This window comes from Theropithecus gelada, chromosome 11, assembly GCF_003255815.1.
Source record: "Theropithecus gelada isolate Dixy chromosome 11, Tgel_1.0, whole genome shotgun sequence".
In the NCBI taxonomy this organism is placed as follows: Eukaryota; Metazoa; Chordata; class Mammalia; order Primates; family Cercopithecidae; genus Theropithecus; species Theropithecus gelada.
Genome location: NC_037679.1, coordinates 107,035,411 through 107,179,589, shown reverse-complemented (window position 1 = coordinate 107,179,589; position 144,179 = coordinate 107,035,411). Strand labels below are relative to the sequence as shown.

The window sequence follows — 144,179 nt, the reverse complement described above, 5'->3', positions numbered from 1 at the left end:
CACACAAACAAATCATTTAGGCTGCAGGAAAGCAAGGCTGCATGAGGGTAGGAGCCCTTCTTTGTTCACGAATGCATCCCAAACTCCTAAAACCGTGCCTGGCACATGGTGGGTGCCCAACAGATGTGTGTTAAATGAATGAAGCAAAATCTTGCCCAGGTTTGGACAAAGAATGTGTGGCACTCTCAGATAGGAGGTGGAGTGACGAACTGCACAGGGTATCTTCCTCATAATTAATCCACCATACGATAGTCATAATACCTGGAAGAAAGCAGATCATTCTCCACAACAGCAATGAGTAAACTAAACAAACAAGCCCAGATTCACCTTACAAATATTGCAACATCTAAGATGGATGACAAGTGGGCAGGGACCCAGGAAAGACATGGACTTTGACAGTAACGCCAGCAACTGCTACACTCTCAACTGTGTACACATGTATGCCAAGTATCTTAAAAGAGGATACAGGGAATGCATGACCGCAAGAAAGGAGTGTGTCATATGGGTGAGCAAGCTGTGTGGACTCTAACCTGTTGTAAAACAAAAAGCATCGGCCGGGCGCGGTGGCTCACGCCTGTTATCCCAGCACTTTGGGAGGCCGAGACGGGCAGATCACGAGGTCAGGAGATCGAGACCATCCGGCTAACACGGTGAAACCCTGTCTCTACTAAAAAAATACAAAAATTAGCTGGGCGCGGTGATGGGCGCCTGCAGTCCCAGCTATACCGGAGGCTGAGGCAGGAGAATGGCTTGAACCTGGGAGGCAGAGCTTGCAGCGAGTGGAGATCATGCCACTGCACTCCAGCCTGGGTGACAGAGCGAGACTCTGTCTCAAAAAAAAAAACAAAAAAACTAAAAAACTAAAAGCATCACAGAGCAGTGGTATCAGATCACAGAACTACCTGAGCTGTAGCTAAGACTCAACTCAACAAATCCAGAATCCAATGTGTGCCCCTCTTCCTCACACCTGCACTTCTCCTGCATCAGCGAGCCTTCCCTAACACCCTGCTGCTTAAGACTAGGGTGGGTGCTCTTCCTACATGCCCCCAAATCTCTCAACAGAACTTATCTTTCAACAGACCTTCTCAGTAGATTTGGAGCTTCTTCACAGCAAGGTATCGTGTCTTATTCCTTGCAGTAGCTGTGCTCCTCAGGCCATATCTTGGATATAGTAGGTACTCAATAAATAACTGTTCAAAAATTAAATGAATGAATGGCTCCATCATCCACCAGGTCAATCTTTCCTCCTCCCTCTCCCACTCTCCACATCCAAAGTCAACTAACACTATTTAATCTACTTAAAACCTATCTGAGTCCTGACCCCTCCACTTCTCCCTATGCTATGGCCGATGCTCCAGGCTTCTTCCTCTGTCTAGACTGTTACAATGGGCTCCTGACACTGAGCCCCTTGCCTCTGAGCTCTCTCTATTCCAATCCATCCTCCATGTCAGCAGTAGCAAACTAGCAGCCCACACACATAGTTTGGTTGGTCCTGAAAGAGTTCTAAAAAAGGAATCTGAATTAGTCTCCTATATCTTAAAATCAGGACCTTTCAAATAAAATTTTAGTTTGCCAAACATCCCCTCCTTCTTGCTGGGCCTGCTTGCCTCATTTGCCTTATGGGCCTGGCCCCCTCTAGGCACTGAGTTTGCAGCACCAGAGTATCTAGATGAAACACAGACCCAATCAGATCGGATCACATGACTGCTGTCTAACTTTGCTGGGAAGATAAACTCATGCAAGGCCCATGGCACACTGGCCCTATCCCCCTTTCAAGCCTATGCCCTCCTCCCTCCTTGCACCCACCCTGCACCTTGAGTGAGCCGGGCACCTTTACACCTCTGAGGCATCACTCAAGCTCTATTCTCCAGCTTGAGTGCTTGCCCTGTGCTGCAGTGGTCGAGAGAATGAGCTGGAATCAGACTGCCTAGGTGCAAATCCTCCCTAAGCCTTCATTTCCTCATTTATAAAATGGGGCTAATACCAGTTGATGTCTTACAGGGTTACTGAAAGTAGCAAATGAATAATATCTCTAAAGTTCTTAACATAGGGACTTGCGCATAGCAAGGACTTAACCAGTCATCCTGTTGTTGTGGTCTCTGCCCTTCTTTCCCTAAAGAAATGCTGTTCTACCTCCACAGCCGGTCTCAATGTCACCTCCTCTGTGAGGCCATCTCGTCCCTCCACCTCACCCTAGGCAGAATGAGTAACCCCACCCCAGGAGCTGGCTCGTTCTGGCCACACCACTAGGATGCCACTTACCACCCTGTCGCACCTTCAGCTCCCCTGTGTCCATCCTTCTGTGCACCACTTACTCCCTAAGGGCCGATCTGGGCATCTTTGAACACCCAGTGCCTGGACACCTTAGGTACCCAGTGTTTCTTGAATGAGTTGCATTGGAGGCCAAGGCAGAAACATTCGGAGAGTTAAATGGCATTTCCCCCCAGTTTTATGCGCCAAAGAATGTTCATGTGACACCATTTGCCGCCTGAGTGTAGTCAGTGAGAGACAAAAGGCAAAGGATAAATTCATAGCACGAAGGACAAGCTATGCCATTTCATCGTATGACGTCTGCTTCTCTGCCTCAGTTTCCTCATCAATAATATGGAGATAATAATGTCTTTCCAAGCTCAGTGGAAAATAGGAGGACCCAACAAAGGCAACATAGATGAAAACATTTTACAGATTACAAAACCTGCATTTTAGTGTCTGGTGCAACCTTTGACCCTTCTTTAATTAGGAGAATTTGAAGATATAAAAACGAATTTCTTAAAGGACCTGGATTGCTAACATACAGTTATAAAGTGTGGATGTGGCTGAAAAAGGGAGGAATTCACCCCCTTCCAAACAAATACAAAAACCCACCATGGGACTTCACTGAGAATGCTGTGATTGCTTGGAATCCCAGCTTTGTCACTTGGAAGGACTCTGGGCAAATTCTTTTCTATTTGTACTTTTTGTAGATTTAGGGAGCACAAGTGCAGTTTATTACATGGATATAGTTTACAGCAGGGAAGCTGGGGAATGAGTGTGACCATCACCCAAACAGTTCACATCGTGCCCATTGATTCACTCCTCATCCCTCACTGCCTTCCCACCCTCCCGCCTTCTGAGTCTCCAGTGTCTATTATTCCTCTCTCCACATCCAGCTCTGGCCATATTCTTAACCTTTCTGAGCCTCAACTTCTTTATCTGTAAAGTGAAGACAATGAAATCTATCCCACAAAGTTGATAGGGGGATGAAATGACATGACATATGTAAAGGCCTTGAAGAGTACCTGCCACTGAGGCTCCCAATACTGTGGTTTGTAGACTATCTGTTAGAACCAATAGGCATTAGATGTAAACAAACAGAGATACCAGTTTGAACTAAATATGACAATGCTATGAGAACAAACACACTATATGTATTTTCTGATTTGGGATGGAGGGCAATTGAGTGTTGAGAGCTGTCTCCCCCACTCAAGCCCTCTGCAGTCTGCTCCTACCTCACTGTCCTGGATCCTCTCATTGCCTCCTAGCCTGTCTCCCCTCTCCAGCTGCCCTGTCCTGGTTCATCCCCTCTGCTCTCGGAGTGGTTTTCTAAAACTACCAAGTTGGCCGGGCGCGGTGGCTCAAGCCTGTAATCCCAGCACTTTGGGAGGCCAAGACGGGTGGATCACGAGGTCAGGAGATCGAGACCATCCTGGCTAACAGGGTGAAACCCCGTCTCTATTAAGAAATACAAAAAAAACTAGCCGGGCGAGGTGGCGGGCGCCTGTAGTCCCAGCTACTCGGGAGGCTGAGGCCGGAGAATGGCGTGAACCCGGGAGGCGGAGCTTGCAGTGAGCTGAGATCCGGCCACTGCACTCCAGCCTGGGCGACAGAGCGAGACTCCGTCTCAAAAAAAAAAAAAACAAAAAACAAAAAAAACTACCAAGTCTTTCCTCCATAGAAAGCTGTTCAATGGCACCCTGTTGCTTCCAGGATATGGACCCACTATTTGGCCTGCACACAAGGCCTTCCCTGGCCTGACTGTCCCTATCTCTCAGGCCCACAAGCCTGTCACCCTCTTCTCCCTGCCTTATGTCCCAGCTGTACTGAAATCTCTCTGTGCCTGAGCCTGAAACCTCCAAGCCTTCCATGTCCTGCCAGATGAAATGCCCTTTCCCCTGGCCTGCTCTCCCTTGCCTGGCCTAGTCTACAAGACTCAGCCTGGGCATCAGCATCCCCAGGAAGACACCCGCAGCCCCAGTGTGAATCTGATGCCCCGCCTGGAGCTCCCACAGCCTCTAAGTACGCCTGAGTTTACCAATATTCACTTTTCTGTCTCCCTGTTTCCAAGAGAGGGCAAGATCCAGACGGCAGGAATGATCTTTCGTCTCTGAACCCTCAACAATGGCCAGCCATGCGTAAGCATAGTGGGTGCTCTATTCTTTTTATTGAACAAAATCGATTTATAAGTGAATGAAAGATTGTGAAAATGGATTGGTTGTAACATTAGCACACTATAAATATGTTTATCTCCTTATCCTACTCGCCCCAAAGGATCACACATCTACCCATCCTTGGTAACCTACTTTTATGGACATAAACAAGTCAAAAATTAAACACTGGTGGATGCTGAGGCAGTATTGCACTGTGTTCAAGCTCACAGCCACTGTGTGAGGCAGAATTTGAATGTGGGTCCTCCTTCTTACTAAACTGTGAGGCCGAGGCATATCACGTACCCTCTCTGAGGCTTCATTTCCTTCCCTGCAAAACAAATATGAGTACATGTATCATAAAGTTTTTATGAGACTGAGATAATGTGTGTAAAGCACAGTGCCTAGCATGTAATAAGTGCTTGATAAACCTTAAAAACAGATTGTTAAAAAGTCCTAGTTACTGCCTTGTTGATCAATGAATCAGCAAGTATTTGAATGCCTGCCCATTCGATCTGTGGGAAGTCAAGAGAAACCTTCATCAGCAGCGGACACAGAATTGTGCATGTGAGGAGCCTGGCTTGTCCCTTGCGCTGAAAGGGAGACCAGAGTTCAGTGATGAGCCTGACATTGCAAAGTGACTTAAACACTCAAGAAGCCACATTTTAAATTTGCGGCAGGACCTGGTCTCCCTGCCACCCAGAGTGTGAGCCTCTAGCACACGCCATGGACTTTTCATTTGCTCTGAAACACTCAGCTCTCTGCAGCCCCATGCTTCTTTTCTCAGTCTTCCGAGGGCCTTCTATCCTTCTTAACTCGCTGACCACAGGATTTCCCCAGGCCTTATCCAGACCGGTTTTAAATGCCTGAAACTTCTTACAGCTTTGCCCTCAGGTTGATCAGGTTTTCTTATCATAAGCTTTTGAGCACTCACACGGGTGAACTGTCAAGATCAGTAAGAAGTAAAGAGGTAGTGCATGGGGAAGTGGAAGTCCCAGTGCCAGCTCTCCCCAGGTCCCCTCCTGAGTGACACTCCCCAGGGAAGGGTGGATGGACAGCCCATGATGCTGGTGAGCTAGCACCTTCTGGTAGGAAGGTTCACAGGAGCTCATGGCCCGGAGGCTGATGCCAGATTCAGAACTACATCTTGATCAGCCCCACCTGACTCCTCCCCACCTCTTCTCCACTCCTCTCCCCCAAGACTGGCCCCAAACCCTCAAAGTGCTCCACCTTGGCGCCCCAGGTCAGCACATGCATCCAACCACACCTACCAAGTGTGGTGGACAGGGGTGCATTGCTTAGCCTCTCTTTGTGCCCGATTGACCCGAGGCTGGCAGTTCTACAGTGAAATACAAGTTTGACTGATGTTAGCACCCTTCAGATTTATGACAGATTTCACAACAATTGTCAGCTCGTCATTTTATTTCACATAGTTATGTGGTATCATGATAACAATAATGATGGGTATGACTTGCTGAGCTCTTAATGTGTGCCTAATAACAACCCTGTAAAAAGTAATAATAATAAGGTAATATTCTCAACTCACAGATGAGAAAATTAGCACACCAGGTCACAAGGTTAGAAAGTGGCTGAGCAACTCTCAACCCCATATCTCTCTGGGTGAGGGCAGAGCCACCGCCCTTCCACCCAGGGCCCCTCCCCGGTGGACACTGCTAAGCAAGGGACACCCCATCCCCATGCTGCCTCCCAGTCCCCAGTGCTGTGATGGGGACTGACGGACATCCCTGGGAAAAGTCCAAGTGCTGATGTATCCACCCAAAGGGTATAAGTAGGCAATAGAACTGTTTTTCTTGAAAGTGTGTAACATATGAGACACAGAGCAGAGAAAACATGTATTGGATTGTACAAATTTCAAGGTAATGATATCAATTCTGTCCCTCTTATCCCTTCTTCTTACTAGTTAAAGCCTTTCCGACTTTCAAGGGTTTGGATGTAGCCTCAGCCTCTGCATGAGTGTCCTCTGCTTATTTCCCCGTTTACCCCTCTATGATTGTCCTTTTCCAGCCTGAACCATGCAGTCTCAGTACTTGTATCTTTCATGTTTTGACTCAAATGTCACCGTCTCAGGAAGAACTTTTCCAGAAACCTATTCTAAAATTGCAACCCTTCCCCAACCCTTCCTATCCCCCTTTGCCACTTTATTTTTCTGCTTAACTCTTATCCATTATCCAGCACTACCCAGCATATGGCATATATCCTGCTTATTATTCCACCTACTCCCCGCACAGAGCATGAGCTCCTGAGAGCAGGCATTTCTTTATGCTATTTCACAGCTGCCCTCCCAGGAGCAGTGTCTGGTCGGCACTCAGTACTTCCTGGCTGAATGCTTGGTGTGTCTTGTCTCCAGTTTGCTTCAGCTGAGTTCGTTCTCTCACCTTCACTATAAAGTCCTCAAAGATGGCAAACAGCTCTTATATCTCTTCTGTATCCCCACAACACTTCAGGAGGTGCCAGGCACACAGAACTTATTTTTAAAACTCTTGCCCAATGAGTGGCAAGGCGGGGTGCAGTGGCTCACTCTTGTAATTCCAGCACTTTGGGAAGCCTACTTGAGGCCAGGAGTTAGACACCAGCCTGGGCAACATAGCAAGACCCTATCTCTAGAAAAAAAAAATTAATAGCTGGGTGTGATGACTCATGCCCGTAGTCCCAGCTACTTGGGAGGCTGAGATGGAAGGATCACTTGAGCCCAAGAGTCCAAGGCTGCAGTGAGTCATGATTACATCACTGCACTCAAGCCTGGATGACAGGGTGAGACCCTGTCTAAAAAAAAACAAAAAAACAAAAAAAACAAAAAAAACAACAAAAAAAAACACCACAAATTAAAAATTAAGGACCATAAGCCTATTTTGAGGGATGTGGATCTTTTCATCATTGTGAACTTACCTCTGCTTTGGAGGATTTTAATCTGCATGGCAGGGGTGGAGCAAGGTTCTTCATGGTAAAAACTGATTTCTCTTTTATTCAACAAGATTAACTGTTGGAGACCCTCAAGTACCTTCTCAAGCTGTCTTTCTCTTCACAGAGCCTTAGAAGCCCACTGGGTCCCTTCCACACCTGTCACTGTGACAGCTCCCCATGCTGAGTGGAACTGAGCATATTCTACAAATTCTTATGCCTGCCAGGGCCAGCTGAGGATGCACACTGCCCAGACCACTGCAGGAGTGACTAGCTCAGATAGCAGAGCGGCTCTGCCCCCAGCCTTGCCTTCCCAAGCCAGGGCGGGTGTGTACCACCTGCATGGCACACAGGCTGGGCCACGGGGAGATCTTGCATGTCCACCAGCTGCCTCACCCACAGTGTGCACGAGTGTGGTAAGCTGGCCCTGCCTAACACGCCGCCCTCCTGAGCTGGGCTCCTCCTCAGGGACACCCGGTGTTGACATGGGGGCGGGGGGAGGGACCAGCTCGACCCTAAGAGAATTCCCTAGGTGCCAACTCAGAGGATTAACTCCCTCTCTGCCACCACCCAAATCAGGCCACAAGTTGCAGCGGTTAGACAATGAAATCATCTTTTCTTCTGGTTTTGGTGGTTACTATTTTTAACTGCATTGAATGCCCAGGAAGAACCTGAGGGGAAGGTAGCCAGAGCAGCAAAGCCCGATTTCCTGGCTCAGGAGCCCACAGCCCTGGGATGGTTTCCTGTTTGCCAGAGGAGAGCTGTGTTTGTGTGTCGTGGGGAAAGCTGTTATTCCCTTACAGTTTTAAGGTTTTGCAACACTTTAAGGAAAAAAAAAAAAAAAGAAGAAATCTTTCAGGCTCTGCCCTCATACAATTATTTTTTCTGCTGGGGTGAGCAGGAGAGAGCAAAAGGAAGAACAGAATGGAAAAGAAGCAAGTGTTAGTGGAACAGGATGTACTTAAAATTCCCCCTGTCTGTTATCCATCCCAAAACTGGCCTCTCCACGGGTGTAGGAGGCCACCGCGACTTCATACATATTTATAGCATTTGGCAGCTCTGTGGGGCACATCGCTTTAACGATGTATTTTAAATGAAGCTAAATGAAACGCGTTCCCAGTTCCTGGGAAAGGATCTTAATTTTTTTTTTTTTTTTTTTTTTAATAAACTGTGTTGTGGAGATGCTGCTGGCTGAAGTGTCATGGATAATCACAGTGTGGAGGCTGATGTGAGTCTGGGTAGAAGCCAGATGACCCAGACCAGAATGGGAGATCCTGAGAAAGATCCAGTCTAGCCTGACCGTTCCCAGATCTCAGAACCCCAGGGAGCAGGGTGTAGCTCTGAGATTCTGCCAGTCTTCCGCCCCACGATGTTTTCCAATGGCTTTTGGAGAACCTGATCCTCTCTATCCGTAGTAGCCCCAGTGCAAAGTAACTCACTACCTCCCAAAAGTCTCCAGGGATCAAGGGTCAGAGCTTATCAAGGGTCAAGTTTTCTGGAATCAGAATGCAAAAGTCAAAAGCCTAAAACCACTGCTCTGCTTGACACACCGCGTTAGTTAATTAAGCTTCTGTGTCTGAAACCTAAAACATATTTATGTCATTTTCCAAGTAAAATATAGACCTAATGGAATTTCATCGGCCCATGTGTAAGTCTATAGGGACAACTTCTTCACTGGCCTCTCTAGGCTTTGGTTTTCTCATTTGCAAAATAATGATATTAGACTAAGGTCTCTTCCAGCTCAAAAATTCCAAGAGGCGACAAAACACATGCAGTATCTCTCCTCCAATTCCATCGCCATTTCTTTGCTGAGCCCTGGCTAATTGTTCCTCTGCCCTGCGTCCTGTCTTAGGGTCTTTTTCTCCATTCCAAATGTCTCAACACAAGTTCAGTTTTTATGTGTCTCAGTGCTAGATTATGAGAGCTGTCCTTTTGCAGATTTCTTTGGTTTCAACTGTTTTTTATGCTAATCGATACCACATGCAGCTGCTCAGACCAACTAGGTTCAAAGCCCATTTCATATCTGGCTCAGAACCCGTGCATAGCTCCTGATATCTCCACCAGCACCCTCCCCCACCTTGTCAGCCCCTGCTGTGGCACAATACGGCCCTGTGGCTCCAATCATGTTTGTTCTTTATCCAGTCATTCATGCACCTGAAGACTTTTGCCCTTTGCCTGGACAATAATGTCACCACATGTCACCAAAGGGTGACAAAAATGTCACCCTATGTCACCAAAGGGTGACAATAATGTCACCCTTTTCTCCGAACCAGGCTTTGTTCATGCCTCCTTCCAACCTCAGCCTGGCTACACTGCCAGGACACTGACACACTTTCCCTTTAGCACTCCCTTCACACTGCTTTCTTTGCCATTCTGATGACCTTCCATGTCCTTCTTTGGTGGTTTCATGCTTGATTCTTCTTCCATCCTAGTGAAACGCTGAAATGTCACAATCCCGCCTCCTCTTCTGGGTGACAAATGCAATACTTGGCATATTGATGTCCAAAGGATGATCATTAATAATTAAGAAACTTAACTGACCTCAAATTTGCAAATAATTAAAGAGCCACTAGACTTGCTCCACCCCACACCTGTTTTTTCAGCACTAACTACATGTACCCATTGCAGTAAGTATGTATATCGAGAACTGGGAGAGAAGGCCAGGCTCCTGCGCTGAACCCATCACCTGGCTCCAGGCCAGATTGAAGGAGGCTGAGCTCATCAGCTTCTGCTGATGACTTATTCTTCAACTAGTGACCTCTCTTGATTTTTATTATCATCTCTGCAAATTAGAGGGAAGGTGACTTGGCCAAGAAATCCTATGACAAAAGATTCTGCAGAGATGTCATTCTATTTTGGTAAATATGATAGTCTCTGTAGAGTTCACCAGTAAGGCAGCTAACATATAAATGATAAAGATTCCAAAGTGTTTGCTCGTATCTCCTGAGTAAGCATTACATACAACCTAAGGAATGAGAGGTTTTGGTCTCCCTTTCCTAGTAATACCCCTATCATAGGCAAAAAATAAACGAATACATACATAATAAAAACCCAAGGGTGGGAAGGGTGTTGTCTTATCTTGTTTATATTTACTAAACAAAGCTTGGAAGACACTTTTCTAAAAATCTGTTTTGAGGGCTCAGAATTTAAACTCTTCCTCTGCAGTCTTTGCAAATCCAATAGCCTTTCTGATGCCAAATGAAAAGCTTCCTGTGCATCCTCTAAAAATGCCATTTCTTGTGACAACTCTTCAGAGCTATATGCGTGACTTCCAGCATTGGGGTCTGTCAGAGGACCCACTGGATCCCTCAGGACTGTCTGCAGAGTTTCAGGAGCACAGCAAAGATATTCATGGTCACTGTTGGAAGAAATGACAGCACGGCTAGTGATCATGCTATTGTTTGAACTGCCTCAAATGCTTCATAGATGGATGTGGAATGAGGGTGCAAACATGCACTCAGCCATGCATCTACTCTACACTTTTGTAGGCTTGTCCTCTGGTGGTCAAGAGAGGCTGTTCTTCCAAGGCGTCAGGAAGAGAGGGTATGTGCAAGAAAACAAACTCGAGGGGAAACGGTTCATGTTTGCTGTTCGTTCTCTTGTTACAAGTTCTAGAAGGAAGATCAACACTTTCAATTGTCTGATAAAATGAGGAACAAGTCTAGAACCCTCTTGTATCTCACTCTGATTCCTCCAGCTCTTCCTTCTGTCACTCAGAGCCTTCTAGTTCAAGATCCTGCATTTCCAAGAGCGGGGTCATGAACCAGGAAGGAATCTCCTCACTCAGGTTCAGATACAGGATTAAATCAATCCACCAAATTAAAAGGGTGGTGGCAGGTTCACACGTTCTGAGGGAAACGTGTCATTTGGAACCTGAAATCTTCCCTTCAGCATAGAGGGGGTGATTTCCCACCTTTCCAGCTACAACACTCTCTTCTGCTTCCTTTCACTTCATTACACCATCTATGAGACAGACAGGAATTATTATTTTTATTAATAAAGTGAATTAAAATAGATTGGTTTGGACGTTTGAGAAATTCTTGAAGTCACAGGGTTCTACTGGGGTAACGTGAACCAGAGCTGGAAGTCCATGAAGCATAGACTTTGAAGTCAGATGAGGTTTTCTAGCTGCAGGGCCTTGGGCAAGGCATTCAGACTCTCTGAGATTCAGTTTTCTCATCTAAAAAGTGGGGACAACACTATATTGGGTTGTTAGTTACAACAAACATGATACATGTAAGTTACTTGGCACATAGGCATTCGAGAAATGGTAGGCTTAAACTAATATATCAATATTAGAGGTATAGGTGCCATAGCACATGAAAAGAAACCTAATCAATAAAGTTTATGCCTGAGGCATTTTCTTTAGTTTAGATCACCAAAGGACTAGAATTAACACGTGCAGGAGGGTAGAGCTAAGCATAACAGACAGGTGAAAAAAAAGGTAGAGAACAAGTCAACAGAAAGCAACATTCCAAACGAAATTACACCCTTGGCAGCCAAAGACAAGGGTTGGGTTTTCAGCGTTAGTCACTGCTGAGGATTAATGAGCTGGAGAACACATGGCTGAGATGCCCTCTTAGGCAAGAATTATTCTAGCAGGGTCCTGAGTTGCAGCAGGAGAAATGCCATTTCCCTTCAGTCTGGACAGCCCTGCTCACTCCAGGGAAGCCGATGAACCAAAACGCCATTTCTCCTGACTCTGGGCTGTGAGCTGTGGGGAAAGCCTAGAAACAGAAGGTGGAGAATTTTTATGATCCCAATGCTTGGTCAAAATGCAATGGTGCAACATTTAGGGTCAAGGTGGGCTAACTATAACACCAGGCTTTCTGGAATCTTTTTCAAATAATGATGAATGCAACTGACAAGAACAAAATAATACACCATTGCCACAATACATGCCAAACACAGAAATCTGTCCAATTCAGAGGCAAGAAATACACCACAGTTTTAGTTGGAAGCCAGAATAAAATGTATACATTTTCTAAACTACATACTGAACTAAACCTATTTTCCTAAGCCTTAAAGCAATTTGAACTGGGTTTAAGTATAAAAATACGTAAAGATGTTTTTGATGCAGGGTGTGTAATTTTATATATATATATATAATTTTATATATATATATATATAAACTGAATTGGGTACTCACTGGAATATCAAAATATGCTTAGAATCAAAACAAACAGCAGCTTAAGAACTCAATTCTAAATTGATTAAAAGCAAAAGGAGGCTGGATTCGGTGGCTCATGCCTGTAATCCCAGCACTTTGGGAGGCTGAGGCAGGCAGATCACTTGAGGTCAGGAGTTGGAGTTCAAGACCAGCCTGGCCAATGTGGTGAAACCCTGTCTCTATTAAAAACACAAAAAATTAGCCTGCCATGGTGGCATACGCCTGTAGTCCCAGCTACTCAGGAGGCTAAGGCAGGAGAATTGCTTGAATCCAGGAGGCAGAGGTTGCAGAGAATCAACATCATGCCACTGCACTCCAGCCTGGGTGACAGACTGAGACCCCATCTCAAAAAAAATAAATAAATAAAAATTAAATTAAATTTAAAAATAAAATAAAAACAAAAGGAAATAAACTCATAGTTAGTCATTGATTGATGATGATGATGATGATACTATACTTCCTGACACTTGATTCTCAGTGTAATGACATATGTCCTCCCAGGGTGGACTGGTCCTGGGTTTACCCCTGCAATGCATTCAATACCTTCCAACTGGAAAATCTGCTTTCTGACTGGTGTGGCCTTTCAGAAATGTGTTGGCCCCAAGACCACAGGAAGAATTAGGCCCCATATACAAAAACAGAAGACAGCTAACTAACTTTTTCAACTTAGTAATCATCAATTTTATTATTAGCATATTAACCAGGGATTATGCCAGTTTGGGTGTGTGTGTGTGTGTGTGTGTGTGTGTGTGTGTGTGTGTAATCAGTATGTAGACATTATTACATGGACAAATGTAATAATGTTTTAATAATGTAAATAATTAGCAACTCAAATTAACCTGTTTTGTCAGAATATATTGTTTAGATCCTGGGAACTCTTAGGGGAAAATAAAAATATGGATCCTCACCAGCTGAACCAGTACAAAGTGAGTGAGTTGTGTTGCTTAAAAATAGAGAAGGCAGGGGGAATAAAGATCACTTTTACGCTTCCAGAGTGACATGGAAATTGGGACTCAAGGACAGCCTCTAAATGGAAAAGGAAGGTTTGGGAAAGTGGGGAGGTGGGTGGACCTGCACCTGGAGCAGTCCTTCGGCAGATCTTCCTGGAGAAGGTGAAGATGCTGGCAGAGGGAAATAAAGGGTTTAATTCCCTGCAGCCAGGAGTTTGACAATGGCTCAGATTTTCAGAGATGTGACAAACCAAGAGGACTTGGCCACAAGGCCTCGGTTTTCTGTGGTTTCAAATTTACTCATCTGAGAAACATGGGACCTGCTAGCCATTGTCAAGAAACAAACCCAGCGATCCCCGAGAGAATGAGTTGCTGATTCAGAAGCCGAAGAAAGAAAGGACTGTGTGATTCCTGGCTCCTTCCCCTTCCACATTCTGGGCTCTGTTCTCAGCTCCCCTAAGTAAGTCTGGCCGCCTGTCCTGCTTGATCTGTCTGTAGTCTCAGCAGTTCTCAGTGAGGCTCCTCTAAGGGGCTGAATCAGAATTACGCAGGTCTGAGAAGAGTGAGTTCCCGCAGACAAAATACCTCCTGAGTTTCTGCTCAGCAGCGCAGTTTGAGGCGTGGCCTCTACACATACTGCATATGTAAAATGTCAGCCCACGTGGGAATGATTTCTTCGAGTTAGTCTGGCCCCACCTTGAAGAGTTTAATTTGGATTCCATTTGTCTTCCCCCTGTCCTACTTTTCCCTATGGCTGAGAGAGGATTTTCCACTTCATATTGCAGACATGTGAGGCATCTCAGTCCCGCTCCATTCGTCCACACATCTAGAAGAGCAATGCTCACATCTGGAGCCCATTCTCAGCTGGAAGACGTCTTTCGACATTCTTTTCTTTGAAACTCAATCCATGTAACCTCTTGTTCAAAAGGGCCTCTGAACTACTGGAATCATTTGCAGAGGCTCAGGAAAAAAGTCCTTAACTTCATCCCTACGTGGTGGAATTTATGACTCAAACCAAACCCAACATTCTGTTTCTGTTTGCTTTTTTTCAATAATGACTCTTTGGAGCTATGTGTTTAAAAGGATAGAAGTTCTAGCCTAAGACACATACCAAAGGAAGGTGAAAGCAAGCTGTTCAGCAATCACCAGGGTGAGTCCATTGAAGCTCTGAAAGCTTCAACAAACTAGGTCATTTCTTCATCAATATAATTGGGATTCGTTGTTTAAAAATAGACACAGGAGCGTGTGAGGATAAGGGAAGTAACATATCTGGACATGCCTTGTCTCACACCTGTGTAGGATAAGGATAGATGGAGAAAGGGGAAGGGGTTTTTGTCAGGCTGAGACAGTTCTCTGCATTTGCTCACTCATCTCTCCGTAAACCCCAAGATAGGATTCCATGATGCCCCACTGAGCAGGAGAAAGGAAGAAGTCTCAAGAACCTAAGACCAAATCTACAATATTTGATCAGCATGCATACAAATTACCCAGCCATTCTGAAAAACTGCAGCTTCTGGTTCGGTGGTCCGGGATGGGACCGAGGTCTACATTTCTAACAAGCTCCCAGAGGCTGTCCATGCTGCGAGTCCCCAGATCATGTTTGGTACTAGAGAAATGGACCCCAACTCAAAAAATTCAACCTCTGCTAAGAAGTGAATTTGTATTTTGCAGGGTCGACTCTAGTTCTGAAGCCCAGCCACTGGACAGAGAGGTGTGGAAGGAAATGAAATTCACATTCCTGAAATGAAGAAAGGCCAATTCATCTCCACCTTTACCCTCTTCTGCCGGAAGGCAGGAGCCACGCCCAGCCTCTTGGGTATGAAAGGAAAATTAACTGCCTTACTTTACCCCATCCCCTACCTTCAGGTATTTCCCTGGTTGCGTCAGGTGTATACCTAGTGGAGGGAATGACACAGTTATGGATGGCTGCCTTTGACCTTCAGCAATTGCCCAACTCCCAGCCAAGCTGCTGGGAGAGGAAGACAAGCAGCCACTATTTTCATGGGGGCTCTGCCCGCCAGCTCCTCCTGCCCCTGCGCTGTGTTGCCTAGCAACCAGAGGGCGAGAGAAACAGAGGAATGGAAGTAGGTGAGGAGGTAAGGGAGAAATTATAATGACAGGAGACAGCAGCCAAGGGCTCCTAGTCACGCAGACACACGCCCAGCAGTGTGGAATGTTAGTGAGCCTCAGAAGGAGGGCACCAGTGGGTGTGAACCTCGAAAGCAAGAGGCCAGAAGTGCAAAAACATTCATTTTTTCCATTTTATTATTTCTAAAATATTAATAATAAAAAAGGAGAAAAAAATCCTACTTCTTAGATGAGTTGGCAGGGCAGGAGGAAAAAACTGGAAAACTACTTATAAAAACCAAGGGAATCATTAAAGGGTGTGGAGGGGGCTGGGGAGAGATTGGTAAAAATCCTGGGCTAAAAACTAAGACATGTCTTGAAATGTGGCCAAAAAATTGTTTGTAATAAGATTTTAAAAATCTGAAGTGAGACTTGGACCAGGCAGGAGGTTCTAGTGGCCCCTGAATGAGGAGGGGTGGGCAGTTCCCTGTGGCCCACCCACCACCACCCTACTGCCCCATCAGTGTCTTCCTGGGCAGAGGACACCCTAGTCCACAGGAGGGTGAGGAAAGTGGTGGAAGAGTTTTCATTCAAGTTGCAATTATGGAACTTCAGTTTTCTACACAGGCTGAAAGCCTTAACTCGGACCCTGAAGAGTCCCTTAAGCTTGTAACCACCTCTGATCTGGCTTTCCCGCTTCCTGTCATTCCCACACTCCAAATCCTACTGCATTTTGCCATAAGGATGATTCTTCTGAAACACAGATGGAATCAACGTTGCTCAAAACTTTTTTTCATAGCTCCCCATGGTCAACAGAGGAAATTCCAAACTTCTTAGCATGGCATTCAATGCTTTCCACAGCCTTGCCTTAGCCCACTTTTCCAGAGTCACCTCCAGCTGCTGCCCCCCTCCCCCGCCTGCCGCCCACCCACTGCTAAAACAACCACCCTAGAATCCAGCCACTAGATTACACCATTCCTCACCAGGCCACGAACTTCCAACTCTTCTCCCGCTTTGAACATTACTATCATCGCCCTTTCGGCTCATCTTCCAAACAAGCCCTATTTACCCTTTTAAAAGATACACAAATTTACAGTTTTTCAAAGTAATTCATGCACATAATTTAATTTTTTAAGGTGCAGGGGATTTAAAATGCAAAGCAACAGTCTTCCCTTCCTCTTCCCTCTCCGTTTTCCCTTGTCCACTCCCTCTACCTAATCACCTTGCATTCTCTTTGAGTTTTCTCTCCTGGTGATTACTTTTATTTCTCTAAAAACTATTTCTTGACTTCTATAAAGCTAATTCTTAATTTAGCAATTTTACATAGTATTGTTTTGCATTCTGACTATAATAAATGAGGGTTTAGCATGCATGGAACATATCACTATTTTCATTTTCCTAATGGAATGCGTTAATAACTTTAAGGCAGGTTACCAGGAGAAGCACTGTATAGTAAGAGGTAAGAGCTCAGGCTCCAAAGCCTGACAGGCTGAGTCAGGATCGCTAACTTACTACTTACTACTGACTGATCTTGGCCAACTGATTTAACATCTCTGTGCTACATGTCTTCAAAAAACATTTGAAGACACAAATTAGTGTTTCTTTCAGCTGTGAAATCTATACTGGCCTCTCCAGACCTGCAGCAAAACTGTCATTGTGTTTTACTCTTCACTATGATTCCAGGTTGAATATACTGCTTCTGGAATTTGATGTCTTCCTCTGGCTTGTTCTACTTTCTCATTTTTCAGGAGTATGTTTTCAAATGACTTCCAAAAAAAGGTGTGTAAAGTTAAGCCCTCTGACTTCTTATCTGTTTCAAAATGTCTTTTCCTCTGCCTTCAAATTTCATAGATATTCTTGAGGAGTATACAATTCTAGTTGATACATAAGCATATTCATCTAACAATAAGAAGAAAAAAATAAAGAATTCTAGTTGAAAATCATTTTCCTTCATAATTTAAAGCAGTTAAACACTGTTTTCTAGCAAACTGTGTTGCTGTTAGAAATCTTTGGTGCTCATTTATTTGTAGGTTGGCGTTATTTTTTTCTCCATTTCTCTCTCTCAGAAAACATTTAAGAACTCTCTTTTCAGTATTAGTGTCCCGAATTTTACACTGTTTCATTTGCCAACTCTTCCTTATTGTAGTGAGTACAAGATGAATATGTCTTTCTTAAATTTTGTGTCCTTCAACTCTGGGGAATTCTCTTGTAATGTTTTTCTGTACTTCATTCCCTCATCTGTTTGTCTTCATCTCTTTTTGGAGCCTCTATCAGTTAGATGTTGGTTCCCTGGTTTAGTCTATGTGTTACCTTTTTTATTTTACTTTTCCTCTATTTTATCCTCCAACTTTTTAGTTAGCGTTTTTAAAGCATTCTCTTCTGTTAATTGATGTGATAGTTTCATAAATGTCTCTGAATATACAAATTCAAGTTTCTTTCAAGTTCCTTATGTATCCTGAATTAACTCTTGTTTTTCTCTGGAGTCATTTCTCTTTTTCTTAATTGTGTTTCATAGTTTCTTTCAAATGCCTATCAGTTGGTGATGCAAGCAAAACTGGCTGAACTCAGAGTACACCGGAGGTCGTGCAGACTACCCAGCTCCACTACAGGGTCAGTGGTAATGGAGCCTGGATGTGGCATCAGCTCCCACACCAGGATCAGGTTGTTCAGTTTCTTTACAGAGGAGCAATCCTTCCCCTGTGATAGGGTAGAGAAGTGGGGAGTTTCAACCTGCATCTCACTCTTGCTCACCATCAAATCTAGAGTTTTTCAGTCCTCTAAATTTAGAATTTTGTACCCTTCCAGGGTTCTGCAGGAAAAGTCAGCACTTGCCAGCCAGAAGAATTAGCCAGCCACCCCCAACCTGCACATCTCCTTCCCTGTGCCTTGCCCTGCCCACCCCACCTCATTAGCTGTTGGTCCTCTTGCCACTGCTGCAATCCACACAGCACACCATCACTTAGCCTCCAAAGATCCTCTCCACATTCTCTTGATTTCCAGAGAGAAGGTTCAGATCCCCTGGGACAGGGCAGGGGGTGTTGGGTGACAACCAGGAATCCTTACTATCAACATTGGATGTGGGATAATAGAATACTTTTTTTCAGCATTGAAAGACAAACTTTCAACCGAGAATTTTAACTCCAATTAAACTGTCTTTAAGTTTGGGGGCAAATTGATGATATCTTAGGCACATATAAAACCTCTTTCAATATTCTCTTAGAAGAAGTACTCCAGGAAGAAGTGAAATAAATACAAGGGAATATTAAGAGGCTTATTTTTATTAAGAGTAAATGAATAAATACCATATAATTTTAAGTTCTTTCTAAAAAAGAATCAAAAGTGGAAGTTAGATTTACAGAAGTAGAAGAATCACTAACCATACAACAGATGCTCTCCAAAAAGACCAAAAAAAAAAAAAATGAAAGGGGAAAATACTTAAGGAAATAATTATTATTTCTTAGAATTAAAGAAAATGAGATACTTCAATTGGAAAGACTTATGGAATGTTATACAACACAGATGGGGAGAATGGTCCACACCTAGACACATTATAGTGAATTTATAAAGTACCAACATTGGCAGAAGAAGAAATTGAAAGTTTGCATAGATCATCATTATAGAAATTAAAATAGTATTCAGCTGACAAGGCTAGTAAGTATAATCTTGCTTCCAAAACTGGATAAGAACAATACCCAAAAAATTATAGTGTCTACATACATAGATAATTATATATCTAATATATGCAAAAACTCCTGCAAATCAACATGAAAAAGACTGGAAACCCCAAAGAACAATGGGCAAAACATGGAATACACAAATTAGAGAATAGATAACAAGTAAGAGATGAGATATGTAACCCTCCTAGAAATCAGAAAAATACAAATTTAAAAACAATTATATAGTATTTTACACACACCCAGTATACAAAGATTAGAAAGCCGGGTAACAGCAAGTTCTGGAGAAGATTCCAGGAAACAGGCTCATTCATTCACTGCTGGAGTGCAGCCATTCTGGAGAGCAACCAGGCAGTATTTAGTGAAATACTCCTATGTGGCATATATAGGAGCGGCATAGGCCATGCCTATGCCTTATGGCCCAGTGATCCTGCAGACTGGTATATACCCAGAGAAGCTCTTGCCAAAGCCATAGGGGCACATGCATGGGGTTCTTGTTCTGTCATTAGAATACCACGAGTGAGTCAGGGATACAGGTAGAGTGTGGAATAGGGAAGGGAGGTACAGAAGGGAAATGGAAGTGAAGATAAGGGATGAAAGGAAAAAGGCAAATGACCAAAATAAAACCAAAATGTGACCTTGCACAGCCTACTAACAACAGTGTGGCTGAGGAATGTGTTGAGCTTGGCTGTCTGTATCTGAGGGTCCACAAAGCAAAAATCACCACATGCAAGTATTGATTTACCATCTGATATCCTATCCTGGGTCAGGGAACTGGTGGTAGAAAAATAAATGAGAAGCTTCTGCCAGGCTTTGACTGAAGAGATGAGCCGGGGAATAGATGTGGTCCCCCAACAGGCTTCTTTCCTCACCTCTCCATTCATCTGGCCTAGTGGGAAAAAGAGAAGGCCTCGCCCTCTATAAATAAACCCCTCCCTCGCCCTCAGTAATCTCTCCAGGCTTAGTTCATCCCAAAGCTGCAAGCCCATTTTCCACCCAGACATCATTTCCTTCCACAGAGCCTTTGTGGAGCGGGTTCCTCAACCTGTGAGTCATCCCTGCCCATTTCACCCTGGAGTCAAACTGGATCAGGGTTGAGATTTGTCACCTGTACTCACTGGAGCATGGCCACAGCCATCTCTGAGCCTCTGACCCTTGTGTGCAGGAAGGGCTAAGGAACCAGGCGGAGGTCAAAGCCTGCATTTCCCAGGGAAAATAAATTGCTTTAGCATCAATAACATCTGTCTCTCATAGGTAATCAAACTGAGCACCTGGATAAAGAAACCCCACCTCCCACGGTGCTGATAAGGACCGGAAATTGGCTTGTCAAAGTGACGCAGGAAAATGGAGCCGGCAGTGCAAAGGTGAACTCTAAGAGCCGGTGAAGTTACAAGGAACAGATTTTAGTAGAAGCATTACTGGCCCCTTTTTCTCCGGCACATGCCTGCACCAGACATCCCTTTTAGGACCAAATCCTCTGTTTCCCCTAGATTCCTATTTCATGGATCCTGCCTCTCATCTGGTTCCCTGGCTCAGAGACACACCCTGAGCTATCTCCTGTGATCTACCTGGAGTGGGGACCCACATCCTGGACTTTTCAAGACTTCACCCAGATCATAAAGTGGCCCTAAGCCCTTTCCAGCTTGCTTGTTCTTAGGTACCAAATAGATAGTCAGTGTGTGGCACTCATTAAGCTTATGCTGTGGGCAGAGCAGTGCAGTGAGGCCTTATGGAGAAAAACAATAGAAATAGAAGTTTTGGTCCCTCAGGGTACGTAAGTGAGTGTCAACGGGCTGCCTGTTAAATGCAAGCCATTATCCTCCGCACTTTCCTTCATTTACCTTCATTCCTTCATTTATCTTCACAGTGACTCCAGGAGTTACAGCCCCATTTTCTGATTTCCAGAGGAATAATCCAAACCTCTCCGAGATTGAGGAACCTGCCTCAAGTAATGGCTGGTAAGTGACATATCCAGGATTCCTGACTCCAAGGCCACAGCGCTTTTCACAACACCACAGTTGCATTAAAGAGAATCCATCCCACCTGCAAATACAGAGCACTGCGCCCTGAAATCAACTCAAAAGCGTTTTCAAAACCGCACATCAGTAAGAACAAACACATAAGAATATAAACTCTGAGCCTGTGTGTTCTGGTCTCTTCTGTAGAAAGGAGGGGTTCCACAGTGAAAGATTCCTAAAGGAGGTAAATTTGAAACCTAGCTTGAAAGAACAGAGGCTACAGATAGGCAGAGAAGAGAAAATAAAGTTGGAATTAGCATCTTCTCTTAAGGTTACGTAGACATTCCTGCCATCGTGGAACAAATTTTCCACTCTGTCTACCAGAGTAAGAGGAATTATGCTTAAACGTGGCAGGGTGGATTCAGGTTAGCATAAAAGACATTTCGGGTGATGAGGTGGTTAAATACCGAACTATTTCATTAAAGGAAGTGGTGAAATGTAGATTTATTTTTTCCCCTCCGATGATTTTGGCTTACTCCTGGAGACAGGAGATGAACACAGCAACTCTGCAGACATCATCTGAAAATGGCAATTCTGGGGCTATAAGATAACTTTATTACGCTCACGTAAAAAGGGTTCAGGGCAACCTATATAATAACAAACCATTGCTCAACCCTAGACCCTCCCAAAGAGCCACTGCAAAGTGGTGTCTCACCTTTCCCATACCCTGACAAGCAGGAACCAGAAAGGGCCTGAGTCACCAGGTCACGTGACTGAAAGTGCAGCTGGGGCCTCTCTCTGCACTTGGCATGGCCGCATGAAACCAAATTGCCTGTGCCCTGCAAGCCGAGGAGCACCAAGCAGATACAGGTTATGTCAGGAAACCCGGGGCTGCCATCCAACTGCTGGAGCCGTCCCTGTTTGCAACAGAAGAAAAGGGTATTTGCAATTGCTCCTTCCCCACACTGTGGCTGCTGTTCAGGTGTTAGTTTTAGTTAGTAGATAGTTAGTCAGCTAGCTGGTTGGTTAGGTAGTTAATTGGCTAGTTGGTTAGTTAGGTGGTTAGTTTGCTGGTTGTTAGTTAGCTAGTTTTGCAAATACTTTAAGGGCACGTTCCATCCCTAAGAAAATGATGCTTTTTCACCAACCTATTAATGATTTAACTGCCCCTTCAGGAAGGCAGGCCTTGAACCAGAAGTCCCCAAGAAGAAACCCTTCCCTTCCTACTCTAATGATTTCCATTTTCCTAAGAATCCTGGACTCAGAGACTATTCGAGTTAGTCCGACCTTGGGCATTTATTGCAGCCTCGTTGTTTTCCAGGAAAGGAAGCTCAAGCCTAAAGGGACGAAGTGACTTGCCCAGGGTCACACATCTGGTCAGTGCCCTTCACCTGGGGTGAACCTTCGCACATCCAAGGTGAAGATGAAGGAAGTCAGCTGTTTCCCTCTTGTGTTTCAAGCAATGAAGTTGGCTTAAGATTGGTGAATGTAGTTTCAGACATTTCTCCTTTCTCTTCATGCCCCACATACCAACACCACCAAACACATAACAATTGCCTGCTCTGCTTCTCTTTTCATGAGATTTTTAATCAATAGGCACCATCAGTTCCTTCTAGCAGAAATGGAAATAGCTTCCGGACCCACGGATGGAGGGGGCTACCTTTGGCAAGCTCAGGCGGGATGGCTAATACAGGTTTTTTTGGTCATTCTCATCTCCCAAATCCCAGAGCCCACCTTCTCACCTCCAAAGGGGATGAGTCAGATGCAGACCATGTGAGATGACTGAAAGAGCCCAGGTTTTCAAGTCAGCAGCCCTAGATACTATTAACGGCATGGCCTCTCTAGAGGTGCTTAGTGATTGGCATCTCTAAATTGGAGTTGAAAATGCCATGGTGCCATGAGAATGGAATGAGATCATATTTGGGGAAAGCCCTTTGGAAATGGTTATGAGAGGAAATGCCAGGGATTTTCATCACTGACTTCAGGCTGCCCTAGGCTTGACCATGCAGTCGAGTTCACAGCCCAAAGGAAGGGTGTCTGCAGCTGGGCTGGGCCAGAGGTGGGGCTAAAAGATTGGAAATGTGGGCTCCTCCACCTGTGTACACAAGAAAGCGCCTCTTCCAACAGCCCTCAGAGAGAGGGGCACGGCCAGGGCCAGCTGTAGCCCAATCCCAGAATGCAGTCGCCATGTGTCAGCCCTGAACCTACCTTTTTTTCTCTCTTCTTTTTTTTTTTTTTTTTTTTTTTTTGGGTTCTCATAAGTCTGGAGCATTTGAAAGGGGCTGTGTCACTACTGGCCTGGCAGACAGGCAGCTTGCTCCAGGGCAACAACTCATGCTTTTCCCCAGTGTGAGCTTGTGCAAGTGGAGAATGCTGAGGATGTGAAGCCTATTCCCTATTACTCCACTTCCTTTGCGCACTCAGTTTCCCCTCCCCCCTCAATTTCTTCCGCAGTCTTGATGAGAAGTGATAGTCTCAGAGAGAGAGCAAGCTCTTTTACTCAAGTGAGCCACACCACCTATTTCATCGCTTCTGGAAAACTCCTCCCTCAATAAGCACGGCTGGCCCTGAACACTCCCCTTTTCCCATCCAACTGCACCGTCAATTTCTCCTGTCCACAGACTTCCCCTCTGTTTATAAGCATATACAGGCTTCTAATAACTCGAGAAATTTCCTTGATGTCTCCTCCACTATTCACTCTACTTACAATCCTATTTGTATTTGCTTGCCATTGCCACACTTCTTCAATCAGTGATGTGTACAAGCAGTCTCTTCTTTTCCGAAAATCACTTCGTGCTCTATAGAAACTCTACTCCCAGAGGTCACCGAGGAATTGTCTAAAGGTCAATGCCTAATTTTTGGTCTTCGTTCTTCCTCTGCAATGTTGATGTTCCACTCAGTGGGATTCACTTCTCCCAGGCTTCTGTGGCAGTGCTCAACCCTCATGTCATCCCTGTCTGCTGCTCTGTCCACTTAATCAACTCCTCTTCTCTTCACTGCCTCCTTCAATAGACATGTGTCAATATGCAGTTCCCAGGGCCTCTGCTATTCTGTTTATTCTCTTTCTCTTGTTAATTCCACTTTCTTAAGCGGACGGCTTTTCATTTTGAAAGCGTGTCCCAAATCTGTATCTCCGTGTATGACTACTCTGACCTGCAAATGCCTATTGGATATGTTCCTCAGGGTCTTCGTAGTGATTTGATATATCTAAAATTAAATTCATCATCTTTCTGGATTCCCTGTTTCTGTTAATAATACTTCTCTCTCAATTAATCATTTGGAAGCTAAGCTTGAAAACCATTCCTAATTCCTTCACCTGTTTCATCCCCACGTTCAGTCAATCACCAAGTAAGTCAGCTCTTCTTTCTAACAGGTAAAAAGGAGAGTTCTAAAGCAATCTCCTTTTCTCCTTATTCATTTTATTTCTACTGACTTCACCCTCCATAGTTCAGATAAATTGTTCTTTTATTCATTCATTTAACAACTATGCATATGTATCAAGTGTCTACTCTGAGCCAGGCTTTGTGCTAGGAATTAGGTAAGCAAAAACAGACTCAGACTTTCCCTATTCCAGCAACATAATTTATAACCTGGGAGAAGAGACAAGCATTGCTTAGGAAAACTCTAATGAAAATAGAGCTATAAATTGAAATTAGCACTCCTGAAAGAGAAGAACACAATTAAGGATTGAGACATCAAGTATGAGTAGAAATCGACTAGACAAATAGAGGTGTCCTGCTCAGAGGAGGAAGAAAGTTACTTACTGATGGAACAATTTATTCAAAGACTATTTGGTTAAAAGGAATATAGGAGGTTCAGGAAACAGAGAGGCCAATAAGGTTGGAGTTGAGAGGGCAAGGGGTAAGATGAGACTGGAGAAGAAAGAAAGGGACAGACCATGTCAGGTCTGGTCAACCAAGGTAAGGTATTTGGTCGGACTCCATCCTAAGATCAATGAGGAGCAAATGAAGGGTTGTTACTATTGCTCACTTTGACAGTAGCCACGGCCTCCTGCTGAGATTCTGACTTTCCTTACTCCAGTCTGTGTTGCATGTCATCACAAGGGTTTTCATGGGATAATCTGCTAATCCATCTCTCTAGGTTTACTTCCCAACATCATTTTACACAATGTATACATCTAGCTAACTGGTCTACCATTGGTCCCTGGGCTATCTTGTGCTTTCCCGACCCTGAGACTTTGCTCGCCTCCCATAGCCTCCTCTGCTTTAACTGCTGTCTACAGCTCCCCTCTATCTCATGCCTGCCCCCTTGTTGAATCATTTAAATCCAATATTTTCTGGAAATCATAAACCTAACTTAAACGTGGCTCTCCGTGCTTTCAACAACCATGATACTTATATTGCAAGAGCCTGGTCTTTAGGGCCACAGAATCTTGGTTTGAGTGCTGATTTTAAGCAAATCACTTATTTCTGGAAGCCTCAGCTATCTAATATATAAAATGGATAAAATTATTGTACTTATCCTATAAAGTTGTTGGGAGAATTAAATCGGAATACATTTCTGGAGCATCTAAAAGAATATCTGGCACATAGCAAACACTGAATGCATGTTACTCACAGGACCCCCTTCTCATTCTCTTACTTTTCAAAAGAAATGGTAGGCTTTCTGAAGAAAGGGACTATGTGTTTTTTATCTTTATTTCTACACCTGACATAATAGATATTTATCCCATAACACTGAAGGATTGAAGATGTTGAATGAATGCTGAAAAATGTTAGAGAATTGTTTAATGAAGTGGAATGCAATATTAGAAAATCTTTTCATTAACACACCACATTAGTAGATTAAAGGGGGAAATCTGATCATCTCATAGATAGAAAATAGCCAAAATTTAACTATGTCATGAAAAACATCTTGTCAACAGTAAAACATTTATGCTTATCCAATGAAGAAAAAACAAGAAGAAAAAACAAAAAAAAAAAAGTCAATCTCAAAAGTGTATTCACTAAAATACTATAGGTAACATATTTGATAGTAAAATCTTAAAAGCAATTGCATTAAAGTCAGGAGTAAGACAATAATACTTACATCAACATTTCCATTCAGTCCTAGAGTCCTAACCAGTGAAATAAGACAAGGATTAGAAAAAGAAACGCACAAAGTTAAAAAAAGAATTTATAAAACTGCAGAGGATAGGAGTATCTATAGAAAATCTACATTAAAAATGAATATCGGCCAGGCACAGTGGCTCATGCTTGTAATCCCAACAATTTGTGAAGCAAAGGCAGACAGCTCACTTGAGGTCAGGAGTTCGAGACCAGCTGGCAGCATGGCGAAACCCCGTCTCCACTAAAAATACAAAAATTAGCCACGTGTGGTGGCGGACACCTGTACTCCAAGCTACTCTAGAGGCTAAGGCACGAGACTCACTTGAACCTGAGAGGTGGAGGTTGCAGTGAGCCAAGACCAGTGTGCTCTAGTCTGGCTGACAGAACAAGACTCTGTCTCAAAAAAAAAAAAAAAAAAAAAATATCAGTAAATTTAATGAAAGTTTTCAGCAATGTTATTAGAAACAAAATCAACGGGTGAAAGTCAACAGTATATATCTGTATCCATATCCATATCCATAGTGCTGAATAATGAAATATTATTCAATCTTAGAAAGGAGGTACCAGTACGGCTACAACATGAAAAGTACCTTAAAAGATTGTGCTAAATGAAAGAAGCCAGTCACAAAAGACTACATCATATATTTTATTCATATGAAGGCCCAGAAGAGAGAGACATACAAAGATAGAAAGGAGATCAGTGGGCCGGGCGCAGTGGCTCACACCTGTAGTCCCAGCACTTGGGGAGGCTGAGGCAGGTGGATCACGAGGTCAGGAGTTCGAGACCAGCCTAGCCAACACAGTGAAACCCCATCTCTACTAAAAATACAAAAATTAGCTGGGCATGGTGGCAGGCACTTGTAATCCCAACTACTTGGGAGACTGATGCAAGGACAATCGCTTGAATCTGGGAGGCAGAGGGTGCAGTGAGCCAAGATCGCACCACTGCACTCCAGCCTGGGTGACAGAGCAAGACTTCATCTTAAAAAAAAGAAAGTAGATCAGTGGTTGCCTAGGACTGGAGGAGGTAGGGTGGGACAGGAGAAGGCAGGTAAATGAAGGATACTAGGCTTCTTGCTGTGATGAAAATGTTCTAAACTTGATCATAGGGATGGTTGCACAAATTTTTGAACATGCTAAGCTAATAACCATCGAATTGTACATTTTAAATGGGTGAATTGTATGCTGCATGAACAATAAGGCTATTAAAACTCAATAGATGCCTATAAATAAGTGATACACTATTAGAAAACTTAGTGGGAAAAAAATTCCATTCACAAAATCAACAAAAACTGTACAATGTCTACAAACCTAATAAATATTATATAAAACCTTTATTAAGAAAATTACAATGTTGAAGCAAGAAAAGACTTGAATAAATAGAGAAATAAAACATGTTCATGGATGGAAGACTCAAATTTTTTTTTTCTTTTTTGAAATGGAGTCTAGCTCTGTCGCCCAGGCTGGAGTGCAGTGGCGCGATCTCGGCTCATTGCAAGCTCGGCCTCCTGGGCTCACGCCATTCTCCTGCCTCAGCCTCCCGAGTAGCTGGAACTACAGGTGTCCACCACCACGCCCGGCTAATTTTTTGTATTTTTAGTAGAGACGGGATTTCACCGTGTTTGCCAAGATGATCTCTATCCCCTGCCCTTGTGATCCGCCCGCCTCGGCCTCCAAAAGTGCTGGGATTACGAGTCAGAGCACCCAGCCTGAAGACTCAGTATTAAAAAGACATGAATTCTCTCGAAATAAGTCTTTGAAAGAAATACGATTCCATTAAAATCTTTATTTGATCCTAAAATTCACATGGAAGAGAAAAGGCCTACAAATCGCCAAGATACTCCTGAAGTAGATAAATAAAGTGAGGGACCGGGCTTGCTACGGTCCTGTCCCTCACTTTATTTAATTACACTTCGAGGTGTCTATAGAAACAAAAATGAGAATGTAATAACGATTTATGTTCAGACAGGTTATTTGCTACATGGTTTAAAATAGCAAAAAAATCAAGATTTTTTATAAAGTAAAATTATTAAGACAGTGTATTAATAAGGGATAAACAAGTAAACCAATGGAGCAGAGAGCTCAGAAACAGACTCTCATATGAACTAAAATTTAATAAATAAGAGAAGTATCTCTAAAAAAATCAGTGGAGAAAAGATGGCATATTTAGTAAGTAGTCCTGATACAATTGAGTACGCCTAAAATTATATCCCCCATCCCAGGAGCCATTGATATAAATTCCAAGTGGATTAAACATAAATTTGAAAAGAAAATGTCATGAATTTTAGAATAAAATTGGGAAAATATCTTCATGACATCTTTTGTCTTAAACAAGGCGAGAAAACACTAAATTTATATGAAAAATTACAAACTGATTATTTTTTAAATTCTGTGCTATTATAGATGTGAAGAAAAAGTGAAATAAGTCACAGATGAAGAGACTATATTTTCAATGCATATAATCAACAAAGGATGTCTAGAAAATATAAAATACTTATACAATTCAATATGAAAGAACAAGTAGCTCAATAGAAATATAGTTAAAATATACCGTAGGAAATACACAGGAGAAAAACAAATGGCCAATATACTTGCGAAAAATGCTTGACCTCACTAGAATTACGAAAATGGAAGTTTAAAAAAATAAAGCTTCTCAATACCAAATCTTCTCAAGGATGCAGAGAAAGAAGAACTCAAAACTTACTGGTGAGAATGTAAATTGGTACAACCCACTATGGATTAAAATATGGCAAGACGTGTAAAATTAAGGATATGCATTTCCTAGGACCCAGCAATTCTCCTTCTCTCTATATACATGCCTTGGAAAAACTATAGCACAAGTGCACAAGGAGGCACATTTAAAAATTTTTTGCAGCATTTTCTGTGATAGCCAAAAAAATGCTAACAAAAGAATGAAGAGTTATAATGAAATATCTATAGTAGTTAAAGTGGACAAACTTCAGAAACTTAATTTTTATTTAAAATAAATAAATTTTGCTTAATATTATTTGGAGCAAAAAATAAAAATATAACAAGAACCACCTCCTGAACGGTATATTACATTACGATACCACTTATACACATTTATAAAATGCAAAAAACACTAACTTAGGACACATGAGTATGCAGTAAAAGTATCAAAACATGCACAGGAACTACCATCAGAAGCTTTAAAAAGTGGCTTTTCAGGTGTAGTACCTCACGCCTGTAATCCTAACACTTTGAGAGGCTCAGGCAAGTGGATTGCTTGAGCCCGGGAGTTCGAGACCAGCCAGGGCAACATGGCAAAACCCCGCCTCAACAAAAAACGAAAATTAGCCGGGCACGGTGGCGTGTGCCTGTGGTCCCAGCTACCCGTGAGACTGAGGTGGGAGGATCACCAGGGACTCAATTACTTCTAACATGTTTTGCGAAATATGGCAAACTTTAAGGTTTTAAAACTGGCAGCGATCGCTTCTCAGCCTTTTGGCTAAGGTCATATGTAAAACTGGTGGTGAGTACACAGAATTCTTATAAATATTCTCTATTTGTTTGTATATGTTTAAACTGTTTAACAATCATTTTGAAAGTAAAAACCTAAGTTTTTACAAATATGCTAGACAAATGGTTAATGCCTTTAATATAGAAGAAAGCCTCTTACAACGGACAAAAACATCCACCATAGATAAATGGAAAAAAATGAACAGAGAATCCAAAAAAAAATAAACTGTACATAGTTAATGAACATTTTAAGCCATTATCAAAGAAATTCAAATTGAAAATAAATGGATGTTATTTTCACAGATAAGATTAGGAAAAATATTTTTCTTGGTAATATTCAGTGTTGGCAAGAGTATGATTCCATGAGGTTATTCACTGCTAGTAAGGGCACAGACTACTATTAATATTCAGGAAAACCATTTGGCAGTTTGGATTAAAATGTCAATAACTTTTTTTGAGAGAGGGTCTCCCTCTGTTGCTCAGGCTGGAGTGCAGTGGCATGATCTCAACCTCCTCCTCCCAGACTCAAGTGAACCTCCCACCTCAGTCTCCCAAGGATCTGGAAGTGTGGGTGCACACCAGCATGCCTGGCTAATTTTTTGAAAAGATGGGGTTTTGCCATGTTGCCCAGGGTAGTTTCGAACTCCTGGCCTCAAACAATCCAATCCACCAACCTCAGCTTCCCAAAGTGCTGGGATTACAGGCATGAGCCACTGCGCTCAGCCTAAAATGTCTAACTTTTTACCTTGTAATTAATTACACCTCTAGGTATCTATAGAAACAAAAATGGGAATGTAATAAAGATTTATGTTCAGAGCGGTTATTTGCTGCATGGTTTATAATAGCAAAAAAAAAAAAAAAAAAAACCCACAGAGGAAAAAAGAAGCAGCATAAACATCCAGTAATAGGGAATGATTCCATCAATTATAGATTATGGTTTACTCATAAGAGCGATTATTATGTAGTCATTCACTTAGGGTGATGTTTCTAAATAATTCTTAAAGTACTTGTAAAAAGCATGAAAAAAAAAAAGAATTCCTAAAGATATGGAAAAATAACTGTGATGTAGTACTAAGTGGCAGTGTAGGGTAGACTGGTAATACAGTGTCACCCCAGCTATGTAAATATATACAAGGGTCCTCATTACCCACATATTCACTATCTAAGTCACCACAGTTGCAAGATTTCATGAAGTATGAGAGGCAGTTTGGAGAATTACACAAATCACATGCAAAACCACTAATAGATAAGGAGCTGGAGAGTTAGAGTGGTAAAAAACCAAAGAGAAAGTCAACAAGGATGATACGAGACAGGCCCTGCAACGATCTAACAGTTAAAGTCTTAAGAGAGGCTGTTGAGGAATTTATGAACTCTTCAAACATGTTTACAAAAAATTTCCCTTTTTAATTGTTACCAAAAAATCAAACATGAGGTCAAAGAGGTCATATTTAAGCTTTCATTTTCTTTTAAAAAATTGTCTGCCCCACGTCACCCCAAATCTCTTTATTTATTGACATTTTCTTCTAAGAATTGGTATAAAATTGCAAGTATAACTTAAATTTTATTTAAAATACTTACAATAAAATTATTTTTATAATTTCATTACATTCCCAAGATAAAATCATAATCTTTTTAACTGCTTATTATGAAATTTTCACTCCTATTTTAATTGGTTAACTTCACATGATCATTTTCTAGTACCATTATCTTGGTTTAACAAAAACTTCCTGATCATTCATCTAGAAGACAAAAAATAGAATGACCCTGTCCAATAGAAACATAATGTGACCCACTCATGCAATTTAAAATTTTCTAGGAAACACATTAAAAAATTCTAAGAACAAATGGATGAAATTAATTTTAATATATTGATTTAACATAACTATCCAAAATGTAATAACTTCAACATGTAATCAATATAAAATTATTCATGAAATTTTTAACTAAATCTTCATAATCCAGTCTGTATTTTATACTTACAGTACATCTCAATTTGAACTAGCCACATTTCAAGTTCTATATGGCTCAGGTCTGGAAGAAAATGCACCAAAATGCTTTTCAAAATCCATACAAAACGGTTCATATATGAATTCGATGTGTGAAATTGCTTTCACAATTTAAAAATTTTTTTAAGTTTGGCATGTAAGTATCCCATATTTTTAGCTTTCTTTTTTCACTTGTGAAAGATGTTTTTCTATATCTCATTTATGTCTTAAGTATTTAACTAATATATGGCATTTTTCTGTTTCTCTTTACATCCTTTGAGAGTTGCATTTCATTTCCTACTTCGACCTTCTGGTTTTCTAAGCAAATTATTTCCATTTTTTTCCATCCTTTTTACTGGTAGCCTGGCAAACTTACCACTTCTGAGATCATTTCAAAGCAAACCTTAGTCTTGCCAAGTTAATTTATTTCTACCCTTCCCTGCTTTCTCATGGATCAAGATCACTTTTTCTTATATTATTAGAACCATATTGTTTTCTTATGGAACACACAGTTCCCTTGGATTTCTTTGTCTTTAAAAAACAAATTCTTCCCAGGGAACCCTTTAAACTATTGGAATTCACTTGCTTAATATTTCTTTTTTCTCTCCTGCAGGAATCCTCCTTTCGCCCTTCAGAATCATACCTTTTACAATACATAAATGTATGGTTGCTTTTAACTAAGTTGCCAGGTACAAATTTTCAAATACTCCCTGAGCATGAATATGGCATTAAGAGTTGTGTTTTCATTCCAGTGGTTTGATGTCTCTGCCACTTGTCATACACGGCTTTTTCTTTGAAAAGAGTCTAAGAACTGATTTTACATCATTTCAGTGTAGTCTCAAACCAGACATAAGCAAAAATTTTTGGGCTACACTATTGCATTCTGTATTGAAGAACGTTGGGTAAATTGTTTAAGAAAAACTCTGGAGCTTGGTCAAACTCTGTGTATCATTTTCTTGAGGTCAATTGCTGAATCACACCTTTCTGAAGTCCTTAAAGTCCCTGAGTTGGTTGAGAACAGAATTACCAGTATATAATATGATCTAAGTAATTTTGACATCTGCCCCAAATATTAGGCAACCGGTACTCATTACTGTAAGAAACGAAACTCTCAAAAGCAGAAGTGTTCCTTTAAATAACAGAATGAAACTGAAAAAAAAAAAAATAGTAAAAGAAGTGGTAGGAGGAGGTACCAGGTAGCAACTTACTGAATACTCAAGATCACCAAAGCGATCCAGCCACACATTTATGGATGCTGAAAGCTAATTCCCTGAACATCTGCTCAGAAACCCTCACAGGCCACTGGTAGAAAACTAGAAGTTGGGTTGTTCCTTCCTCCCACCCACCCCACCCCCAGGGGTGGGAGTGGAGGGCTATGAATCACAGTATTTTAATGCAGAAGGTGGAAAAAATAAAACAGGACAAGCACTAGGATTTGGGATGAAATGAATTAGTGATCTTTTATATTTGATATGCATTGCGGATAAAAGTGGTGAAGCAGATCAAATGAGATTATTTGGGGGAGGCTCATTATTTGTTCAAATTCTGCCTTTTGTGTGTAGGGCTTGGGAGACTGAAAGGCACTTGGAGAGTGTTGACATTCTTTATATATGTTACAAGGTATAGAAAAAGGTAAAGAAGAAAAGAAGACAAAAAGAAGCCCAGTGAAGGAAGGGAGAGAAGGAAGGGGAAGGAAGAGAGGGAGAAAAAAATTCCATTTACATGTATTTTATTTGAATAAGTTTTCTGGCTGGGGGTTAGGGGGAGGCAAAATATTGGTTACAATTTAATTAAATCCAAAAAGCCGTTGTTGAGAACTTGCTCTGTCATAGCTTTTCCTTGGTGCTAATGAGGGTCACAAGGTAGCACGAGTGATCAGAACCCCATATAAAGCATCACTGTGTCTTCCCTCCTGCCTCTGCAGGCCCACAGAGGATGGCCCAGTTTTTACCCCATCACGAGGCAGGAAAGCACACCAGGATGAACCCAAACCAATCTGGGCGCCTCTGAACAAGCCCAATGGGGAGGAGGCTCAGAAGGCAGGAATGATTCCAGAGCTCATCTGGGGCTTACAGAGCAGACCTTGCCCTTGTGTTACTGTAAGCTCACCCTGCAGTGGTCGCTGGCTATTCCCAGGATTCACTGTCTCCTCATTAACTTCTAAACGGGCTAGGTTGGAGCTCCTGGCAACGACCCAAACCAGAAGAGAGTGTTTAGGGAGAATGGCCTCCACAGCCTATAGAAACATCATCCATTTCTGTGAGGAGTAATTGTAGCAGGCCACTTTCTTCCCCCAGAAAGGGTAGAGATGCTATAGGTTTAGGGAAATCCTAGTGTCTGGAGCCAAAGAAAAGAGGGGCAGAGTCAGGAGGAAGCCCAGAGAATCCGGGCTGGGGAGCTAGTTACCAGCTGTGTGCTACTAGACATGTTGGTCAACCTTTCATGTTGTCATTACCTCAGTCTTCAAATGATGATAGCATTACCTACACCACCGGGCTCCATTGATGATTATGTGAGATTAGATTTCTGAACATTCTGGAAATGCCTCACACAGATGTTAAGCATTTGTAAAATTATGAAAGAGAACACCTGGGTAGGTGAGAGAATAGGTTTCTTAGGCAACTGGGGGAGTAAGCTTGGACCAAGCAGGTGGGAGACTAGCATTCTTCTAAGGGAACCCCTGGAGATCAAGAAAGCACTAGACTCAGTAAGTTGGAGAGAAACATACACATCAGTTAGGGAAACTGTCTAAATAACCAGCCTCCACCCTTAGCTTGTGAACCTGTGACTGCAGTCTCATGATGGTGTTGAACCTAAACTCTGTGTGTTGCCTGTGAGAGAATCATAACCAGTAGACACCAGAAGACAGCCTGGAATCCACTGCTGTCCTGGGCTTTAGTGGCCACAAGTGTTGTGTTCCTGGAGCCATAAACATGGGAGGGAGAGGCAGCCACAAAGGCAGGGAGCGGGCCACTTCCAGACATCTGGCTGAAGTTCCACCACACCCTCATCTCCATCCTGTCTGAAATTGCACTCCTGGGGCTTGCCTGAAGCTGGATCAGATTCCACACAAGTTGAGAAGCAAAGCATCTCTCCCTGGATAATCACCCAAAGAAAGTCAGTGTTTCTTCTTGGGTGCCAGGTTTGAGGTTTCTTTCCCCTTCTCTTTGAGAATTTTACAATATACTTTGCTTCTTTTCAGCCCACATAATAAATCCGTGAGGAGATAAATGAGGTGCTGAATTGACAAGCAGGGCTGTTTGGGTCTCACTCCTCATCAATTCTAGAACTACTAGCTTCTCCATCATATCTAAATGTCAATAAAGACATAGTCTCAAAAACATACCTCAATTTTGCAGACAGTTGAGAGTTCTAAGACACTAATTCTGACCAACTAAAGCAGTAAACATTAATAAGCAAACTGCAGTTAGCTGTGGACAACTACTCCATGTCAATTATAAGATGAACAATATTGAATATTGATAGAGCAGGTTAAAGTTTACAATATGTTTTATACCCATTACCTCATGTGATCGTGAAAGCTACCCTGTGAGGCAGGTGTTTGTGTAGCCAGCCTCCAAGCTGTCCAAATGATTTTCTCCTCCTGATATTCATGCCCTTCTGCAGCTACTCCCACACTGAATAGGACTCACCTGAAATGATGGAGTGTGGCCTCTAAGATTAGGTCATTAAAGACTTTCTGGCTTTCACCTCATAATCTCTTGGGTCCCTCCCTCCGGAGGAAGCTAGCGGCCATCTTGTGAGGATGCTGAGCGGCCCAGTGGGGCAGGAACAACGTGGAAATGGATCCTTAAGCTCCTATCAAGCCTTCAGGTAACTGCAGTCACGCTCAGCATTTTTAAATATAATTCACTTACCATACAGTTCACTCATTTAAACGATAGAAGTCACTAGTTTTTAGTATATTCACAGATATGTGCAAACATCACCACAGTCAAATTTAGAACACCTTCAGCACAAAAACAAAAACCCATAACCTTTAGCCATTGCCTCCATATCCTCCCAGTTTCCCCAGCCCTAAGCAACAACTAAACTCTTTCTCTGTATAGATTTGCCACTTGTGGACATTTCATATAAATGGAATCATATAGTATGTGGTATTTTGTGACCTACTTCTTATATTAAGCATCATGTTTTCAAAGTTCATCTGTGTTGTAGCATGTATCAGAACTTGGTTTCATCTTATGGCTGAATAACATTCCATCGTATGTATACACATGTTGTTTATCCATTCATCACTTCATGAATGCTTGGCTTGTTTCTGACTTTGGGCTATCGTAAATGCATGCTGCTTTAAACATTTACATACAATTATTGGAGTGGATGTATGTTCTCTTGTGTATATACCTAGGAGTAGAATCGCTGGGTATATGTTAACTATATGTTTAAGGGTTTGAGGAGCTTCCAGGCTGTTTTCCAAAGTGGCTGTACCACTTTTACATTCCCACCAGAAGTATACAAGGGTTCTGATTTCTCCACATACTCACCCACGTTTGTTATCTGACTTATTTGTATATGAAGTAGCATTTCATTGTGGTTTTGATTTGCATTTCCCTGATGACTAGATGCTGAGCATTTTTTCATGTGTCATGGGTCATTCATATCCCTTCTTTGGAGAAATGTCTATTCAGATCTTTGTGCATTTTTTAATTGAATTGTCTGGTCTTTATTACTGAGCTATAAGTGTTCTTTACATATTCTATATATAAGTCTCTTATCAAATATATAATTTGCAAATATCTTATTCCATTCCATAGATTGTCTTTTCACTTTTAAACAGTATCCTTCAAAGTACAAAATATTTTAATTTTGATGAAGTCCAATTTATCTATTTATTTTCTTTTGTGGCTTGTGCTTTTGGTGTTATATTTAAGAATCCAGTGCCAAATCCAAGGTCATGAAGATTTTCCCGTTTACTCGTAATAGTTTTATAGTTTTAACTCTTAGATTTAAATCTTTGATTCATTTGAATTAATTTTTATATGGTGTAAGATAAAGGTCCAACTTCATTCTTTTACATGTGGCTATCCAGTTGTTCCAGCACTATATGTTAAAAAGATTCTTCTGACCAGGAACGGTGGCTCATTCCTGTAATCCTAGCACTTTGGGAGGTCATGGTGGGTGGATCACCCGAGGTCAGGAGTTCAAGACCAGCCTGGCCAACATGGTGAAAACCCGTCTCTACTAAAAATACAAAATTAGGCCGAGCACAGTGTCTCACGCCTGTAATCCCAGCACTTTGGGAGGCCAAGGCGGGCGGATTGCCTGAGCTCAGGAGTTCACGACCAGCCTGGGCAACACAGTGAAACCCCATCTCTACTAAAATACAAAAAATTAGCCAGGCGTAGCAGCGTGCACCTGTAGTCCCAGCTATTTGGGAGACTGAGGCAGAAGAATTGCTTGAACCCGGGAGGCAGAGGCTGCAGTGAGCCGAGGTTGCGCCACCGCACTCCAGCCTGGGTGACAGAGCAAGACTCCAACTGAAAAAAAAAAAAGATTCTCCTTTCCCCCATTGAAGGACATTAGCATTCTTCTCAAAAATCAGTTGACCACAGTGCACATGGATATATTTCTAGACTCTCACTTCTATCCCATTGATCTGTATGTGTACTGCTGTGCCAGTACCACACTGTCTTGAGGGCTATTGCTTTGTACTAAGTTGAAATCAGAAAGTGTGAGTCCTCCAATTTTGTTCTTCTTTTTCAAGATGATTTTGGCTACTCTCGTCCCTTGTAATTTCATATGAATTTCAGTCAGTTTGTCAATTTCTACAAACATGCCAGCAGGGATTCTGATAGGGATTTTATCGAATCTATAGAGGAGTTTGGAGAATATTGCCATTTTGACAACATTAAGTCTTCTGATCCATGAGCATGGAATATCCATTTATTAAGATCTTGTTTAATTTCTTTCAACAATATTTTGTAGTTTTCAGAGTATAAGTTTTCCACTTTTTTGTTAATTTCATTTCTATGTATTTTATTCATTTTGATACTACCGTAAAGGGAATTGATTTCTTGATCGGATTTTCAGATTGTACATTGCAAGTATTTAGAAATATAATGGATTTTTGTATATTGATCTTGTATCCTACAACCTTGTTGAGCTTATTTATTAGTTCTAATAGTTTTCTTTATTCCTTAGGATTTTCTATATAAAAGATCATTTCATCTGTGAACAGAGATGGTTTTATTTCTTTTCTTCCAATCTGGATGGCTTTTATTCCTTTCTCTTACCCAATTGCCCTGGCTAGATCCTCTAATATCATGCTGAACGAAAGTGGCAAAAGCAACATCCTTGTCTTATTTCTGATATTCAGGGGAAAGCATCTAGCCTCAACATTAATATGATATTAACTGTAGACTTTTCACAGATACTCTTTGCCAGACTGAGGAAGCTCCCTTCTATTCCTAGTTTGTTGAGTGTTTTTATCAGGGAAGTGTTTTGGATTTGTCAGATATTTTTTCTGCATTTAATGATATGATCATGGACTTTTGGTTTTCATTCTGTTGTTATGCTGTATTATATTCATTGACCCACCAACATCTTGACCATGAGCTTATGGGACACACTGAGCCAGACCAAACAGCTAATCTGCTCCTGCATTCTCAATGCACAGAAACTATATGATATAATAAATGCTGTTTCTTTCTTAAGCTGGTGAATTTTAAGGTAATTTGTTATAAAGAATAGATTACAAGGATAGCATTGTTATCATTGTTTTATACATGAAGCAACTGGCATTTGGAGTATTTACTTATCTCACAAACCTGCTCTGGGTTAGAGTTGGTAGTGGAAGTGATTTGAACCAGATCTTCTGACTTAAATCATGAATTTTCCTCCACAAACTTCTATCTTTAGTGACTCGGCCAAGTTTACTGCAAATTGTTACCTCTTTGGTTTGCAGGCCCATCTCATATATTGGACAGGTCGTTCACTGCACAGGGCAAGTGGCTGATGGGGCAAATGGTGACTGATACCTGACCTGTGCTACTTTTTCACATGTGCACAAAGGCATTGCATAAAGCCTGTTGGGTTGTTCCAATAAAATAATATAACTAGAAAAACTTTTGTATTTCTCTAGTTTCTAGTTTCACATGCCATCAACAAATATTATTCAATGAGACTTGTCCCACTCAGAAAAATTTTTAAATCCGTGGCAAGATTCGTTCTCACTACCCTCTGTTCTCACCACCATCACCTTCCCCAACAATGCCACCCACAGCCTCTTCCTCAGGATCTGGCTCTTAGGAAGGAGAAAACTAGGGAAAATACCTGCCTGTATTGAGGGTCTTCTGTGTGCTGATACATGACTGGACACCTTACACACTCAATTGTAATGTACAATTGTAACTACATAATTTATCTCCATGAGTTTGACAGGCAGGTATTATTATCCCCATTTTACAGAAAGTAAACCCACTGAGAGAGGTCAAATAACTTATCCAAGTCACACAGATGGTAAATGGTGGAAGCAGGGTTAGAACACAAGTCCATTTGATTCCAAAAACAATGCTCTGCTCACCATATCTTGCTGTTTCATCTGACTAACAAATTTAAAGGTGATGTCCCATGAGGAACATTGACGTTCCCATAGAGAACTACTGCTGAACAAACAATCTTAAGACCAAAATAAATTTATCTCAAACGCTGGACTGTCGAGCCTTAACATATGGGATGATTTTGGATGTTAAGAACTCCCAACACCCTTCAAAGCATATCACATGAATGACCTCTTTGACTTAAGGATAGCCCCACTGACCAGTCCCTATGGATACAAACCTACAGTCCACTAAAGTCCACGTCCTGGGTCTCAGAGGATGGTTTACTTTCTAACTCTGCAATGGAAGGAAAGACCTACTAATACAGTTAGGCAGACATTCATTCATTCCTTCAGCCAATATTTATTGGAGCTCAAAAAAGCAACATCCTTGTCTTGTTTGTATCTGGTACGTGATAGGCCCAGAGGATAGCACTAAACATGGCGGACATGTTCCCTGAGGTCATGGCGCTCAGAATATGATGAGCTCCTTAACTTGCCCTTACCCTCTTACAACACACACACACACACGGCTACCTGAAGTGGGAAAGAAACTATTCACATAGCTATCTTATAACCCCTATAGTAGAAGACTCAATTGATGGGGCAGAGCTTGGGGGTTTAAAAGTAAGAAATAACTAAGAAAGTTAAAGCAATGCTTCCAGAAACTTTTCTCACCTTCTCAGGTGAACAACCGGTGCACATTGACACAGATGCCTCTAAGAAGCTGCACAGGGGCCAGAGGAAGAGGCTCCAACCATTGCTCTCCCCTCACCTGCAGATCAAGAGAAGCACATGGCTATGAGAAAGAGCACTGAGAAGAGCTGACCCTTAGGAAAACTTGGCTTTAAAATCAGGAATGTTCGCTTGTTATTGCCACAGTCTGACTAGGGAATCTCAGGAGGTGGCAGGGTTTGGGTTCATTTTAGAACAACATGTAGAAAGAATTGACGGGCCACCCACAACCTTATCTGAACCTGTAATGTCTACAAAATTGGGCAACAAAGTTTAAAGAAACATCTTTTTCCTTACAGATTTTTGGTGCCAAGACCCCTTCTGATCCAATTGTAACTAAGTAAATATAGAAGCCAAGAAAAATTAAATGGAATTTTTAGAACTTGGTCCTGGGTGTGCTGCAAGCTGAGGACAGAAATATTTGGACTGATGAAAGTGGGGTGTCGGCTTGTTTGCTTTAGGGTCCTTCCCATTCTACAGAACTCTGGCCAGTGTTAGAGTCAGACTGGCTTCCAGGCTCCTTGGAAAGACCAAAGTTCAGAGTGATCTGTCCAAAAACCTCTCCTTTTACAGTGTATCATACGGAGAAAATTAGGTGACAGCCCCCTTTTAAGACAGAACTGCTTCAAAAACTCCATGTACCAGAAAAACTGGTTCGAAAAGTGGAATTTGAAACCATGTCAAAGAAACAGATGCACAAGTACTGATAAGGTAAGAGTGTGGTCTGTCTCCAGGGCTGCCGCAGAGAGCAAAGGAAAAGCAGTAAGCAGGGAGCTGGGCCTGCTTCTGCCTGCAGCCTGAGGAGCTCAGCTTTCAGGCCCCATAAACTGGGTTCTGAAAAAGCTTCATTCAGTTTAGAGAAAAAGATCCTGATAGATGAGCTGGCTTAGATAGAAGGTAGGTAGGTAGGTAGATAGATAGATAGATAGATAGATAGATAGATAGATAGATAGATAGATAAGATATAGATTGATGATAGATTAAATAGATGATAGGGCCGGGCGCGGTGGCTCAAGCCTGTAATCCCAGCACTTTGGGAGGCCGAGATGGGCGGATCACGAGGTCAGGAGATCGAGACCATCCTGGCTAACACGGTGAAACCCCGTCTCTACTAAGAAATACAAAAAATAGCCGGGCGAGGTGGCGGGCGCCTGTAGTCCCAGCTACTTGGGAGGCTGAGGCCGGAGAATGGCGTGAACCCGGGAGGCGGAGCTTGCAGTGAGCTGAGATCCGGCCACTGCACTCCAGCCTGGGCTACAGAGCGAGACTCCGTCTCAAAAAAATAAATAAATAAAAATAAATAAATAAATAAATAAATAGATGATAGATAGATTATAGATGACAGATAGACAAATAGAAGAAAGAAAGAAAGAAAGAAAAAGAAAGAAAGAAAGAAAGAAAGAAAGAAAGAAAGAAAGAAAGAAAGAAAGAAAGAAAGAAAGAAAGAAAGAAAGAAAGAAAGAAAGAAAGAGAGAGAAAAGAATGTTGGAAGCCAGATCAAGACAGAGAGAGATAGACAAAACATGTATAGCATGAGAAATCCTGGTGGCATAGAAAGAATGCTGCCTTGGGAGTTAGGAGAAATGACTTCTGGTCTAGGTTACCACTAGTTCTGATGTGATCATAACCTGTAAGTCTCTCTTTTTTTCTTAAGTGCTCTCTAAGGACCTTTAAGTCCAACATTAGTTGGCTCTCTGATTGCAAGGAAGCTCTACAAGATGCCTACAGTTGCCTTTAATGATCTTGTAACTCGCTCTACAGTCTCCTCTTCATGGGAAAATGGAGTTTTATGGAGAGATCAACCTGGGAACTATTAGATCCTCTCTATGCTTGGAAGATCCTTATAACCCATCACACAGAGCAATTCAGAGAAGAAAATTTGCACATTGTGCTCCAAAGAGGACTACCCTGTGCCCTGGGTCATTATAATCACCCCCAAAATGAGAATAATAAAAGCATGTTGTTATTGAGAACTCACAATGGGTTAGATATGGAGCCCAGCATTTTATACATATTAACTCATTTAATTTCCAGGACAGTCCTATGAAATTGGAACTAATATCAATCTCATTTTACAGGTTAGGAAACTAAGGCTCAAAGAGGTTAAGGGAGTTGTCCAAAATCATGTTGCTGCTAATAGCAGGAGCTGACTTCAACATCAGTGCTTTGAAGCATTATGCTGTTAAAAATGGAGACCAAGATGAAGACCCTGTTGGGGTCTGAAGACCCATCAGAGAAGGAAGAAGAAGCTGTAAAAGTAGTGAACTGCATTGTCTAGCATACAGTAGCTACTCAATAAAAACAGGCATCTAGAGGGATGCCTCAGAGACACTTTAGAATAGGTTGGCCACACACAGAGTTATTAAGGAGCAGTGGCTCTTAGGGACAGAGGAGGAACATACTGAATAACTCTCCAAAGCAATGGTGAAACCAGGTCAATGACTACTGGCAGAGTGAGAGAAAGATAAACAAGCAGGTCCCAATAGACAGAATGAGGGGCACATGTCGCAAGGGGAACTGCCAGAAATCCATGCCACGTTCCAAGACTCTGTCTGCGTTGCTTAATGGTTCTAGGACTATGTGAATGGATCTTATATACTGCTGAATTCCTGGTGTAAAGCTTTAAAAGGGTCAGTTCTAGGTCAAGTGAGCTGAAAGAAAGCTCTGCCTCCAACTTCTGAGGTCAGTTCTCCCTCATATTTGTGCCTATTTCTTATGGAAGGGAAGAAGGAAAGAGATACCTGCTGACATTTCAATACATTTTCCCCTAGAACATTTGACTAAGTCTCCCCCACATTCCTCTTCCCTATGGACCTGTAGCCTTTGCCTTCTAGCCCAGTATCTCCAAAATCCTAACCCTTCCTTCCACTCCTTTGTCCACATGACTTGTTTCTTTTGAAAAACCTTCACATCTCCCTAAACAAGAATGGTTGCCTGCCAGCAACAAGGAAGCCCTGCTGTCTCTCAAAAAGGATCTGGAAAGGCTGGTCTATGGGACAGAAAGAAAATCTGTCCTGTGATGAAGGCATGTAAGGGCAGACACTAACCACGAGCCAAGGGCAGGCACACTGCCTCTCATGAGGAGGGAGGGGAGGGAGGAAGAAGGGAAGGAGGGAAGGAAGGAAGGAAGGAAAGAAGGAAGGAAGGAAGGAAGGAAGGAAGGAAGGAAGGAAGGAAGGAAGGAAGGAAGGAAGGAAGGATGGAAGGGAGGGAGGGAGGGGGAGGGAAGAAGGGAAGGAAGAAGGGAGAGAGGGCAGGACAGGAAGGAGGGAAGGAGGAAAGGAGGGACAGACACAGGGAGAGAAGAAAGAAGGGAGGGAGGGAGGGAAGGATTACCTTGATGTATAGTTACATCTGATCTGAGGATTTGGAGACCTCAGACTATCCTCAGGGCCTGCCAGCAGTCTTTGAAATTTTTTTCTATAAAATGAGTCAATAATACATTCTGTTAATGACCTTGATGGACACTCTGTGCTGTTTTGTTTTTTCAGCCCTAAGTCCTTTAAAAATCTTCTGCTGAGTGTTCCTGATACCCATCCCACTTTATCTCTCTCCACTCCCAAGCAGGATCCTCTACCCCAGTGAAGTCACCTTGCCTGATCTTATTACTGTCTTATCTCACTGTCTTTTTTTAGAATTATGTATCAGCCTGTCTCTCAAACTACAATATAAACCTAAAGGCTAATGTACTAGATTTCCTATTTGTCCCTCCAGGTCCACTTTCCACCTTCTCCATCCTTCCCTAGGAAGGCTGAATTCTTCAGTTCCCCACCAACTCACCTTGGGTCCCTTGCACCTGTGGCTGCTGGTGGGTGTGACCAATGAGACATGCAGATGAAAGATTGGAGGGTAAGAAGAGGTATTTATTCCCTCCTGCCAGGCCGTGTTTTGAGCAGTGGTTGTGTTCTTCTACTAAAGAACAGTGGTTGTGTTCTTCTACTAAATGTCATAGCTCCTATCCAATGTCCCCTCTCTGATAGCCACAGCTGTCTGCAGATCTGGTAGCCACTCCTTCCCTGTGCCCGTTCAGGCTGAGAGGTATAAGGATTTCCACATTGTTAATCCCTGCATACTGCACCATCCCTTCCTGGTTCTCAAACTTACCCCACAGCTTTGTAAAATGTTCACTCATTAAATCCCCTGTCAGGTATTTATTCATCATGGATTATTCACTTAGTGTAAAGCTGACACCGTGCTAGGCACACGCCAGTTTCGTGGTGGACTTGAGCCCTGTGTCACCTCTCCCTCCTTCCTGCTAGGGCCCTGGAACTCCAGCCCCAGCCCTATAGAGGCGCCTCCTACCCAATTCTTTTCCCTTTGCTAATTCTACTGAAGGTGATTGATATATCTTTGGGTTTAGGCTTAGAAATCTCTCTTACAATGTAAATATGGCTTCTAGAAGTATATTCTTGTCTTGCTCATTATGGAAGTGAATGAGCTTGTCAAACTTGTTGGAAAGAGTGGGTAAATATAGCATACTTTGAGAGCCTGCCATTTACTTGCCATTATTGAAGTGTTATTGCTTCTGTGAATCCCTCAAGAGACAGTGCAATAGATGTTGCTTTAGGTTCTGAAGAGGGAGGGGAAGCTTGGTCATGGCAGTACTAAGGAGGGCGCTGAGGGTGATGAGTGCAGGGCTGTGCAGACAGGAGAGTAAGTGGAGGGGGTTGTGCCCAAAGATAGGGAAAAGCCCTGAAAGGAAGCTGGATTCATTCACATATTTGTGTGGGACTGGCCTGGCCCACCCACTTCCTTCCTCCTCCTCCTCCCTGCCTGCCACTACTTCTCTACTTGAACCACTACTTCCTCCTCTTCTTTTCCTACTGTTTTCACTCACATATGTAAAATTCAGGTTACACAGGAAGCCCATGTTCACTATTGCCTAAAAACAAGATGCCAGGTACCTCTTATGTAACATCTAAACACAGGAGGCTCTGGGAAAAAAAGTAAGGAATCTGAGAAAGTAGTTCCATAAGAGCCCTGATATTTATGGCTCTGCCTGGAGTTAGTGAATGTCACGTGGATGGAACCCTAAGAGGCAGGATATCTCCATGTTATATTCTCAAGAAACCTGGAGGGCTACTGTGATCACAAATTGGGATGACCTTTCCTTTCTCCAGCATTTAAATTAGAACCAGTGAGAATCAGATCACAGAGATCATGTCTATGAGTATGGAGTATGGGGATTAAGGACTCCAGAGGAGCCCCTGCCACCGTGACATGATTCTCTGAGGCATGGGTCTCATTGCCACCAGGGATGGGGGAGAAGCAAGGATGACAGGTCTCTGAGCACAGGTACAGTGCTGCACTCTTGCTAGTGGGATTTGTGGCAGAGGCCGCTAGTTGCCCACTGCAGTTCCTCTCTATTCTCATCATGCCAACTGGAGAAATCACAATATTTTTCAGCTTCCACTAAGCTCTGGCCAATGTGCTATAAACAGAAGCAATGTGTGGCACTTCCAGGAAATCTCTTTATAAGTCCATTGTCAGATGCCATCTTTTCCCCTCCTTCATTGATCCTTCCTTCTTTCTCCTGGTTAAAATGTGGATGTGATGGCTAGAGTTTGAGCAGCCACCTTAGACTATTAGGTGGAAGCCACATGCAGAGGGTAAGGGTATTTAGACAGAAATCTGAATCCCTGATAGTTTGTATGATCGTATCAACCCTGGACTGCTTATCTCTAGACTTCTTCTATTTAAAAAGAAAATAAATTTCTACTTTGTCTATGACACTATTATTTTGGTTTCTTTGTTATATGTGACCTGATCTGATTCTAACTGACAAAAAAAATCTCTCCAGGCTTTAGGTATAACACATAAGTTATCTTAAATAAATTCTTGCTCAGAAATTCCACTGTCATTTCCTTAATTTTTTCCAGAGGTGTCTCAACATGGAAGCCACTTTCTCTTTCTTTCTAGGGAAGTGGAGGCAGTATTTCCATGGTCCTTGAAGATGTGCATTTCATGGTCTGAATGACAAGGGAGAAAATGGAATATCATTTAGATCCCATCCTGATTCAAGGGTTCCCTGGGGGCAGCTGTGCCACAGTAAAACTATTAAACAGAAACATCAGACCCCCCTACATTTAGAACCAACCTAGAGATTAATAGCAATTTGATGTCTCCAGATTACTTGGTGATCCTTAGATAAAAGAGGCTCAGGAAACAGAAACACATCCGTGTCTTCAGCTAGAAAAAAACACTCACCGGGTCAGAGCCCACACAACACAATTGTGATGGAGAATAATAGATCTGGCCATTTCGGGAAGTAGCTGGCAGTGGAGGGAAGTGGAGAAGGAAGAGGAGAGAGGCTGGAGGGTGGGGCTGACGGGGAGTGGACACAGTGTTCCTGACCACTCTTTCCTCCAGCTGTGCCCACCATGGGGTGTGCTTTCAGTCCCTGCATGGTCTCCACTGCCATCATCCCTGCCCCAAACATAAACTCCAGTTTATTCTCTGAACTAGCCATGTTCTTCCAGAGCAACAAGTCTTCGTGCATGCTGTTCCCTGTGTTTAGGACGCTCTTAACCCTCCACGAGTGCGAATAATACCTCCTCTGCCTTCCAGGATTTCCTCAGGCAGAGTTAGACCCCTTCTCCTCTATGCTTCCAAAGCACTTTGCCTTCAAGCAAATTTCAATCTTTAGGGATAGCCAAGGGACTGCATCATATGCATACTTGAGTTGCTTTAATTTAACTATGCATGCTCAGTAAACAGAAAAGAAAGAGAAAGAAATCTCTTTATTCCCCATCCTCTAAAAAAAAATCTTATATATTATTTTTATAAAAACGTTTTAAAAGGAGGTTCTAGCTGAAAATAAAGGAAGCTACTTAGAGTCGATTTATGGGATTTTTGAGGGAGGAGTTTTCCGGACTGTTTGTCACCTCCCTTTCTGTGCTGACTTTGGACTAAGTTCGAACATGATGTGACTCCTCTGCACAGCATCCGGGGATGGCTTTTTGGAGTGGCTCCCTTCTCTCAGCTGTGAGCTTTGGAAGGGCAGGAACTGGTGATATTCACCTGGGGATCTTCTGGGCCTAGCACAGTGCCAGGCACGCAGTTAGTGTTCAAGAAATGTTTGTTGAAAGAAAAGATGGATGATTCCAGTGTTTCCCACTGGCTGTACCATAGTTAGAATCTCAGGGAAGCTGTTTCACCCAGCGTACCTCTACCACAGCCTTGCAAACTGACATCCAACCCCATGTCTGAAGACTTAAACCCAAGCTACTCACTTTCCAAAGCAGCCCACATCACTGCAGATACATACCATTGTCAGCAGACAAGGGACATGCAGGATGCCCATCACGGTGCCGTGAGCACAAGGAGCTTAAGTGACTTCTGCTGCTGCTGCCACCACTGATGATGAGTCAGTAATGCAATCAGAAGCCTTATGTTCTGAGTTAATTACACTGGCTTTCTGTCATCAGGGTTTGGGAAACTGTCAGGTATTAAGGGCCCATTCCATTCTCAGCCATGCTGCTGAGAAGTCAATCTTTCGAACACCTCAGTTCTCCAGAGATCAGCCTTCTGAAATTCTCAGAATGACTATGAACCTGGCAATAACAATGCAATCGAAGGGGAAAAAACTGGCATCTGACAACTGTCTTATAAAGAGATTTCCTGGAAGTGCCACACATTACTTCTGCTTATAGCACATTGGCCAGAACTTAGTGGAGGCATCACCCGTAACTGTAGACAAGGAGTGATGAGGACCTGCAGGTGGCAGTCAAGAATGGCTAAGAAATTCGGCCTTTAACCTGAAAAAGACAGGAAACCATTAAGGGTCAGATCTGCATTTTAGAAAGGTCACTTTAGCTATAGTGGAGACAGTGGATTCATTGGGTTCAAACTACAGGCAAGAAGCCCAGAGAGAAGAGAGTTGTTATGGTCGCGCACCAGAGGGCTGCCAGTCACTGAACCAACTAACGGCAACTGGGGAAGCGAAGTAGGCATGAAGGCCTATGATGAGAAGACTCGATGAGGAATTAGATGTAGGACAGGATGAAGGATTGATGTAGGACCGGATGAGGGATTGGATGTGGTCCCAGATGAGGGATTGGATGTAGGATGGGATGAGGGATTAGATGTGGGGCTGGATGAGGGATTGGATGTAGGACTGGATGAGGGATTGGATGTAGGACCAGATGAGGGATTGGATGTAGGACGGGATGAGGGATTAGATGTAGGACTGGATGAGAGATTGGATGTGGGACCAGATGAGAGGTTGGATATAGGACGAGATGAGGGATTGGATGTAGGAGCAAATAAGGGATTGGATGTAGGGCCGGATGAGGGATTAGATGTAGGACGGGATGAGGGATTGGATGTAGGACCAGATGAAGGATTGGATGTAGGACAGGATGAGGGATTGGATATAGGACCGGATGAGGGGCTGGATGTAGGACGGGATGAGGGATTGGATGTAGGATGGGATGAGGGATTGGATGTAGGATGGGATGAGGGATTGGATGTAGGATGGGATGTAGGATGGGATGAGGGATTGGATGTAGGACGGGATGAATGATTGAATATAGAACCGGATAAGGGATTGGATGTAGGACGAGATGAGGGATTGGATGTAGGAGGGGATGAGAGATTGGATGTGAGACCGGATGAGGGATTGGATGTAGGACAGGATGAGGGATTGGATGTAGGATGGAATGAGGGATTGGATGTAGGATGGGATGAGGGGTTGGGTGTAGGACGTGAAGAGGGGTTGGGTGTAGGACGGGATGAGGGATTAGATGTAGGACCAGATGAGGGATAGAATGTGGGACCAGATGAGGGATTGGATGTAGGATCAGATGAGGGATTGGATGCTGGACAAGATAAGGGATTGGATGTAGGGCTGGATGAGGGATTAGATGTGGGATCAGATTAGGAATTGGATGTAGGGCCAGATGCAGTATTGGATGTATGACTGGATGAGTGATTGGATGTAGAGCCAGTTGAGGGATTGGATTTAGGATCGAATGAAGGATTGGATGCAGGACAGAATGAGGGATTGGATGTGGGACTGAATGAGGGATTGGATGTAGGACTGGATGAGGGATTAAAGGATGGGATGAGGGATTGGATGTAGGACTGAATGAGGGATTGGATGTGGGACCGGACGAGGGATTGGATGCAGGACGGGATGAGGGATTGGATGTAGGACGGGATGAGGGATTGGATGTGGGACAGGATGAGGGGTTGGATGTGGGATGGGATGAGGGATTGGATGTAGGATGGGATGAGAGATTGGGTGTAGGATGGGATGATGGGTTGGATGTAGGACAGAATGAGGGATTGAGTGTAGGACGGGATGAGAGATTGGGTGTAGGACCGGATGAAGGATTGGATGTAGGACGGGACGAGGGATTGGGTGTAGGACGGGATGAGGGATTAGATGTGGCACTGGATGAGGAGTTGGGTGTAGGACGGTATGAGGGATTGAATGTAGGACCGGATGAGGGATTGGATGTAGGACAAGGTGAGGGATTGGATGTAGGAAGGGATGAGGCATTGGATGTGGGATGGGATGAGGGGTTGGGTGTAGGACGGGATGAGGGGTTGGATGTAGGATGGGATGAGGGATTGAGTGTGGGACCAGATGAGGGATTGGATGTAGGGTCGGGTGAGGGATTGGATGTAGGACGGGATGAGGGATTGGATGTAGAATCGGATGAGGGATTAGATGTAGCATGGGATGAGGGATTGGATGCTGGATGGGATAAGGGATTGGATGTGGGACAGGATGAGGGATTAGATGTGGGACTGGCTGAGGGATTGGATATAGGACCAGATGAAGGATTCGATATAGGACCAGATGAAGGATTTGCTGTCAGCAGGTGAGGAGAAGGGACCATCTAAGGGGACACCTGGGTTTCTAGCTTGGGTGACAAATGAGTGGTGGTGCAAATCACTGACAAGCAGCTCCATGGAGAAGTTAATACCCCATCCAGAGTATCCACTAGTGGGATGAGAAGGGAAGAAGTCAGAGCCTCCCATCCCTCCAGATCCAATTCTCCACAACAGTCAGGTGCATGTAGCCATTCTACTGCTGTCTGCAATCTAGCCCTCAGGCATCCTCAAGTCCTGCAAGGGTCAAGGGTCACCCCAAAGAAGACACAGCAAATATTTGACAATCAAGGAGAAACCCAGTTAGAAACAGAAGACAGACCTTGCCTGGAGTCTGACTGGCCAAGGACCACATAACTCCTCTGCAGCCTTACCACTGCCTGAGAGTTTCTTTGTCCATTTACAAGAAATCATGGAACTGAGGATGGATCCACACAGTCCTCAGTCTAATGAACTTATAAAATATACACCAGGTGCCAGGTACTAGCTAGATAATAAGGGTTCAGGGTTTAAAAAGCCCTGTCAATCCAGTGGGGGAGGATGGCTCCTGCAAAAATCTATGGTTCAGCGTGTGGACTATGAGAGTACAAACCAACAGAAAGGCTCGGTGTCAAAGACCCTGACTGGAACAAGAAAGATAGAGACAGGAAGGATCAACCCACTAACTTTTCAGACAGAGAAAACACTGGTGCTTCTTGATGGCAACCCAGAAGAGAGGACCAAGAGGCCAGGGGCAGCAAGTTAGGAAACTAGATAGAAAGGGAAAGAAGGACTCAGCAATGGGAAACAGCGTGGAAACCTACTCCTGGCAAAGGCAGGGGTGTCTTTAAGAACCAGGACCCAGAGGAGTCAGAGACAGGAGATCTGAATAGCACAGAACTTCAGAGAGAGGATGTGGACACCTAAACAGAAAGAAAGATGACAAAAGTAGCCAGGCATGGTGGCTCTCCCCTGCAATCCCAACACTCTGGGAGCCCAAGGCAAGAGGATCGTTTGAGGCCAGGAGTTCGAGACTAGCCTGGGTAACATAGTGAGACTCCATCTCTAAAAAAAAAAAAAAAAAGAAAAAAGAAAAAGAAAATTAAAGAAGAAGAAAGAAAGATGAAAAAACAACACCTGCCCCCTGGCCATTTTGTGACTACAAGTGGGAAAAAGAGCATCTTTCTCCGGTGATATGGGTGATATTGGTAGAAGAAGGCACCATGAGTGGTAGAAAGTGGAAAGCTGGAGTGATTGCAAAAAACTAAGTTAACCAGAACAGAGAAATAGAAGTGAGAGAAGACAAGAAGGTAGGTGGTAGTGTAGAAGAGGACTGAGAAGAAGACAGGTCAAGGAAGGTGTCTGGTGGGCATTTACTAAATGAAGCTATGAGGCTGGCAATGATGATAACGCCATTGGTGAGTTTGAGAGGAAAGGCAATATAGCCAAGGGTAGGTAAATGCTTACTCTTGTAAAAACATTTTCCATGGTGTGGTGACTCACCCCTGTAATCTCAGCACTTTGGAAGGCCCAGGCAAAGGAATCACTTGAGGCCAGGAGTTGAAGACCAGGCCTAGCAACATAGTGAGACCATGTCTCTACCAAAAATTTAAAAAGTTAGCTGGGCATGGTGACCTGCAACTGTAGTCCCAGATCCTTGAACCCGGGAGGTTGAGGCTGCAGTGAGCTGTGATTGCATCATTGCACTCCAGCCTGGGTGACAGAGCAAGACCTCATCTCATTTAAAAAAAAAAAAAAAAATCCATGGAGAAAACTATCATCCTCCTCATAGTATTTGCATTGGTGGTCTCACCAGCCACAGCTGGGTGGACCTTGGGACCCTGCCTGGTGTGGTTCCTCCTAAGTTGTGCAGTCCAGTGGTGTTCAGGCGGCATCTATTCCATAACAAGGAGCCTGAGCCAGAAGGTAATCAATGAATAGCTTCTTTCATCTAGAACAGAAGTCAGCAAACTACAGTCCCTTGTCTCTACCAGCAGAGCCCATCCAACCCACTAGGTATCTCCTGCCTGCACCAGTTTTCATTTTTATAAAAAGTTGCTGTGCATGGTGGGTTTTGCCTGTAATCCCAGCATTTTGGGAGGCCAAGGTGGGTGGATCACCTGAGGTCAAGAGTTCGAGACCAGACTGGCCAACATGGTGAAACCCCGTCTCTACTAAAAATACAAAAAATCAGCTGGGCATGGTGGCACGCGCCTGTAATCCTAGCTATTTGAGAGGCTGAGGCAGAAGAATCGCTTGAACCCAGGAGTCGGAGGTTGCAGTGAACCAAGATCATGCCATTGCTCTCCAACCTGGGCAAAAAAGAGCAAAACTCCAACTCAAAAAAAAAAGAAGTTGTATTGGCACACGGTCATACCCGTTTGCTTATGTATTGTGTCTGGCAGCTTTGGCTCCCCTAGACAGCAACGTTGAGTCATTGTGACAGACAGTGTCCTGCAGAGCCTAAAATACTCACTCTGTGGCATTTTATGGAAAAAATATGTCAACCTTTGGTCTAGAAATTCTTACTCTAAAAAATCAATAGAACCTGAAAGTGTGCTTCCTGGCATCATTGGTTTACATTTTGGTGCAAGCACCTTAACTAGTTGTAACTGGTAGCAGTTTCTGGCCAGGCTTCTGTGATGGACTTTGAGCAGTGCTGTCCATAGAGCAGTGGGGAAGGACAGCTACAGCTTACCTGTGGATTCAAAGGTCAGGCTCCAAGGAGGCAAAGCCACCGTCCTTCCCTCCATAACAGACAGACGTCCTGGACACCATACTTAAAAGATACTCAGGAGCTACAGAGCAGAGGCCCTGCCTGCAGGTTATTTTGATGAGAGAAGCATGTATGTGTGTTTATGCTTGTTTGTGTTCATTATAATTAGACTGCTCACTCCTCAGGGTAAAACTTGTTTAACCATCAACTTCTGAGGATACATTTCGTCACTAAAGGTAAATAAAATTATAACAGGAAACCACCAAAATCTTTACTAGGAAAGGAAAAAACTAATTATTTTCATTCTATGGAAATTTTTGTGAAGTAGTAGATAATAATAATGTGGAGGTAATTTGTCCAATTTCTCCCGATTTTAGCATCTGATTAATTTCCTTGAGCTTTGCAAACTGTCCTAGGTCAGGGTGGTGTTGTTTGCTTTATTTCTTGGGACACGTGTGTTTTAAATTAGGAATGGTAAGTTGTTTCAGAAATGTAGTTGGTTATATTATAAGAGGATAACAAAGAAGCCTCCTTACTCCATCTATCCATCTACCCATCCATCTATTCACCCATCCATCCATCTATCCATCCATCCATCCATCCATCCATCCATTCATTCATTAGTGAACACTTACCTCATGCCAGGAGCTGTGCTAGGTACTAGGGGCAAGTGATGAGAAAAATACACAGAAAAGGTTGTAGTCTGAGTAGGCTAGTGAGGAGAGGCCTCCTGCATGACCGAACACTGGCTTGGATCCTGATTCTACTCTAAACTAGTTGTTCAACTCAATCGTCTTTGGCCTGCTGGGCACACAGTGTTCCATGACACGGAGATGACCCTGCCAGAATGTGGTCACATTCGGACCGGATCCCTGGGCTGGCTCCGACTCATCTCACTGCCCTGACACCCCTGTGGTACTTGACTCACTCCTCAGCCAGTCCGCAGGGAGGCGTGGGTGCCCGCAGGAGCTCTCCCACAGCCACACCTCCCCCAGCCTTACAGAAAGTCCCCTCAAGGACTCTCCTGCGTTCCAGCAACCAGCCCTTCCAGTTGAGCAGAAATTTCCTGCCCTGGCAATCAAGAGGCATTTTGTTTTGTTTTACTTTAAATGCACAGCACATCCCCAGACAGCTCCACCCTCAGATCTAAGCCCTTTAAATCTATTCCTTTTGGATCTTTATTTCTATGCATGAGAAAGGGAAACTGGGAGAGAGGGTGGGGAGAGAACATAACAAAATAAGGGTCTCCTGTAAACAGAGGAAGAGAAATTGAAAGGCCCCTTGCACCCCTTGTTCCATGTCTTTACGTTCTCCTCCCTTGAATATGTCACCTCCAATCACCAAAGTCTCTTGAGCTTGTGCCCAGCCTCCTCACCCCAGGGACCCTGGGCTGCATTAATTGAGCTGAAATATGTAAGGTCACAAGAGCTGGTAATAATTAAAGAATACAGCAGACATCCGTGTCTTCAGACTAGAGCACATATGCTTACTGCTCTTCATTTAAAACTAATAACAATGTCATGCTTATATAATTAATGCCTCATTTATTAGGTCTAGTGGGAAATTAGCTATTCTACATAATTGATTCAGATTCTTGGAGCTTACAATTTGGGGAATGAAGTCATTTAAACATTTTTAATTGTTATGGAAATCTTTCTAAATATATTGTATTATTCTCCACTTTTCTAAAGTTTACTCAACATAATTTATTACCTTCTATTAGGGCAGGACCATGTCTGTCATTACATACCCAGTGCCAGGTGGAGTATCCAGGCTTCCAGTATATGTTTGTAAAAGAGATAATTATAACCTCCAATATTTAATTTTGATGAAGAAAAATAATGAACTCTTGGACTCATGAGTTCTGGAGAGCTGTTTGCCCTTACCTCAAATTAATACATTTTCTGCATTCTTATGTAATTCTCCTGGCTCCTCCCTCATCATAAAACTGCTAACTTCTAGCTTCTGTTTCTAAAGTTTCCCCCTGTCCCATTAATGTGCTGTTTCTAATCTTCTGTAGATCATAATTAAGCTTACTAGGTCATGCCTGAAATAAAAGTGAATAGTGTTGAAGAGATACAGAATAGTTTGAAGATTTTTTGATGTCCATGTTGGCCACCCAAAGGCCTTTTTTGCTTCCTGCTGGTTTCACCTGTGTTTCAGATGGCTGTGTCTGCCTTGTGTGAATAATTGCCAGGTAAGTCAAATATTACTGTAAAAACTGCAGAAGAAATGCATAATAGATGCCTTCTACATTGGTTAGAATATCTCACCATATGTCATCCAGGAAAAAGATTGCTTTAGAATCCGACATCTAAATTAACCGGTTCCTCCACACTTGGGAGTCAAAGCCAACCGGGAATCCCAGTCCAGACAAGTGGGAGCCCCTGACACATCTAAAGGCTACAATATTCCTCAAAAGTCCAGGGTAAACTTCTCCCAGGATTTGGTAAATCTTCCACTTGCTGTTGCTTTGGATCTGACAGTAATTCCCTCCCAGGTTCCAGGAGTCTCCAAATTTATCACCATAATCAATCTAGTAGGATTGAGTGTCCCACAGTCCAGTGAAATTGTAAGAATCTCTCCTTTATGCAAAAAGGATGCAATAATATATTCTGTCAAGCCACAAAGAGTTCAATGAAGACAGCAATGGACTGGTCCAAAGTAGGGAGGGAAGAAGTAGAGAAATGAGATGGATTTAGAATTAGACCTACTGGTTCCCACCCTTGCTGTGGCCTCTAATACCACACTGGTTCCAATGCAAACTGCTTAAACCATGAATTTTCTTCCCCCTACTTGGTCTGGTTTAGGGCCAGAGAGTTCTTTGTCGGTTGGAGTCAGGCAGGGCAGGGCCAGAAGGCAGAACTCTTAAGCTTCATCCCTGAGTCAGCAGCTGCCTCGCCAGATGACCTCAGACAGGTTGTCTGCACCTTTTGGGGTTCCAATTCAATATCTGTTAAACCAGCAATGAGTGTACCCCTCTGCTCATACCATGGTGCAAGATTTTGTTAATTGGTATCTGGAAAAGTTTGTATCTTCGGATGAAAGGGTTTATAAGTTTTGAGCTCTGTTCTTAGCTGAGGTCTTTGTACAGCTGGGTTTTATTGGCAATGGCAATGAGGCTTCTATAATTTCTCTTTGGAGAGTTAATTCTATAAGCCTAAGAGTGTCGTGGCAAATAGATGCATTTACAAACCTCTTTTATTTCCTTCTGACTAATTTTCCTTCTCATAGATGGTCAACATAGATTCATTCAACTCTAAGAAAAATTCTTTGAATAATTTTAATTCTAAAGATATTTGGGGGCCGGGCACAGTGGCACACACCTGTAATCCTAACACTTTGGGAAGCTGAGACAGGTGGATTGCCAGAGCTCAGGAGTTGGAGACCAGCCTAGGCAACACGGTAAAGCCCCATTTCTACCAAAATACAAAAAAATTAGCCAGGCATGGCGGCATGTACCTATAGTCCCAGCTACTCGGGAGGCCGAGGCAGGATAATCATTTGAACCCAGGAGGCAGAGGTTGCAGTGAGCCAAGATCATGCCACTGCACTCCAGCCTGGGTGACAGAGCAAGATTCCATCTCTAAAAAAAAAAAAATATTGGTATTAACTAAATTTTTCGAAATAAAATTGTGGATTAAACATAGTAATAAATCTTGCTGGCTTAAAATATTTAATTTTGAATCTTTTAGAAAAGATCATGTTTTTTAAAGTGAATAGGTACCTTCTGACGTTATCTTTTTTAACAACTTAATTGGGATATAATTGACATATAATAATATACGCTGTTTAAATTGTACAATTTGAACAATTCCGACATGCATAGACATCCATGTAACCATCAACACAATCAAGATAATTAATATATCCACTACACCTAAAACTGTTGGTGCACTTTTGTTAGGGCTCCCTGTCTCCCTTCCTCTATGGTTTGTATTTTCTAGAATTCTAGGGAAATAGAATCATGAAGCATGTGCTCTCTTTTGTCTGGCTTCCTTCTTTTTTTTTTTTTTTTAAGACAGAGTCTCTCTCTGTCACCCAGGCTGGAGTGCAGTGGCATGATCTCGGCTCACTGCAACTTCTTCCTCCTGAGTTCAAGCAATTCTCCTGCCTCAGCCTCCTGCGAGTAACTGGAATTACAAGCATGCACCACCATGCGCAGCTGATTTTTGCGTTTTTAATAAAGACAGGGTTTCACCATGTTGGCCAGGCTGGTCTCGAATTCCTGACCTCAAGTAATCCGCCCACCTCTGCCCCCCAAAGTGCTGGGATTGCAGGCATGAGCCACAGCGCCCTGCCAGGCTTCCTTCACTCAGTATAATTATTTGGGGATTCATTCATGTTGTTGGGTGTATCATAGTTCCTTCTTTTTTATTGCTGACCAAGATTCCATTGTGCAGATATTCCACAATGGTATATCTATTCCCTTGTTGACGGACATTTAGGCTATTTCAGACACAGCTACTACACACACAGCTGCTGTGGACATTCATGTAATAGGCTCTATATGGATCTATCCTTTCATTTCTCTCAGGTAAATACTCAGGAGTGGAATGGCTGGGTCATATAGTACAGGAAGTCCTTGTTTAACGTCATTGATAGCTTCTTGGAAATTGTGACTTTAAGCAGAATAACATATAACAAAATCAATTTGAACATAGGCTAATTGATATACACCAGAGTTAAATTCCTACAGCATATTTCTGATCACAAAAACATCACCAAACTTTTAAATAAAGACAAAAGCAATTCTAATATTAAACATTCAAATAAAAGTAGACCCAGCATGGTGGCTCACGCCTGTAATCCCAACACTTTGGGAGGCCGAGGTGGGCAGATGGCTTGAGTCCAGGAATTTGAGAACAGCCTGGGCAACATGACAAAACACTGTCTGTACAAAAAAATTAGCTGGGTGTCATGGCGCGTGCCTGTGGTCCCAGCTACTTGGGAGACTGAGGTGAGAGACTCACTTGAGCTCAGGGAGTCAAGGTTGCAGTGAGCCATGATCATGCCACCGCACTGCAGCCTGAGCAACAGAGCAAGACCCTGTCTCAAAAACATTAAAAAAAAAAAAAGAATGAGTTATGCATACATTTATGAAAGATTAATAAAAACAAGTAAGATAGCTATTTACCCAATTATTCCAGTTCAGTGTCATGGGTGGCCAGAGCCTCTTCCAGGATCTCAGGGCACAAGGCAGGCTCCCACCCTGGACAGGATGCCATTGCATCACAGGGCACACTCACTCACACACTCACACACACACAATCAGAATGGACAAACTAGACACACCAATTCACCTAACGTGCACAGCTATGGGGTGTGGAAGGAAACTGGAATACCTGGAGAAAATCCACACAGACAAGGGGAGAAGTAGTAAACTCCACACAGACAACAGCCCCAGCCAGGAAATGATTATTTTTCCTCATCAGTATTATAACAAAACTACATTGAATGAAATGACATTATTCAAGGACCTGCTGTACAATATTCACTTTTTATTAGATCCTGAATAAATACATAGTGTATTGTAGAAAGCATGACACATGTGAACCCTTATTTATAGTTCTTTGAACCCCTGCAAGTATTTATCATGGCAATAAAACATTGGCACTTTCTTCTTCTTTCCTTATGTTGTGTTAATAATAGAAAGAAATTGCTTTTGTGCTGTGCAGTGCAATTGACAAAAATTCTTTTGCATTCCTTTTAACATGTCCTTGTAAGTGATTTTTTCTTCTTCTTCTTCTCTTTCTCTGGTTCGCTCCAACTGATTGTCTGCTAAACAACACTAACATTTCCAAGACTGGATGAGATAGTCTAGATGTGTTCTCAAAAGAACTATATATCCATATTTCTTTTGTTCCCTTGTTTCTCAAATGGCAACGTTGACCCTACATCATGCTCCCTTTCCAAAGGCTGCCTTGTCCCCTACCTCAAAAGTGAAACTGCAAAGTGTAGCCAGACCCTCCCTCTGACTGCTGTGCTCTTGGCTGCTGTCTTCTCTCTCTCTTCTTTCACATGTCCCCAGACTCATCAGTTACTAATGCTGCAGTTGATATCTGACAAATTGCACACCTTGACTCCAACGCTTTCACAGATAAGTCTTCACTAAAAAGATACAGAAACTGTTTTTGACATAATTCCCAAGCTCTGAATCACCGTATTATCCTGTTAAATAAAATTACGTGGGAGATATTGTTGAAGACAAAACCTGAGTTTTCACAGTTTTATGCAAAAAATAACTTTGTTCAATTGTTGCAGAAAAAATTTCGTGAGACTTTTAGAATCTTCACTCCAAACTCTCATTTTCTGTCCATCCCCTCTGCACTGCCTTCTCCTGCTTTCTTGCTGCTTTCTTCCTGCCTTCTTGCTGCCTTTTCTTCTTCCACTCTTCCAACTTCTTCTAAATTTTGGAGAAAATCATCCATCAAAGACTAAAGCAGATAATTCTGAAAAGAGTCTGGCTTTGGGACAACTGGTTTGCTATTGCAAGAGTTAGGTTTTATTACTCCCTACACAAAAATATAATTTAATATAGATTTTTAAAATTAAAATGATAACTACCAAAACTCTTAAAAAATTGAATTTGTAAAATAATATTCAATTATTTTATTTAATAAAATAAAATAACATTCAATTATTTTATTTAATAAAATAAAATAACATTCAATTATTTTATTTAATAAAATAAAATAATATTGGGACAGGAGAAGTCATCCTAAGGAAGATGCAAGCTCTAGAATCCATAAAGAAAATTATTGACTATGTAAATTTTGCAGTTCTGTATGTGAAGGATATCATAACAAAGTTAAAAGGTAAGTGCCAGATTTGAAGAAAATACTTGCAATATAAATAAAAAGGGAACGATTATTCCCCTTAACATATATATATAAAGCCCCCACATTGAATTAAACTTTAAGATTTGTGCATTTTACTATATGTAAACATTACCATAAAAAATAAAAAGGATTGTAAACAAATATTAAATTCTGTTATTGATAAGAATCTGAAATAGTATACTGAGATCTGCAACTTATTCTGAAATGCATAAAAAGAAGGTGGATTGATAAATGAATAAAAGGATGGATAGGTGAAAAGCTACGTAATAAAAGTCAAAATAGCAAAATGTTATTTATAAATTCTCGGTGGTGGATACATGGATGTTTATTATATATGCAATTCTGTTAATTTTTCTGTATGCTTAAAAATTAATCATAAAATCTTGGAAAAGAACCCCATGAAATTAATAAGAAAATATGTACAATTCCTAAGAACAGTAAAAAAAGAAAATGAACAAACAATTTGAAATTAGAAAAAAAAAAAATGGACAGAGAACAAGAGGCTCAATGTCACCTGAAATCAGCAAAAATTTGTAAAGTTTTATAACATCCACAAAAATATATATGAAAAAATATATGTGTAAGGGTGTTTATTGCTTTATTGTTCGAAATAGAAAAAGGAAAGAGAGAATAGGAACGATGCCACCCCAACAACCCTCCCTGGGAGAATGGTTAGGTAAAGGATGTTATGCCCATGTTCCAGAACCCTCCACAGCAGCTAAAGAGGGAGATCATTCTGTATGCACTAACATGAACGATCTCCAAGGTCTGTTACTCAATGAATAAATGAACATCACAGAATAAATTGTATGACCATTTACGTGAAAGTAATAATAGAACCGAGTGTGTGCAAATGCACAGGAAAAAAAATGTCCCAAAGCGCACATATTCAATCCATGAATTTGTCTCAGGAAAGAGTGAAATGGAGGGAGAGGAAGGAAGGCGGAAGGGACATTTAAGCTTCTGCTCTGTAGATTTCCATATTATTTGGACTTCTTACAGCAATCATGCAATAGTTTGCTAACTTTTTTAATTATCTCAACTGACTCAAGATGCTAATCATGACTATTACCTAAGTATCCCTAAAACACCCTGTGAAAATTGCAAAGTTCAGTCAAGAATCCACATTTTTCCTGCCTAACATCGAAACCCTCAAGCCTTGCAGACAAAACATCTGCTGATCTTTTACTGGATTTTTCTTTACTTTTCATTTGAATGTCTCAGCATTCATGTCTATAAGTCAAATGGTCACAAGCCTAAAAACCATGTGAAAATTCTTTCCTCTCCCAACTTCATCCCCTTAGGGCTTAAGCCAACTCTGGGTGCAAGGTCTGGTCTTAACAGAAGCCCCATTGAGAGAAAACTGTTCTTAGATATAATGGAACGCATTCTGAGCCAAATGCCAGGGATTATATGCGGTCAAGAAGGGGAGAATTTTACAGAAACACTGCAAGCCAAAGGAAAGAGGGAGGCAGACATGAGAAGTAAGAAAAAAACAGAAGGGAGGTCATGGTAGAGGGAGGAGAAGAGAGAAAGGAAAGGGTTTTGACTTAAGTTTGCAAGATTCTGACCCATGGAAGAATTCAGAAGGTATTTCACCACCTGAGCACGCACATGCACACACTCTTACAGATCCATGCAAGAGATGAGACTTTGTGGAGGCAGACAGAATGGTAATTGTTCCTTCACAGTGAAGATTCTAGCTAAATGATAAGCAGGAATGGAAAAAGGAGTGGGAAGAGCTGAGTCAGGACACACTCTAGAAAATTATATGCAGGCGACAGACACACTTCTTGCCCACGAAGACCCCCGGAGCAATTTACAAATGTATTTACCCTGACTGGGGAGGAATTCGGCCTCTAATCACCCACCCCTTTTCCAGTAGGGAGGGATGGCTTACATCTGGGATCTATCAAAAATGCCTGTGTCCAGGCCAGGCGTGGTGGCTCACGCCTGTAATCCTAGCACTTTGGGAGGCCAAGGTGGGTGGATCACCTGAGGTCAGGAGTTAGAGATCAGCCTGACCAACATGGCAAAACCCAGTCTCTACCAAGTATACTAAAATTAGCCAGGTGTGGTGGCGCGTGCCTGTAATCCCAGCTACTCAGGAGGCTGAGGCAGGAGAATCACTTAAACCTGGGAGGCAGAGGTTGCAGTGAGCTGAGATCACACCACTGCACTCCAGCCTGAGTGACAGAGCAAGACTCCACAAAAAAAAAAAAAAAAAAAAAAGGCCTGTGTCCAGGTAAGGATGTAATGGAAACAAGACCAGGAGACACAGCATGTTTCTCATACTTCTGCTGAAGCAAAACTCACCCAGTGCTTTTCAGGGAAGCAGGGGTGCCCTGCTCACTTGGGTCCTCATTTTACACCTTTAGCTCACTTGACACACATATACTACGACACACATTAGCTAGTGCCAGATACTATGCTTTGCTCTGGAAATGTAAAAATGAGTGGCATGTCCCTCTCCCCAAGAATGTTACAGTCTGATGGGTAAATATTTACAATATGACGGATATTTGTAAAAGGCACAGTAATGGCACAGAGTCAATAGTGATCAACTTCTAGAGACAGAAATAGACAGTTCCAGTTATCACAAAAGTTGAGTCCCAAGCTGTGCTTTAAAAATGAGTAGGAGCTCTTCCAATCTGGGGAGTAGAAAAAAATAAATTTAAAAAAGAAAGAAAGAAAAATGAGTAGGAGCTCAAGAGAATGAGAAAACAAGCCACAGACTGAAAGAAAATGTTTGCAAAAGACACATCTTATAAAGAACTATTATCCAAAATGCAGGCCTGGTGTGGTGGTTCACGTCTGTAATCCTAGTACTTTGGGAGGCTGAGGCAGGTGGATCACCTGAGGTCAAGAGTTCAAAACCAGCTTGGCCAACAAGGTGAACCCTCGTCTCTACTAAAAACACAAAAATTAGCTGGGCATGGTGGCGAGTGCCTAAATCCCAGCTACCCGGGAGGCTGAGGCAGGAGAATCACTTGAACCCAGGAGGCAGAGGTTGCAGTGAGCCATTGTGACTCCAGCCTGGGTGACAGAGCATATATATATTTGTGTGTGTGTGTGTGTGTGTGTGTATATATATATATACACAACTCTTCAAACTCAACAATAAAGAAAACAATTTGATTTTAAGATGGAGAAAAGATTTGAACAGACACCTCACCAAAGAAGATATACAGATGTCAAATAAGCATATGACAAGGTGCTCAATATCATATGTCACTAGAGAATTGCAAGTTAAAATAAGCTACTACCATGCACTTATTATTTAATAGAATGGTCAAAATCCAGAACAGTGATGACATCAAGTGCTGACAAGAATGTGGAGCTAAAGACACTCCCGTTCATGACTGGTGGCAATGCAAAACAGTACAACCACTTTGAAAGGCGGTATAACGGTTTCTCAAAAAACAAAACATGCTCCTATCAAATGACTCAGCAACCATATTCCTTGGTTGGTTTCAACCAAATGAGTTGAAAACTTATGTCCATGCCAAAACCTGCACATAGATGTTACGGCAGTTTTGTTCATAATTACCAAAACTTGGAAGCAACCAAAATGTCCTTCAGTTTTGTCCTTCAAAAACTGTTTTGCATTCAGACAATGGAATATTATTCAGGACTAAACAACAATGAGCTATTAAGCCATGAAAATACATGGAGGAAACGTAAATGCATGTTACTAAGTGAAAGAAGCTGCTCTGAAAAGGCTATGTACTGTATGATTGCAACTATATGACATTTCAGAAAAGGCAAAACTATGGAGATAATAAAAAGATCAGTGATTGGCAGGGGTTTGAGGGAGTGATGAAGAGGTGAAGCACAGGGGATTTGTAGGGCAGGGAAGGTACTGTGTCTCACTGTAATAGTGGATACATGTCATTACACATGTGCCTAAACCCATAGAATGTACTACACCAAGAGGGAGCCCTAATGTAAGCTAGGGACTTGGGGCGATACTCATGTGTTAATGTAGGTTCATCAATCATAAAAATGTATCACTCTGGTCTGGGATGCTGATAGTGAGGCTGGGGCAAGGGCTTAGAGGACATGTCAGAACTCTGCTTTCTGCTTAATTTTGCTGTGAACCTAAAACTGCTTTAGAAACCAAAGTCTATTTTTTTAAAATGAGTAGGAGGGCAGCACTGACTACCACACATGCCAACGTGGGCTCGAGTAAGGGCCCAGTAAAGTCAAGCCCTCTGTATTCCAGGTGAAGCACTCCCGTAAATCAACACGACGATATATTTCTAAAGATCATAATTCTGTGCCCAGGCACAGTGACTCACGCCTAATCCCAGCACTTTGGGAGGCCTAGGTGGGCTGATGATAAGGTCAGGAGTCCAAGACCAGCCTGAACAAAATGGTGAAACCCCGTCTCTACTAAAATGACAAAAATTAGTTGGGCATAGTGGCACACACCTATAATCCCATCCACTCAGGAGGCTGAGGCAGGAAAATCGCTTGAACCTGGGAGGCGGAGGTTGCAGTGAGCCAAGATTGTGCCACTGCCCTCCAGCCTGGGTGACAGAGTGAGACTCCACCTCAAAAAAAAAAAAATCATAATTCTATTTGAGGAGTTCACCAGGTAACCAAGGTTGGGGAAAGACAGATTATGAATGCAAAGCACTGAGCACAGAAAACGGTTATTGTTGTAAATCGCCAATACCTGGCAGCTGTTACTGTTACTCTCAGCCTCTTCCTCTTCATCATCATCATCAACAGCATTCCTAGAAAGCAGAACATGTCTAAGGCACAGAGACAGGAAATGCCATAAAGCTATAGAAAGTGCCCACAGAATGCCCTGTTGCTGGACACAGGAGTTGTGGTAGGAGTAGTAAGGAGACCAGCTAGGTCTTGCAAAACTGTGATTAATCCCAAAGAAACGTAGGCTTTATCCTGTAGATAAAGAGGGCACCAGTGGATAGTCTTAAGCAAGGAAGCAATGAGATCAGATTTGCATTTCTGAACAACTGGTGCGGGGGCCAGTCTGAGGGTGCTGCCATTGTCCAAAATAGGAATGAGGCTGCTCTGGACCAAGTAGCTGAGCTAAGGTCGGGGGAAGGAGGGTGAGCTGGTAGGACTCATAGACTTTAGAGACTGCTTAGATGTTGAGGTGAGGGAGGAGGAGAGAGAGAAGTCTAGGGTGATGTCTTGGTTTCTGGTTTTAGTAAATGAGATGGTGGGGACATGACGGGAGTCACCTGTTCGGACAGAGCAGTGAGGTGAGGAGGAGGAAACAGGAAAGAGCATGTGAGTTCTCTGTCCATAAGGCATCCTGGATGACTCAGGGCTTCCTGGAACCATCGATGATCAACACAGGTAGCATTTATGAAGCCCTGACACTCTGCTGAGCCTTCTGCTGCATTATCTCATTTAATCCTTCCAACAACCATATAAAACAGATCTTGTTGTTGCTATTGTTTTTATTCTTGTTTTACAGATGAGAAAACTGAGGCTGACAAACTTGCCAAAAGTCACACAGATAGTGGTGGGGGGCAAAGATCTAAGCCTATGCCTCTCTTCCTGCAAAGCCCACATGTTCCAAATTAATCCACCCTATTGGCTCCTTGGACCACCATCACCTCCTGCCCTTTCTCCTTCGTGTGAACTAGAAACATGTGGCCTTGCCTTCCTAACAGACCCAGACTCCGCTTGGGTACATAGCTTAGTGAGGGAGCCCACTCTTCCCTCAGCTGGGGACCCTTGGCAGGGTGCAACCTGCACCACTGTACACTGGGTCACCGTGCCCTATCTCCCAAGCACAGTCATGCACAGTCCTCTTGTTCTCACCCTGAGGCAGGACTGGGCAAATCTAAAGGCACCATAAGTCCATGAGGGGATTTCAGCTGCAGTAAGTGGTCAAGTTCCACTTTGGCTAAATGACACTTCAAAGAGGAATGTCCTTATCCACATGTGCTGCCATCTCCCTTTCCTGGACAGTGTGAACTGACCGGGGAACTAAATAAGCCACCATGACAAGGTAAGATATTCATTTAAAAAATAAAAAGTAGAGCTAGGGTAAAAATTGAGCCGTGAAGAAATAAAAGAAGGATGTATATTTGGTAAATTTGTCATGAAAACCTTTGGGACTCAGAAACTTGCTTTCCTTAGCAATATAGAGCAATGGCAATTGCTACAGCTAATTAATGGCTGTGACTTTTAGGAGAGCAGTTTCCAAATACCAGTCCTTGGACCAAGTGGTCTATGGTGAAGTGTCACTGCAAGATAAACTGAGAAGCATAAGGACAAAGCAATGCCTGTTTCTGTGCCAGTAGGTGGAATACATATTACATAAATATGTACCTATCAGTATAACCTTCCTCACTGCCTTTCTTGGGAAGAAATACTCTAAGAACTACTCCATTTTTAGAGTATTTTTTACATCCCAAGCAGCAACCCCAAACTTCTGGAACATCGATTGCAGTTAGCAAACCTTCATCAGTCATTTAACCAACATTCACTAAGCACCTCCTCTCTGCCAGGCCCTGGGGATGTCCCAGTGAACAACAGCAACCAACTTCCTCTCTTACAGAGATTCCCTAGTGGAAAAGATGGGTACTGATGATGTCAGGAGAAGCACAGTGAAGGAGGAGCCCCAGGCATTAAGGGGGCAGATGACAGGCAACCTCGCCTCACTGCTGGCATCTGGGAAGACTTTTCTGGAAAAAGAGCACTTACGCTGAGACCTAAAACATGACTGGGAATTGACTGAGTGAAGTAGCCCTAAGTGGCAGCAAAGAATAGAGCAGTTTTGAGGAACTGAAGGAAGGCAGTGAGGCTGAAGGGCTGGTAGGCTGGCTACATCACAGAGGACTTGACTGGTTTACATCCAGGTAGTCCATAGCTAAGAGAGGACAGTGCCCCCACTACAGGGTAAGCCATAAACAAACACATCATCTGTGTCTCCAGAGGATGCTGCTGTCTGTCTGCTGACTGTGAGTCAGCAACCAATAAATGATTGACTGCACACAATCAAGCCCTTGATAAGTAATCAGTGTTCAATGAGTAAGTCTCTGTCACCCCTGGCAAGGTTGAGCAAACAGGTCACTTAGCTGACTGCTCTAAGCTTCTTCATTTCTTCTCATGTCTAAAATAAACAGGTTAGATTAAATATGCCGTAAGGTCCCTTCCAGGACTAGCATTCCATCAGGATCAATCTGTAACAGCCACCACTTATCGAGCATTTATTTATTTTTTATTTTTATTTATTTATTTTTTTTTTTGAGATGGAGTCTCGCTCTGTCACCCAGGCTGGAGTGCAGTGGCACGATCTCGGCTCACTGCAAGCTCCGCCTCCCGGGTTCACACCTTCTCCTGCCTCAGCCTCCCGAGTAGCTGGGACTACAGGCGCCCCCCACCATGCCCAGCTAATTTTTTGTATTTTTAATAGAGACGGGGTTTCACCATGTTTGCCAGGATGGTATCGATCTCCTGACCTCGTAATCTGCCCGCCTCGGCCTCCCAAAGTGCTGGGATTACAGGCATGAGCCACGCCCAGCCGAGCATTTATAATTTGAAGTCACTGTGCTAGATGTTGTATCTGTTTTATCGACAATCTTCATAACAGCCCCATTGGGTAGGTATTATTATCACAGTTTTCTAGATGAGAAACTCTGAGACACAAAGTTCCAAAGTCACACCTCATAGGTAGCAGATCCAGGATTCAAATCCATCTCTACCTGACACCCAAGCCATACTGTATCCACCAGTTCACACCACCATGGAGTCTCTTGTGATGTTCGATGATTCAGTCACTGAGTTCTGTTTGCATTCTTCACCCTGGCATTGGGAATCTCTATTCTCCCATTCTTTACCCCGGGTCAGATCATACTGACTTCCTGGTTGGCCCAATACACTCATTTCCCTGCAGCACTTTGCTTATGCTGTCCACCTTTGAAGCACCCATCACCACCTCTCTCCCCTCATTGCAATGAAACCACGTAAACAACTGGACAAATGACTGCCGGAGACTGAATGTTTGTGTCCCTCTAAAATCTGTATGTTGAAATCCTAACCCCCAATATGATGGCAATTATAGGTCGGGCCTTTAATAGGTGATTAGGTCATGAATGGGATTAGTGCCCTTACAAGAAGAAAACCCAGAGAGTTCCCTCACCCCTTCCACCATGTGGAGACACAGTGAGAAGACAGCTGTCTATGAACCAGAAAGTAAGCCCTCCCCAGACACATAATCTTCTGGCTCCTTGATCTTGGACTTCCCATCCTCCAGAACTGTGAGAAATAAATTTCCGCTGTTTATAAGCCACCCAGGCTATGGTATTCTTTTACTGCTGCCTGAGTGCATCGAGACAATGATCCAGCAACAAAACACACGGTACAGGGTGAGACAAGCACATGGGAGTAGATGTAATAGAAGATACTTGAAATCCAACAGAACCTGTGGAGCAGTCTCAGGTTGGCAGATGAAGTGACAGGTTAAAGTTCTTGGTGGGCAGGTCAACAAGGCAGAGCTCCTGCAAGTGTGACGAGTGGCCCATATGCAGCAGCACATCCGGGATAGAAGACACAAAGATCCAGGCATCATGCTGGCCAAGAGTGGCCTGGAATATGGCAGTCGAATGCTTGGGATTGTGGGACTAGGTCAAGGACAAGGCAGGCACTTCATCCTGGGGAACTAGACAAGAAACACTGCAAAAGTGGAGCCCAGGATCAGGGCGTGGCCCCAGGAACAAAGAAGGAGCATAATCACTGACACGGGGCTCCCCACACGAGCCAGGCCAGCAACATAAAGGCCATGTTGCTTAAATGCCAAAATTGCCCACGCAGGAAGAGAGGTGGTCCCAGAAATTGGGATAGATTGGAGTCTGATGATCTTGGACAGGGAGTCAGTGAGGTCATTAAATGTTCCTCGGCCTGCTTGGTTTCTAATCCTAGCCCAGATGCTTGCTGCTAGCTTGGAAACCTTGAGCAAGTTGTTAGGAGAGAATTCTCCATGGGTCTCTCACACTTTTCCATGTTTTGTGAGAGACGCACTATCTTTGGTTCCAGATTACTTTTTCAAGGATGCTTGTATAGTAAGCAGCCTTAAAAGACAGAGTAGAATTTTCCTTTGGAACAGAAGTCAAGCAGGCTTACTGTCCATTACAAAAGAGTTGGGAAGTCAGGCACGGTGGCTCATACCTATAATTCTAGCGTTTTGGGAGGCCAAGGCAAGGGGATCACTTGAGATCAGGAGTTACACACCAGCCTAAGCAACATAGCAAAACCCCATCTCTACAATAATAAAAATAAGAAAGTCACAAGCACAGGGGTGCACACCTGTAGTCTCTGCTACTCACGAGGCTGAGGTGGGAGGATCGCTTGAGCCTGAGAGGTTGAGGATGCTGAGATCACACCACTGCACTCCAGCCTGGGCAATGGAGCGAGACCCCATCTCAAAAAAAAAAAAAGAGAGAGAGAGAGAAAAGAGAGAAAGAAAGAAAGAGAGAGAGAAAGAGAGAGAGAGAGAAAGAAAGAAGGAGAAAGAAAGAGAGAGAGAGAGAGAGAAAGAAAGAAAGAAAGAAAGAAAGAAAGAAAGAAAGAAAGAAAGAAAGAAAGAAAGAAAGAAAGAAAGAAAGAAAAGGAGAGGACAGGAGAGGAAGGCGAGGCAAGGCAAAGAAAAAAGAAAAGAAAAGAAGAGGAAGGAGAGAGAAAGAAAGAAAGAAAGAAAGAAAGAAAGAAAGAAAGAAAGAAAGAAAGAAAGAAAGAAAGACGGACGGACAGACAGACGAGTTGGTTTCTGTAAGTTCTTAGAATGAACCCTGAGCAGTTGTCATCTGGTCCACTTTGTATAGTTTGCTTAGTTACTCAACAAATTGTCCTCCCTCCTTCTGTCTTCCCTCCTTCTGTCACCTTTCTCAGAGGGATTATAAAAAGAGCTCACTGTAAATGCTAATGTACTCCATTATAAGTATTATTAATAATCCAAACCTTCTTCAAGGTCCTGCTTATCCCTTTGTCTTCATGGTGACCTTTTCAAATACTCCAGGACAGAGGTTAGTCACATCATTTATACATATTGTCAAAAATTTTTATGCTTGCTTCTTGAGTGTTATTTTTAGCTCTCCGATTTGATTATTCATGCACGAGGGAGGCAGGGATCATATCTTTCACATCTTCTGGATCAAGCATCTACACTTAGCTTTATGGTGGGAACACACGAGATGCCAGTAAACACTTGTGTATGGATTGAATCTCACACATCACCATTCTACATACCTATTCCCAGGGGAAGCTTAAGACAAGTCAACAGGAAAGAATGTTAATCATTTTTACTCAGTTTTACTGTCTCTATGACACAGGCTTTGTAGCCTGGAGAGAGGGCAGGCTGGTAAAAACTGTCTGTGGGATGGCAAGCCCACTGAACTTATCTGAGGCTGGTTTAGCAGTAAATGTGTTCGCAGGATATTTGGATCAAGTGTATTATTAAGCACAACTTAAGTATTTATGTATGCAAAGTCAACTGCAATAATTCATATTAGTTCTTTCCAGCAACTCATCATGTGGAACAGGCCATTTGCCCACCTACAGAAAACAATCAGGGTCAAACCTCAGAAGCCACATCTTTGCCCTGTTCCTAGGATCCCTGACCCACCAAGCATGTCATCTGTTCCAAAAACATGTTAACAGAATTAAGGTCTAAGCTATTATGATCTGCAAGCAATAATTCTTATGATCAAAAGCAAAACTAAAGCAATAGGAACCAAAATCGGCTGATATTACAAATGGTAATTATGCCATTGCCTGCATTTTTACAGATTGGCGGTAATACAAGCAGTTTATTTCCTCCTCCAAGACGTTTGTCCTGCAAGGTAAGAGAGATGCCTTGGTTATAGCCTCATGGTCTAACAGCTATGATCCTCAGACATGTGGCTAACTAAGAGCTGAGAATGTTCTCCCAATGAGTTAGGCTAAAGATACTAAAGTGTTTCTGCAGAGACACTAACACAGATCCAAAATGCCACTGCCAATGGTATGACAGTCCAGAATGTAAATAAATCTATCATTTCAGGAACCTGCAAACAAGAATTTGTAACCCCCAAAAGTACCCAAATGTGGAAGTATACCAATGCTAGAATCTGACATTTCAGCACTTTCATGCCCTGTGAGCAGAAAGAATAGAAGGGGCCACAGGGAATCTCCCTGCCCTCTTGCCTCTTGTGTTCTGGTCTAAATGTATATTAATATGTATATTACCCACCGTGTTTCTTAACTTGGATTTTCAAAAACACCACGGCTCTCAGGTCACATTACAACCTGTGAAATTAATTGAACTCATGTATGTAACACGTCTGATTCATGATAAGCATCCACTGAATGTTAATTCACTTCTCTCTTTCCATCTCCCTTAAGAAACTAGAAATGCGGGATAAGAATGTGCCACCAAACCCAAGGGAGTGGTGACAGTGAGAGGCAACAGCCAGTTTCATTGAGTGCCACCTCCATGCCTTCCAGCCATGCATTGAGCAGAGGACAAGAGGAACACCCATCTCTGCAGAGGACAAGGGCAGCAGGCAAGAAGAAAATCCAGTGGCATCTGTTGCCACTGGAAATGGGAATCATGTCTTTATATATATATATACACACACACATACACACACACGTATACACACACATATATATACACACACACATGTGTATATATTTTTTGTTTGTTTGTTTGTTTGTTTTTGAGATAAGTCTCACTCTGTTGCCCAGGCTGGAGTGCAGTGCCATGACCTTGGCTCACTGCAACCTCTGCCTTCAAGCAATTCTCCTACCTCAGCCTCCCGAGTAGCTGGGATTACAGGTGCCCACCACCATGCCTGGCTAATTTTTTTTATTTTTAGTAGAGACAGCGTTTTGCCATGTTGGCCAGGCTGGTCTCGAACTCCTGACCTCAAGTGATCCACCCGCCTCGGCCTCCCAAAGTGCTGAGATTACAGGCATGAGCCACCACACCTGGCCCAGGAATGCATTTCTTTAAAAACCTGTGTGGTGAACAGATCCGCCCTGATCAATGAACTTTAATCCTTCTGACTGATAGGTTCAGGTTATCTCTAGCAGATGGCACACCCTATTGAGACTGTTCACATGGGTGATCAGGAAATAAAATTTTGCCGTCACTTTTTTTCACCAGAAGTGAGGGATTTGCAATGCAGTTGAGTGCTAGTGAATTAGACTGAGTCAGCCTTGGACCATTCACAGTTGTGCATGTGACAGCCTCCAAATGACCCACTATGTGGTCACTGCAGTGCAGTCAGCCGGCCCAACCATGCAGCCCAGAACTGAGACTGGAGCAGATCTTTTGCACATCCTCGATTAATGAATATTCCAGAGTTGATTAAAAATCAGAAACAATGGACTGATCTTTTCACAAGCCAACACATTACTGTTGGTGCTGTTTACACCTAAAAAGTGAAATTCTAACCTGGGTCAAGTCAGAAATTAAGCACAACTATGCCTGACAGCAGATATCAGTATGTTGAGTATAAATAGATCTGAGATCTTCAGAGGAAAGGCCCATTTCTCTCTGCTGTTGGTGATGTTATTTTGCGGGGATCCAATATGACTGTCCTCTCCCTCTTTTGTCCTGTGCTTTCCACTTTGCCCCATCTGAGAAAGCAGAGCTGGAGGGGACATTCAGACCAAGCCTTTGTCTCTGGTTTGCCAAGGGAGAGGGAAAGAAGGAATGGAAAGGAGATTCTGGGTTCAACTCTTCTGGTCACTGAAATTCAAAGAATACTTGGAATAAGCAAACCTCTTAAAACTGCTTGAATGCTCCAGATAACGAGCATGTTTCACAATGGGCTGTATCGGGATGACTTGTTGTACCTGCCATGCAATTGTTAATGTTTTAATGAATGTTTTTGCTTCTTTTATTCGAGGGCCTTGGAATCTTTCAGGATGAAAGGCCTCAGGAGCCTGAAAGGCATTAATGACAGGCTTTAGGTGTTGTTCTCCTCCCCCAGAGACACCTGCAATCTAGAGGGCAGAAGGTGACTTTTCAGCCTGAAGCACTCATGCAAGGTGCAGTTTTTGCTGCTCTGGAAAATCTCCCCAAGAGTGACCTACAGCACCAAGAGAAAAGGAGGGCAGGGAGAATAATAATGATAATTTTTATAGCATGGGTTGAGACGCACCATGATGCCAAATGCTGTTCTCAGTACTTTCAATTTGATCCTGTACAATTTTACATGTCCCAAAGGAGGAAACTGAGGCACAGAGGAATGCAGTAACTTGCTCACATTTAAACATTGGTTAAGTGGGACAAGACAGGATTTGTATCCAAGTAGCCTGGTTCTGGAAATGAAGCTCTTGACATAGCAAAAGAGACACAGGTGTTGAATCATATTCATTTCATAAGGCCCTTGAGCAACTCAGATGTGAATAAAGCCCCCACACTGCTGCCCTTGTTCCTCCCCCCGATTCTGGTCTTGTCATTGATGAGCGCCAATCCCATGTACTGTGCCCAAGAAAGTATGTGAAAAGAAGCTCCAGGAAATGAGGGAGCTAAGCATCTGCTCCCCGAGTCTAAGTGGCTATGTCAGGTCAGGCTGAGAGACACGAGAACGAGAGGCTGAAGGAAGCTGCATCGAGCTCTGGCCAAACCCTGTAAAACACAGACCATAGGCAGCTCATGCAGAGAAGCAACCAGGCCAATGAAAGGCCAGAAAACTACCCCAAATATGGGACTGCTGAAGGACCTAGAGATGTTTAGCCTGAAGAAGAAAAAACTCAGGAGACAGGAGAGCTGTTCCCAAATAGCTCAGCTGTCCTCTTGGGAAGAGGGATGAGGTTTTCCCCACCTGGTGATCCCAAGGGGAAGAAGTCATACAAAGACAACGATGCTAATTTCAGCAAATACTCAGAGAAATTCAAAGACAAATGAAGTTCCTGATCTCAGTAAAGTATTTAAGCACCAGCTAGAAGCCCACTGGCATCCTCGTCAGTAACACACATTTTCACTCAAAAGAGTCCTGGTTTGGGTCTCAATCACTGGTCACCAGAAAGAGGGTCCACAGCCCCTCAGCTCCCAAATAGCTTGTGTTGGCTTCACAACACTTCCAAGCTTGCAATTATGAAATGTGCATATACAGGATGTTTTGAGATGGCAATCTTTTTAAGGATTTGTAACTACATGGCTTATACTTTTTATCTACTTTTCATCATTTCCATTGTGGTGATTGAACATATTCCTTCAAAGGTTTCCTCCATTTTCCTCTACCTACGAGCTGCATGCCAGCAGTGGAAACGAGCCCAGGAATGTTGTACGGAATGGAAAAGGCAGGAAAGCACTGTTTGACTTGGAATTCCGCAGCTGGGGCAGGCAGGGTGGAGGAATGACAGAGCTTTCTGAACAGGGTGTTCTTTGGGGCGTAGGGGACCTGATGAAGGGATCCAAGTTCAAAACAAATGGACAGCAAGGGCAGGAGGGGCGTGAGAAGGGCCCAGGCTGGTGTCCCTGTGGGCCAGGTAGGAAACAGTGTCCAGGACACAGTTGTCCTTTCAGATTACAGCACTGTTCTGTTTTGCTAATTTATTCTTTGCATGCATCACATACCTCGTGGCTAAAATAGTAATTTTTAGTTACAGTTTATAGGGAGGGAGGAACTAAGAGAAAAGCAAGCAAAAAGAGAAAGAGAGAGAGGCTTGGAAGGGATCTCAGTAAAAGAAATCATCTAAGATGAAGTAATGCTGCCTCAATTAAAGGAGTAGAGCAAGGATCTTTCAAGTGTCTTTCTAGTTTATGATTCTTTGATTATTGCAAAGAGGAACTTCAGTCCAGTGCAGAGTGGGAGTCTCTCTTGCCCTGCTCAGCTGAGGGACTTTAAATCATCTCGCCTCTTTGAGCTTCAGGGTCCACATGTGCTCACATGAAGTCTTTAGGATAGATATTTCCAAGGCCCCTACTAACTCTGAAGTTCGGTGATGCTGTTATTTAAGTTTAAAAGAGTTTGTGACTGTCCTGGAAACACCTTCCTCCAGGTAAAGCAATGAAATGCACAAAGTGGCAAGAAGGGAATTTGTTCATGAGCTGCTTGAAGAGTTTGTAAATATTAATAGGAACAGACATGATGAGAAATGTAAGCAAGGAAGCCTCTAGACTTTTCCAGGGGACCAGCCACCTCTGTCTTCCTCTGTGTCTTATAGTTACCAACAGAAGGGGCAAAAGCAAGCTCAGATGTCCCTTCTCTTTTGGAAACCTCCCCAAAAAAATGAGGTGATGAGTGTCATGGTGAGAGCTGATGGTGTCCCCTTCCCGAGGGAGGAGGAGGCATGGATAGGAGACCTATCTGGCATCAGCAACTGACTTTGTCACTAGGCAAGTCAGGCTTAAAGCTCCATGGGCCAGGTATACCAGTGGCTTATTGTTCTTTCACCCCATACCATAAGTTAAAGCAGAGACACTCAAAGGAGAAATCTGGCAAAATGTGGAGTAGACAAGGGAGGTGTCAGGGTAGAAATACTAGCAGAAGACCCAGAAAACACCAGGATCCCTGAACCACTAGGGGCTGGTTACCTTCTCACAGGGAAATTCTGCTCTGGGGTCCTCAAAAGCATCCCACTCACAACCAGCCATCTCCTAAATGGCTGTCAGTGCTCCCAGGGGCCGTGCGTGAAACAGGGGCTAGTCCGTGTGAACACATGAGTGTTGGAATAGGGGAATATATTCATGCACATCTCCTTTACTTCTGAAGGACAGACAGGTTTGCATCTGTGCTGTTTGGAGGCAATCGAAGCACAGTCCATGCACTGGAGAACTGGGGCCACCAAGGGGCTCAGCCCCCAGAGTGCTCTGTACTGCCATCCCTCCTAGAAGCCAAAGAAGCGCATAAAGCTTTGAACACAGCTGATTGTCATCTCTGAGGAAGGAAGCCACCAATAAAGACCCAGGCCCTAGCTGATGACATCATAATAGTACCTTCCATGTATATCATGCTTGACAGTGTGCACAGTTCGTCTGTAAACCATCTCATCGTATGCTGACGACAACACTGTGAAGTAAACAGAACTGATATCATCACCCCTGTTTTAAAAATAAAAAAGCTGAAGCTCAAAGTGACCTAATGACATACTCAAGCTCCCACGGCTAGGGAGTGGCGGGGCATGGACTTTGGTGTCTAAATTAATGAAAGGCAGCACTTCAAAAGAGAACTAAAGGAGGCAGAACCAATCCTCTTTGCTTTATAGAATGTATTTTCATTCACGCCACTGTCGATGGAAGCCCTGGGGAGAGAACCACTTGTGCATTCATTTGTAAGCGGCCCCGAATTCCTGGCAACTCATTAGGCTTTCTAGAGCCCGCTCCCTGTGTGCATCACACTCAGCTCCCCAGAATCACATTGGTTGGAAAAGTTAATAACAATCTCAGCTTTCCTCTGGAACTAGTTAGTACTTAATATATTGAACACCCACACAGTCCTCACCAAGCCCTTCAGGGCTTTATGGCCACAGAGAAAATGCTATCATTATGCTCAAGGAATTTACAGTCTCAAGAGGAAATAGAAGAAGATGCATATCAAGTTACACAGGACATAAAATGCTTCACCAAATACCAGTACATGAAATCTAAATATAGGTGTGCTATGTCTCAACCAAGGGAAACTCATTAGGGTTTGGTCATACTCCTATGTCTGAAGCCAATCACTGGAACAAGTATATTCACCTTGCTTACTGTCATTAGTAAATCAAAACACACTTGCATAGATTCAGAGGCATGTTTTAATTTCACAAGCCTTGCATGTTCTACTACTACTACAACTAATATATTATAAAATTATTTTTCACCTTTTAATTCCTTTTATATAAACATATAAACTATGAACATTAATAATAATAGTTTCCATTAATTAAATGTTTACTCTGTGCACATGTAAATGCTTTATAATTGTTATCTCATTAAATCCCCTCTAAGACTCTATGAAGTAGCTTTTATTATCTCCACTCGTTACACATAGAAACTGAGGACTAAATGTATTCAAAATAGAGATTTTGAATAAATTTCCCCAAAGTCATATAGCATAGAAGTGGAAAAGGCAGAATTTAAACCAAGGTCGGTCTAAATCCAAAGCTCTTAAGAAGTTTATATTTCCTTATTTTAACCTTATTATGTCTTTATGAAGTAAGTAGGGAAGGTTGTATCAACCCACCTTTTAAAGGGGCAACACCCAAAGTTTCCATGACTTACCCAAGAGTTCTGCCACTAACTCGGCAACTCAATTCTACTTACAATCCATCCCATCATCTTTCTAAGGTAACAGCAACTACTTGCATTTAGAGGAAAAGCAAGAGTGTCATAACTAGCCTTGAGACTGAAATATAAACAGGAGTGCAATTTGTGCATTTTTTAATTGTTCTTTGCTTCATGGATAGTAGCACATCCAAATGTTAAAAACTCTACCTTTTCCTCAATAGAGAATGCAGATGGTTTGGAATCTTCAAAGCCACGCTGGAAATGACCTACATTTGAGAAAAGTTCTGCCCTGGTCGCTTCTCAAAGCTGCTTAATGCCAGAAGTGGTTGGATAATCAGCAGACTCCCCTGAGCAATCATACAATTTAAAATAGCAGTTATGTCTGGATCCCTGATGACTCAGTAGAGCCCAAACTCCATTGGAAATTCTCTCCATACATCCTGCCCACTCTCAGTTTGCCCTATGGAGAGTCACCTTCTCTGAAACTCTGTCATATTTGCTAATCACCATAGCAAGTTGGACAAAATGTGTATCTCGGCCATAGTACTCCCACTTGCGTGAACCCCCATAAAAACTGTGGTCCTGCTGTAATTGATCAGAAAGTCACATGTCACCATCAATAAAGCCACATCCTCAGGTTCCTCTTCAGTAAAATAATATTAATAGGACCTACCTTATTGCATTATGGAGATTAAATGAGACAATAAGCAAAAAAGTTTATAGCATAGTACCTGGTACATTTTAAGTAGTCCATAAATATTAGCCAGTCAACGTTATATTATTATTATTAAGGACGAGGAGTTTAAGTCTGTTAAATTTCAATAAGGAGAGTATGACTAATTAGAATATGTAATTGGATTTTTTTAAAAGTCTGAGTTGGATCCTTTCTCAGACTAACAATGCTTTAACAAAGAAAAGACAAGAGGTAGAATTATTCATATGGTCACTCTGGATCATGCTGTGGTTCATAATACTGGAATGGATCAAGGAAAGAAGGATGGGAACCATTTGCCTTTATCTATTAGAGGGAGGAGAGGTTTGCATGAAGAAGTTGTATTTTTCATACTTTTGCTCCTTTATGTACTATATCTTTATGTGTTCAATTTTTCTATGTCACAAATTAAAACAATAAGACTCAGAGAGTACACGCCTTCCTGAAAGTATGCGTATGAGTTGCTAGTAGAAATGGAATTGAAGTAATTTCCATTTTACCACTGTATTACTTTTCTAAGGCTGCTGTAATAAATTACCACTAACTTGGTAGCTCAAAACAACAGAAATTTATTTTCCCAGAATTCTGGAGGTCAAGAGTCTAAAATCTGTTTCCTTGGTCCAAAATCAAGGTATCAGCAGGACTGCACTTTCTCTGGAGGCTCAGGAGCAAATCCTTCCTTGCCTCTTCTGACTTCTGGTGGCTGGCAGCATTCCTTGGCTTGTGGCTGCATCCTCTGCCTCCACAGTCGTGTTGCCTGCTCCTCTTCAGTATGTGTCAAATCTCCCTCTGCCTCCCTCTCCTAAGGATACATGTGATCATATTTAGGGCCCACCCTGATGATCCAGGATAATCTCCATCTCAAAATCCTTAACTTAATCACATCTGCAAAGTCCTTTTTTGACATATAAGATAATAGTCCCAGGATATGGATATCTTTTGGGTAGGGGGTCGCAGGGAGCATTTTCAGCCTACCACAACCACTTTTTCTGCTAAACTCTTTATCCAGCTTTGCTTTTACCACTTTCACCTGATCCAAAAAAAGGAGATCTTGGAAATACTGCTGATCAGACTACACTCCTTGATTTTAAAGGGGTTTTCCCCCAAGACCTCCAGACAAAAATTCTGATACTAGAACAATCTGGATTCATTCAATCCATTTCAGGTCAGCAAATGTTAACTGAGCACGCACCTGTGTTTCGGGCACTGTGGGAATTTCAGAGATGAGTAAGATATATTATCTGCCCCCAGGAATGAGCCAGATGGAACTAGAAAAAACAGCAGTCCCACTTCCCTATATGAAAAATAACAGAGTAAACAAGAAATCAACAGCAATGAACACCTGGAAGCCACAGTGGGACCTGAGCCTATAGTCCCAAAAGGATCTAATGTCAGATATTCTGGATGTATTCACATCTATCCACAGAACTGTATAGGGGGTCCCTAGATGCTTTTAATATTGTCTGGACGTTGGCATTTTTGATAAATACAAATCCTAACTTTTAAAAATGGAGTATTTACTCATTTTGAATTTGTATGATGATTTCCTGCATTTAGACTCAAGTTATACAGTCACTGCCTGAATACTACATAAGTGACATTGTGCCCTTCTCAGGAGACACACAATGGTCATCTGCCTCCTCAAGCTGAAGTCAATTTTAATTACCTGGTTAAGCTGTTATTTGATTTCTTGACTATGTAAAGTGTTATCTGAGTTCCCTATTGTAGGGCTACTTTTTCCCTTACAATTAATGAGCAATCTGTGGGGAGACAGTTTAAGACCATGCAACTGGCCTGTTCCTCATTAAAATGTTCCTCTGTATTTAGCATCCACTGATGATCGTGTCTAAATTCATATTTACTAAAATAGTTGCAAAATTATGATCTTCCAACTTCAGTACACCCTCCGTATTCATCAGTCAGCTCTTTGCTTTGTACAGCAAGCAAGAGTCTTCTGTTCTCATTCATTTATGTATATATTTATCTGCCTATCTATTTATCATCCATATGGACTCATGAAGTCCTGTTTTTTCCTGTGGCTTATAATTCAATACCGTGTTTAATTATTTTGGTGCTTAAATTGTACCAGATTTAGCCAGTAGGAATCCCTTCAGGAGGCTGGTGTGTCTCTGTGAAATGTCCCCATCATTTTTTCATAGACATTTCTTTACTTTCTGGCATATCAAGATGTCCCAGGTTCATCTTGTACCTGCCCTATCCCAGCTCTAGAATTGGACATTTATTTGAGGAGCTCTGGTTCCTCTTAGTATTAGAGACCAAGATTTGAGTGCTAGTTTTTCATTGCTACTGGGGAGTCTTTCTTCTAAGTCCTTTTAGCAAATAAAACTAGAAAAAAATACTCATTTATTTACACAAACATATATAAATATAATACACATATATACATAGATAAATATACGTGCATACATGTTTATGTGTACATGCATGTATGTATATGTGGGTATTTCAAATATAAATATAAGAAATCATGGCTTCATACTGATGCCCCTCATTCCAATCTAACCCATATGTTCCTTCTTGCCTCCCTCCATTCCATATGTTGATGTTCCTTTCCTATAATGAGAACTCTGGCTCTCAACAGCATTTACTCATGCGCCCAATCCCACAATACATCCAAAACGGTTCCACAGTTGTTTCACAATCTACCACAAGATGAATAAGGTATATACACTAAAAATAGTTCAGCAGACCAAGAATGAGTAATTAAACAGAATCAATAATAAAAAACCTGACAACCACAAAAAGCCCTGAACCAGATGAATTCGCAGCCAAATTCTACCAGACATACAAAGAAGAGCTGGTACCAATCCTACTGAGACTATTCCAAAATATCAAGGAGTGGGGACTCCCCACTAGCTCATTCTTCAAAACCAGTTCATCCTGATACCAAAATCTGGCAAAGACACGACAAAAAAAGAAAACTGTAGACAAATATCCCTGATTAACATGGATACAAAGATCCTTGAAAAAATACTAGCAAACTGAATCCAGCAGTACATCAAAAAGTTAATTCATCATAATCAAATGGGCTTTATTCCTGGGATGCAAGGATGGCTCGACATATGCAAATCAATAAATGTGATACAACACATAAACATACTTAAAAACAAAAAACATATGATATGATCATCTCGATAGATTCAGAAAAAGCATTTGATAAAATCCAACATCCCTTCATGATAAAAACCGTCAACAAACTAGGCATCAAAGGAACATACCTCAAAATAATAACAGCCACTTAAAACAAACCCACAGCCAACATAATACTGAATGGGGAACCCCTAAGAATGGGAACAAGACAAGGATATTCACTCTCACCATTCATATTCAACACATTACTGGAAGTCCCAGTCAGAGCAATCAGGCAAGAGAAAGAAATAAAAGGCATCCAACTAGGAAAAGAAGTTATCAAACTATCTCTTTGCTGATAATATGAAACTATACCCAGAAAACATTAAAGATTCCACCAAAAAACTCCTAGTCTTGGTAAACTTCTGCAAAGTCTTAGGCTATAAAATCAGTGCACAAGCACTATATTAAGCACGATAGAAGTAAAAAAGCAGATTCTGTCCTCAAGCAACTTAGAATTTCACGAGAAACAGACTAACACACTGAAAGCAAAGCAGGCATGCTGTGTGAGCACAGAGGAAATGGGGAGTGAGGAAGGCTAGAGCCACAAGGTGCTGAGACTGGAATCATGTGCCCTGAGGTTGTGTAAGATTTAGGCGGGGCAGCAAGGAGGAGGAAGGGATCGCAGTGAGGGGAGCCCTGGCAAAAGCTCAGAGGAGGACTGAGTGTGACAGGTTTCACAGGGCAGAGGGCCCTGTCCAGACTGTGAGCTGGAATCCTGGATGAGGCCAACATTACACCTTCTGCCAGTCTCCGAGAGTTATGCCTCCTATTAACAGTCCCCAGACACTAATTATGGATTCATTAAAATGATGTTAGTGAATGTTTACTGGGTTTCCAGATACTAGTCCTTTAGAAGGGTAATTTCTGTACATTGTTACCTTTTCAGAGAATGGCCTTGAGTTGTGCCATCCAATACGGTAGCTATTTGCCACGTGTGGCTGTGGAGCCCTTATGATATGGACAGTGTAACTGAGCAACTGAATTTCTCATTTTATGTAATCTGAATTCATTAAATTTTAATTTTAAAATGAAAGCAGTATAAAATATTTTTCATTAAACCCAACTTTATTGTTTGGGGAGGCCTACATTTTAAACATAGTATTGTATAGCATATGATTGCTGTATTGCCATATGTATGTCCAATTTACTTTTTTAAAATGTGGCTACTAGAAAATTTTAAGTGACGTATGCTGCCCACATTGCATTTGGCTTTGACAGCACTGGTCTAGAGTCTCACAACTCAGTGTGGTCTGGCTGGACTCGCATGAGAGCCATCCCAGACCTTCAGGACCTCCACTTGACTAGGCTCCCCAGGTGAATCTTACGCACAATAAGAGCAGCAGTGATCTGGATGACCTCAGAAGACATCCAGTCACTGGCAGGTACCCAGCATGACCCCCTAATCCTTCTGGGGCTGGAAAGAGGAGGAGGCTGAGGGAGCAACAAGGAGACCCCTGCCTGCCATTGTGACATCACAGAGTAAACCCCCTGGGTCACCTAGCCCCGCCCTGGCTGGTGTCCTGCCCTCAGGACATCCTCTCCAATCCACCACACACCACCTTACCCCTCTGCTGGCAAGAGGGGAGCTGATTCATCGTCACGCTAAACACTCATTCTACCCAACCGATTGAGACAGAACAGAAGATAAACTGAAACTTCTCTGCCTTCGCACTGCAAGAGTGAATGAGCGATTCCTCTCAACTGACTCAAAATGTTTGCCTCACCCAGGAGGTAGGTACATGGATTTTGAAATCTCATGAACATCTCGTACACATACTTACTTACTGCTGGATTTGTAACACAGGTTACACTAACTCATCAATTTTATGTATTTCACATGGTCACAGTAAGGAGCTTGGAAATGCACTATAGGGTTCTACAAAATGGAATGAAAATGTGTTACTCAGCCCAGTTTTCATAGATAAAACTGGTATGTCCATACCTTAGCCTATTACCTTTTCATCTTCCTTCATTAAAACTTCCATTTCTTCTTCCCTTGCCTCATCGTCTTCCTTCTCCTCTCTGTTCCTAGGGCCCCCTATGCCTCTCCTTTTTTCCTTTCATCTGTATTATTCTTGTTGCCAAAATCTGGAGCCCGGTAAAGGCCCAGTAGTGGTGGCAACAATAGAGCTGTGTGTCACCCCAGTGAGCTGGAAGAGCAGACATCAAGCTCTATGCCAGAGAACAGTGGGGCACCCCCAAAGTCCTGCTGGAAACCAGCTCTGATCTGGAACTGGGAAGGACAACACACGGTCGAGCTCTTTCTGGTCTCAGAGAATCCAGGAGAGTCTTCAGGGATCCTTCTAGACCCGGGCAGACTCTCACACTCTGCAGAGAAGTTGCGGCTTGTTTAGGATTTGACCTACATTCAGAAATGACCAGCCTCCCAATTTTCAGCTCCAAGGATTACTTAAAAAAACAAATGGTGTTCATTCGCAAATATCTTGCCTTTCTCATGAGAGAAAAATGAAGCTTGTGATTAGCCAGCAAACTAGCACATACACAAACTCACACACACGTACACACACACACTCCAACGGAGGGAGCAATGTGGTGTGTTGTTGACCAGCTGGAAGTTAGGATCTCAAAGGAAAGAACAGGATAACTTAAGAGGTGCTTCTGGGACTGCAGAGCTGAGCTGGTGGTTCTGAAGAGCCATCGAGGTGTGGGCTCAGGCAGTTTCCCTCATTCAGAAGCAGCCCAAAGTGAACAGATGATAAAGAAGTGGATGTGAACATGATAGAAAAAGCCAGTCACGGCTTAGAATAAATTTTATTATTGTTCTTTATCAGTGGTTTTCTAGGAGAGACACAGAGGGAATATGGGAGCGTCTGGTTGCTAATATATACCTGAGAGGTATAAAGTACACTTACTCCATTGCCTCATTCTGCAGGAGGTCCCATAATCTGGCCTGCAATCTGTACATTTTGTTAAAGGTGACTGTGCCTTGGCTTTTACTGAGTGGCAGCCTGGTGATGAGTCAGGCGAACAGTCCTCAAAGATTGCCAATGTTGACTCTACCATTTACTAGCTTTGTGGCCTTGAGCAAGTCAAACCCTCTGAATCGGAACCCTCATTTGTAGAGTGGGGATGCCACGTCTCTTTCACGCTGGTTGTGAGGATTAAGGAAGATGTCTGAAGGGTCTAGCAAGGTGTCTGCTGGTAGCACAGGTGCACTTCCCCTTCGTTGCTGCTTAGAGGCACTCTTCTACCTGTTTCGATTTTCACAGAAGGACAACTCTTTGCCCTCATTTACCCCGGAGGGTAAATTTAACCCTCTGGGAGGTTAAGTAACTTGGCCAAAATCCTCAGTGCAGTCGTGCATAGGGGTCGTAAATAGAACTCGGATCTGCTGAGGGGTCTGGGTGGCGAAGTCCCGCCCCTCGAGTCCTCCCAATGAGGTGCAGACATCCCCTTCCCGTAGAAGGGGAGCCTGGGACCCGTAGCGTTAGGAGGCAGGGGCAGGGAAATGCCTGACTTTGGACTCCCAGCAGCCCGACACATCCCGAGCCCTGGCCCACCCGCCTGGGTGTAAGGAATCCCTCCGACTACCCCGTCTCTCCCGCCCTCCCGCCCAGCCTCGCCAGGCGGCAGAGGGGCCGCGCCGCAGGTGGCCTAGCGCCCTGGCCCAGCTCCGGGACACACATGGCCCCGCCCTCCGCGGCTCGCCGGGTCCCTGGCCTGCCCTGGCCGTCCCTGCTCTCTGGGAGGGCCCCCGGGACACGGTTCTCAGCCGACGCAGGAAGACCCAGAGGAAGAAACAGCCCGGGTCCTCCGCCCCACCCGGTCAGGAAGCCCTGGGTGGTTGGCGGCCGTGGGGCGGGGCCTCGCAAACAATGCCAAAGACGCCCGGCCCGTCGCCGCGGCAACGCGCCCCGTTGCTAGGCGACCGGGCGCCGTAGTAAACGGGAGGGGGCGCGTTACTCATCGCGGTGGGAGGGCGCGCTCGGAAGTGGAGATGGCGCGGCCCAGGCACCCCCGAGAGGCCCCACCCGTTACGCCCCCGCCCCGCCCCGCGGTCCCCAAAAGCCCCCGACCCCAGCCGGCCCGCGGGAGCCGTCACCCGCGCGTGAGCGATTGCCCCACAGGAAGTGCAGATGTGGCTGCCCCTCTGATTCACTCCAGCTGCTTGGGGCCTGGAAGAAAGGCGGCTTCCTCTCCTGGAAATGACTGCGTTAGCAAAAGTCCTCAAACAATTCCATTAAAAGGCGGAAAGGGAAAGACGAGAACGAGGTCCCGAAACGCTTTTCCAGGGTCCTTCCCACTGAATTGAAGTGTTCCCAACACTCGGGATCTACGTTAGGAAGACTAGAGTCATTTGATTGTGTGACCATTTGAGGTGATGTGGCCCCTTAAATGTGGTTACAGCTAAGAATAAATCCTGGAGCTGTGTCCTACAGTGATGTAGTCATTTTGAACAGTAAGCATGGGCATTTTGGTGGCATTACTCTTCCCTTCCGAGTTGGGAAACAAATGTGAAAATGTCCCGTGTGAAGACCTTCTTTGTCTTAATCAGTGAAGGAGCTGAAGGTCAGGCACTGATGTAAACATTGCAGTTAGAGCAGCAAAAACTCAGAAGGTTGGAGATACATCATCCAAAATGGCTCTAATCGGTAGGGGACCACCCAGCTTGGAAAAGGATATAACATTTCCAATCTGTCACTGGTTTTTGAGCAATCTGTTTGTCCCCTGATCTCTGTGCACTAAAGATAATATACTATTTCATGAGATAATCACTGTTTTCTGGGCTTTGCTCATTTAAAAGCAGGAATGTTTCCACAGGTGAGAGGAAATGGATTGGCAGAGAATCTGTTTGATGAAACTCTGGGTGCATCTGCGTAAAAAGGCTTAGGGTGTGCCTGTGGACCCAGGACTTCCTTTGTAGCTTCTCACTGCTCTTACATATGTGAATCCGGAAGCATCCTGTTTCCTTTAGCAACAGAAGGCTGTTTGGACACACTTCTTTATTCACATCTTCACTCAGGATTCCTAATTGTATCCATAAGCCTTTTTGCATTACAAACCTCATTCATTCATTCATAGATGTTAAAACACTGCTAGGCTCTGAGGATCAACAATGAATAAAACATAGCTGCTACTATATCAAGCAACTTACAGTCAAATGAGCATAACAGACAGGAAAGCCATGTGATGAGTTACATGAGAGAGGCACATGCTAGAACATGCAGGAGCAGAGAACAGGGGCAGGCATGGTTATCAGACCAGTGATAGCCGAAACATTTACACCCCACTCCAGCCTTTGTCTACTGAGTAATAGAAAGAAGTTAATGGCTCGTGGGTCCGAAATCTAGCTCCTGGCAGGATAGAGATACTCCTGCCAGGGAGAGAAAACAAACCTTTCCGGGAAGATGCCAGTATGGATGATGTGAAGAAAAAAGAAACAAACAAAACAAACAAAAAAAAACACCGGATCCCTTAGCCCCAGGCCTTGGCATTAGGGAAGTGGTGTGATATATAACCTGCTTTCCGGCTCAGCATTCACGCTTGTCATTTAATCACCCCTAACCTGCAGTGAACTCACAAAACAATAAATTGCATTCCCATTTACAAAGTATGTGTAGGTGCCCCAAGACCACTATTTTCTCTTGATGCACAGCCTAGTAAATGTGGTTTTGTCCAGCACAGGGAACAGGGACTGAGGACCTTAGCAAATATGGGTTATCCCCCACCGTTGGCCTTGTGGTGTCATAAATTATGAGGTGCATATATATTCCTGCGGAGGTCATCTTGGAATGATCACAGTCCAACATGCCAGAGCTAAATACTGTTTTTAGGTGTGGAATCTTCGTGTCTGTGCTGAGTCATGAGCTTCTGAGCCGAACCTAATTATATTTATGTCGCATTGGCTAGCAATTACTTCTTCTGTTCTAAGAGAGGAAAGGGAAGAAAAAAATATTAACATGCCCAAATTACAATGAAAGGAAGTGAGTGGGATGCTGGGCTCTGATGTTTGTGGCCAGGCAGAAAAACTCATGTTTTGTCAAAAAGAGGAAATTAGACGTTGTGGTCCAGGGTCCTTGGGGAGGGGGAGATCAAGACTGGTCACATTCAGCAGCCAGGCAGCCAAGTACGCACACAAAATGCACAGCTTCCTAAGGGGTGGACCCAGGCTTTGTGGAGGCCTAAAATGATATAATTTTGGAGGCCCTCTTTAAGAAAAAGAGTACACAATTACAAGTGTAAATTAGGTAACAAAGTTTTAGAAGAGGTGGAGGGAGTAGGGGACATGGAAGCTGAAGCTTCACTTATTAGCTTCACTCTAAATAAATTCACCCCTGAGCCTCCTCATATAACACACTTACGAGCCTGCCACTCCCATCCCCATTTCCCTGGAGAAGGCGAACTTCAGGCTATTAAGGCACAGGGGGTGCGGTTTATGAGCAGAGGCAATAAAAACCAAAGACATAAGACCGTGCCAAACAGTGACTCAAGCGGGCTATGAGAAGTGTCTGCAAGTATTTGAAGGGTGTAAGCACAGAGAGGGGAAAATAATTGTTCACTGTTCTGGGGTGGAAAGACAATGAAGATACAATTAAGTAAAGAAAAATGTGCACAAAACTCATCAGGAAACATTGGCTAACTGTATTTTCTGATACCGTGGAGTTGTATTTCCCATGGGAAGTATATGAGGCTCTACTGAGTCACTGAAGCTGGAACTGGCCGCACAAAAAAAAAACAGTGCTACAGGAAACAATCCTACAAGACTCCTATAGGGAGTGGCTGGATGCCCCAAAGTTCAGCCTGAGCCCTGAATTCCACAGGGCTGACACATGGCATTCTGTAGATTAGCAGGCAGGGAGGATGCCAAATTTTAAAAAAAGGATCCTATGGGGAGGAGCAGCCACCTCCACCCACATTTTGCCGACTGGTGGGGGAAGCACGTGACGGAAGCAGAAACGATGAGGGGATAGCGCCACCCAGCGTTATGATGAAACTACTAGCTAGGAAACCAACAGCCGATGCAACTGTAAAAAAAAAATAAAGAACACAAAATTCCTGCTTCTCCTCCCAAAGGAGAGTGGATTCTGTCACAATAAATAAAGGGTTGTTTGGGCGATGCAGAAAATATGCTTGAACATGGCACATGTTTATCAAATTTGCTTGTTAACATCCGTCTGAGGAGAGCAGACATTACAGGTGACAAAAGCAGGATCCAAAGCAACTCATTCAGCTAGAACGTGGACTAATTCAAACAGTTAAGTTCACAAGAACCTGCCTTTGATTCCCTAAACGAACTGCACAAATATAGAATGGGAAAAATAAGACCTCATGGCTAGTCTGGAAGAGGGGGAGGAAGGGCCAGGTGGGATACAGAGGGTTTTATTAAATGTAAGCCCAAAATGAGTCCAACAGGTACCATTTTACATGAATTCCCTGGGTATATATTAAGAACTTTCTAAAATTCCCAATCCCTGGGCCTCATCCAGAACTATTATGAAATCTCAGGGTGGATCCAGGAATCGGCATATTTTCCAGACTTCCAAAGGTTGTTCTGATACTCCATCAGAACTGAGAACAACTGCTCTAAAATGAAAGTGAGACCTTTAAGGAAGTTACATTTAAGACAAATGCAGTAGTTATAATGGAATATAGAAAAAGTTGTGAGAAGGCCGGGTGCAGTGGCTCACGCCTGTAATCCCAGCACTTTGGGAGGCCAAGGTGGGAGGACTGGTTGAGCCCAGGATTTCGAGACCAGCCTGGACAATACAGTGAGACCCTGTCTCAGCTAAAATTAAAAATAATAATAATAATAATAAGTGTTGTGAGAGAGGTATAGTGTGACAAGGACCATGAGGAGGAAACTGTATGTCCTAGGGAGAAAAGAAACATTTTCAAAGAGTGGATGACTTTTTAGACTAATTTCGTTGAGAGGCAGGCAGTTCACCAGATAAAAAGAGACTGAAGGCATTCCAGGCAGAAGGAAGAGCATCAGCAAAGGCTTGGAGGATGAAAGTCCATGCAGCGTTTAGGGACTCACAAACAGCGGCAGAATCTGTTTCAACGTTGGTGTTCCAATTAATTTGCACTTTTTTTTTTTTTTTTTTTTTGAAATGGAGTCTCGTTCTGTGGCCCAGGTTGGAGGGCAGTGGCACAATCTCGGCTCACTGCAACCTCTGTCTCTCGGGTTCAAGAGATTCTCCTGCCTCAGCCTCCCAAGTAGTTGGGATTACAGGTGCCTGCCACAATGCCTGGCTATTTTTTTTTTTTTTTTTTTTTTGTATTTTTAAGTACGGACAGGGTCTCACTATGTTGACCAGGCTGGTCTCGAACTCCTCACCTCAAGTGATCCAACTGCCTTGGCCTCCCAAAGTGCTGGGATTGCAGGCATGAACCATCGGGCCCAGCTGTTTGTACAATTTTGAGGAGAAAAAGAACAACTTGTACTTCTGACTGACTGGTGGAAAGAAGATATGCAAACGACCCCTTACTGGTCTGTCAGATTACTTTCTCAACATTTTAGAAACTCTTTTTTGAAATATAAAATATTGTCATTCCTTTGCCTGAAGGTTGGGAGAGGAATGGTAAATAGCCATGGCCTTCCGGATCCTGGAATTCATTTATCTCCAATCCTATCTGCATCCTCACCCCATCCCCAGCCAACACTCTCACTCAGCATTCCATGTGTGGAGGAGATACTTAATAGTACTTATTCTAATGTTCTAACTGGAAGGTGGAGACCACCCATGGAACAGGGAAACTATTTCCTGTTCATGGCTCCGTGAGGCCCTGACATTGCAGAGAACAGAGTTTCTTCAAAGGGCTGGGAAACCCTACTCAAGGGAAGGTAAACTTCTGCAATAATGGTGACCTGCCATATCTTCATGTCTGCCATAAATTCAAGCCCAATCCATTCACTCCAGTTACCTACAGAATGGCAGGCAGTGGAAACTAAACCACCATTTACTTTTTAAAGAAATTTTCCTCTGCAAATTGCAGGTCCTTGCTTCTTTATGCTTAATCCCAGATCCCCATTGGCAAGCTCTCTGGTGTAATCTCCCAGAACAGCTGGGCCCTGATTGCCTTGTCAATTATTAAATGCCCATGTTCCCTGTAAGGCAGCATTTAATCATGAGGCACTCCAAAGAATATGAGATAGAAAGGGAGGGGTAGGAGGAGAGGAAGGAGGGTAGGAAGACAGTTTGTATTCTTGCAACGTTAAACCAAAGGGACTTGGAGTGCAGATGGCATCCTTCGGTTCTTCCAGACAAGCTGCAAGACGCTGACCATGGCCAAGGTAACCGGCTTCCCCTCATATTGCTCAAGGGATGCGGTCTACAGCTATTTTGTACCTGGCTCTTTTTATGCACCTGCCTCATCGATCTGTTGTCCTTTCTAGCCTATGCTAATTCTGGGTTACTCTGTGGATATATGTTGATGGAAGGGTTACTGATTATACATTGGCGCCTACGCACTTCCTAATGATCTAAGGGCCCAAGTGTTAGAGAAACCGCTCTGTCCCTCTTCCAGAGAGTAAAGAGTCACCTTGGCATAGGATCTGTTGCATACGCTAAGACAGAGTGTTGTTCTTATGGTCATTACTTCTTCAGAATCACTTTATGGAAACCATTGCAAAATTAGATCTGTTCTTCCAATTCAAGAGGTAATTGGATCCTAGCAGGGAAAGGCATGTTTGGGGAAAGGAGTAAAGTATGTGACAAAGGGCATGGTACTATAGGTGTTGAAGATAATTCTTGAAAATTCTCGAGTGAAATTATCATTTGATATCAAGAAGATGATTTTTGAATGAGGTTCCTTGTGTCTCTGCCTGGTGGACACTCCTTCTGGAAGGAACCTCTTTGAGCTTCAGTCCAAGCTCTTTTTTATTCTTTGTTTCTCAAATTGCCTCTTCCTTAAATTGGTTGTCACCTTGTTGCCACAAAGTGGGTGTATCTTAGCACGGGGTTCATTATTCTTTCTTATTTCTGAATAACCCCGAGAATAACTTGCAAATATATATAACTTGAAGTGGATTGAATGTGGAGTAAAAATCTTGCAAGTGTAACTGGAAATGGATTGAGTGTGGAGTTAAAATCTGACATGATAATTGACAAATTTCCAAACCAGACTGAAAATGATTGTTGAAAAATGAATGCTGAGGTCACAAAAGTTAGAATTGCCTAAGTCTTTAGGTCAGCCTTTACACTAAATAGTTAGTGAAGATGTTTTACCTGGAAATCCATTTCTTATTCAAGCAATGTAAGAATTATTAGAAAAGGATGACTCACAGTAAGAGAATGATGACTAAAACCAATAGGATTTTCGTAACTAAAACCAAGATGAAAACATTTTAGGAAAGGGGAACTGGGCAACATAGGACTTCAGTGTCTGGCAATAGAAAATCTTCCCTCCTCCCAGATGCTGCAGATAATTTGTCCTTAGTCAAGGTCACCCAGAGTCTTGCAAGAACTGACAATTCTTGGCAGAGTTCATTTGTTGAGTGTTTTTAAAAGTAAAATCATATTAGCAGATTGCTTTTCAGAAGTTGTCTTGATCATGTTTTGTATATTGGTTTTACATACATATGATCTTCGTGTATTTCTTATTGCCATAAATAATAAGCACTTTGTGATATGCACTGTCTTAGTCCCTGGAAATTCTGAAGAACAAATTGTTTCATTTCTAAGGTAAAGTTCTCTGTTAATGTAGAAACATTAAGTTGGGCGTGATAAGGGAGGGAAATTTATGGGCCTGTCCATTTAACTATGGTTTTATTTATGGCTCTTAAGCTAAGCAGATTTAAGTCTGATTAATTCTGATATGAAGGATCCCCTGGAAAGCTCAAGAAGGTTTACTTTAAGAAGCGTCTGTCAGCAACTAAGCATGGGCTTCTTTTCTGTTCAGTGTGCATTAATATAACTGTATAAACTGCTCTAACACAAAGTGAGAGACTTGCCAAATTACTTCTCTAAGTCAAATTAAATCTGGCTCCAAGCCACCACTCAACAAAGTTGGCAGTCTAATACTGGTCATATTTTAGCTTGCCCTCCTATTCTCTTAGGCTGAAAATGACAGAGAGAGTAGGGGCTCCAGCCAGAGCCATCCCGGGGGCTTCAGTTCTTTCGGCAGCCTCCTCTATGTCCCCACTGTGAGGCAGGCACTTCTGCACCAGGCTGGAAGACACCGCCCTCCAGGTTCCTCTCCACCGACCAAGGGCTTGGCTGCCGACACCCTACCCATGGCTCTGTGGACACCAAACCTGCTGTCCAGCCTACACAGGCACCACAATTTCAAATGCGAGCATTTGAAATTCTGTTGTCTCTGTGGCAGTGGATGGAAGCTGGGCCCGACTGCTACCTCTCCCAGAACCAGAAGCCCCATCTCCTCTCCAAAGGTTTCAATAGCCCCACATCCCAGTAGGTTCACTGCCCTCTTTTATCCTCCAGGCCCCAAAGCATCCATCTGCTTCCCCCGGAGGTTTCCAGTTTAATATTCATTGCCATACTCCTTTCAGAGGAATCTATAATGCAGGGAAGAGGACACCAAGAGCTCACTACATTGTTACAATAGCAAACGCTTCAACAAGTCAGTGCTACTACCTGTCAGTGAAGACAAAGCCAAAAACGATTACCACGAAGAGCATTTGGAATGCTCCCAATTCTTTTTTCTAAACTTTTATATAAACTTGAGACTTTATATAAAAGTTTTCCAGAAGTTGTCAATTGCCTTGTCAATTATTAATTATATAATTATATATTTATATATGTGTATATATATTATTATTTTATATAAAGTTAAAAGTTTATATAAACTGTTATGTAAAAGTTTATATAACCGGCCAGGCGCAGTGGCTCACACCTGTAATCCCAGCACTTTGGGAGGCCAAAGCGGGCAGATCACCTGAGATCAGGAGATCAAGACCAGCCTGGCCAACATGGTGAAACCCCATCTCTACTAAAAAAAAACTACAAAAAAAATTAGTTGGCGCTTGTAATCCCAGCTACTCGGCAGGCTGAAGCAGGAGAATCTCTTGAACCCAGGAGGTGGAGGTTGTGGTGAGCCGAGATTGTGCCATTGCACCCCAGCCTGGGCAACAAGAGTGAAACTCTGTCTCAAAAAAAAAAAAAAAAAAAAGGTTTATATAACCTCTGACTGAGGTCATTGCTATCTGATGCTTATTCAGAACATCCTCAATTTACTCAGTCGTTTAGTATTGGGTGTCTAATGTGTAAAATACTGTGCTAGTTGCTGTGGGAAAGATAAAAATCACAAAGACACATTTGCTACCTAATGGCAGCTTGAAATCTTGAAAGCTTGAAGACATGACCAAAAATAAATATGAAAAGAATACCATTAAGAAGGCACATACCACAGTCCTTGAAGCCCTTCCAAGCCTCACTTCCCATGGAAGGTACTGTTTAGGGGATGTCCCTGAAGCAGTTGGGGCTTGGAGTGAGCCTCAGAGGGGCAGGACTTCAGTAGACAGGGCCTGGCCAGCAGTGGTATTAATATTTGCAGCAATCCACCTTCTCTCTCTCTTGCTCAATCCACTGGTCCAAGAACTCCAGGTAGTGGCTGCTGGCAGATCCATCACTGCTACTCAGAATGATCCCCCTGCTGTTTGTTGGTGGGGTCATTATGGCACTTACCATAAAGGTACACACACACACACACACACACACACACACACACACACACACACACACACCCTCCCTAGGATTTGCCAGCTAGAGGCTCTGTTGATTCTACTCTCACCATTTGAAGCAGAAATGGAAGATTTTAACATGTTCACATCCAATTCATTCTGACTTCTGCATTCGTCATTCTAATTTGTCCTATCTGGTAGATCACCTTTATCCTACTTCTATGCAGTATCGCTGCATATCATGCCCAGAAACCAGCCCCTGTCATTCAATCTATGCAAATCACCGCTTTTCTGCGGTTGGACCTGTGTAAGGTTCAACTTGAAGCAGCATCATCCCTGCATTGTGTAGATGCCAGGAGAAAACTTTCCCTTTGCCCTCCGAAGGTTCACTGAAAATCACTGACAAGAGGCAGATTAATAGGAGAAAAAACATACAAGTTTATTTGATCATAGTTTCACATGACAAGGGAACCTTCAGAATGAAGACCCAAAGATGCAGGGAAAATTGTCTGTTTTTATGCTGAGTTTCAAAAAAGTATGGACAGTCACGTAGAAATATGATTGGACATCAAGGGCATGATCTACTGTTTTTTTGTTTATTGATTGTTCTTTATTTTTTAGAGACAGATAGTCCAGACTGGGGTGCAGTGGCACAGACTGCACTCTGTAAAACAGACTTTGGAGACAGTCTGTTGCCCAGACTGGAGTGCAGTGGCATGATCATGGCTCACTGCAGCCTCGACCTCCTGGGCTCAGGTGATCCTCCCACCTCAGCCTCAAAAGTAAGCTGGGACTACAGGCACGCACCATCATGCCCGGCTAATTTTTCATAGTGACAGGGTCTCACTATGTTACCCAGGCTGGTCATGAATTCCTGAACTCAAGCAACCCTCCCACCTCTGGGAGGGATTACGGTGCTAGGATTACAGGCGTGAGCCACTGCATCTGGCCTGATCTAATAACGTTAATAGACCGCGTGGGGAAACCCAGCAAGCCCTGCTTCTCGTTGGCCTCTGTGAGCATTTCTTCCTTCCGGGTGCGGGGCCTGACCCTCTCTGGAATGGGGGTCTTACGACCTACAGTCACACAAGCTAGGTCAGAAAACTTCTTCAGGGTCCGTTTGTACACGGAAAGGCAGAGGGAAAGTTAGAGTACTATTTTTAGGTTTTATGGCTGGCTCTGGGGAAAGGGGCTCCGGTTTCTATGACCCACCTTGAGGAAGAGGGATCCTAGTTTCTGTGGCTAGCCTCGGGCAAGAGTGGGACTGAGACAGGAGGACAGGAGAAGGTCAGAGACAGCTGCTCTGAGGCCCCCGTGCGGGCATATGGTTTTCTGAGACCCTCCAGGTGCTGGCTGCAGACCACTCCTGAAGCCGGGCTTCCATGCGGCCCCTGGAGAAAACTGGCAGAGGAGGGTTGTGCCTATCCGCCTTGGAGGGGTATGGCTTGAGCAGAGGGAGCACAGGGAAAGGCGGCCAAATCTCCAAGACGACTCTGAGTCAAGCTCCCTTGCTCCCTTCCCTTCCACTTGTGCTTGTCTATTACAGATGGAGCTCGCGAAGGCCTTCTCTGGCCAGCGGACACTCCTATCTGCCGTCCTCAGCATGCTATCACTCAGCTTCTCCACAATATCCCTGCTCAGCAACTACTGGTTTGTGGGCACACAGAAGGTGCCCAAGCCCCTGTGCGAGAAAGGTCTGGCAGCCAAGTGCTTTGACATGCCAGTGTCCCTGGATGGAGATACCACCAACACATCCACCCAGGAGGTGGTACAATACAACTGGGAGACTGGGGATGACCGGTTCTCCTTCCGGAGCTTCCGGAGTGGCATATGGCTATCCTGTGAGGAAACTGTGGAAGAACCAGGTAGCCTAAATTCTGGGATATAAGAGCAACGGGGTCAGGGTGGGCAAGAGATCTAATGCAGGCATGGAAACCAGGTAGGCCCGCTTAGGGCTTGGGTTGCCCTGGGAAGTGCAGCCCACACCCCAGTGGGCCTCACCTCCTTCTCCCAGCACAGAACCTTCCACCTCTGTGTAGTGTCCTTCTCTATGGCAGCCCCTTTTAATAAGGTTGGCTTTTCACTTCCTCCCTCTGTAGTAGACTTGTGGGTTCAAAATAGCATGTTAAAAATAGAATTAACCTTAAAAGTTTCATTTAGACCATTCACATTATGAGAATTTCCAGTCTAGAGACCTAGAATTGCTGTTTAGAAACAAAACGGAGAGGAATATTGTAGGAAGGCCCTAGCTCTGCTCAACTGTGACCTCATACAAATAACTTTGTTTCCTTCTCTTTTTTTTGAGACGGAGTTTCACTCTTGTTGCCCAGGTTGGAGTGCAATGGCACCATCTCGGCTCACTGCAACCTCCGCCTCCCAGGTTCAAGCAATTTTCCTGCCTCAGCCTCCCAAGTAGCTGGGATTACAGGCATGTGACACCATGCCCGGCTAATTTTGTATTATTAGTAGAGATGGGGTTTCTCCATGTTGGTCAGCTGGGCTCCAACTCCCGACCTCAGGTGATCCGCCCACCTCGGCCTCCCAAAGTGCTTAAGATTACAGGCGTGAGCCATCACGCCCAGCCTATAACTTCGCTTCTATAGGCTTTGATTTGCTCATTTGTGAGATGAAAGCATCACAGTAGATAATCTTTACAGCCTTTTCCTGGCCCCAAAGTGTTTTATCATTCTAAGTATTACTGCTACCATTTAAAAGTGGGGGAACTGAAGCCAGCCAGCTAGGGTAACTAGATCACGTAAGGGAGCCCTCAAGGAACTGAAGGCAGATCTGCCAGATCTCCTGCCCCTCGGTGCACACTAGCAAAGCAGGCAGGTGCTGGTCGATGTGTGTTCCTCAGGTTTGGAGGAACGAGTTGAAGGCACCTCCTCTTCCCTGCCCAGAACACTGAGAGGTGACTCTGTGTCCTGGGAAGAAAGCACCTGGTAGTGAAGTTTTTCTAATGCCCAGAATCATGAACAATTTGATATCTGCTACTTCTCCCTATTTGAGCTAAAAGGGAGATGGAAGAGGAATTTTTTTTAAAAAAATGTATTTACATTTATATTTATTATTGTGCCACTTAGCACTGCTCCATCCCCAGTCCTGGAAACAATTTAGAGCCCTTCGGTCCAGTGGTACAGCGGCAGCAAAAGGTATTAGTTAACACTAAGATCGTTAACTCTTCAGGACATGGGAAATGGGAATATTAAGCTATGTAGGTGCTCTCAGGGAAACAGCTTCTGCATTATCAGAGATTGAAGAGAGAGAAATTCACCTGGGCTGACTCTTGGCTGTGCCATTCATTCACCCAGGTATTCTTTCCTGCTTTCCTGCTCTATGTGGGGCAGGTGCTGTCAGAGCAGAGGGAGCAGCGCCAGGTATGGGGTGGGGAAGGTTTTCATTCCAGCCATCCCAGGGAGCAGTTCCATGACGTTGCACCTTGTATGTTTCAGGGGAGAGGTGCCGAAGTTTCATTGAACTCACACCACCAACCGAGAGAGGTGAGAAAGGACTACTGGAATTTGCCACGTTGCAAGGCCCATGTCACCCCACTCTCCAATTTGGAGGGAAGCGGTTGATGGAGAAGGCTTCCCTCCCCTCCCCTCCCTTGGGGCTTTGTGGCAAGTATGTGTCTGATAAGGAATTCACAGTAGTTACCATTGACTTGAGCCTCTCCGGATCTAAACTGCACTGTGATCTCCCACTTTTCTCTTCTGAGCCCCACAGGGTGACACAAATTCCTCCTTGAACTGACTTTCATTCATATGCAGGAACGCAAAAAAAGGAACAGCGGGGATAAATAAGATTCACAAATAGAAAACCACCAACAGCGCTAACCTACTCTTGTTGCCAAGTAACCGTGTAGGAAGGCTTAGGTTTTTCCTCCTTCTCCTCCACTATTATTATATTATTATTTGGTCAAATGAAAGGAGTGAAGAAAGGAGGCAGGGAGGGAACCGTCCCAAAATTAAATGAGGAAAAAGAGGACAAAAATGATAACTAGAGCAACATTATTTCCCTGCAGAATTTATGAAAATTCGATGATTTCTTCTCAAATCTCCCCAACAGTATTGACAGTCGGTCAAACTTACTTGGGTATATATTGGTTATAGAGTAGGAGCTGTGAGCGACGTCAAAGAACCAGAATGAAGTAGTGGTCCTCCCTGGTTTCAGCTGTGCCTCATTCTCCCCTTCTCGGATGCTGCTAGGGTCTTAACTCCTAATAGGCATCCTATGCTCACCGTTTGTTCAGTTTTTTAACTGAGGGTGAGCGCTCCCTCTTCCTCTGGTTTCTGGCAGAAATCCTATGGTTATCCCTGGGAACGCAGATCACCTACATCGGACTTCAATTCATCAGCTTCCTCCTGCTACTAACGGACTTGCTACTTACTGCGAACCCTGCCTGTGGGCTCAAACTGAGCGCCTTTGCTGCTGTTTCCTCTGTGCTGTCAGGTGAGTTGCTCCTGGAGTGGGAGGGGGTGATTGGCCCTGGCCACCTTTGAAGCCCTAGCTGGAGGACTTGAGTCTTTGCCCTGAAGGGGAGAAGGAGCCCAAAGACAGTATAAAGAATGGAGGTAGGCATCTTTAATTTTAAATTGAAGTAACATGTAAAATTGTATATTGGATCACCATGTACTTTACAAAATGATTTACCTCTAGGTTCCTTTATTTGCAAGCTTTCTCAATATGTAAAATCTATTGTTTGGGTTACTTTTCAGCTGTGACATACACACAGCTTTTCAAGACCAGTCTCCATTGGATAAAGTGAGAGATGCACATATGAAATGAAGAATTAAGCCAACATTGGGGTGTGGGTGGGAAGGAGTAGGGGTGGGGTGCAGTGGCCTTGGGTGCAGCATTGACTCAGACTTTTTCCATAGCTCTCAGCCTGCAGTCTGGGATCACCTACTGCAAAGATGTGCATTTAAGGAGAAGCCCCCCTTGTGGATTACTCTTCAGGAAATGTGGTGGCATAGGGTAATGGGCTACTCCAACAGAGGCTGCGCCTGACTGCGAGAAGGGTGATCCAAAATCATACTCCTGGCAGATGGCATGAAAGCCTTTCTCTAAGGGCTCTGCCTTCCTGTTTCCTCCGTAGGTCTCTTGGGGATGGTGGCCCACATGATGTATTCACAAGTCTTCCAGGCGACTGCCAACTTGGGTCCGGAAGACTGGAGACCCCATGTTTGGAATTATGGCTGGGCCTTCTAGTAAGTGCTGTCATCTCCTGAACCTTTGTAGCCCCAGCCAACCTTCATGAGATTTTCTACCCCCAGCTAGATGCTTATTCGGTGAAGCCCTGCCTTCTCTTCATCCCTCATCCCAGGAGCCTGTCAACCACACACAGGGCTGCATCATCAGGACACATCCATTCTTCCCTGCCTTGAGTGGGTACAGGGAGGATTCCTTGAGGGTGTCTTGGGAGGATGTTATTTTGTCCAGTTTTCCTGCTCATCAGCTGTGGCAGTTGCCTCTTCACCTGGCATATATGTCACCCTGGGGAAACAAGACTGATTTTGTAGGCCTTATGGAAATGGGCTGTATTTTTTCTTAATGATTCAAGGTATTAGAGAACAGAGAAATCGAGAAATCACTTTGAAATTTGGATTGAATTGCATTCTCTGTAAATAGCTTACTCCTCTCCTCTTCACTTCCTTCTATATCCATTCTTATTCTATTGAACCGCGTTGGAAATAACACTTCACTACCACAGTCGTTCTCTAACCCTTAAAGAACTAAGGGGTCAGTCATTTTAGATTTCTCTTAAAAAGACAGTGACAGCAAACATCACGAGGCAACACATTCAAGTTAAATATTACCTTTGAGAGCTCTTACTTTCTCCCTTAAGGAGCACTCTTTATTCACAGCAAGTTGTCAACTTGTACTGATATTTACTAAGTGCTAAGTACTTTGAGAGCACTGAAAAAGACACAGTGATGGGCTCAAGTTTCCACTCAGAGAAGGAAGCCTGCACGTCTGTTGTGAGGCCCTATCCCGTTTCCCGTGGCACAATCTGTGCTAATAATTTGGGAGTCTGAGTCTACTCCACCAGCCAGGGCATCGGCTCAATGCAGTTCCCAGATCCAGCATTTCTCACCTTTTGTCTGTCTTCAGGCCATTCTTGGCATTACGGCTGTGGAGCTCAGGCTAGGCAACGCCTATCAATCAACTCCCAGAAGCATCCCAGACTGAACCTACTGCGTTTGTCAGAGGCAACAGATATGAACACACAGTGCCTGCATGTGACCTGGCTTTAACTATCACTTGGCCTCATGAAATCCCTCCCTAACCTCACAAACCTTCCTGTTTCTTGAGCTTCCCAGAACCACAGGGAGATTTAGGGATTTGATTTTCCAAGTTTTCAGGAATGTGTTTAATATAGTTCCCTAGTGTCTTCTTTTCCTTTCTTGAATCCATCCAGATTCCCTTAATCTCCAGCTCCTCTCCCATCCATTATGAACTCCTGTAAGCCAAAACCACACTGTTTTCATACGAAGCAAATTCCACTAGTACAACCTGTAATACCTCCTGATTTGTAGTAAATGTTTTCCTGAATGACTTTCAGAGGCTCAACTTTGTGGACCCTAACACTGCTAAGTTCAAAACAAAGGAAGATGGAAGAGGGATGATTCCTCCCAGCATCTGAGTGGGGGGACATCTTTGGCAGAGTGTGTGTGTGTGTGTGTGTGTGTGTGTGTGTGTGTTGGGGTGGGAGAGGGAGGGTATGCAGTGGGTTATGTCCACTGCACACAGCTCAGCTTCAGGCCTGGGGAATCTTGGAGATTTTACAAGGGTCAATGCAGCTTGGGAAACAGGAGTCCAAATACACACAGACACACACACACAAAATAGGCACACCAGATAGAAAAGGGCATGGCACCGACAACTCAACAATTCAGTGAAAACAAATCCATTAAGCTCCTAGTCTGATACTAGGACTACATGAGTCATTCTCTTTTTAGAAATCGGTAAGTTCTCTTCCCACAGTTCTTTACCTGAAACATGGTGGAAAGTCCCTAAATCCCTACAAGGCATTAAGCTAGTCCACTAGTAGGAAGAGGTCATGGCATTTTTCTCTCAAGAAAGTCCTATTCTTATTGTCCAATCTTTTTGTGCGTTTGTCCCTAGCATGGCCTGGCTCTCCTTCACCTGCTGCATGGCGTCAGCTGTCACCACCTTCAACACGTACACCAGGATGGTGCTGGAGTTCAAGTGCAAGCATAGTAAGAGCTTCAAGGAACCCCCGAACTGCCGACCACATCACCACCGGTGTTTCCCTCGGCAGCTGTCAAGTGCAGCCCCCACCGCGGGTCCTTTGACCGGCTACCACCAGTATCATAATCAGCCCATCCACTCTGTCTCTGAGGGAGTCGACTTCTACTCTGAGCTGCGGAACAAGGGATTTCAACGAGAGGCCAGCCAGGAGCTGAAAGAAGCAGTTAGGTCATCTGTAGAGGAAGAGCAGTGTTAGGAGTTAAGCGGGTTTGGGGAGTAGGCTTGAGCCCCACCTTACACGCCTGCGGATTATCAACATGTGCTTAAGCCAACGTCCGTCTCTTGAGCATGGTTTTTAGAGGCTATGAATAAGGCTATGAATAAGGGTTATCTTTAAGTCCTAAGGGATTCCTAGGTGCCATGGCTCTCTTTTCCTCTACAGCTCCATCTCATTTCACCCACCCCACATCTCACACATCCAGAATTCCCTTTTTTACTGATAGCTTCTGTGCCAGGTTCTGGGCCAAACCATGGAGATAAAAAGAGGAGTAAAATACACTTCCTGACTGACCTTAAGGGTCTGATAAATCTAGTTATCAGTCTGGAAATTGGAGAAATGGAGGTGAGCAAATTAACGGTAGTGTGACTGTGGCTCAACTTTCCATGGTACACGTGAATTGTTCTGGAAGTCACAGATGGGAAGACAGAAGCACCCCTGAGTGCTTTGCCATGTAGCACAGAGGTCCTCCACACTGCCTGAGACAGTGTCCTGCATCCACACAGTAGGTACCCAGTAAAAGTGTTATGAAACATTGTCCCAGGAGCCCTTAGGAGAGTGGTTTAACATGAGAAGGCGCCAACAGCACACAGGGGCAGGGTCACTTCTAGAAATAGCCCACCAAGGCTATTCAGATGGGACTGTGGTTCCCTTCTAGACAGTCATACCAGGGACTTGCCAGTGAACAAGGGGGCACAGGCTCCTCTCTGGATCCCACCTTTTCATCCCTTCTGAGAAATATACTCTATTATTTCCTCCATAAAGAATGCCACCCATCCGATTCCTCAAGGATCTAGAACTAGGAATACCATTTGACCCAGTCATCCCATTACTCGGGATATACCCAAAGGATTATAAATCATGCTGCTATAAAGACACATGCACATGTATGTTTACTGCAGCACTATTCACGATAGCAAAGACTTGGAACCAACCCAAATGTCCATCAGTGACAGACTGGATTAAGAAAATGTGGCACATATACACCATGGAATACTATGCAGCCATAAAAAAGGATGAGTTCTTGTCCTTTGTAGGGACATGGATGAAGCTGGAAACCATCATTCTCAGCAAACTATCACAAGAACAGAAAAACAAACACCGCATGTTCTCACTCATAGGTGGGAACTGAACAATGAGATCACTTGGACACAGGAAGGGGATCATCACACACTGGGGCCTGTCGTGGGGTGGGAAAGCGGGAAGGGATAGCATTAGGAGATATACTTAATGTAAATGATGAGTTAATGGGTGCAGCACACCAACATGGCACATGTATACATACGTAACAAACCTGCACATTGTGCACATGTACCCTAGAACTTAAATTTAAAAAAAAAAAAAAAAAAAAGAATGCCACCCATCTACTCGCCCATTCTCTTTTCCATATGGGGAAACAAACCATCCTTGATGACTCAGACAAATGAGAATGGCACACAAGTATATTCCCTTAGAGTATTTATTTATTTACTCTGTAACAGTTCACATTTTAAATAGTGCTTCCTGACAATATACCAGCTGGCTCTTCTCTAATAAGGGCAATAAGGATAGCAATTCACATTCAGGGGATTAGTTTCACCATACCACAACATTTGGGGGATGGCAAAAACGGGGTCTAAGGAAAAGGGAGGGTACTTAAGGGACAGAGGAGGGGAAGACCCTTGCATTTGCAGAAGTCATTACTATTTCTCAGTAGTGGTCACATTGGCTTTGCCGGCAACCCCACGACGGGATTAGAGAAAGAAAGGAGCATTTCTTATCTTAGACACCTGGGTGGGTGGCTGCCTGCAAGGAGAAGGAGGTTTAGGGACACATTTCACAAGAAACCAGCACCCACATTGGTCAGATGAAGCTTCCTCAATTTTCGGCCACCACTTACACCTTTCTGTACCGGCTGCAAGAGGAAGAAGAAAACTAAGCGTATAACGTTGTTTCGCAAGGAGAGATTCAAACTCATAGTCCAAAGAATCTATGTTAGGTTAGTTTGCAAATACATCATGAAGAATTCAGAGACATTAAGTTTTTCTAGCTTCCTCTCATCTCTTTCTGGGATTTGCCCTGCATAAACACAGTCCTCTCCCCAAACAATCCCACCAAAACAGGTCCTCATTAACAACTTCATGTTTCACTGCTGCATAGAGTGGCTGGCTTCCCAGAAAGCTTTAACATGACAGAGAACCAGGGGATGCCTGGACAGCTCAGTCAGACCACAGGACCACCACCCAAGTTTTGGGTGTTCAGCTGCCTATAAATTAATCCTTCAAATTCTATACTAAACCAAAGTAGGTCCCAGGCCCTTATACTCAAGTAGATTCAAATCCCAGAAATTATCTGGAATCATTTCCATACTCTGGGAGTATCTTCTTAATCCCCCAAAGTCAAGCTGGACCCACAGAAGACTTCCAAACTGTTGAAACCAAATTTGCCTTCAGGATCTTAAGGCAGAGGCACCCAGAAACCTGAGAAGGCCAATCTGAAGCCAGGCAACATGCCTGCTTGGATCTACTGCTACCAACCTCCTGTTACGTCATAATGCCTGTCAGTGGGTAATTAACAGAGATCCCTTTAAATCTGGACTTCATAATTTTCTACAATCCTTTTACTAATACAAGCTAAAAGATACAAGCCCAGTCAGGCACAGTGGCTCATGCCTATAATCCCAGCATTTTGGGAGGCAGGGGCAGGTGGATCATCTGAGGTCAGGAGTTCGTGACCAGCCTGGCCAACATGGTGAAACCCCATGTCTACTAAAAATACAAAAAAAAAAAAATTAGCCAGGTGCGGTGGCAGGCACCTGTAGTCCCAGCTACCTGGGAGGCTAAGGCTGGAGAATCGCTTGAACCCAGGAGGCAGAGGTTGCAGTGAGCCGAGATCGCGCCATTGCACTCCAGCCTGGGCAACAAGAGCAAAACTCTGTCTCAAAAAAAAAAGATACAAGCCCAGGTAAAGAGAGAACCTGAGTTGCACTCAGGGAAGACCTATCAAGGTTATTCAAGAAGCAGTTTTCCATCTGCCAACGCTGAATTTTCTGCTATATAAACAATGACCTAAAAGTTTAAAGAAGAACTTAATTGAAGCAGCAGATTGATACAGAAGAAAGGAGGAGTAAGCACTGGAGATCATTCTAAATAACTTAACTATTTTAGAGTATTTACAGAAGAATTTTCCCAAAATACAAAGCTTCAAAGGCTCTATAGGAAAGGAGAGATGCAGGACAAAATGGTTGCATCCTGGACTCAAGTAGCAGAAGCAAAAGTCCAGAAACATATCCCTGAATAGAAGAGAAAGCAGAGTGAGGGGAGCTAAGGAGGATGCCCTATAGAAAAAGATGCAGAGAAGAGATAGAGCAGGATAAGGACATCAAAGGCTCCTGACTTCCAGTTCTCCTCTAAGTTGAAGACAGCATGCAAACATACACTTCTGAGGTCGCCACAGAAAAAAAGATCATGACTGGCAGAACCATCAGAGCCACATATAACACAACATATGGACTTGGTCAGAGATGGGTCACTCAGACTACATCCTCTTGCTCCCCTTGTGATAGGAATATGGTTATTCTTGTGGTCACTTGATAGACATGGATGGAAAATCTAAGGAAATAAGATATAAAACAAAAGAGATGAAAATACTTGGATAGCTAACTCTGTCTTCCACTATAAATCTTTCTCACTCTGTCTACAATTTGGAAGTAGCCAAGGTACAGGTGAAAAGAATAAGGAGAGAAATAAGTGGCCCTCAAAATCAGAGGTAGGGGATCTGGAAGTCTCAAAATGACCAAACAAACCAGATATATTTCAGAAGGACAGGAAACTGGATCCCTGAAACTTAGGACATACCTGGAAAATAACTTCACCACAACATTAGAAAATACACACACACAGCATAATGTACAACAAAATGTTTCCTAGTCATAGACTTCACTGGCTTTCCCAGCAAGACTTCATAAATTAGACATACCAAAAAAATAAAATACTTAAGAGAGTCACATTTCCAAACAATCCACGCAGAGTTCCTAGAGGGAGTTAATGCAGGGACTGAAAATGTAGGTAAGACACCCCAGCCAAATAGAACATGCTGCCGTCAAAGACTCCAACATGCCTTCCCAAGCCTTTACAACCATCAGGGAGGCGGTAAATGAGGATGAAGTCTTCTCTCCACAGAACTGATTTTACAGTGACAGGAGAGTAGAGAGGGCATCCACTCTGTTCATTTCTTCTGCAACTGAAGATTCCATCAGATTAGATCTATGGAAAAAGAGTTATCAGTGACTATTGTTTTTCATGGTAGAGATGTTCAAAGAAAAGCAGGAAAACTAAAGGTCAGAATATTCAACTATTTTCCTGACCTTTTCTTTAGCCCCAATAGTCTGTAAACATCTCCTCCTTCCAGAAAGGCCCAGAAACTTTGTTATTTTCCATGATAAGCTTTTGAACTTTGAACTAGACTATAATATTTCTTGGGAGTGGGGGTGGGGAGGGAACATTAGCATTTTAAGCAAGATGACTCTTTGTAGTTTGTAACTGCTACAAGCCCTGCATGATGTTAGCATCACTAGCCCCAACCCAGAAAATATCAGTCGTAGCCACCCCTGTCAGTCATTGGGACAATAAAAACTACAACCCCACATTGTCAAATGTCCCCTAAGGTAGATGCTATTATTTCCAGCTGAAAACAACTGAGAATCATTTCTTCATGGTCAGATAGGAAATAGTGTTGGTCCAAAACAACTGTCTTGATACACATCTACTCAAGAAAGTTCCCCATTCTGCCACTTTCTAAAGGACAAAGCTGGAATTGGTAGTATTTGTCCAAAACCCTCAAGAGGAACAATATTTCAGCAGCCACTCACCTCGTAGGGAGCTTCAACAAACTTTATCCTAGAGAGAAATCTTCGCAGCTCCCCACGGCCAATTTTGGGGGTAGACTCCTGTAGCTGAGCCATCTGGCCCTCCATTAGTGCCCACCGTAGACTAAGCTTGCTGACCACCAGGGCTGCTGGATGGCCTTCGGAGCTTGGACCTGTTGTCCTGGTAACATAAAAGGCATCTTTCCAGAGGTCGTTAATTCCAACTGAGGAAGGACAAAAACAAGAGCAGTTAACATGGACACATACTGTCTACTAACAGGAGAGGGGTTTGGTTCAACAATACATTTATTTACTCATTAGTTCACACAGGAAATGTACTGAGCACTGAATAAACAGAAGGCAGCGAGCTAGCCCACGAGTGCAAACTGGGGAAGGACTGGATGCCAGTAAAGCAGCACATTCTTCCTTGTCTTTGCGCCTTTACTCCTCTGAAGCTATTTCCAAAAAACCCAACTCAGGAACTGAGAGAATGTGCCCCTTGTGGTGAGAATTCAGTAGAAAAAAGAGCCCGAAACGCTAGGGAGCCTGAGAATTCCCAGACTGTCAGTGCGCAGTCACAGAAGCGATTTACCTCGCCAGCGTTTATTTTGCCTCATCTTTAAAATACAAATTGTAATAAAAATGGTGTCAAGAGTCTTAATTACCATTATTTGATGTTCACTGAATATTTTATGCTCCTGTTGAAAAAACAGCTCACTCAGATCTAATCACAGGATTTTCCAAGCTCACACCTCCCTGCCCCCACCCCCCAACCAGTGGACAGGTGTGCCTGCAAGTTCCAGGTAAGCTCTGTTCTTCCCCATATATCCCAATAAATCGAGAGAGCTACAAACGCCAGCTGCAGCCCAAGGCCAATGAGTTGGTAAGTAGACAGCCAAGTCCATAAGTAGCAAGAGAATGTGGAAAGAAATAAAGGAGCTGTGGCCATCTAGTCCTCTTCCACTCCTGCACCCCCTGACCCCCCAACAGGAACAGCAGATTCCATGAGGGAAGGAATCGCCGAGAAGGAGATCTCCAGACAACCTAGACTAGCAGCAGCACAGGCTGCGATCCCAATGTTTTGGTTTTCTGAGTTGAGAGTCTCCCATATAGTATCCCATTTTATTTACAATGTTATTTAGACAGATATGTAAAGCAGAAGAACACTTCCAAAATGTTAATCGTGGTTATGAGTGGCCAGATTATGGCCAATTTTTCTTTCTGCCTTTGATTTTTCTTCTTTCTCCGATTTCTATGCAAGGTGCATAGTTATAGTCAAAAAAAGGTTTTCTAAATCAGTGCCCTGGCAAAACACATTCTATCTCCATCATGTCCTCCCCAGTTAATTCCAAATCCTAATCTCTGAGTGGGTCAAGAAACTAGTCTTATTTGTAGTCCCAGCAGCTGGCACAGTGCCTGGCATACAGTTGATGTTCATTAAATGTCTGCTGAAGGAGTGGCTGGATGAATCATCACCTTACACACTCTTTGGAATGGGACGCACTTTCACCTCCACATTCAGAGCATATGGGTTCTCACCCTGTGAGCCCAAGGCTTCCACCCAAAGGAGCATTCCAGAAAAGCCTGAGGCACCAGGGACACCAGGGAAAGTGCCCTGCTGTCGTCTGAGAAGCACACATCCTTCCCTGGGTGGGGCAATGGTCTTATCACACGCAGCCAGCACCTACTCTCCCACCATCTGTGTACACAGACTCCCGCTGGCACCGGGACTCACCCTCTGAAGCCGTCACTGTGCCGGTGGTGTTAGCCAGATCCAGAAGGATGGAGGGGAACACAGGATGCAGGAGGTAAAGGTGGTGAAGGCTGGGCGGCTCAGTTCCTAGGATGATATCCTGACAATGAACCGCAAAAAGGAAGAGCAAAGGTAACTCTACATTCCCACACATGACCGTCCGCAGGTGAAAAGGCAGAGTAGAAAATGGTGATTCCTCATTCCTCTCAGATGCTAATGCCTGATCCTAACTACAAGAATGTGTTTGAAAGAAACTCCCCTGTATAAGAGACATATTTCAAAGAGCTCAAAATACTAATCACTAACTCTTTCAAACCACTATCTACAGCTGGAAAATGCTTTCTCCCTTGTAAGAAAAAAAAGGCAGGCAGGCCAAGCACAGTGGCTCACGCCTATAATGCCAGCACTTTGGGAGGCTGAGGTGGGCATATCACCTGAGGTCAGGAGTTCGAGACCAGCCTGGCCAACATGGAGAAACTCTGTGTCTACTAAAAATACAAAAAAAAAAAAAAAAAAAAAAAATGCTGGGCATGGTGGCATGTGCCTGTAGCCCCAGCTACTTGGGAGGCTGAGGCAGGAGAATCACTTGAACCCGGGAGGCAGAGGTTGCAGTGAGCCAAGATCGCACCACTGCACTCCAGCCTGGGTGACAGAGAGAGACTCTGTTGCAAAAAAGGGAAAGAAAGGAAAAGGAAGGAAGGGAGGGAGGGAAGGAAGGGAAGGAAGAGAAGGAAAGAAGGAAAGAAGAAGGAAAGAAGAGGGGAGGGGAGGGGAGGGGAGGGAAGAAGGAAGTAAGGGAAAGAAAGAAAGAAAGAGGCAATGTGTAGGCCCCAAGAGAGGAATCTGACATGGAGACTTCCCAGTCTTCTGCTCATGGAAGTACTAGAATACTGGTTGATCCCTTGCAGCAGATGGGGCTCTGTGGAGATGAAATCTATTTATGAAAACACAGTAAGCCAAAGGTATTTCCTTTCACTGGTGTCAAAGCCAATTGCAAGCATTGGGCTAAAAATTACAAAAATCTTATCCATTCCTCAAATGAATGGAATGTTGACCAGACAGAGGCAAATCATCAATTATAAAACAAAAGTTCCAAGGTCTGAGTGTCAGTCTTCAAACTCTCTACAGCAGAAAAAATGCACATTGGGACTATCTTCATCAGTATGATTTCTATGGGGGGATGGGACTTGAGACTTGGCAGGTACATGAGTGTGCAGCTATGCAGTTGTTAAAGCACAGAAGTACACCCATGTGGGTTAGTAAGTGGCTGCTCTCCAGAACTTCCCAAGTGCCTCTCCTCCCCTGGGACTACCTTGGGCCTCCTGCAGTAGAGGAAATGGAAGCTCTGAGGGATGAATATTACCCCTGCTTCCATATGGCTACATGGGAAGAAGTCCCCAAGTGAGGAGAAGTGTGAGCAGGAAGCTTGCAACCTCACTCTCACCACATGCCCACAAAGCAGAAGAGGGCATTTTCCACACACTCTTAGGATCCCAGGTACAACGGGACAGATCTCTGGCTCAGCTAACATGAGAAGAAAACAACCAAACACCTTCCTCACTGCCTACAAAATGAACACAAATTCCTTAGCATGAAAAGCAGTCTTACACCATTTAACCAAAATATGCCTTTTCCAGACTAAACTGCAATGACTCACCTGCCCACCCCATGCTGCACAAATGTTTGATCATCACCCTCAATCCACGCTTCACCCTACTCTGCCTAACCGTTGCCAATCTTATTTGCCCCTTAGACTGCCTAACCACCCTCTCTACCCCATCTCCACACATTAAAACACTTATCCTTATGTGCCCACCTGGGCCCCCTCTTTGAGGAAAAGCTCCCTTATTACCCTAGGCAAAATTAATATCTCCTTTCTTTTGTGCTTCCATGTAAACTTATTACTTGTACCTCTATTAAAGCATTTGTAACATGGCGCTTTATTTATAGAAGACTACATTTGAGACTTATCTTGTCCAATACCCTCATTTTATTATACTAGGGGTCTTCGAAAAGTTCATGGAAATGCAGATTATGAAAAAACTACGCAAGGACTTCAAAATTCTTTTTGCACCAAAATAAACTCATACTAAGTTGTTATAACATACCTGAACAGGAGCTAGTCTGAGGCACCAAGAAGGGTAAGATATCAGTTTGAAAAGAGCCTCTATCAAAGTAACTCGAATTCTGCCAAAAGGTTGAAGCAAGAACATGCATCAAATTTATGGTGAATTTTGGGTGGAAGAATGGTGAAATCATTGATGCCTTCTGAAAAATGTATGACGACGATGCCCCAGAGAAATCAGCAGCTTAGACGTGGATAGCTCATTTTAACGAGGGACAAAATGATGTTGGAGATTAAGCCCACAATAGCAGACCATCCTCATCAATTTGTGAGGAAAAAATTCATCTTGTTCATGCCCTAATTGAAGAGAACCAATGATTAATAGCACAAACAATAGCCATCACTGAAGACACTTCAACTGGTTCAGCTTACATAATTCTGGTTGAAAAATTAAAGTTGAGCAAACTTTCCACTGGACGGGTGGCAAAACTGTTGGCCCATATTAGCTGCAGACAAAAGCAGGGCTTTCAATGGAAATTTTTAAAAAGTGGGATCAAGATCCTGGAAGCATTTCTTTGAAGATCTGTAGCAGGAGATGAAACATGGCTTTACCAGTGTGCTCCTGAAGGCAAAGCACAATGACTACAAGAGGTGGAAGTGGTCCAGTCAAAGAAAAGTAGAAAGGTCAACAGCAAAAGTCATGGCAGTATTTTGGGGGGATGCCCAAGGCATTTTGCTTGTTGACTTTAGGGCTAAAGAATGATAACATTGGCCAGGTGTGGTGGCTCACGCCTGCAATCCCAGCTCTTAGGGAGGCAGAGGCAGGAGGATAGCTTGAGCCCAGGAGTTCAAGGCCTGCCTGGGCAAAATCATGAGACCCCATTCTCCACAAAAAGGAGAAAAAAAAAAAAAAGAATGATAACATCTGCTTAAAATCAGAGCGTTTGAGAAAGCCAAAGCTTTAGCAGAAAAGCACCTGGGAAAGCTTCCCCAGAGAGTTCTTCTCCACCACAACAATGTTCCTACTCATTCCTCTCATCAAACAAGAGCAATTTTGTGAGTTTCAATGGGAAATCATGAGGCATCCACCTTATAGTTCTGAGTTAGCTCATTGTGACTTTCTTTAGTTTCCTGATCTTAAAAATTCTTTAAAGAGCTCTCATTTTTCTTCAGTTTATAATGTAAAAAAAGACTGCATTGACATGGTTAGACTTTCCCAGGACCCTCAGTTCTTTAGGGATGGACTAAATGGCTGGTATTAATGCTTACAAACTGTCTTGAACTTGATGGCACTTATGTTAAGAAATAAAGTTCTTTTTTTTTTTTTGAGACGAAGTCTCCCACTGTCGCCTGGGCTAGAGCGCAATGGCATGATCTCAGCTCACTGCAACCTCCGCCTCCCAGGTTCAAGCGATTCTCCTGCCTCAGCCTCCCAGGTAGCTGGAATTACAGGTGCCCACCACCACACTTGGCTAATTTTTTGTATTTTTAGTAGAGACGAGGTTTCACTATGTTAGCCAGGCTGGTCTCGAACTCCTGACCTCGTGATTCTCCCGCCTCAGCCTCCGAAAGTGCTGGGATTACAGGCATGAGCCCCTGCGCCCGGCCGATACTTTTTATTTTTATATTTTAATTACATTTTTCCAATTGCCCATGGTCACATTGTTAGGGCATGTCTGAGTTAGAAATATAATCTAGATTTTATGTAAATCTGATCCTCAAAATGAGCAAATATATTAGCATCTTCATTAACCATTAACGGATAAAGATCATGAGGCTCAGAGAAGTTGAGTGACTTGTTGACTGAGCCTGGTGGATGAATTCAGGATCCTGCCTTCATCAGGTTCCCCCCATTATCTTGGACCATCTGTCTTCTCTAGAGAGCCAAGATTATTTTCAGTTTATCCTTAGATCCCTACAGAGATCACAGTGCCTGGCACACAGAAAGTGCTGAGTCAAGATGTGTTTCATTGAACTAGGTCAGGGTGGGTCTTACTAAAAACTCCCAGGTACCTAACACAGGTAGCACCCTGCCTCATCAACCCCATGAAAACACTGCAGTGTAACATTTAGGACTTTCTAAAATCTGCCTTCTAGGTGTCAGACCTTCTCTCCCACAGTTCCTCAAACAACCTCTCAGTTTTATGTGGTCAGTGTCCCTCTCCAACTGCTGGCCACCCTCCCCCATACCCGTTCCTTCAGTCTTAGGGCATGCACCTCAAAGCCCAGCCTTACCCCTCCCTGAAATTCTCTCTGCCCACTCCAGACCAGTCATAATGATTTCTCCTCTTCAACAATTGTAGCATATATGAACTGTCTGCAAATTTGGATCTAGCATCTTGGGAGGACTTTTTATTCTTTATTCAGCTTCCCCCTGTCAGTAGCCAGCAGTCAGGGGCTGTTGTCAGCATTCACATTCTCTGCTAAAAGGCAAAAGTGTGGCTCAGGAGGACACAGGGTTCCTGCTTTTCTCCACCGAGTGCTGACTTGTTTCTACCCCAGCCGTTGGAAAGTGATGGATCAAATAACATCTCCAGAACACAGTCAGCCCTGCAGAGCAGCTGCCATCTGACAAAGTAAAAAAGAGACCCTCCCAGGCTCACTCACGGAATTGGGAGATGCAGCTGACAGCCCTTCGGCCCAGAAGAGGAAGACAGACTTCCGGTCTGAAGTAACTGCCGAGGTGGCTGGCGTTTCTTTCATGTGACACGGAGCACGGTAACTCCAAACAACAGAGCCAGAGTCACCATCCACAACCATCATCTACAAAAGAGAAGACAGAGAATAAACATGGCCAGGCCTCAAAAAAGCAGCAGGCCCAGAAAATGCACACACAAAAATGTGCAGGTATTCAAATAACACAAACATTAACAGGTTGCACTTTTAAGATGCAAGCAAACTGGGTGTTCAGAGAGCATGAATAATGGCTAAGGACCAGGACCTAAGCTTCTGCAGCCCTTGTTCCCATTTAATAGATTTTAAGAACTGCAAAGTTCTCAAGTGGGAAAGGGACATTCAAATCATGTAGTCCACCCCATTTTACAGGTGAGAAAAGCAGGATCTGAGAAACAGGAAGTGATGTGGACACAGGGATTGTCCACGATTAGGACAGTCCTCAGAGAGACAGCAGCAACTCTGCAAATGCCAACAGCAGCACCTTATTCCCCACAACACAGCAGCCACTCAGAAAACAACGGCCCAGTGAACACTGTCCTCGGGCGCGGTGTTCCCAGCTTTACGGATCTGACTCTTGGTGTCGTGGCATATGGACCTAGGGAAGTCTCAAATTTAAAGCAACGCTGTTTAAACAGGCAAAAAAATAATCCAAGAGGGAATTCATTGCTTAGTTGCATTTATCGAAGGATAATGATGAAGGAGTTCAAATTCATAATTCTGGCATATGTCTGCTCTTCACCCTAAATGCCTCACAAATCTGGAACCTCTCATTTACCACAATCCCCAAGAAGTTCCCCAATTTCCTCTAGCCCAAGTGTCTTTACTCCCTCCTACCCAGCGTCTCCACACTTCTATAAGTGGAGGACCTAACCTCTTTGGACAACTGCTTGCCCTATTCTTCCAGGCTCCTGAGTCCCGCCTTTCTGTGTCTGTACTCAGAATCTGCATCACACAAGTTCCTGGAACCAACCTGGCAGAGACAAAATCTTCTCAACCAGCAGAGAAAGAAAAACAGAGAAGCACTTTAAGATTCCCTTTGGCAGTCTTGGGGAAAAAAGAAGTCTAGAGACACTGCACTAAAAACTTGTATCCACTCAAACACATATTTCATTTAACTGTCACAATAATCCTATGAAGGCAGGCAATATTATTACCCCTGTTTTATAAATGCAGAAACTGCAGCTAGGCAAGATTAGGTAATATGCCCAAGGTCTCCAATAAGTAATGGTGTCAGGATTAAAACCCAGGGCTGAAACAGTATCTCCACCTTCAACCTACTATACCTACTATACACCCTTCTTCCATTGTCCTCCCAGCACCAGTGAAATCCCAATCTGTATCGGAAATTCCTTTGAATTACACGCAGGCATTGGCTTTTCCTATATAGCACTGTTGGAAGTCTCTCCCTAACATGATGCTTTTATCACTGTATCTGTCCTCTGCCCATAACCAAATAGCCCTATGGCCTCCAAAGCCTCATCCAGATTCTGCAGCTGTGCTTTCGGGGCCCTCTGTAAGCTGACCTCATTCTCGTCTCTCTGGCGGGAGTGCACCTCAGCCCACCCTTATCTATTTAGCAAACCTTTTCTCTGCTCTCATGATTCTGCACATACAACCCCTGACCAACATGAGGCATCTCTTGCCTCCCTGGCCCTCCAGCTCGCCTGCACTCCATCTGCTCCCTGTGTTTCCAGTGGACCCCTGTGTGAACCTCCACAACAGCACTTTCCAGCACGTGGCAGAGCTGTGCAGTGACTTTGTCTTCATTAATTTTGTGTCTCCAGCATTCAGTACAGAAGTTGGCACACATTAGAGGTGATGATAAAGTGTTTGTTGAATTCTTTTTCTCTCTCAGGGAACAGTGGGCAATGTATAGAAATAGATATATATTTCACAGTGAAAATGAACCAAAATGCAAGGTCAATAATTCAAAAAAAAAATTGTAACTCTGTAATTCTGCTGTAATGTTAAAGAAATGAAAGTCATCTATCCAATCATTATATTCTCACAATATACAATTTCATATAATATCAAGGATCTATTCAGTGTCCTTGGAACATGCTCTATCCTTTCTGTGTCTGGGCCTCTGGTCTTGGCGCCCCTGACCTGGCATGTTTTCCTCTCCACATAAATATGACTCAGCTTTAAAAAGCCCTGCTTGTATTTCCCTTCTTTATAAGGTCTTCCATAAAACCCCAGTCACCACAGACTTCTCTGAAATCTCAGGTGTAGCTGTGTGTTAAAGTATTACATTTCTGTATACCTGTCTTTCCCCACCAAGAGATTTCAGAAGGTTCCCACTGCCTAACTGTAAGCTAGGGATCCAGAACAAGAAACTCCTATATAGGAAGGAGATTATCCTAGAAAGGCTTCCAGTGCTCCAGATTTTAGCACTGAACTGTGAATTTTCATTTTATCCACTCAGTGAGACTCTGAGTTCTCTGAAGGTAGAGATCATATTATAGGTTCTTTTTATTCCCTGCTGTGCCTAGCAGAGGGTTGGACAGAAAGTATATACTTTACATATGCTTTGATTGATCTGAGGCCCAAAGTTTTACCTTTTTCATCCCAACTCCATCCTGTATCTGCAGAAGGAAGTCTAACGTCTGATCATCAGTGAAATATCCAGGAGTAGGCTGGCTGCAAATAAGGATAAAGTAAGCAATCAATAGTGAACAAGAAAAACAGGAAAACTAAGAACTCTCCCTCCCTTCTCTTGCACTGGCCCCAGATATAAGAATTGCAAGCAATTGTTCTGGACAATTTTTAGACATGGGAAAGTGGATCAAAACAGCAAACACAAGAAGGAACACACTGCAAACCTGCGCAGGCCTTGAAGTCTCAATGTCCAGTAAGGTGTCAGATTTTGCCCCCGAAGCAGCACAAGGCCTTGTCTGGTTGTAATCAGAAGGTTGCTGCAGTTGGAATCTGGTGCCTTCACCATCTGGAGTAGCTCAACACCATCACTGGGTTAAATAAGACCCCAACAGTTAGTCTCTGGCTTGAACGAGATTTCTGAGCCATTTATTTTGGCTTTTTCTCTCAGTATACATATACCTGTATACACTCTTACATTCATGCCCCACCATTATCTCATCAAGTGGGACACACTGTTGTTTCAGTTGAATCTCATTTTCTTGACCTTAGAAACCAAGGATCCCTAGAAATTTCCATACAAGTTCAAAAGGAACTCACAGGAGAAGTGTTCCAGTGCAATATCTCTCACATTGGATACTCTGAGAAAGGCAACAGAGTCAAGGATAATCACAGGGAAGGCAAACAGAGATCTGGACAGGAGGCCAGAGGTTGCCAATGAGCTTGGGCAGCAGCCCATGGCATACACTTCGCTGAATTTGTTCTTGCTCGGTGCCCCTGGGACTATTCTACTTAATACCTGTCAAATTCACCAAAACAACATGATACTGCCTAAAAAAATGCTAGAAAATGAATTGGAACTTCTGGTAGAAAAGAATGAAACAATTATTATCTAGGCTTGGGGTTAAATGGGTAAAATCCCCAGCATGTGACAAACTACATGCTTCTAGTTAAGAAATAAATAAAAATAAAAAAATAAGATTTCATGGACGCTATTCTCACTTCTGTCAAAATGATGCTTCAACTAAGAAAAATACAGAAAAGAGTAGGTCAGATCCTTCAACACAGTTTTACAAACAGTTAGATAAGTCTATCTCCCTCCCCACTCTGACTCAGAGCCCTAAGTATCCTTCCTTGCATCCTACCTGAGGAGTGATCACACATGGTCACCAACACATAGATACCAACGCATTACGTTACCAAGAGAAGAAAATTTCTAACTCATGTTAACCAGATCAGAAGATAGTAAATTAAGATTAGCACTGTTTCCCCCAAACCTCTACCCACATATTCACCAGCCCAACCAAACTTAGAGACTCAAAGGCATGTGAGTTCACAGGACACCTCACTGTGACCAAGGACAGACATCCGCCCTACCTGTAAACATCAATGAGCTCAGAGAGGTTGATGGATCTTCGCTTCTCCCATTCTGGCTCTTCTATCTGCAGAGAAGGTGGTGAGCTGTCTCGATTTTGGGCCTGAACAAAAATGTCCCGCAGGGCGACAGCCTGTATATTTCCTAGCACCACAGGAAGAACCAACACTGAGAATTTGAATTTAACAGAACTGTCCCATGGTGAGGATCTGAGCAAGAGACACAGAGCCTGACCAGATGGGTCTAACAGAGCCCACCCAGACTGGACAACACAGAACAAGTGGGGAGGTGATTAAGTGGATGCTGGACAAGAGTCTTCCCTTTTGAGGAGGCAGCAAAGGAAAGCAGAGTTAATAGCCTGTGATAAGTAGGGGACAGTGAGAGACCCCTGCATTAGAAGGCTCTGGGAAGGCTGGTGTCAGGAGTTCCTGAGCTTTCACCCTGTCTCATAAGGAAGACCCCATCACATATGCCAGTGGGGAACAGGAGCAAAAAGTAGCCTTGCATCTTACCAAAGCCAAACAGGATGTAGACAGCCCCGTTTGTTGTGATGTAAACCTGAGGACCAATCAGATTCCCAACTCCCACGATGTTGTACTTCACAGGTCGACCCACTGGACTTCCGGTCCGGCCGGACACCAGCAGAAAGCACAGATCTGGCTGAGGAAGTCAGAGAGAGGGGTAGAGTCAACAGAAGCCCTATCGTTTCCTAATTAAATGGCTTCTCCGACAGTCACTGCCTCCTCATTAGCCACAGGTTCAGAAACACTCCCCCAAGTTGGAAAGCACAAAGCCAAACCTGCTTCGCTTTATTTCCCTGCAAGTAAGCAAGTGAGGCAAATGTCCCATTGCCTCATTAAAGCCAGCAAAGGGCATCTTCAAAGCACCTCAGACAGTTTCTCTGAAGCAGAATTGTTGCTTGCGGAACAGTCTCCTGAGGCACAGAATTCTAGCCTACAGCTAAACATAGGATGGCTGGCCCCTGGGTCTTTACTTCAATACCAGAAATCCCCAGTAATATTTGGTTCCAGCTAGAGTTAATCCAGGCAGTGCTCTCCCATCAGAACACTGGATATCTGGCCTGGACACCATCAACTTCATTCTCAAAGAGAGATCAGCAAACTTTTTCTGTGAAGGGCCAAATTTTAGGCTTTGCCAGCTAGATGATCTCTGTAGCAACTATTCTACTCTGCTGTTCTAGTGTGAAAGCCATCATAAACAACACATAAATGAATGGGTGTGAGTATGTTCCAATAAAGCTCTATTTACAAAAACAAGTAGTGGGTCAAATTTAACCTACAGGCCACAGTGGCCAACTTCAGCTCTAGAGGATTTTCTTCTGGGGATAGAGTCACCAGTTAAATACGAGGATTTTACTGATATCTTGACTTCAGTAAAGCTTTTGACAAAGTTTATCATCATGAACTCTCTGGACAAGATAAAGAAATGTGCTTTGCCGTGTACCAGGAAAAGGAACTTATGGGATCAATAACAACCTAGAGGGAGGTTTTTAGAGGAATGTCGTAGCACTCTGCCATTGCCCCATTCCTATTAAACATTCCTATCAAAGACTTGAAATGAATAGAGTTCAAGTTTATCACAAAGCTGAGAAGGATAGCTAATATGGCATCAGACAAACTCAAAATTCAAAAAACCTTAGGCTGGAAGATGAGTCAAAATCTGCCAGAAAAAAAAAAAAAAAAAAAAAAACTGGTCTATTAATAATTAAACATTTAAAAAGATACAGGCATTTTAACTGATTACAAACAAAAAGCAAATCTTAGAAAAAATATTATGATCTTTGGCTGCAAAAACAGAAATACAGAGTCTATATCAAAATAAGCAACAATTCCCTTAGGTTGATACATTGGTTATACTACAAATAAAATGCTGTTTTTAGATATAAGTACCACATTTTAAAAGAGATTTGGACAAACTAGAATGCAAAGGGAAAGAAATCAAGAAAAAGAAGGGTCTGGACTTCCTGGTTGCGTGAGGAACAGTATAAGAAATGGGGATATTTAGCCTTGAGTAGCAAGCTTACAGGGACTAGGCTAATGGTTAAACGGCTTTCCTATAGAAAGGAGATTAGACTCATTCAGAGTAGTTCTATGGGAATGAAGCTGGAACAATGAGTGGAAGCTATGAGAAAGCAGATTTCTTTCTGCTTAGGACAGAATTTTCTGGAGCTGGCCCAAAAATGAAATGGACTGCCTCACAAATTCCTGTTATTCCATCAGCCTGAGTACGCCAGAGAGTGGGGTGCCAATATGCCTGTAATGCTGAACCGCAGATCACAGCATGGTGCGAGAAAGTTAACCGAATGGTCTTCAAGGTCCCTTCCCACTAATGTTCTAGACCTTATCAGTTCCTCTAATCAAAAACCAGGTCCAGTTCTCCAAGCCCACTTCACTCTAAACCCAGATCAACAAATGCAATCACTCTAAGTCACAGACTTAGGTTTCCTTCCTTGTGAAGAGTCTTCCATCTCAGAAGCTTATGCAGGTTCCTGGGGTCCCTTGTTGCTGGTAGAGAAGTCAAAAGAGGTCAGTACAAGGATGAAGCTGCTGCGCTATATACCTAGTGCCTCCATAAGATTTTCCTAGAACTGTCTACCACTTTTCAAGCAGAACTGCGACTATGCCCTAGCTGTACCCTATTGTGAAAATTCTGTAGGGCAAGACAGGCAATACACTGGGTAGAGACCAACACAAAGGGCACAGAGTAAGAGTGGGCAAGAAGCCGCTTCCTCCGGTAGAGACCTCCTTACTATGGAGGGTCCCCAAGGGCCTGAGCCACTCTCCTGCCAACCACCACCAGCTAATAAGCGGCCAGACGGGACAGTTAGACCGATTTCTAAATTCAATCACGACACAAAAACTTGTTCAGTGGCTTGCTGGGCCTCCCCATATGTTCCCCTTCAGAGAATTGCTCCCTGAGGTAAGTAATAATTCAAATTTTCCCTAGTCACCAATCTCTTTATTCATAATGATTAGGATAAAAAAGATTACATGAATAATTCCTGAATCCTTGGTTCGGGTCCACTTTGAGACCAACTTGCTAGCTAAAGAAAACGAACATAAAGTACCCTTAAAGCTTAAAACCCTTAAAACTAAGTAGGCTTCAGAAATTTAGCTCATTCTGGATCTTGCCTTTATCTTGCAAATGTAAGGGAGAGTTTAGTGTGCTAGAGCAGTGCTCCTCAAAACTCATGACTGACGGGGCACTCTGAGTTTTGGGGACTCTTGGCAAAAAGCCACAAAATCTTAACAGATTTCATTCCATTCTGCATAATTTTACCTGCAGAATTTACAACTCTACTCCATATAGGCAATACAAAGATCACAACAGCAAACACAAGGTCTATTAAAATTAAAATAGGTTATCAAATGAGGCAAAATTAGCCATATCCACATTTTTCCATAAACATTCTTTGCCAATTGACTCTTTTGTGCCCAAGCATTTCCTTGGCAGACACACTAGGAAGTCTGAGAAAAAGTCTTTGACAAAAGCTCTGAAAAACGCTTCCAGAATAAAAACTTAAAATCGAGAACATCCTGCTCATTAATGTATTCCTGCCTGTGATTTGGAGGAAAGACCTACTCTTATTTTACCTGTGTGCAGAGTAACCAGTACACTGAAGTTCCTGCAAATCACAAGTTAGGACCATAATTCAAGGGCCACTGTCCTGGATCAAAGTCTGCCTTATCACAGCCTAGATTACAACACTCCTTTCTTTGGTCATTGTTGTTATTATTGCTTGACTTAGATTTTTTTCCTACGTATCTTTTATGAACTTTGTACCAGCCTGTTCTATTGTTTTATAATTGACATAAAAATGTACATATATAATATAGTAAAACTAAAAATACACATACACAGTAAAACATAGGCACTGCTCTAGGCACTTTAAATATGTTAGCTCTTATTTTCATAACAATGATATAAGTAGATATAACATGCCCTTTTTACATATGAAGAAACCAGAGCTTGGACAGGCTCCATGGCTTGCCCAAGGCTGCAAAGATATAAAGTGGTAAAGGGGGAATTCACATACAGACCTATCTGACTCTAAAGCTCCACTACACCCCAGTCCATGGAGCCATGAGGCTGCCAGAGAAAATGGGTTCATAATGGTCATATATTCACTTAACCTCACAAAGAGAATTTACTTAAACCCTTGTAAAAAGAACATTTCAAGCAGTATTTATAATAGCAACACTAGGAGCTGAGACAACTAAAATAGAAGCATTCCCTATAAGAAACAAAAACCATTTAATAGAGATCATACCTGCAATTCCCCAATGGCCAGAACCACAAGGTCTCGAACACCATCTTCATCCAAGTCTGGCAGCACCACAACTGGGGCAGCTAAGGTACCATTAGACAAGTAGTTTGGGTTCAAAGTCCAAATGGCTTTCCCTAAGGAAGGACACATAGGCTGGTCACTATGACAGCTTCTTGCCTCTGGAAAAGGCAGATGCCATGTTCCCAGACCAAAAAAGAAAGACGCAATGGGCTGAACAACAGACAGCAACTCCTGCCTACTTACTGCCTTTCATTTTTGTCTTACTGAGGAGGAGGGGCCAGGGAGTGTGATCTGAATCCTCAGGTATCTGGCTAACAAATCCATGCAATAATTTCCCACCTAGATCCTTTTAGATCAAATGGAGGTGCTAAATCCTTTCCAACAAAGAAGGGCTCACTTGCCTGGGGTGAGGGAACGAATCTGTTAGAGATTATAACAACTACTAAGGAAACATCCAGGAGCAGCCGACCAGACCACTCTGCTTCCTTCCCCCACACATAAGTAAGCACCACAGCATCACAGGAAGTTTTCCAGATGGCTTCAGTTCTACAGTTAACTCAAATCCCAGTATTTTTCACTCAGAAGCACCCCGCAACCAAACTCCAACCTCTAAACCTGGGAAGGATGTTATTTATTCCACTCCATGTGAGCACACGGCCCAGCAGTACCAAGCCTATGGGCCGTATACTTAGGATTCTGTAAGAACCTTCAGGACATGTGATTCTTTTTCATTCCCTTTGTCATGTATGTCTGAATGCAGTAAGAAGCTAAAAGGCTAGTCAACAAGCCTCAACAAACCTTTATTTCTTCACTGACGTATTTTTTTAAGTAGTTAATGCCCAAGTTTACACATGGATCCCATGTACATCAAATATGAAGAATCAAAGTTCAGTTGTCTTTTGTACAAAGAACAGAGTTAGGAGACTATTTACACACCAAAGGCCTCAGGGTAGTTTCTGTTTGGGTAATTCAGTTCCAGCCCCATCCTATCACCAAGCAGGTTGAACCATGGATCTGTTTACTCAAAGTGCCCAAACCTTTTCTCTCATTTCTCTTAATAACCATATTCCAGAGCAGTAAATCAGACATTCCACCATGTGAGAGTAAAAAGGTCCCCTACCCAACAGATGATTCTAATCCAAAATTATGGCTCGTAGCAGCAAAGTTCTTTTGTGATCAATGGTATTTACCTGACGTAGCATTGAATGCACTGAGCATTTTGTGTGTCCCCGTCACAAGGCAGACGGTTTCAGCCAAGCTTCCTGGCATCAGCTCCAAACATGTGATATCTCGAGCCTCCTCAGGGAGAAGACTAGACCACAGTGTGCTGCCATTCATCCCCGAAAGGCACACAAGATTAGCAGCTGGCCTTGAGCCACCTAAAAGCACACAAGAGAGACAAAAAAGGAAAGCAGGCAGAGGAGATAAGAGGCAGAGATGAACAAGAGGCCACAAAACTCCAAGTGGATGGTGGTAAGGCAGCAACCACACTTGTGTATTCAGCTCCCTCCCACACTTCTGGCAGCAAGGTGTGAACACAGAATGCCTGTCATCTTTGCTCAACACGCTTCTCATGTAAGACAAGAGCTGCGGCCTCCTCTACACTGTCGAATGCATCTCCACTTTTGCACCTTTCCCAACACTTCTCTTTACATGTCTGCCACCTTGGCCCCAACTAAATGGTGATATCCTTAAGGAGAAAGACTGTCTCACTAATGTCTGCACCTATAGCAACCAACTGTTTGCCTTATAAGAGACAGGAGCAAATTCGAGAATATGAAAAAGTAGTTAAGAACAAAAAACCAGTAGGAAAAGATATGCTCGGAAACATGAGACTGATCTAGAATGTGTGCAGAGCAGGCAGCAAAATACCTGAATTCTAATCATCACTAACAAATGCTTTCTGAGAGTAGAAAAATTAAAAAAATAATAATAATAAACTTGAAGATTACATATAGCAATGATGAGTGGGTCTTGCTAGTCTAGAGTTGTACGGAATCAACTGATTTGGTCCCAGTCAGGAAAAAATATTTGGGAAGACCTAATACCTAGGTCCAAGGACAGCTAGTAAGGGATTAGAGTAGCCATGCCCTTAGTAAATAAGCCTTTATGTCACTTAATTACTACATCAGACTCAGAACTTTCTCCCTTGTCAGTTTCACATGCACTCTCAGGACAGGGATACATGACTCATTTCATACAGTTCCCACTTTCAGCAACAACTAATACAGAAAAGGAAACAAAACTTTTAGAGCTTCCTTCTATCTATTCCTCAGTACGACTAATTAATTATACAACCTAAAAACGAGTGACAAACTATGGTTGGCTGTTTCAGACCTTGTTGCCAGAAGATATATATGACAAACAGGGGTGGTATATGGTAACTTCCAGGCTTCTCAAAGGTGCTAGGATCCCTATCCTGTGCAGTTCTCCCTACTGGAGGAACCTACTCCATCCTACAATGCTCTAGCTCATCTTTTCCCAGGTGGTGATGCGTTACCCCTTCCTGCTAGACCATGACTCCTCGAGGCTGAGGCCAGGCTGCTCTTGTTCGGCAGTCTGTGTGTAATCAGCAGAACTCTAGAGAAGGTGCACGGTGGCTGCCACACAGTCAGCATCAACACACAGTTGCTGAATGAAGGAACAAGTGAATAGACCAAAAACTTAATTCCTCTGTGTCCAGTGGCACAGAGCTTTGTGGGTTATGGGCACAGCAGCTTGGCATGAGGGTCAAGGACATGAACTCCAGAGCCAGACTCCTTGGATCTGAATCCCCAGCTCCACCATTTACCAGCGGCAGGACTTTGGGCAAGTTCTTTAACCTCATGGTGTCTCACCTTCCTCATGTGCAAAAGGGGAATAATAATGAGTCTACCTCACAGGACTGTGTGGAGGGATAAATTCCTTCATACGTTACGTGCTGACAATAGTGTGTCAACACATAGAAAGCACCATATGTTCGCTATATCCTTATTTGCACAGTCTGTGGCCAAATCAGCCTGGTCCATATTGTGTCCAAACCCACAGCCTTGCCATTATGAGTCTTGATATGAAGCAAACCACGTAAGATACCAAATGACTAAAAACATCTCTAAATCTTAGTAGATGGGGAAGATTTTAACTTCAGAAGTCACGGGCAGGAAAAGCGTAATCAAGTTTTGATTGCACGGAAATCTACTCCTAGGCTAGAGATGCTCTCTATAGCAGATCTCCACCCAGATTGCTTTCACATCTCACGTGGGCCTCAGAAAGCCACCCCTACTAATGTAAGAGATGTGGTTTAGAATTCTCTAAAACACACCTAGACGTGTATTCCAAGGCCTAGATGACTTAAAAGCAGTCACTAGGGCACCCTCAACATCAAACTAGGTCCCTGCATCAGCTCACAGCCTGCAGTTTGACTCCACTGTAGTGGAGACTGCAGGACCAACCAAAAGCCTTGTGTACTTAGGCTGAAATCAGAACATTCTTCTTTTTCTACAGCTGACATGTGTAAAAGCTGGGATCCCAGAAACAGCACCCTAAATTAGGGTAAGTTGTGGACGGTTTCATAAGGAGACTATTCACAAAGATGTGGCCAGCGTGTAGAAACACAAGTTATAGTGCAGACCCTCAGAACTGTTAGGCTCCCCCACAGAGACACAAGGAGAGGATGCAGTTACTGGAATCCAGAAAAGCAAAGTCCTATAGGAGGGCCACCTTGAAACAAGCTGTGACCCAGGGTCAAGGCTGTAGCAGCCATCCTGCGGTGACCCCGGCGGGGAGGGAGCCAGGGGAGTGAATACCTCCCCTCACACTCTTCCTCCCCTCCCATTCCTGAGCTGGGCTCCCCATTGAAAGCAGACCAGCAGGCAAGGAAGCCTGTTGATACCATCCATACAGCTCAGCTTCCCCATGCAGAGAGCAGGATGGACAGCAGGTCTACAAGCGTAAACTGAAGGGGGAAAGGAAAACACCCGGCCAACAGGTATGTGTGTAAAGATGTGTAAGTCTATGAACAAAACTTTTCTGCCAGGAATAGGAAGGTAGCATAAAGTCAATGTTCACTATAATCTAAGAAGCAATGGAAAACCAGGAGAAAACCCATGAAACCCGAGGACTAAACACTGTTCATTGCAAAGTGTGTGAGCAAGTCGCTTCCTCTCTGCATCGCAGTTTCTTCACTGGCCTGGTCACGACTCAAAATTCCTTCCAGCTATAATTCCTTCTGATTTTTTAGACTGAGCTTTATTTATATGTGGAAACTTTCCTATGAGGGTTTTCATGTATGCCAGAACCACGGTTAACTTTCTGTTCACTGCAGATCCTTCTGCAGTACCACTTGGGACACAGCTCTGATGTTTTCTCCTAGCTGACGGTATCCCTGTAGCAGTCTTGAAAAGACACGTCTCTTACCTACTGCACTTCCGTTCCTTGACATCACAAAGGAGAGAAGCACATCACGCAGGCCATCTCCATTCACATCAGCCAATTCCAATGGAGACAGGTCCCCACCTGTTATACACATAAAAAAACAAAAAGGTCCTGAGCAAGTTACCACAAACCAGTTCTCTGTTGCCAGTAGCTCTATAAACACCAGGCAGACTCCAGTTCCTTGACTAGGTACAGTAGACACACCTCTCCCTACTCCCTGCTCCCCTCACCCCAGCTAAGTGCATCGAAAAGTCCTGCACACGGTATGTACAACAAACATAAGACAACTCTAAAAGGCGGAGAGAAGGAAGTAGACCAGCTAGGGACTGCAAGACCCAAGGAATGACAAGGTGATGAGTCCCCTGGGTTTTCTTTTGGCCTCATAATACCCAGATAGGGTGCTGGAAAAGCCAGCAACCCAAAAACACCACAGGTACAGACAAAAAAAGCCCCAGATAAGGCTGGCTTCCCTAGCCAAAAGCCCAGGAAAGGTGCAGTCCAGCAAGACAGGAAAGTTTTAGATAATAACTGTCCTACTCCAACCAAACACCCCAGATAAAATTATGGGCCCAGCTCCACCCACCCATATAGCAAAGGCTGAACGTGGAGCCGGGCTCCCATCCTCTCCTGAATGTAACAAGGCACCCCACCACCACCACCACCATCAGGGTCATGTCAGAGAAAGCCAGGTGGGGGCCAGGACTGTCATCCTCACCGAGGAGGACCAAAGGAGTTCCACCCCAACTAGCATCAACAAGGCAGCCCTCTCCCTCCTCTCCACAGGGGTGGTGACAGCAGAGGCCTCGTGTGGAGTCTGGACTTCCATCCCCCGACCACCCAACAGTGTGGACTCCGAGGATGCCCACACAATTTGGAGAGAACTCACACACTGCTAGTGGAAGTGTAAATTGGTACAACCACGTTGGAAAATAATTTAACATAAACTACTAATAATGAACATGCACACACCCTGTGGTATGATCCAGCAATTTTACTCCCAGGTTTATGCCTTAGAGAAATTCTTATACACTGCAATAGGAAACACACACAAAAATGTTCTTAGCAGCATCACTTATTTATTAAAAAAAAAAAAAAGACTGGAAGCATTACTTAAAGGTTCATCAACAGTAAAATGGATAAATCATGGGATATTCACACCATGGAAAATTAGACAGTAGTGAAAATGAATAAATTCCAGGTATAATGCATCAATATAGATGAATCTCAATAAATTGTTTTCAGAAAATTAAGTGGCACAAAAAAGCAGGTCACGGGCTGGGCGCAGTGGCTCACACCTATAAATCCAGCACTTTGGGAGGCCGAGGCAGGCGGATCATCTGAGGTCAGGAGTTCAAGATCAGCCTGGCCAAAATGGCGAAACCCCGTCTCTACTGAAAATACAAAAATTAGCCAGGCGTGGTGGCAAGCTCCTGTAATCCTGGCTACATGGGAGGCTAAGGCACGAAAATCCCTTGAACTCAGGAGGCGAAGTCTCAGCAGTGAGCTGAGATTGTGCCACTGCACTCCAGCCTGGGTGACAGAGCAAGACTCTGTCACAAAAAAAAAAAAAAAAAAAGCAGTTCACAGAAGACTGCATGATTAAATTCATGTAAAATTTAAAACCCGGCACATCGACATGGTTAAACTTTACAGAAAAAGGAATAATCAACAAAAAATTCAGGATAGCAGAGGCCTTTGGTGGGCAGAGGAGGATGTGGTCAGGAGGGACACACAAGAGATTGTGAAGGTCTCAATGACGTTCTATTTCTAAAGCTGGGTGGCAGACACACCAACAATCTGTCACCTTTAGACTGTATATAAATATATGTAAATTAAACTTGCCTTCAGAGAAACTGAAGATGAGAACACAGAACTTGTCAGAAGCTAATCCAACTGGGCTCAGAGAAGTGGCAGAGATAAACATTTCTAGATCAACAGGATGCCAGGGTCTGAGGAGAGCCTAATCCAGCTCACAAGAGACAGGACTACTCAACACAGGTGAGACGTAAGTCCCATTCTAGAGCAAGAGGTTTTAAAGAAGCCTGCTCCAAAAGGAGACAGAATAGCTGGAATTAGTCAGACAGCACCACCCTAACCATGAGGAGCAAGAAAGAAAAGATAGCAACTATCTTTTACAGGAAATGAAATTATTTTATCATTTAAATTAGATCAGGCCTCTATAATCAACGAATGTCGAAGGGTTCTACAAGAGCCCTATACCTGGTGCAGCCAGGCCTTGAACCTTGCTTTTCTCTGTAAATAGCCCTTCCTACAGCTTTGCATTCCCCCGATACAGTGCTGGCTCCACAGCAGGAACCCAGCAAACCAGCCCCGTCCTCTCTGGGTCGAATAAAGACCAATGCCGACAGACACACAGAGCAGTGATTCCCAGGTTTTTGGAGGTGTTTGTTTTCTTTCAAATCTTAATCTCCTTGCCACCTCCACACAGCGGGGAGGGCAGGGTGGGGAATGCCACATGACACATATTAAGTTTTCAGATTTAGAGGAAAATTTAAATGTAATGAGAGATAGCATGAAGTTTCACAGGATTAGGGCTGAAGATTCTGCAGCTCACCTCCCTGGGAGCCCAAGTGGCGGCTCCAGGTGCTGTGCAGATCTCTGGGAGGACAGGGGATCAGGAAAGCACACAGGAGCACCAGGATCATCGAGATCCCCAAAGTCAGCAGGAAGACAGATGTGCGCACATATGACACCAGGGAGGAGGCTGCTTTCTGTTCCAGGCCCCCAAGGGGTTCCGAGGGGTAGCCCTCCGTGGTGACTTCCGAAAGATGTGGCTTTGCAGCCTCTGCAACCTCGGCATCTGAGTCGGGTTCTGGCGCTTCTCCCAAAGGACTCTTCCCATTTTTGACCCCTCCATTCTTCTGCAAGTTAAGCACCAGATCGTCTTCACTCTCGTCACTGTCAGCCTGGGTGAGGGGATCATACTCCCCTAGGTCTGGACTCTTCTTCCCTGAAAAGACAGAAAAACAGAGAGTCAAGGAGAACTGGGGAGGAGACACCCTCACCAAATATATGGCATCTATAAATACCCAGGAGAACACAGAAAACTAAAACAAAAAAATCCAGGTTTACATCAAGTCTGAACCTTGGTGGCTATCTGTGAAACAAGCCAGCGAAGCAGGGGTTAGGAATGGAGGGAGAAACAAAAGCACAGTGCTCCAGGATCACTGCCTGCATGAGCTGAAGACAATGGAAAAGGAGGCAGAAGTTAGCAAATTTAAAATATCTTCAGTTTAAAAAGAAAGCTCTCTTAATGTGTTCGAATCTCACTCAAGAAAAAGACCATGGCTCCGTGTCAACTCTCCATGTGCCTGATGTGCATATTGCCTCCGATTTTCTTAGATCTGTGACGTCCTAATCTTTCCTGGTAAACTTTTAGAACAATTATTCTCCATACGCTGCTTCTCACAGCCCAATATCTGTGGCTTCCCAACTGTTTCTATGGAAACAACTTAGAAAGTTGAACACTGAATGTTCATCTGAAGATGTATTGAAATCTCACTTCTAAGAACCATCCTGTGATTTGAAGGCCCTTTCAGTATATCTTTTAGTAAATAGTGTTTACCCCCAAAAACTGCTCTTCTGAGCAAGCATTCTGGGAGGGGTGGTGATCCAGCTGGAATACAGAGGTAGGGGACTTGCCTTGAGGCTGCTTTGCACAGCAAGCACTTTGTTTTTACTTAGCCTGCAGTGTTGATTTGGGATAGCTGAGACAGAAATTACAGAAAGGCCTAGGCACACCTTCTCCCAAGCCACTCACCCCTTGGCCTCACTGCCAATGACTGAATGATTTTATGCCTTTACTTCATGTTACCACCAAGTAACAACCAAGAAAATGTTTCTTTTGGGGAGACTTTATCTGGTAATCTATCACTAATGTAAACTCTATCATTAAATCTTTTGTTCAGAGGAAATATTAAAAATAAAAAACACATAACCCAGCTAATTAAAAAGAGGAAAAGAATAATTACTAATGCTAGTGTCTACCTCTGGGTCACCTTGGCCTTGGTGATGTCATTTCATATATTATATCTCAGTTTGTTCAATTAATAAAATGAAAGAATAAAACACTATATGGAGACCAGATTGTTGCAGGAAGTCAGGGACCCCGAATGGAGAGACCTGCTGGAACCGCGGCAGGAGAACATAAATTGTGAAGATTTCATGGACATTTATCAATTCCCAAAATTAATACTTTTATAATTTCTTATGCCTGTCTTTACTGCAATCTCTGATCATAAATTGTGAAGATTTCATGGACATTTATCCCTTCCCTAATAATACTCTTATAATTTCTTATGTCTGTCTTTACTTTAATCTCTTAATCCCATTACCTTCATAAACTGAGAATGTACATCACCTCAGGACCACTACTGTACAAACTGATTGTAAAACATGTATGTTTGAACAATGTGAAATCAGTGCACCTTGAAAAAGAACAGAATAACAGCAATTCTCAGGGAACAAGGGAAGATAACCAACTGCCTGCAGGGTTGGGCAGAATAGAGTCATATTTTTCTTCTTGCAGAGAGCCTAAAAAACGGACGTGCAAGTAGGGAAGATATTGCTGAACTACTTTCCCAGCAAGGAATACCGTGGGGAAGGAATGCATTCCTTGGGGGAGGGCTATAAATGGCCGCTCTGGGAGTGTCTATCTTATGTGGTTGAGATAAGGACTGAAACACGCCCTGGTCTCCCGCAGTACCCTCAGGCTTACTAGGATGGGGAAATTCCAGCCTGGTAATTTTTGGTCAGACTGGTTCTCTGCTCTCCAACCTTGTTTTCTGTTAAGACGTTTATCAAGACAATACATGCACAGCGGGACATACACCCTCATGAGTAATTCTAATTTTGCCTTTGCCTTGTGATCTTTATTGCCCTTTGAAGCACGTGATCTTTGTGACCTACTCCCTGTTCATACACCCCTTTCCCTTTTAAAATCCCTAATAAAAATTTGCTGGTTTTGCGGCTCAGGGGACATTACGGACCTACTGATATGTGATGTTACCCCCAGAGGCCCAGCTATAAAATCCCTCTCTTTGTACTCTTTCTCTTTATTTCTCAGACCGGCTACACTTAAGGAAAATAGAAAGAACCTACGTTGAAATACTGGTGGCTGGTTTCTCCAATACCAGATGTTGGAAGTAAAACTTGTGGTGTTAAAGTTTAGTATTTGGTACATTAAAAAAACAATAAATTTTAGATTTTTTAAAATGAATATTCCACAGAATTATAACATTAAGTACTTTCAAAAAAAATCCAAAGAAAATACTGAATAATCTGTCATCCTAATAACTAGAAATTATTTCCATTTATTTTTATTTTCAAAGCTACACACTTTGCCCAAAAAATATTATATTTGATTTTTAAAAGGCACAAATTACAAGAAAATAAATCAGTTATTAGAAACTTAATTCAAAATAGTACTTATATGCCATGGGGTCAGTAGAGGTTCCAGATAATCTCCTTCAATTTGTATTTCTACTCCATGAACCAAATTATTTGGTAAATTAGGGCACACCATTCCCTAACCATCCCAGATAACTCTATACATAATAATTTGCACACAGAGCCATGGGTTGTTAGAATAATATTAACTCTAATGCTTTTTAAAGTGATTGTTTTTGTTTTGTTTTTTAGCTAAAATACACCTGACATGATAAACAAAATGTGATATGTACATACCACGGAATATTATTCAGCTCTAAAAAGGAAGGAACTTCTGACACTTGCTACAAAATGGATGAACCTTGAGGACATTATGCTAAGTGAAATGAGCCAAGACAATTTTTTTTTGTGTGATTCCACTTATATGAGTTATCTAGAGTAGTCACATTCACAGAAACAGAAAGTAGAATGGTTGTTGCCTAGGTCTGGAGGTAGAAGGAAAAGTTGTTACTGAATAAGTATGGAGTTTCAGTTTTACAAGATGAAAAAGTACTAGAGATGAGGTGCATATACAGTTAATACTGAACTGTATACTTAAAATGGTTAAGATAGTAAATTTTATGGTGTATGTATTTTTTGACAATTTAAAATGTTTATATGTATCTGAAAAACAGGAAAGCACACACAGAGTTCTCAACTCTAGAGTCACTTAAGAAAGCACAGCAAGAGACCTTAAAGATCACATAATCCATCCCCACCCCATCCCAAACTTACAACTAGCTACTTACAAAGACCTACCCACCAGTCACTTAGCAAACACCTGAATGTAACCTGTATTAGGGCTACACTGACCTCTAATTTAGAAAAAAATTCTTTACACTGATTCAAGAATTTTTTTCTGGGAAGTTGCCAATTATCTACCCCAGTTTTAATTTCTGGGATCCCTCTTTCACATGCAAGTCCTTCAAACACTCAACAGTATCAGTCACAAGAGACATATGATATGGTATTTAAGAGCTCAATTCTTCACAATCAAACATCAAGCCAAATCCTGGCTATATCTCTTATGAACTATGTGGTCTCAAATTTCTTAACTTTATTGAGCATCAATTTCCCTATTTATGAAATGGAATAATTATTCTTTTTAGCTCATACGATTGTGATGAGAATCCAATAAGATAATATATGTGTGGTTCTCAGTGCCTGGCTTATAGTCACACAACAAATTTTAGCTTCTATTATTATCATTGCCATCACTGGTGCTGGCATTGTATCTCCCAGTGCCCTCCCCCACTCTTCTCATCTCCAAGTCAAACACCTCCACCTCTCTCAACCCATGACTTGAAGAAGCATTGTTTCAGGTGTCCTCAACATCCTGGTCATTCTCCTCTGGACACAATGTGATACGTCTGTGCTTTTTAAAGTATGGTTCCTGGAACTGGATACAATCCTAGGTACAGTCTGACCAGAGAAAGGGAGGGCAGACCTATTTCCTATCTACTCCAGATAGCAAACAACAGTTCAATTTCTATAATGTAAGATCTTGATAGCTTTCTTGGCATTCACATCACATACTGATTCAATTAAAACTCCCAAGCATTTTGAACACATGCTTAAGCCACCCTATAATTGTGCAATTGGATTTTTAGCACCAAGTGAAAAATATAGCATCGACATCAAATTCAATCTTGCTAGTCAGTCTCCACCCTGCAAGAAACGTATCGGGCTAAAACAGCACCTTTGTCAAAGTGAAATCATTAATAAAATGCTGCCCAGCAAAACAATTTAAAGGAAATTCACTTTTCTCATGCTATGTACTATCACAGGCAGGCAGGAAGAGAAGCATATGCTCCAGGAACTTATAAAATCTGTAAGAAATTTATAAAACAATTTGCAAGCATTCCTTGAGAAAAAAGCTGCTGTCAAATTGGTCTGTTTAGCAAGATTACATGCTTCTAGTTAACGATGGCAAAAGTGGGCATTTCTGTCACATTCTCTTCCTAAAACCAGGAAGACAAATAAAGAAAAATAAAAATAGAACACAAAATAGGAAACAGTCGCATTCCCAAACCACAAGTTATGAACCAAATGCACTGAAACTTGTACTCAGCTGAGAAAGCTCAGTAAGAGCAGGCAAATACATCTTGTGGATATATATTGCACATATATTGCAGATCTTCAGCAATGAGCCGAGTTCACAGAATTAATAATCATGACAACAATAAGATGATGATGATGATAATGACGATGACAACTGGAAGTGTATTGAGTGCCTACTGTCCCAGGCACTGATCCAAGCATTTTGCATGTGTTAATTCATTTAATCCTCACATCAACCTCATATGGTAGATATTATTATTATTATCCCCCATTTTATCAACAAGAAAAATAAAATATAGAGAGGTAAGATGGCTAAGATCACAGAACTAGCCAAAAGAAAAGCCAGGATTCAAACCCAGGCATCTGACTGCAGAGTCTACTTGTTGTTCTAACCAACAAGTTATACTACCTCCCTTGTTCCACAAATACAGCCAAACCAGTAATTGCTTGCTTGGAAAGACAAAGTCTGGGGTCACAGAAGCACCAATGAGCCCCATTCGACACCACAGAGTCAAAGGGAAGTAGGACCAAAGGAGGAAAAGCACAAGCTGACATCGTCACAAAAAGCACACTGTCATGATGGTAGGTTCGAAAAGTCACCGGGCATAATCACTCTGACTGTGCCCAGTCAGGAGGCAGAAGCCAAGCAGTAGTTCAAAGAGGACAAGTTTAACATAAAAAATTACTAAGCAAAGACAGGAGAGTAAACATAAAGATGGGAAGAGAACTCTAAAAGGTCCCCCAGGACTGAGAGACAATATCCAAGGCAGGACAAACGATATTTGAAAGGGCTCACACCCGCTTTCACAGATCAGTCAACAAAGGTGAATTTGGAGTTCGCAGGCAATAAATTGATAACTGGCACAACAAAGTCAGTGAAGGAAACACCAAACCAGCACCCTACAGTCCTGTGAAAAGCCTCGTCCTAGCCAGGATAGAGACATCCACACAGGAAGCGTGCTGGTGGGGAGCCAGCTGACTTAACAGGCCTGGATTACATTCTTGCTTCCAACTGCCCTACATCACCCCTCTGGCAATAGCCAGGCTGTCAAACAACTGCCCCATTTAAATGTGAGTAATAACCAGAAAGAAGCCATGTTTAGTACTCATTCCACAAGATACCACAAAGCTCTATGAATATTCAAGAAAGAAGTAACAATGAAACATAGCAAACAATTAGCTGAAGAACAAATGCTGGACAAATCACACCACAAGACGGAAGAAATAATGAACATATACTTCCCCACAGAGTCTGGGAAATTTAGGAAAATCGTCTTCTCTGAAATAAGCACTCAGGAAAACACTGGAAAAAATAACAAACCAATTTGAGAAAAGAAATCCTTATTGGAATCAGCTAAAGGAACAGATATTGCTGAAAACAGAGTCAGAGACATAAAGAACAGACTAGTGAAAATCAAGCAAAATGAAATGGAAATAACTACAGCTGGCAGTTCTGAACACTTATCCTACACTCTTCCAAGCCCTTTTAATGTCTTATCTCAGGCCAGGGGTGCTGGCTCACGCCTGTAATCCCAGCACTTTGGGAGGCCAAGGTGAGGGATCACTTCAGGCCAGGACTTCAAGACCAGCCTGGCCAACGTGGCAAGACCCTGTGTCTACTGAAAATACAAAAATTAGCCACGTGTGGTGGCAGGCGCCTGTAACCCCAGCTACTCAGGAGGCTGAGGCATTAAAATTGTTTGAACCTGGGGAGGTGGAGGTTAGAGTGAGTTGAGACCATGCCACTGCACTCAAGCCTGAGTGACAGAGCAAGACTTCGTCTCAAAAAAAAAATTCTTATCTCAGCAAATCTTCATAACAACTATGTGAGGTAGACACATTACTGTCTTCACTTTCAAGACGAGGAAGCTGAGGCTTTGAAGTTTAAGTTAAGTGGATATGGTTTGGCTCTGTGTCCCCACCCAAATCTCAACTTGAATTGTACTCCCATAATTCCCATGTGTTGTGGGAGGGACCCAATGGGAGATAATTGAATCATGGGGGCAGTTTCTCCCATACTGTTCTCATGGTAGTGAATAAGTCTCACGAGATCTGATGGTTTTATAAGGGGAACTCTGTTTCTCTTGGTTCTCATTCTCTCTCTTGCCACCACCATGTAAGATGTGCCTTTTACCTTTCACCATGATTGTGAGGCCTCCCTAGGCACATGGAACTGTAAGTCCATTAAATCTCTTTCTTATGTAAATTGCCTCGTCTCAAGTATGTCTTTATTAGCAGTGCGAAAACAGACTAACACACTGGCCCATAGTTAAACAGCAAGTGATAAGTAACAATTCAAAACCAGCCTGGCCTCAAAGTCTGTACTGGCTACATATGATCCCATGGAAAAAAATCAAGGCTTTTTAAAAAGACTAGAAACAACATGATAGATACTGACAACAAAGGTGAGCCAATATATGCATGACGGAAGAGGATAACAGAAAAGAAAATACCAAAAGCAGTATTTTAAAGAGTTGCAAAAAAAAAAGTTCCTACAATAAAGACCTAAAACTGCAGAATAATGAGTACACAGAGTCCCAAAAAAAACTGATTCAGAAGAATCAATACTGAAATACATCCTAGTAAAGGCGCAGGACTTCAAGGACAAAGAAGGAATCCTATGAGCAGCCAGGCCAAAGGAAAAAGAATCCAGTCACTACTGACGGGAACAAAAATTAGGCAAAGATTTCTCCATAGTCACACACACTATTAAAAGATGGTGGAGCAATATCTCAAAAGTCCTCAGAGAAAGAACATGCAATTTGATGTCCAAGCATTCTGACCCAGCCAGGATATCGCTGAAATATAAAGACAAGCACAAAAGTGCTCAGAGTTATCATACTCCTGTGCTTTCTTTACATTACAGAAGACTAGAGGCCAGTTCTTGGCCAGCCTTTTCAGAGGAATAAATACTTTTATACTAATTTTTTTTCAGATAGTGCAAAAACAAACTTCAGCTTAAGGATTACCGACTGCAAGTTTTTATTACAGAAGTCTTAAATAATTTTTTTTTCTGTTTACAGAAAGACAATAAGAGAGAGTGAAGGAAAAGAAGTCCGCCAACTTGCCTTAAGTCCTACTCAGGCTGAGGAGCTAGGCAACAAATCCAGCTTCCAAGTCCAAGACACTTAACACTCACTCGCTTCCTTGCTACTTTCAGCCACCACCCAAATTTTTAATGAATGAAAGGTTTTCAAAGAATAAGGGAGAGGGCACTGATTTCATAGCAAATCATTGTAAGTGAGCTTTCCACAGCTATTGCTTTTCCTCTTAGGAAGACTAAAGATGCTGTTTAAACATAATAGGATTTCCAAAATGGTAGAGAGGAAAACACAAATAGGAAAGTGATGCAATTATACCATACCCAAATGTTTTCAGGAAATATACTAAAACATACACTATTCCATAACATATATGATACTGTAGCATACACTCTACTGTACATATACTATACAATACACTCTACTGCAACTAAAGGTAAATAATTCATATCATGGGTTAGTTTATCCAAGAGCATATAATGACTCTAAGTTACACAAATAAATCATAAAAAATCATTTTGCTCTGATATTCCCTCCAGTGTTTGACCTTCAAACTATAAAATGGCCTAAGGAAAAAAATACATATATACTTAGGAGACAAGCTGTCCTACTGGCTTTATGAATGTCATATTGGCCTTCTGCTACTAATTAACCTCATTTTATGCATGTGAGCCAAACATCTTTCCTTCCTGAGCTTAGCGAAACTGCTCTTTTCTAACAAGGCTGCTGAGATCTGTCAAGAGCTCACTATTACATCAAGCCTTCCTTCACGTATCACATTCATAAATGAGCATGGTGCTGATGACAACAGCTAACACTTACTGACTAATTAACGTATGTCAGAGGTTACTAGATCTCCTAAGTACATCCATGTCCTTTACTATTTCAGATAACCCTAGGAGGTAAATATGTAGTAGAATGTGTGGCATAGAGTGAATGTTCCATAATAATGTTATTGTTACAGATGAGGAAACTAAAGCTTAAAGAGATTAAGTAACTAATTAAGTAAAGACTGGATTTGAATCCGAGCCTGTTTCATGCTCTCAGCCACCATTCCATCCTGACGTCCTCACACATGAAAACAGTAGGGATGGAGCTTGGCACAGTGGCTCACGCCTGTAAACCCAGCACTTCGGGAGGCCAAGGCAGGCGATCACCTGAGGTCGGGAGTTAGCGACCAGCCTGACCAACATGGAGAAACCCCGTCTCTACTAAAAATACAAAATTAGCCGGGTGTTGTGGAGCATGCCTGTAATCCCAGCTACTCGGGAGGCTGAGGCAGGAGAATTGCTTGAACCCAGAAGGCGGAGGTTGCAGTGAACCGAGATCACGCCATTGCACTCCAGCCTGGGCAAGAAGAGCGAAACTCCATCTCAAAAACAAAAACAAAAAAGAAAACAGTGAGGATGTTAACTACAGGAACATAACACAGTAGCCCAAACAGGACAGCAGTCTCAGAACCCCAATTACAGAGAAGTCAAAAAAAGCTATATGAAAACAACTTGTACCTAATGCAAAAACTAAAAATAGTATTTTGGGTGGAGGCAAGAAAGGGCAAGAAGACGAGGAAAAGTGCAAGTGGTTTTATTTTCTTAAAACCCACATCACATGAAAGAACGCATGCCTACTATATCTGGGCCTAAAAAGGTATCAAGCATGTCTCAGGGTTCAGGGCCAAGCTGCCTGCCAAACAGGCTCAGGGACTGGGCTATGGGAACCCCAACCAGTTCCTACAACTAATACTCCAGGGAGTAATAACACCACAGCCTTGGGACATAAGAACACAAAAGAGCTCAAGAGTTGCTAAAGCAAGATGTTCCCGCATTCTCATTCTCAGAGAATAACAATGACCTACACTGAAATAAAAATTTTAAAAAAAAAGGACCCTAAAAGAAAAAAAGAAATAAAGCTAAATGTGTCTGACATCTTATTACCCCTCTGGGAGGATATCATTCTACACTAAGGATATACAAGGCTACTCTCTTCAAAGTAAAAAATTAATCCTGCAGGTAAAGGGCCATGTCTCTCATTTAATTCCAGTGTTATGTACACATTCCAAGACAGATACTATCAGTGTTCCTTCCAATGTTCCAATGAGCCCATAAAAAAAAAAAAAAAAAATCTGTCTGAGGTCATGAAGTCTGGGGACAGAAATGCAAATTAATATCCAACCCAGTGTCATCCAAATGGCAAGGTTCACTTCAGGGTAGCAAACTGGAAGCTCCTTGAGAACAAGGACCCTGTAATCCCCCTGCAAACTCAAACCAGCTATTCACCCAACACCCAAAGAGCCCTCTCTAGAGATAACAGTGAAAGCAACTGCTTTTCCCTCTAATACAAATTATCAGCAAACAAATGTTTATAGTTTAATGCTTAAAACTTATTTAGATAGAACCATCAGTTTTTCTGAAGCCTAATGTTTAAAATTTACTTGGGTGGAATAAATATATTTTTATTAAAATATCAAGTTTCTAACAGTACAATCCTACTCTGGAGGTTCAGGAAGGAAAAAAAAAAAAAAGAAAGGAAAAAAAACTTGGAGCTGCTGCCCGAAGTACTGAATCAGCTCTGGAAGTTGTCATCACCCCTAACGCTGCCTTAAAGAAGATTCCATACATTATCTTCAACTTATAGGTGCCAAATCATTTCCCATGCTTAATCTCGGCAGCTGGAGACCGACCAAGTGGAATCAAAAGTTCAGGATTTAGAGTGAAAAGACCCCTGACGTTCAAGGCCGAGCTTTCCCAATACTTGAGAGACCTGGGACAATTCAATTAGCCAAATAACTCTCATTTTGTCTTCTGTAAACTAGGAAGGGACGTAAACACCTGTCCCACCTGCCTCATGGATGCTTCGCTGCTGTCATTAGGTAGAGGGGATGATCCACAGAGGGCCACTCGCCGTCCCGCCGCCCCCGCCCAGGTCCAGCCAAGACAGAAGGCGCCGGAGTCCCCGCGGTGCCCGGTCCGCGGCGCTCGGGAAGGATGCTCCTCTCACTAGCCTCCCCTCGGGACAGCGGCGACCGGCGTTCTGACACTCCCCGCCACAACACCTGCTCGGCGCCCTCTCCCCGCGCGTCTCCGCGTTCGCCCGGCGCCCGCGACCCCTGCCCCGCTGGACGCCCCTCTCGCCCCCTGGTGGCACAGGAACCCCAGCCCCCAGGGACTGCACCCTCCTCGCCACTGGGCGCCTGCAGCTGTGTCTCGGTTGAGGCCACGGCCCGACCGGCCTCACCCCAGAGCCTCGCCTCCCCTTATTCCAACACTGGCGGGGACAGGGTGGTCGCAAGGTTGCGACTCCTTACCCGGGAGCTTGAGCGCCCTGGACAGCACGGTCGCCATGGCGGAGGCCCCGGTGCGCGTGCGCACGCCCGGGTTCTGCCGGGAAGCGTAGTTCCGGGCGGGCGGTGCGCCGGGCTGGCACCGGGAAAGGTGAGACCCGCTTGCTGGGGACAGAGCCGAGGGAAGCCAAGCCCGAGTTCAAGCTCCGCAGGCTTTTCTTCCACCCTACCTGTGCAGGTCACCTCACCATTCTGAGTCTCACTTGCCTTGTCAGTGAAATGGGGAGAAAATACCCCGTAAGCTTGCAGTGAAAATGATTCGAACGAGATATTTAAGGAGGTGTGGATTGTGCAATGTACGTGGGCTTTGAAATCAGGCAGACTGGATTTGAATCCTGCTTGCATCACTTACTAGCTGGGCCATCTTGGGCAAGTCCCTTGGGGCATCTGAGCTGCAGCTGCTTTTTTTAAATTAAAGGCATACTACATACTTCTGAGGCTTGCAGTGAGAATTAAATGATATGACCTGTTTAAAACACACAGCACACAGTAGGCACCTAGTAAGAGTGTTTCTATTATGCTTCTTAGGTAGAGGTTGAAGTTTCCTATTAGCTGGAACCCTCATTTCTTGCTCCCAGTTCTTTACAGGTGTCTACTCAGCATCCTACGCTGCAGCTTCTAGTTGAAGGGTGTAGAAGGAGCAACTGACTGTGTACACACATCCAATAGATGCAGCATCTCCAGCTCCTCAGATACCAATGCTTGACCTTTAAGGCATCTCCACACTCCCCATAATCACCCCAGCTTTGCCCGAATGACTTTTGCTGGGAGGCCGATGCCCAGGAATCCCTCCTTCCTTGGCTCTCTGAGCTTTCCCCCACTTTGTCTTCCTTGTCCCTCTGGAAATCTCTTTCATCCCTCCACAACTTTTTTCCATTTGAATATAGGAACTTCAGTTTAGAATAGTATTTCCCAAATTTAATGTACTTTTTTTTCAATTAAAGAAAAAAAATCAAAGCAGCTGCCAAATGAATCAGGATCCTTACTTTTACATAGAGAATACCTGTGAGTTCCTCTCTAGCTACCGAGTGGAATGTGATTACCTTTGTTGCCCAAACACCCACTGAGGTCACTGCGGAAAATGCAAACACCACCCGGGCCCTCTCTGCCTTCTGAACTTGGCTTGCCTCAGGACCAGGCACAGTGGTGTAGAAGGAAGAACTGACTTGCTGCTGTCCCACAAGCAAGAGATCAGCATTTTAGTGCAGGGATGCTAATACTATGTTATCTTAGAACTGGAACAGATCCTAGAGGCCATCTAGTCCCACTCTCCTTGTTTTATTTAAGAGAAAGCTGAGAAATAGAAAGGTAATGTAACTTCTGAGGGTCACAACAAAAGTTCCAAGATAATCTCATTTGCAGGCTGCCTAATTCCCGTGAGAAACTGCAGACAGGACTATCCTGTGGGAGTAATCTGAGAGTCTCCAGCAATCAGTCTCACCTCCTTTCTTCCCACGGGGGAAAAAAAAAAAAAATGTCATTGTCTCTGATAGAGCACAGGCTCTGGAGCCAGGAGCTAGGCCTGCGGAGATCAAATCCTGACTCCCTCATTTCCTAGATGCCAGGCAGAGGGTTAGTTGCTTAATTTCTCCCCACCTCAATTTTCTGATCTGCAAAATGGGGACAAAACAGTTTCTAGTTTATCGAGTTCTCCTGAGAATTAAATGTATACGTGGAAAGTGCTTACAACAGTGCCTGGTACTTAGTGTTTTCTAAGTGTTCACTCTTTTTATCAATAATTTCTTAATGTTTTAACAATTTAGAATTTGTAACTTAATAACAAATAATACATTTCATAGTAATTTAATGGTTTAGTAATGTATTTATTTATTAATTCTTTCAGCATTCTACAATACCCAAAATTTCTACAGCTTGCAACATCTCTAGAGGCATGATTAAAAAACATATTTTACATCTATGTAGGTCATCTAAGAGGAGCAACACTACAAGTCACCATGAGCCAGTAGTAGCTTGCCTGATATCAGTTTAACTAAATGAAACACATTCCTGAAATATGAAGACTGAGAAAAGTAACCTGTGAATGTGACAGGGATGTAGAAAAATGTTCATTTTAGTTGCAGAACAAGAACTTGAGTTTCTAGGAGAAAGTTTGGGTGGAAAGGCATAGCCAGGTCACACAGGATAGGAAGAAAGAAGAAAAATATGTCTCCTTTTCTTAGTAAAAAGGTATATTCCAGGAGAGTACTTTCTTCTGTGATATAAATAAAATAAAGATGTAAAATGTAAAGTTTTATTTAAAAACTTTTTCTCTGGACCAGGCACAGTGGCTTGTGCCTGCAATCCCAGAACTTTGAGAGGCTGAGGCGGGAGGATTACTGGAGTTGAGGAGTTGGAAGCTGCAGTGAACCGTGACTGAACCACTGCACTCCACCCTGGGCAACAGTATGAGACCCCTGTCTCAAAAAAAAGAAAAAAAAAAACTTTGCTTCAAACTGTGTAGTTACCCAAAGTGCTCATGTGCATGTACACACTTACATGTGTACATATAAACATGTGTTAGTGTACACACATCCAATAGATGCAGCATCTCCAGCTCCTCAGATTTCAATGCTTGACCTTTAAGGCATCTCCACGCTCCATAATCACCCCAGCTTTGCCCGAATGACTTTTGCCAGGAGGCCAGCGCCCAGGAATCCCTCCTTCCTTGGCTCTCTGAGCTTTCCCCCACTTTGTCTTCCTTGTCCCTCTGGAAATCTCTTTCATCCCTCCACAACTTTTTTCCATTTGAACATAGGAACTGCAGCTTAGAATAGTATTTCCCAAATTTAATGTACTTTTTTTCAATTAAAGAAAAAACTTCAAAGCAGCTGCCAAATGAATCAGGATCCTTACCTTTTACATAGAGAATACCTGTGAGTACCTCTCTAGCTACTGAGTGGAATGTGAATACCTTTGTTGCCCAAACACCCACTGAGGTCACTGTGGAAAATGCAAACACCCGGGCCGTCTCTGCCTTCTGAACCTGGCTTGCCTCCCTGACAAGTACAAGAGTGGCAGGGGCAGGATGCCTATGGACAGTCTAACCTGCCTGGCGGCTGTGCCTCTTTGAAGAAATTACTTTTCTGAAAAAGCACAACTGAAGCCAGAAAAATCACCTTCTATTTTTCCTACATTGATCTCCAGTGAGAGTGTTCTTCCCCAAACTTCTCAAGTTCCCATAACTCATAGAGGGAACCCATATTGCTGGTTATTACCTTCGTCATACTCCAAGTACTGCTCAAAATCTCTAAGTGTCCTGCATGGGTTTATGATCAAATCTGGCCATCTAATGCTTGCCTTTCCCTGGACAGTGTGGCCACTTCTGCTGGTCCTGACTACCCCCGCTAGGTTTTACCACCTCCTCTTGGAATCAATGCCACTGTATCTACCAGTAGCCGCCTCCCTTCCTCCTTGGTTCCACTGCGCTGCCAGGCCCCTCAAAAACCGCCTCCTCTCAAAAACTGCTGCCTCTTCCTGTATCTCCCACTGAATGCCACCTCATATTTTAGTGCTCCTAAAATGTCAAAGCTGTGAGGAGCAAAGTTAACTAGGGAAGACTGCCTCTCTCTCCTTTTTATGTTACACTTTATTAGGAAATTGCCAATGCTATGCTGCTACTCCTTCAGGTTGAATGCAGTATTTTCATTAGACAGAGCTCTGGTTACTTAGCGAGTCAACCACAGCAAGATAATTGCTGTAACAAACAACCTCAAGATTTCAGTGATTTTAGAGTGTAAAAGTTTATTTCTGCCTATGTCACAGTCAAGGTGGGGGTGCAAGTAGACTCCGCTGGGGCTCTGTTCCTCCCAGTCATTCAGGGACCCAGACCCTTCTGTCTCCAGCTGCTTCATCCTTAGGGCCTCAGAGGTCTCCACTGGATCATTTGCATCCCAGATCATGCAGGAAGTTTTATGGGCCAGGCCTGGAGCTGGTGTACGTGACTTCTGCCCACATTTATTAGGCTAGACCTCAGACACAGAATATGTGTGCTGGGAAGGTATGAGCCCAGGAAGAAAAGGAGACGAGTTTGGGGAGCATCTAGCCAATCTCTGTGACACTGGTCACCCCATGCCTTTGTAAATTACAGACCTGAGTTCTTGAGTTCTTGATGGTAAGAAAGGGTTCAGGCGCTGCTCTCCTTAGGATTGCCTTTCTGCTGTAGGGGCTAAGGCTTTGTTCCTGAGCTGAGTTTCTCGTCACGACTTATGTGTCTAAGCTGAAGCTCTCCCAGGAGGCTCCTCACTCCCTCTGCAGAGAGATTCCTGGAAGCCATTCCTACATCTATCAGCAGAGGATGGACAAATCTGAACTCCACTGACTTATCTGAAGCGGAGGGTAGTACCCTCAGCTACATGAGTGCCAAAAAGGGCCAGGAAGCAGTAATGAGTACAAGATCCAAAAAGCAAAATGAAAATGTCATAGCAAATAGCAATGTGGGCAGTGAGATTGAGAAAAGTGAAAGAGGTACCCAGCAGAGGACATTTGGGGGTTAAACGCAGATGTCAAGGAGCCTATGAAATCAGTCTTGCGTGGGGATCAGGAAGTTTGAAAGGCATGTGTACCTGTGGCATATTCACTTCTCTTCACAGAGAACTGAACTCTACCCAGGAGTTGCATGCCTTGTCATGAAGACAAACAGGTTTATGTTCCCAGAATGTCCTTTGGTAAAACACAAGGGCTCATCTCACTCAGATCACACAGACTTCCAGCCTATAAAACTTTCTAGAGTCTGGACTCTAAAATGCTTTGTGGGCCCTGAAATTTAAACAAAGGCCTCTTCTTAACAAGCCTCTGGCTGGAACACATGTTTGAGAACAGTGTAATTAACGACAGACACACCCAGGCCAAATGAGCTCTTCGTCCTCCCATCCCTCATTCGAGCGTGTTCATGTTGACCAAAGGACCTGTAGTAGCAGTATGGATGGTAACAGCCCCCAAGAGAAGACAGTGTTTTGGACCCTTGCCAGTCGTGATTAGCCCCTTCAATGACTTCCAAAAAAAATATGCAATGGGCCAAGCATCTTGTGACTTGAGGGGTTTTCCTGAAGATTCAAGGGACCAGGGAGATGGGTCAAGGCACGTAGCATTCCCCCCACCCCTGCCCCCCCAAAAAATCTCTGTTAGATGCATCTCTTCTCCCAGTCTCTGCTCTTGGCCCCATCACTTCATCTTCCCCACCACTAAGATCTCTTGGGTCAGTTCCACTCTCAGGCTTTCTCCTCCTCCCTTATTTCCTGCCCTCTGCGGCCGTTAGCTTCAACATGAGGCTGGAGTCTCACCTCCACCCTATCAGCAGAACATTTCCTTGGAAGTTGTCATTCCATACAGTGGAATTCTCACACACTGTTCTCCATATTGCCCCTCTAATAATATATTGTTGAATTCTGACAGCAATCCTAGGAGGTAGGTCGTCTATCGGTGAGAAAAGGTAAACTCAGATGCATAAAGCCATTTGCCCAAAGTTACACAATTCCCAAGGACTTGAAGAAGGATTTGAATGCAGGTTTTTCTGTCTTTTAATCACAAGCAGTGACGTCAGATAGATGGCATGTATGCTCCAATTTGTCTTTTTTTTTTTTTTGAGACAGAGTCTCGCTCTGTCGCCCAGGCTGGAGTGCAGTGGTGCAATCTCGGCTCACTGCAAGCTCCACCTCCCAGGTTCACACCATTCTCTTGCCTCAGCCTCCCGAGTAGCTGGGACTACAGGTGCCCGCCACCACACCTGGCTAATTGTTTGTATTTTTAGTAGAGACGAGG

The 144,179-nt window shown here is 43.3% G+C and overlaps 2 protein-coding genes across 11 annotated transcripts; one reads left to right on the top strand and one right to left on the bottom strand.

Annotated features, from left to right (window-relative positions):
- Positions 1-81,874: 81,874 nt before the first annotated feature.
- Positions 81,875-101,276, top strand: GSG1 (germ cell associated 1). Of its 10 annotated transcripts, XM_025402412.1 has the most exons (8): positions 81,875-82,135; positions 94,555-94,873; positions 96,092-96,160; positions 96,461-96,632; positions 97,308-97,460; positions 98,107-98,218; positions 100,137-100,226; positions 100,307-101,276. In XM_025402412.1, the coding sequence occupies exons 1-8, from the start codon at positions 82,088-82,090 to the stop codon at positions 100,325-100,327; spliced, it is 984 nt and encodes a 327-aa protein (XP_025258197.1). In that variant the 5' UTR covers positions 81,875-82,087; the 3' UTR covers positions 100,328-101,276. The 10 variants fall into 10 exon arrangements, with proteins under 10 accessions (XP_025258197.1, XP_025258193.1, XP_025258198.1 ...); XM_025402408.1 differs by having other exon boundaries at positions 96,461-96,508; positions 100,137-101,276; XM_025402413.1 differs by having other exon boundaries at positions 100,137-101,276.
- Positions 101,277-101,943: 667 nt separating this feature from the next.
- FAM234B (family with sequence similarity 234 member B) lies at positions 101,944-138,538 on the bottom strand. The gene is made up of 13 exons (XM_025402407.1): positions 138,387-138,538; positions 127,108-127,503; positions 124,515-124,613; positions 121,310-121,498; positions 120,102-120,232; positions 116,323-116,470; positions 115,813-115,954; positions 114,663-114,806; positions 114,399-114,480; positions 111,772-111,927; positions 107,082-107,199; positions 105,350-105,570; positions 101,944-104,744 (listed from the first exon to the last, which is right to left on the bottom strand). The coding sequence occupies exons 1-13, from the start codon at positions 138,421-138,423 to the stop codon at positions 104,739-104,741; spliced, it is 1,869 nt and encodes a 622-aa protein (XP_025258192.1). The 5' UTR covers positions 138,424-138,538; the 3' UTR covers positions 101,944-104,738.
- Positions 138,539-144,179: the final 5,641 nt, after the last annotated feature.

What these genes read in the sequence shown, in the direction of transcription:
- GSG1 (XM_025402408.1), top strand. Translation starts at nt 82,088, where the DNA reads ATGAGCGATTCCTCTCAACTGACTCAAAATGTTTGCCTCACCCAGGAG. An exon ending in ATGTTTGCCTCACCCAGGAG is followed by an intron (nt 82,136 to 94,554) that starts GTAGGTACATGG and finishes TGTCTATTACAG; the next exon opens with ATGGAGCTCGCGAAGGCCTT. An exon ending in TGTTTCCTCTGTGCTGTCAG is followed by an intron (nt 97,461 to 98,106) that starts GTGAGTTGCTCC and finishes TTTCCTCCGTAG; the next exon opens with GTCTCTTGGGGATGGTGGCC.
- FAM234B (XM_025402407.1), bottom strand. Translation starts at nt 138,423, where the DNA reads ATGGCGACCGTGCTGTCCAGGGCGCTCAAGCTCCCGG. An exon ending in TGCATTCAATGCTACGTCAG is followed by an intron (nt 120,233 to 121,309) that starts GTAAATACCATT and finishes GTCCTTCCTTAG; the next exon opens with GGAAAGCCATTTGGACTTTG. An exon ending in CAGCTGCATCTCCCAATTCC is followed by an intron (nt 107,200 to 111,771) that starts GTGAGTGAGCCT and finishes GTTCATTGTCAG; the next exon opens with GATATCATCCTAGGAACTGA.